The sequence below is a fragment of the Brassica rapa genome, chromosome A10, assembly GCF_000309985.2.
Source record: "Brassica rapa cultivar Chiifu-401-42 chromosome A10, CAAS_Brap_v3.01, whole genome shotgun sequence".
In the NCBI taxonomy this organism is placed as follows: domain Eukaryota; kingdom Viridiplantae; phylum Streptophyta; class Magnoliopsida; order Brassicales; family Brassicaceae; genus Brassica; species Brassica rapa.
In genome coordinates this window covers 7,655,377-7,766,915 of record NC_024804.2, presented here as the reverse complement: position 1 = coordinate 7,766,915, position 111,539 = coordinate 7,655,377, and the positions used below count along the sequence as shown (strand labels likewise).

The window sequence follows — 111,539 nt, the reverse complement described above, 5'->3', positions numbered from 1 at the left end:
CAAAAGTGATTCAGCCTGGTTTGATTGGAACGACGAAGAAGCTGTGCTATTCCCAAACTGGAAACTGGAATCACCTGATTTGAAGTGGGATAACTTCTTTTGCCAACATCCTATGAGATTTATTCAACTTCCTGGTGATTCTCCACACTTTATGTATCCAAATCAAGCTTCTCACAAAGTGATTCATCCTGGTTTGATTGGAACGACGATGAAGCTTGTGCTATTCCCAAACTGGGAAACTGGAATCACCTGATTTGAAAGTGGGATAACTTCTTCATCCCAACTCCTATGAGATTTATTCAACTTCCTGGTGATTCTCCACCACTTTATGTATCCAAATCAAGCTTCTCACAAAGTGATTCATCCTGGTTTGATTGGAACGACGAAGACTGTGCTATTCCCAAACTGGGAAACTGGAATCACTGATTTGAAAGTGGGATAACTTCTTCTTGCCAACTCCTATGAGATTTATTCAACTTCCTGGTGATTCTCCACCACTTTATGTATCCAAATCAAGCTTCTCACAAAGTGATTCATCCTGGTTTGATTGGAACGACGATGAAGCTGTGCTATTCCCAAACTGGAAACTGGAATCACCTGATTTGAAAGTGGGATACTTCTTCATCCAACTCCTATGAGATTTATTCAACTTCCTGGTGATTCTCCACCACTTTATGTATCCAAATCAAGCTTCTCACAAAGTGATTCATCCTGGTTTGATTGGAACGACGAAGAAGCTGTGCTATTCCCAAACTGGGAAAGGAATCACCTGATTTGAAAGTGGGATAACTTCTTCAGCTCCAAACTCCTATGAGTTTATATTCAACTTCCTGGTGATTCTCCACCACTTTATGTATCCAAATCAAGCTTCTCACAAAGTGATTCATCCTGGTTTGATTGGAACGACGATGAAGCTGTGCTATTCCCAAACTGGGAAACTGAATCACCTGATTTGAAAGTGGGATAAATTCTTTTCGCGAACCCCCTATGAGATTTATTCAACTTCCTGGTGATTCTCCACCACTTTATGTATCCAAATCAAGCTTCTCACAAAGTGATTCATCCTGGTTTGATTGAACGACGAGAAGCTGTGGCTATTCCCAAACTGGAAACTGGAATCACCTGATTTGAAAGTGGGATAACTTCTTTTCCCAACTCCTATGAGATTTTATTCAACTTCCTGGTGATTCTCCACCACTTATGTATCCAAATCAAGCTTCTCACAAAGTGATTCATCCTGGTTTGATTGGAACGACGAAGAAGCTGTGCTATTCCCAAACTGGGAAACTGGAATCACCTGATTTGAAAGTGGATAACTTCTTCATCCCAACTCCTATGAGATTTATTCAACTTCCTGGTGATTCTCCACCACTTTATGTACCCACATCAAGCTTCTCACCAAGTGATTCATCCTGGTTTGATTAGAACGACGAAGAAGCTGTGTTATTCCCAAACTTGGAAACTGGAATCACTTGATTTGAGAGTGGGATAACTTCTTCATGCCAATCCTATGAGATTTATTCAACTTCCTGGTGATTATCCACCACTTTATGTATCCTAATCAAGCTTTTCACAAAGTGATTCATCCTGTTTTGATTGGAACGACGATGAAGCTATCCTATTCCCAAACTGAGAAACTGGAATCACCTTATTTGAATGTGGGATAACTTCTTCATGCCAATCCTATGAGATTTATTCAACTTCCTGGTGATTATCCACCACTTTATGTATCCTAATCAAGCTTTTCACAAAGTGATTCATCCTGTTTTGATTGGAACGACGATGAAGCTGTCCTATTCCCAAACTGGGAAACTGGAATGACCTGATTTGAAAGTGGGATAAATTCTTCATCCAACTCCTATGAGATTTATTCAACTTCCTGGTGATTCTCCACCATTTATGTATCCAAATAAGCTTCTCACAAAGTGATTCATCCTGGTTTGATTGGAACGACGATGAAGCTGTGCTATTCCCAAACTGGGAAACTGGAATCACCTTTTTGAAAGTGGGATAACTCTTCATCCCAACTCCTATGAGATTTATTCAACTTCCTGGTGATTCTCCACCACTTATGTATCCAAATCAAGCTTCTCACAAAGTGATTCATCCTGGTTTGATTGGAACGACGAAGAAGCTGTGCTATTCCCAAACTGGGAAACTGGAATCACCTGATTTGAAAGTGGGATAACTTCTTCATCCCAACTCCTATGAGATTTATTCAACTTCCTGGTGATTCTCCCACCACTTTATGTATCCAAATCAAGCTTCTCACAAAGTGATTCATCCTGGTTTGATTGGAACGACGAAGAAGCTGTGCTATTCCCAAACTGGGAAACTGGAATCACCTGATTTGAAAGTGGGATAACTTCTTCATCCCCAACTCCTATGAGATTTATTCAACTTCCTGGTGATTCTCCACCACTTTATGTATCCAAATCAAGCTTCTCACAAAGTGATTCATCCTGGTTTGATTGGAACGACGAAAAAGCTGTGCTATTCCCCAACTGGGAAACTGGAATCACCTGATTTGAAAGTGGGATAAACTTCTTCTTCCCAACTCCTATGAGATTTATTCAACTTCCTGGTGATTCTCCACCACTTTATGTATCCAAATCAACTTCTCACAAAGTGATTCATCCTGGTTTGATTGGAACGACGAAGAAGCTGTCCTATTCCCAAATTGGGAAAACTGGAATCACCTGATTTGAAAGTGGGATAACTTCTTTTCGCCAACTCCTATGAGATTTATTCAACTTCCTGGTGTGATTCTCCACCACTTTATGTATCCAAATCAAGCTTCTCACAAAGTGATTCATCCTGGTTTGATTGGAACGACGAAGAAGCTGTGCTATTCCCAAACTGGGAAACTGGAATCACCTGATTTGAAAGTGGGATAACTTCTTCATCCCAACTCCTATGAGATTTATTCAACGTCCTGGTGATTCTCCACCACTTTATGTATCCAAATCAAGCTTCTCACAAAGTGATTCATCCTGGTTTGATTGGAACGACGAAGAAGCTGTGCTATTCCCAAACTGGGAAACTGGAATCACCTGATTTGAAAGTGGGATAACTTCTTCTTGCCAACTCCTATGAGATTTATTCAACTTCCTGGTGATTCTCCACCACTTTATGTATTCAAATCAAGCTTCTCACAAAGTGATTCATCCTGGTTTGATTGGAACGACGAAAAAGCTGTGCTATTCCCAAACTGGGAAACTGGAATCACCTGATTTGAAAGTGGGATAACTTCTTCATCCCAACTCCTATGAGATTTATTCAACTTCCTGGTGATTCTCCACCACTTTATGTATCCAAATCAAGCTTGTCACAAAGTGATTCATCCTGGTTTGATTGGAACGACGAAGAAGCTGTGCTATTCCCAAACTGGAAAACTGGAATCACTTGATTTGAGAGTGGGATAACTTCTTCTTGCCAACTCCTATGAGATTTATTCAACTTCCTGGTGATTCTCCACCACTTTATGTATCCAAAATAAATCTTCTCACAAAGTGATTCATCCTGGATTGAATTGAACGATGAAGAAGCTGTGCAATTCCCAAACTGGGAAACTGGAATCACGTTATTTGAAAGTGGGATAACTTCTTCATCCCAACTCCTATGAGATTGTTTCAACTTCCTGGTGATTCTCCACCACTTTATGTATCCAAATCAAGCTTCTCACCAAGTGATTCATCCTGGTTTGATTGGAACGACGAAGATCTTGTGCTATTCCCAAACTGGGAAACTGGAATCACCTGATTTGAAAGTGGGATAACTTCTTTTCGCCAACTCCTATGAGATTTATTCAACTTCCTGGTGATTCTCCACCACTTTATGTATCCAAATCAAGCTTCTTACAAAGTGATTCATCCTGGCTTGATTGGAACGACGATGAAGCTGTGCTATTCCCAAACTGGGAAACTGGAATCACCTGATTTGAAAGTGAGATAACTTTTTCATCTAAACTCCTATGAGATTTATTCAACTTCCTGGTGATTCTCCACCACTTTATGTATCCAAATCAAGCTTCTAACAAAGTGATTCATCCTGGTTTGATTGGAACGATGATGAAGCTGTGCTATTCCCAAACTGGGAAACTGGAATCACCTGATTTGAAAGTGGGATAACTTCTTCATCCCAACTCCTATGAGATTTATTCAACTTCCTGGTGATTCTCCACCACTTTATGTATCCAAATCAAGCTTCTCAAAAAGAGATTCATCCTGTGCTATTCCCAAACTGGGAAACTGGAATCACCTGATTTGAAAATTGGATAAATTCTTTTCGCCAACTCCTATGAGATTTATTCAACTTCCTGGTGATTCTCCACCACTTTATGTATCCAAATCAAGCTTCTCACAAAGTGATTCATCCTGGTTTGATTGGAACGACGATGAAGCTGTGCTATTCCCAAATTGGAAAACTGGAATCACCTGATTTGGAAGTGGGATAACTTCTTTTCGCCAACTCCTATGAGATTTATTCAACTTCCTGGTGATTCTCCAACACTTTGTGTATCCAAATCAAGCTTCTCACAAAGTGATTCATCCTGGTTTGATTGGAACGACGATGAAGCTGTGCTATTCCCAAACTGGGAAACTGGAATCACCTGATTTGAAAGTGGGATAACTTCTTCATCCCAACTCCTATGAGATTTATTCAACTTCCTGGTGATTCTCCACCACTTTATGTATCCAAATCAAGCTTCTCACAAAGTGATTCATCCTGGTTTGATTGGAACGACGAAGATCTTGTGCTATTCCCAAACTGGGAAACTGGAATCACCTGATTTGAAAGTGGGATAACTTCTTCTTGCCAACTCCTATGAGATTTATTCAACTTCCTGGTTATTCTCCACCACTTTATGTATCCAAATCAAGCTTCTTACAAAGTGATTCATCCTGGTTTGATTGGAACGACGATGAAGCTTTGCTATTCCCAAACTGGGAAACTGGAATCACCTGATTTGAAAGTGAGATAACTTCTTCATCCCAACTCCTATGAGATTTATTCAACTTCCTGGTGATTCTCCACCACTTTATGTATCCAAATCAAGCTTCTTACAAAGTGATTCATCCTGGTTTGATTAGAACGACGATGAAGCTGTGCTATTCCCAAACTGGGAAACTGGAATCACCTGATTTGAAAGTGGGATAACTTCTTCATCCCAACTCCTATGAGATTTATTCAACTTCCTGGTGATTCTCCACCACTTTATGTATCCAAATCAAGCTTCTCAAAAAGAGATTCATCCTGGTTTGACTGGAACGACGATGAAACTGTGCTATTCCCAAACTGGGAAACTGGAATCACCTGATTTGAAAATTGGATAAATTCTTTTCGCCAACTCCTATGAGATTTATTCAACTTCCTGGTGATTCTCCACCACTTTATGTATCCAAATCAAGCTTCTCACAAAGTGATTCATCCTGGTTTGATTGGAACGACGATGAAGCTGTGTTATTCCCAAACTGGGAAACTGGAATCACGTGATTTGAAAGTGGGATAACTTCTTCATCCCAACTCCTATGAGATTTATTGAACTTCCTGGTGATTCTCCACCACTTTATGTATCCAAATCAAGCTTCTCACAAAGTGATTCATCCTGGTTTGACTGGAACGACGATGAAACTGTGCTATTCCCAAACTGGGAAACTGGAATCACCTGATTGGAAAGTGGGATAACTTCTTCATCCCAACTCCTATGAGATTTATTCAACTTCCTGGTGATTCTCCACTACTTTATTTATTCAAATCAAGCTTCTCACAAAGTGATTCATCCTGGTTTGATTGGAACGACGAAAAAGCTGTGCTATTCCCAAACTGGGAAACTGGAATCACCTGATTTGAAAGTGGGATAACTTCTTCTTCCCAACTCTTATGAGATTTATTCAACTTCCTGGTGATTCTCCACCACTTTATGTATCCAAATCAACCTTCTCACAAAGTGATTCATCCTGGTTTGATTGGAACGACAAAGAAGCTGTCCTATTCCCAAATTGGAAAACTGGAATCACCTGATTTGAAAGTGGGATAACTTCTTTTCGCCAACTCCTATGAGATTTATTCAACTTCCTGGTGATTCTCCAACACTTTATGTATCCAAATCAAGCTTCTCACAAAGTGATTCATCCTGGTTTGATTGGAACGACGATGAAGCTGTGCTATTCCCAAACTGGGAAACTGGAATCACCTGATTTGAAAGTGGGATAACTTCTTCATCCCAACTCCTATGAGATTTATTCAACTTCCTGGTGATTCTCACACACTTTATGTATCCAAATCAAGCTTCTCACAAAGTGATTCATCCTGGTTTGATTGGAACGACGAAGATCTTGTGCTATTCCCAAACTGGGAAACTGGAATCACCTGATTTGAAAGTGGGATAACTTCTTCTTGCCAACTCCTATGAGATTTATTCAACTTCCTGGTGATTCTCCACCACTTTATGTATCCAAATCAAGCTTCTTACAAAGTGATTCATCCTGGTTTGATTGGAACGACGATGAAGCTTTGCTATTCCCAAACTGGGAAACTGGAATCACCTGATTTGAAAGTGAGATAACTTCTTCATCCCAACTCCTATGAGATTTATTCAACTTCCTGGTGATTCTCCACCACTTTATGTATCCAAATCAAGCTTCTTACAAAGTGATTCATCCTGGTTTGATTGGAACGACGATGAAGCTGTGCTATTCCCAAACTGGGAAACTGGAATCACCTGATTTGAAAGTGGGATAAATTCTTTTCGCCAACTCCTATGAGATTTATTCAACTTCCTGGTGATTCTCCACCACTTTATGTATCCAAATCAAGCTTCTCACAAAGTGATTCATCCTGGTTTGATTGGAACGACGATGAAGCTGTGTTATTCCCAAACTGGGAAACTGGAATGACGTGATTTGAAAGTGGGATAACTTCTTCATCCCAACTCCTATGAGAATTATTTAACTTCCTGGTGATTCTCCACCACTTTATGTATCCAAATCAAGCTTCTCACAAAGTGATTCATCCTGGTTTGACTGGAACGACGATGAAACTGTGCTATTCCCAAACTGGGAAACTGGAATCACCTGATTGGAAAGTGGGATAACTTCGTCATCCCAACTCCTATGAGATTTATTCAACTTCCTGGTGATTCTCCACTACTTTATTTATTCAAATCAAGCTTCTCACAAAGTGATTCATCCTAGTTTGATTGGAACGACGAAAAAGCTATGCTATTCCCAAACTGGGAAACTGGAATCACCTGATTTGAAAGTGGGATAACTTCTTCTTCCCAACTCTTATAAGATTTATTCAACTTCCTGGTGATTATCGACCACTTTATGTATCCAAATCAACCTTCTCACAAAGTCGACTTTTTTTGTGACAACCCGCCCCGTGGGACTACCCGCCCATGGGCCCCAGGCTCACAGCGCTGCAGCGCACCGACCCCAACCCCTCCATTATAAGTTCTCACTAACTCCATAATTAGGTTGTTGGTGAGCCTCGAACCCAGGACCTCACCCTTTAACAGTATTCCCACAGGACAAGCTGTCACCAATTGACGCCACAAAGGATCACTTTTAATGGATTTTATGAATTGGTGTAATATTTTCTTGCTCATGATATGGGGCAGGAGTTTTATAATTTAATTAAATTATAATTTTAGACAGATATTTTTGTTACGTATGAAAGGCTTTACGGAGGACGCTCGAGGTGTTTCAATGGGATCTTATATGGTATTTGGAAGAATAATGAATCACAACAGACGGTGGGAGATTAGGAACTTGTTGTTGGCTAGAGACCATTCTAATTTTTAATTTCATCACGGGACACACAAGTGTTTTCTTTGGAGGTTTCAAGGAAAATTATTATGGGATGGGGAGATAGTAAAGTTAATAAGCTTGAAGGCATTAACGTGGCGGAGAGCCTATTTACTATGGGGGTTGGAGAATTCAGGGTATCATTACACCCAATTTAGTCAGCTCAAAGGAGCCTTTTTATATATTTTTTAGAGAGCACTAAGTTGGAATTGCCGAGGAATGGGAAGTAAGTGGACTATAAGTTATTTAACGGAGATATGGCATAAACGTAAGCCGGATTTTTTTATTTTTATCGGAGACAAAGCAAGAGTTTGAGTTTGTTCAGAAATTTCAATCTCATTTCGGATTTGATAATCTGGTCACAGTGGATTCAGTGGGACGAAGTGGTGGACTAGTGCTTTATTACAATATGAGTATCATGTTAATGTTTTATATTCAAGTAATCGAATGATAGATGTGGAAGCAGTGGCCTTGGGAAAACGGTATATATGACTTTTGTGTATGGAGATCCAGTTCAAGACCTACGAGAACAAGTGTGGGAACGTTTAACTAGATATGGAATTTCGCGATCCGAACCTTGGTTTATTATTGGTGATTTAAATGAAATCACAGGAAATCATGAAAAAGAAGGTGGAGCTTTGAGAAGTGCGAACTCATTTGTTCCTTTTAACAATATGATAAGGAATTGTGGTTTACTGGAGTTTCCTGCCAAAGGAAATAAGTTGTCATGGCAAGGAAGAAGAGGCAAAGGCAAAGGGGCAGTAATGGTTAGATGTCGTTTAGATCGTGCATTAGCGAATGAGCAGTGGCACACGCTATTCCCCTGTTCGTATACAGAATATTTAGGGTTGGTGGCATCGGATCACCGCCCAGTGGTAGCTTACTTAGAAGATAAAGTTCTCAGGAGAAAAGGGCAGTTTAGATTTGATAAGAGATGAGTTGGACAAGAAGGCCTTCTGGAATCAATTACAATGGGATGGTCCGATAATAGTGAAGGAACATGAACTGGTATAGTGGCAAAAATTAGTAATTGCCGCCATGAAATAGCCAAATAGAGGAAAAATAATCCACCTTATGGGAAGGAAAAAATATCAGACTTACAGAAAGCTCTTGAAGAGGTACAAACAGATGATACTAGATCTCAGGAGGATATTATGGAGGTGTCTAGGAAGTTGCAAGAGGCATACAAGGACGAAGAGGAGTACTGGCATCAGAAAAGTAGAAATATGTGGTATTCATCTGGAGACATCAATACAAAATTCTATCACGCTTTAACTAAGCAACGAAGGGTCCGTAATAGGATCGTAGGGCTATATGATGTTGAGGGAAATTGGATTACAGAGAATAATGGAGTAGAGAAAGTTGCGGTTGATTATTTTGAAGAATTATTTACTACAACTTCTCCATTGGAGTTTGATGATTTTCTCTCAGAGGTAACACCGGGCATAACTCTACAGATGAATCAACGATTATTGAGGATAGCGACAGAGGATGAGGTCAGAGAGGCTCTGTTTATGATGCATCCAGAGAAGGCACCAGGGCCGGATGGCATGACAGCTCTCTTTTTTCAACACTCATGGCATATTATTAAGAGAGATTTGGTGGAGATGGTGAATGATTTTTTGGTTTCTGGAGAAATGGATTCAAGGTTAAATATTACTAATATATGAATGATTCCAAAGACAGAGAGACCTACAAGGATGACGGAGTTGCGACCTATCAGTTTATGTAATGTAGGGTATAAAATTATTTCGAAGGTTTTGTGTCAACGTTTGAAGTTATTGCTACCCTTTCTTGTATCAGAAACGCAATCGGCATTTGTGGCAGAACGGCTGATTTCTGATAATATTCTTATTGCACAGGAAATGTTTCATGGATTACGGACAAATGAGGCGTGTAAAGGAAAGTATATGGCAGTCAAAACGGATATGAGTAAGGCCTACGATAGGGTAGAATGGGAGTTTATTAAGGCATTACTACAGAAAATGGGGTTTCATGATCATTGGATTAAACTAATGGTAGAGTGTATATCATCGGTTCAATATCGGGTCCTTTTAAATGGCCAACCTCGGGGCCTCATTGTGCCACAAAGGAGTTTACGTCAAGGAGATCTTTTATCTCCCTATTTATTTATTATGTGCACCGAGGCTTTGATAGCAAATATTAAGAAGGCGGAGAGGGAGAAACAATTAACAGGAATAAAGGTGGCCAGAGCATGCCCTTCAATATCACATTTGCTTTTTGCGGACGATAGTCTCTTTTTTTGTAAAGCTCAAAAAGAAGAGTGTCACACCATTCTCAGGATTTTAAAGGAATATGAGATAGCTTCAGGTCAACTAATAAACTTTGATAAGTCTTCAATTCAATTTGGGCACAAGATCGAAGAATCTGTCAGACAAGAGCTAAGAGATATTTTGGGCATACATAATTTGGGAGGGATGGGAACTTATCTAGGACTGCCGGAAAGTCTTGGGGGTTCTAAGATACAAGTTTTTGTCTTCGTACAGGATCAACTAAATAATAGGGTTAATGGTTGGACTTTTAAGTTTTTTACGAAAGGAGGAAAGGAAGTGATCATCAAATCAGTGATTACGGCTTTGCCAAATCATGTGATGTCTTGCTATCGTTTACCCAAGGCTACTGCAAAAAAACTGACGAGTGCGGTAGCACAATTTTGGTGGAGTCATGGCGGTAATACAAGATGTTGAGTACGAGTTTGGTAGGTCGAATGATAGTAAAATGAACTTGGTTTCTGTGGGTCTTACAAAGACGTTCTATTCACAATATGAGGTAAACAGTCGAGGTTACAAAGAGATTAGGGAAAGAAGGAAAAGGTCGGAGCTTTGTTGAAAGACTCCGACAGAAACACTAAGCAAGGCGATTGATCGTAAACCCTAGATCTTGCCGTCAATCTCTTAGTGTCTATTTGCGGATCCCCTTCTTCTTCCCATTCGTTCTCCTTTTATAGGCTCTACATGTCTCTCACTCATTCGCCCTGGCAGTTTGGGCTTAATTTGATGTTTAATGGGCTTTCCAGCCGAGCGATGGCTTGATGGGCCGATACTGATCCAGTCGGTCATTTGATCGTGAGGTTGAGTCGACCGAGCGATGGCCTGATGGGCCAAGACTGATCCACTCGATCGCGAGGCCCAATTAATTAGCTTGGATTCTAACACTGATCGTCATGTTAGATCCCGGTTAGTCTCCTGATAAAGTTGGTCCGAATCTCATTAACCAATCGGCCTTGTGTGAGAATGTTAAATTCCTCTCCAACAGTAAGCCCCCCCCCCCAGTCCACTTGCGAAGAAACATTGATCTTCGTAGTGGAATGTCATGAATTGGTTTTGAGGGTAATGGATTCGGTCTTGTCTCTTGTTGGGGTTTATTGATCGGTTTAGACGACCGCCGCCCTGGGTGGTCCAACAATCAACGAACAACCGTGATTTTTCCACGATTCTTTTTAGCGATCAATTGACCGTCTGGACGTTGCCTATCGATTGGTCGCCTCTTATGCTGCATGTCGCGCGGAAATCTGGAGCGTCGCCTCCGTTGGCGCGGGATTTTGAGTGTGATAATCTTGGCCCAAAAAGGCCTAATAACAGTATTATCTCCAAAGCCCGTTATTTTAGCTATAAATAAGGTCTTAATCTCTTATTTCTTCACTTCTCTTCAAATCCAAAGGTACTTTCTCTCTTCCTCTCTCCCTTGCGATTTCCATTATTTCTTTCGCCCCCCCTTTTTTTTTATCTTCGGGATCAATTGGTCGATCGTTCTTTGAGGAGGAAGGTTCGTTGTTTGAGATCGGGTTAGGCTTTCCTCACGATCGATAGACAGTCGATCGATCGGTCTTGGGTCCTCCACGCGCGCCGTCGATCGCTCCTCAACGGATGGATCCATCGATTAGGGTTAATCGCGACGACACGGCTGCTCGATTCGTCGATTCGGGGGCTGGAACTGAAGAGCAGCTTGGTGGAAGCAAAGGTAGGCGACGTCTTAGGGTCGATTGCGAGCACTCCGCGGCGAGCGGCGAGCGATGGTGATGGAGGCGTTGAGTGCCTTGCGCGCGACTCTCGTCCGGCTAAGGTTGGGTCCGCCGGGAAGCACTCGAGCAACTCCGAGGCTGCGGGGCAATCATCGCGGAGGTCTGTTCCTTCGCCGACCGAACGACTGACTCCGTTCCGTTTCAACTGTGATGGAACGATTGAAGAACTTCCAGATCTGGCTCCGTCATTCGATCGGTCGCGGGGAATAGAGGGGCAGGATTGGGACGACGTTGCCCCTACTCATTCTACTCTGGAAGGGGTTTCCTTGTTGATGGAAGCGAGCCGAGCGTCTGGCGTCACTTTCATGATCCCGAGATCAGACCAGCGTCCATGGAGTCCGCCGGTCGGATACTGCTGCGTTTACGAGTCATTTTTCGGGGAGGATTCGAGGTTGTGGTTTCCAATTCCTCGATTGATCACTTCTTTTTGCTTTCGGCGAGGGATCGCCATCAGTCAGCTCATGAACGGGGCGGTCAGGATCGCTGTTGCGCTAATGGTGATGGCGGCAGAGATTGACGTGTCGTTGACCGTTCGCATCTTCGAGGAACTAACACAAGTTCAGCCAAAGCCAAACGGGCTTTACTCAGTGCAGATGAGGTCGGGTTTGAACGTCTTTACCAGTCCCCTTATCAAGATTAAGAGATGGCAACGTTCTTACTTTTATGTCAAAGCGGACGACGCTAGATTCGTTGATCCGCTAGATGTCGATCGCCGGGTTTTATGGAGTACCAGCATTGGTAGATCGTTTTGTGTTGACCTGTTCCTCGTGTGGTGTTGATTCTAACTTTTTCTTCAAATTATTTTTTTTGCAGTGGGTAATCCAAACACCTTTGGTCCTTGGGACGCTTTTCGGAGGGATTTACCGAAGATCGTCGTGCTCCGATCCCAAGAGTGGAAGGACTTTGACCGCAAAAGAATTCGTCGTCAACGAAGGCGCGTTGCTAATGGTTCGTCTCCTTTATATATATACATATTTCTTTTTTATTTTTCCTCCCTTCTCGATCGATCGATTGACTGTCGTTATCTTTTCATGTTTTATATCTCTTCTCCTCTCCTTTTTGTTTTGGCAGTCGATTGGGCGGCAAACGTTCCTTGCGAGGAACCGAAGGGAAAGAAAAGACTAAAACTTCCGATCATGGGGACGCCTTCTAGAGTGTATCCAGACTACAGTGAAATCTTGGCTGCTGATATTACGTGTATACGCACACCAAATAACCTAATGTGCACACTACCACAATCGAATGGTATGTCGATGTAGCACTTTAGGATCGAATCCACAGAGACCAACTATTACACTTTATCTTTATGGGGTCAATATCAAGCTAAAACAATATGGGGGTTTTAAAGTTGATTTCGTAACAAGCAAGTAAAAAGATTAATTAAAGATTTCAGATGATTAAAATGCTAGCCTAGGGTGGTTTGGTCGGGTGTTAAGCAAGTGTGAGCCAAACAATTATTCAAGTTTAATTAAGAGCAAGTCTAGAACTCGGATCACTCAAGTAGAACAGCCCACTGTCGTGGAACTGCCCCCTATGCTAATCGATCTTGATACCTAAACTCTCGTTTGGATCAAGATGCGACAGCAAGCAATAGAGATCAAGTCCGATAGGTTCACCAAACACCCTAATATCTACTTTCGCTGATTAGGGATGCTAGGCTCATTCATAACAGATCTAGCAACCTATTACACGGTTAATGAACAGGTTAAACCTAGGATCTAACATTAAGCGGCCAGATTAATGCAAGCATTAAGAACAGTTATGAATGAAGACAATCAATGGTTTCACTTATCTATGTTTAACTCACGGATCTAACACCCGAACACCCTAGACTAAGCAAGTTGACTACTCAGCCATGAACAGAGAAAACACAGAGATCAATTCTGAATAAGACTTCATGTAAATAAAAGAGATAGAAAGAGGGTTCAGGATAATCTTCTCTATGGTGAGAGAGATGGAGCCTTCTCCCTTTACAATCCAAAAGCACAAAAGTCTCCAATGGTTTTCTTCTGTCTAGAATAGCGTAGAATGTAAAAAGAAAAGAAAAATATGATATATCAAAGCCACAGGCGGCTGGGAGAAAAAGATGGGATAATTAGGGCAAATCCCGTAATGACTTGTAGTTTCCTTAAAAATCTCTGCCGCTGGAACACTCACTCGGAACAGTCACTCGGGTTGCTCCGCTATCCGGAACAGTCATCAAGACTGTTCTGCGTGAAAACCACCAAATTGCATTGTTTTCTGCCTCTTTTGTTCCAGCTGATCCATCTCCCATCCAATGCAACTCCAGACCTGTAATAACTCGAAAAGGACTAGAAAGACTCGATAAAGACTTGAAAACCAATTGAAAAGCATATATACAAGATGTATAAAACACCATATATCAATTCCCCCAGACTTAGATCCTTGTTTGTCCTCAAACAATGTCAAGTATCAAGAACAGGGAGAAAGGTTTGAAAGTGTGGGAACTCTCCTATTCTCATCAACCATACTTTAACCACGAATCTCTGAACCATACAAGCAGTAAAACTAGGACAACACACCCTTACCAGAACCCCACTGACTGCTGTTCAAAAATCGGCTCCATACTCTTCATCTAAAACCTGAAAAAGCAACACTATCGAGACAGAACTCCCTACATTCATTTAAGAGTAGCGTGAGCTTCTCATCACAGGCATCATTCAGGGTAGAAGGTCTAAGTGTGGAACAGGCTATTTAATGGTGGAGTTAAGAGTGTTTAGGGGCTACCATTTCATTGAAGAGGATGCAGGATATCACACAAAATGACAAGAGAGGATAGATCCATTGATGTCCACAGCCTCTACTCGTTTTTGCTCTATCTGGTGCGACTGTTCTGATGACGGAACAGGCAACTGATTGTTCTGCTTTCCACTTTCCTCTACACACTCTTCAATACTTGGTACCAACTTCTTGCTCGACCTTTCCAGTGGCTCCATGTTTCTTTTCTTTCTTCCCCTTCTCCATCACATTAATCTCGTTTTTTTTTTTTTTTTTTTTTTGAGACTGATATGGTGATGTGACGAAGAAGGAGGTAATACATGATCGTTCTGAGTGCCACTGGTGGTTCTGATTTCGCGACCATTCTGGTTCTCCACCCCTGCTCTTGCGCAGTTCATTGGTTATGGAGCGGTTGCTCCCTTAATCTGCTTGTTCTCCTTTCTGATGAATTTCTGCAGCAGTAACGAGTAGCAGGCTACGTTGATCCTTTCCTCTCCGACCTTTTTGCACATATCTGCACATATGACACTGAAAAACAAATGCATGAAGGTGGAATAAAGGCTAAGGTGCAGGGTGGGAACTAGCTAAAGATGAGCTAGCCACTCAGGATCAGCAAGATGGATAAAAAGGATAAGAAGTCATGAGTGTGTTCTCGTTTCCCTGATCTAATGCCCATAACAAGAAGAATTTCAGTTAAGATTAGGTTCAAGTAAGGTGGAGTTAAGTCTACCCAGTGTAACCTGATCGGCTGAGAACTTCTGGAGAATCAAGTGAGATATGTCAGGGTGTTCCAGGTCCACATGTGTGTCTTTCGCCACTGCTAAGGTCACTGAATAAGATAACTAAAGCACGAGGTGGTCAGTGATCAACACAGAATAAGGTCCTAATTCCCACAAAATTTTGACTGACTCAATAAAAACTTACTCAAATTGACCCAAAAGAAAAACAAAAGAAAGAAACGAGTTAGTAAACGACGAAAACCCTCCCCCAGACTTACTTCACAACGTCCCTGGTGTGAAAATAAATCATAGAGAAGGTGAAATCAAGAATAAACATTTTTTTTGTTCGAGATACTTACCTGGCGCGGAGCAGCCTGACAGAGCAAGACGCGGTTGCTCCGGTAAAGGATGCTCTGGAATGAGAGCAGCCAGCTGCTTGCTCCAGTCAAGGGTCTCGGATTTTCTGATTTGTGACCTGAGACTCAACAAACTAAAAACAAAAATAAGTAAAAAGAAATTCCTAATGTTAATGACACTTACCAGTGGGTTGCCTCCCACCAAGCGCTTGGTTTAAGTCTCTAGCTTGACTTGGTGACTGGGATCAGTCGGGTTGAGCAGGAGGGCTTGTTCCAAAACAAGCTCCACAATCAGACATGTTCAGCTCCAGAACTCTGCTCAACAACCCTTTCACAGCAGCTTTTCCTTTCTCCTTCAGCTCATGTGTGAGAATAGCTCTGACTTTAGAGAAAGGTTTAGAGGTACCCTTGCACTTTACCTCATACTCAATGGAGTTCTCATCACACTTGAGAGGTATCAAAGTCATTGTAGGATCTCCCTTGATCCTTTTCTTCTGGACTTTCTGTTTCACCCTTGAACTCCCTCTGAATTTAGTAGGATCAGTGCATGGATCTTCATCAGATAACAGCCTGTTCTCACCCTTATCACCATGCTCCTTCTCTGGAACAACCTTCAGCTTTTCTACATCAAATACTGAGATGCGAGAGGCGTGTGATGAGGAAGATCTGGTGGGTACAGCCTTGTAGAAAACTTTCTTGTTAATGTTGGAGAAGCAGACTCTCTTGTTGGACATATCGATGGTTGCTCCAACAGTAGCCATGAATGTCCTTCCAAATATCAAAGGCATCTCATGATCCTTGTTCATCTCAACAACTTGAAACTCAGCAGGAATAATGCATTCTCCTACTTGAACATGAAGGCTGCGGATGGTTCCATATGGGACTGCTCTGGAAGAGTTTGCAAAGGTCAGGGTCAGCTGAGAACGCTCAACATCAGCAATACCCAAATCGTCTACAATAGCCTTTGAGACGAGATTCACACAAGAACCAGAGTCACAAAGAGCATCCTTGAAGGTTGTTCCTGCGATGGAACATGGGAAAACAAACTTTCCAGGATCATCAACCTTAGGCAATACCTTCAGTGCTGGTGTAGACAGTGCTTTGGTATAGAGGACCTTGATCTCCTCTTGAGTCTCTCTACAGTATTTAAAGAACTGGAGCAATGGACGAATCTGCAGAGCATCTTCGAATGCAAGTTCTTTAGGAAGCCTTCTCACCATCTTGTTAAAACCTATCAGCTGCTCTTCACTAATGGGATCCATCAGATGTCTAGGTGGAATTGGATAGGGAACCTTAGGAACATAGACTCGCATGGTGGAGTTTCAGCAGATTTGTCGGGAGCAGTCACTGCAGAGCTAGACTGCTCTGCTCTCTCTTCTGCGCCTGGAACAGTCTCAGCAAACGGCTGCTCTATTGCATTACAGTTCAGTCCTAGGATTTTTATCAGTTCTTCCAGGGAGCGTCTCTTGTTGCCTCTTGACACTCTCAACTGTTTGAGCAAGCTGAACATCGATCTTTCTCATATGGATCGCAAGATTGTCATACTTGTTATTCAGCTCAGTGAACATGTTGCCCATCCTGGTATCCATTTCTGTGGTTACCTGATTCAACGCCTTGGCCTGAACCTGCTGACCCTGCAACAGCTGTTGCATCATCATACCCAGACCCTTCAGCTCATCTGGTTGACTGTTCCCGGTAGCTGGAACAGCATGCGGATTGCTCTGCGGTTGTCGCTGGTTCTGGTTCTGAATATGCCCGGCCGTAGGTTGTTCCATGCTGAAAATGTGCCCTTGGTTGTTTTTCAGTAGCTGATCAACCTTGGCAGTCAGCTCATCTATTTTCTGGGTGTCAGAACTGTTCCCTTTCTTGGAGCAATCACTCTCCTCTTTCTTATTAGCTGAGCTAGCAGCCATGTTCTCAATCAGCTTAAACGCTCCATCAGTGGTTTGAGTCATGAAGTCTCCATTGCTCGCAGAGTTTAGAGCACCTTGATATTTCCAGTCCACTCCATCATAGAAAATGTACAGGAGGTAATCATCATCAAATCCATGGTGAGGACATTCTCTGCGATAGTCATTGAAGCGCTCCCATGTGTCGCAGAAAGGCTCATCAGTGAGCTGTCTGAAGGAGGTGATCTTGTTCCTCAATGCAGATGTTCTCGCCTTAGAGTAGAAATGGCTGAGGAACGCTGATCGGACCTGTTCCCATGAAGTAAGAGAGCCGGTAGGGAGAGAGTTCAACCACCGTGCAGCTTTTCCATCAAGAGAGAATGGGAATAACATGCACGTGATGTAGTCTGGTGGAACACCATTCACGCGAGTGAAACTGCAGACTTTTTCGAAGCTCTCAATATGCTCCATTGGAATTTCTGTAGAGAGACCAGAGAACACCTTTCTCTGTACTAGACCAATCAAAGCAGGCTTGATCTCGAAGTCCTGCCTGGTGCAGAGTGGAGGAACAATGGCAGAGCGCGTAGTAGGGATGTTACGCGGAAGGTTTCTCTGCCCGATTGGAACAGTCTGCGCCTGTTGTTCCTGCTGCGCGAGAGCAGCCTGTTCAGCAGCATCCTGCTGAGCTTGGATGGTCTGCTGCATTTGTTGCATCTGCTGCTGCATGAGTGCCATAGCCGCAGCGAGATCATCCTGATTGGCGTGATCACCCATAGTGGTGTCGGTTTGCCTTGGCTGTTGACGATTTGTTCTTTCTAACCTTGCTAGCTCCTGGTTGGTAAATGTAACTAACTCTCCTTGTGCGTTTCTCCGAGTATGTCTACTGGTCATGCACCTGGAACATTAGCTGCAACAAAAAGGATAAGGCAAGTTAGAGGTCTTAGACTAAATAAATAACCGAAAAATAAAGGTAAAAAGATGGTCCCCGGCAACGGCGCCAATTTGATATTACGTGTATACGCACACCAAATAACCTAATGTGCACACTACCACAATCGAATGGTATGTCGATGTAGCACTTTAGGATCGAATCCACAGAGACCAACTATTACACTTTATCTTTATGGGATCAATATCAAGCTAAAACAATATGGGGGTTTTAAAGTTGATTTCGTAACAAGCAAGTAAAAAGATTAATTAAAGATTTCAGATGATTAAAATGCTAGCCTAGGGTGGTTTGGTCGGGTGTTAAGCAAGTGTGAGCCAAACAATTATTCAAGTTTAATTAAGAGCAAGTCTAGAACTCGGATCACTCAAGTAGAACAGCCCACTGTCGTGGAACTGCCCCCTATGCTGATCGATCTTGATACCTAAACTCTCGTTTGGATCAAGATGCGACAGCAAGCAATAGAGATCAAGTCCGATAGGTTCACCAAACACCCTAATATCTACTTTCGCTGATTAGGGATGCTAGGCTCATTCATAACAGATCTAGCAACCTATTACACGGTTAATGAACAGGTTAAACCTAGGATCTAACATTAAGCGGCCAGATTAATGCAAGCATTAAGAACAGTTATGAATGAAGACAATCAATGGTTTCACTTATCTATGTTTAACTCACGGATCTAACACCCGAACACCCTAGACTAAGCAAGTTGACTACTCATCCATGAACAGAGAAAACACAGAGATCAATTCTGAATAAGACTTCATGTAAATAAAAGAGATAGAAAGAGGGTTCAGGATAATCTTCTCTATGGTGAGAGAGATGGAGCCTTCTCCCTTTACAATCCAAAAGCACAAAAGTCTCCAATGGTTTTCTTCTGTCTAGAATAGCGTAGAATGTAAAAAGAAAGAGAAAAATATGATATATCAAAGCCACAGGCGGCTGGGAGAAAAAGATGGGATAATTAGGGCAAATCCCGTAATGACTTGTAGTTTCCTTAAAAATCACTGCCGCTGGAACACTCACTCGGAACAGTCACTCGGGTTGCTCCGCTATCCGGAACAGTCATCAAGACTATTCTGCGTGAAAACCACCAAATTGCATTGTTTTCTGCCTCTTTTGTTCCAGCTGATCCATCTCCCATCCAATGCAACTCCAGACCTGTAATAACTCGAAAAGGACTAGAAAGACTCAATAAAGACTTGAAAACCAATTGAAAAGCATATATACAAGATGTATAAAACACCATATATCAGCTGCTCAACTGAGGGACGCAAACTGTGGCCCTTCGGCGAACACGGACGGGACGGGTAGCGCAGTTGCGGACACATCGATCGATCAGGCGCCGGCGCCGGTGATCGCTACAGTTGATTCTGGCGTTGAAGGATCCGTTGACATTCGTCCGCCGAAGAAGAAGAGAAAGAGGACTAAGTCTTCCAAAGAGGTGACGGCCGATCCTCCCTTGGATGGAGATGAAAGGGAGGCTGCTCAAACGCAACTCGAACCAATGGGTGGTGACGAGGTGGAGGAAGGTGATGAAGTTGCTCCCATAGAGGATTCTACGGGTCCGCCCGGAGATGAGTCTTCGGGGGGGGGGGGGATACCCGGGAGCCTGGTGAGGTGACTCGTCCGATCGACGGTAGGACACAAACGACGCTATCTGTTTCTGAGTTTGCGTTTCCAGACAAATTTGCTGAATCACTTCGTGCGGATGCGGAGCTAGGCATTTGTCTGAGGGATTGTGTTTGATTGCTTACTTATTTTGTTCCCTTGGGTGGCGATTGATCCTTTTCTTTTTGTTGGCTTTCTCTTGGTCTAGGCTGCTGCCCGGAAGAATGCTCTCGTGATGGAGTACGAAAAAGCTTTGCAGAGGATGACGTTGGACCTTAAGGAAGCTGAAGAGACGATTAAGATAAAAGAGACTGGGCTTGAAGCGGCTAGAAAGGAGAAGCACGATAGGGGTAAGGAGTTGGCCGCTGAGCGAGGTCGCTATTCCCGCGAGCGTCGGCAAGCGATCCAGACGGCCGCGGATCTTGAGGAGGAGTTAGAGACCGCCCGGAGCACAATTTCTCGGATAGAGGCGGAGAAGGTCGAGGAGCTTGAGAGGACGAAGAGAGCGATGGATCGCATGAGACAATCTCGCAATCGCGAGCTTTTATCCGAGAGAAGTTGCGTTGTTGCTGCGGCTAATAGGCGTTTCGACAAATTTCGGAAGTATATTACCGATCGAGATGAAAAGGAGGAGAAGCGTCTACTCCACGGTACGGCTCTTGGAACCTTGGACGCGTTGAGTTTATTGGAGAAAAAGGGGCTGTCCGTCCCACAACAACTGAAGGATCTCTTGACTGCTAACGAGGCGAAGTTCAAGAAAGAGGTAGAAGACGTTAGTGTTGAAGTTATCACGGAGCACGATCTTGCTCTCTCACCTCCTCGTAGGGACTTGCTTCCTTGTGGGAACCAATTTGGATCAACCTTCGGCACCGTTGATTCTGGTTCTGCGACGGTCCTTCGATCTCCTGTCCTTTGTCGCGAGAGTTCGACCGCTGCTTTGGACCCGGCCGTTGCCTGTCGATCGGCGGCTGTCACGTCCGATGATCGTGCGGTTACTCAGGACAGTCTTGGGGTTCCTATACCTGCGGGGCTCGCAGAAGCAGGGAGTGTTGTTTCGTCGGAAGTAGCCATTGAAGAATAGTCTTCGAGGGTTGATCGTTCTTCCTTGTTGTTGTTTTACTACTTATGTTTTTTTTTTTATTTAGCACCTTTTGTTATGACCTCTGAGCTCTGTCTCTCGTTTGGTCGGCCGCTTGCTGTTGCATTTTGGTCTGAAACCGTTGTTGTATCTTTTGGATCTTTATTCTTCTAGTTTCAGACGTTCTCCCTTAAATTCTATGTAATGTGTGCATCATTTTGACAAAGAGAAGATTAGCCTTTGGGGTAAGGCTGCTAGAGAAGCGACAATGACTAGTTGCGAGCAATGCGCGAACTTGTCTTAGGATCGAAAAGAATTTTTGCGCGGTGAGCCTCTTGATCCTCAAACTTACGCTCGAGCTTCTTGGTGGCCGACATGTATATATGATCTCTGGCTTCTTTGACCGTCGAGCAAATGATGGGGCTTTAAACCCGCGAGAAGCTTCCGTTGATGGGGCTGCGAGAAGCTTTCGTTCGCGTCATGTCTTTGGTGAATACTCCAGTTAAGCGACTTTGGCTTCAACGATGGAGGGCCGAGAAGCTCCCATTGATGGGGCTTTGTCACGGGGTTGCCACTGATGCTGATGGCGAGTCCGGACCGTGCGATGTATAGTCATCCAGCCGATCGGAAATGACACACAAGCGTTCGCGCGGTGTCTTTGGTGAGGACTTCAACTTTAAAGATGGAGGACCGATAAGCTCCCGTCGATGGGACTTTAACAAGGAGTTGCCATTGATGCTGATGGCGAGTCCAGACCGTGCACTGTATAGTCATCCGAGTCGATCGGAAGTGACATACAAGCGTTCGCGCGGGGTCTTTGGTGAGGACTCCAACTTATGTGTATGTTTTTTTTTTTTTTTTTTTTTTTGGAGTATGGCTGGACCTGGTGGCAGGCTGCCTACGTACCCCGGTAAAGGGATCAAGCCAATCGTAGTTCGATTTGACCAAACGGCGGTTTGGTCATTTGCCATAGATTAAGGCAAAAGTGACGAAAACGTGCTCATTCGGTGTTTGGACAGAAGTGACGTATTGTCATCTGTCTGGAGCTGGACGAAAGTGACGTATTGTCATTCGTTCGGCCCTAAGCGAAAGTGACGGTAAGGTCATTCGCTTGCTTTTTATTTTTTATTTTTTCTGTGGTAGACAGTTAGGTAAGGTACTTCCGAAGGTTGGCAGCGTTCCACGCTCGTGGTACTGGTTCGCCAGCCTAGGTTTCCAATCGATAGACACCAGGCTTCACTATCTCGACTATCTTGTATGGTCCTTCCCAGTTTGTCCCCAACTTGCCGGCCTTCCATTCTTTCGTGTTTTCAAACACTTTACGGAGGACTTGGTCGTTGAGTTCTAACGGTCGAGCGCGAACCTTCTTGTTGTAATAAGATTCAGCCAGGTGTTGGTAGTTCTGGATTCGGAGCAGCGCCTGGTCTCTTCGTTCTTCGATTGCGTCCAAGGCATCAAATAGCATTTCTCTATTAAGTTCCTCGTTCCGCGGCATCTTTGCTCGGCCAAGACTTGTAACGTTGACTTTCGCCGGAGCCATTGCCTCGACTCCGTATGCCAGAGAAAATGGTGTTTGACCGGTCGCACTCCGTAGGGTTGTTCTGTGTGACCAAAGTACTCCATCCAATTCGTCGGCCCAATGACCCTTTTTGAGGTCCAAGCGTTTTTTGATGCCGTCCAGGATTGTCTTGTTGGTGGCTTCGGCTTGTCCGTTGCATTGTGGGTAGCGAGGCGTCGCCGTGTTCAAACGAATTCCCCATCGTTCTAAAATACCGCGGAAGTTGTTAGAAATGAACTGGGAGCCGTTGTCAGTGATGATTTCGTAGGGAAGGCCGTGCCTGCAAATGATGTTCTTCCAAACAAAGTTTTGGACTTCCTTGTCTGTGATGTGGACGAGTGCTTTCGCTTCGACCCATTTGGTGAAGTAGTCTGTCATGATCAGGGCGTATTTTTGTTGCCTGGAACTTTGCATTGGTCCGATGAGATCCATCCCCCAGCGCATGAATGGGTAAGGAGCTGTCATGGTTTGTAGAGCTTCGGTCGGACTGTGTATGTTTGGTGCGTGTCGTTGGCATTTGTCGCACTTGTGTGCGTACGTCTCGCAATCAGCAACCATGGTTGGCCAGTAAAAGCCGAGGCTTTTTACTTTAAGGGCCAGCGCTCGTCCGCCTGAATGGTTCCCCGCCGCTCCTTCGTGGGTTTCAGCCATGGCGAGAGATGCTTCTTCTACATCAAGGCATGTTAACAGAACTTTGGCGGAGGTCCAACGATGTAGTCTCCCATTTGTTTTGCGGAAGTGATCCGTTTGAAAGAAAACGAATAAATGGGGTTCGCCAGTCAAGCGGTGTATCACTCGGTCGATCGCTTGATTCGCTTGTATCCATCTCTTCTGATGCGTCGATTGCTACTACGTGATCGCTCTCATCGTGCGATAGAGTGATGCTTGGTTTGTCAATCTGCTGAATTGGAATGGTCCGCTTTACTTGATCTCTTGGATTGCTCCCAAGCGCCGCTAGAGCATCTGCGCAGACGTTTTCTCCGCGGGGGATCCTTATTAGTTGAAAAGACTCGAATTTTTTGGTTAGGTCTTGCACAACTTTAAGGTAAGCGTCCATTCGTTCGTTCCTAGCGTCATAGTCCCCGCTAAATTGATTAGCAACCAATTGAGAGTCGCAGTAGGTGTGGATGCGCTTTGCTTGGACTGCTTGCGCAAGATGTAATCCAGCAATAAGGGATTCGTACTCTGCTTCGTTGTTAGATGCTTTGAAACCAAGTCGAAATGATTGCTGGAGCAATTCGCCGGTGGGGGACTGGAGGTGGATACCGATTCCAGAGCCCTTAATGGAGGATGAGCCGTCGACGTGCAAGATCCAGGTGGCGTTGGGCAGTTGTAAATCTTGTTCGAGTTCCGGCGTTAGCTCGATGAGAAAATCAGCCAACACTTGGGACTTTGCAGCTGGTTTGCTCTGAAACGTGACGTCATATTCACCAAGCTCGATGGCCCACTTCGAGAGTCTACCCGAGTGATTGGAGTTTTGCATGACGGTTCGTAGTGGTAGGTTTGTCAGGACGACGATCGAATGAGATTGGAAATAAGGCCGAAGTTTCCTTGCTGAAGTCATAACTGCCAGCGCCATCTTTTGAGTGTTGAATAGCGTGTTTCTACGTCGGTCATGCGTTGGCTGGTATAGAATATTAGACGTTGCTCGCCTCGTTTATCTTTGACGAGCACGCTACTCACAGCCGCGTCAGAGACTGCAATGTAAAGGTATAACGTATCTCCTTTGTCTGGCTTGGCCAACACGGGCGGCGTTGTAAGATAGCGCTTGAGCTGTTCGAATGCTTCCTCGCAGCGTTCGTTCCAAATGAATTTCTTGTTGCCGCGCAGCAGGTCATAAAACGGGAGGCATTTATCAGTTGATCGTGATATAAATCGATTGAGGGCTGCAATTCGACCGGTCAACCGTTGCACCTCGCGACTGTTTTTGGGACTAGGAAGGTCAAGGATGGCAGTTATCTGCTTCGGGTTCGCCTCAATCCCCCTTTGAGTGACTATGTATCCAAGAAATTCGCCGGATGTTATGCCGAAGGTGCATTTTGTTGGATTGAGCTTCATGCCGTACTTGTTCAAGATGAAAAAACAGTCTTTCAGGTGGTCTATATGATCGGCTGACTTTTGGGATTTCACCAACATGTCGTCAATGTATACTTCCATTGTGGCTCCCAATCGCTCGGCGAACATATTGTTGACGAGTCGTTGGTATGTCGTGCCGGCGTTCTTAAGGCCGAAGGGCATTACTTTGTAACAGTATATCCCGCGGTCAGTGATGAAAGCTGTTTTCTCTCGATCGTCTGGATGCATCATTATTTGGTTGTAACCAGAGAAGGCATCCATAAATGTCAACAGCTCGTTGCCAGCTGTTGACTCGACTAGTCGATCGATGTGAGGAAGGGGGAAGCTGTCTTTAGGACATGAGGTATGTGAAGTCGACGCAGACCCTCCATTTGCCATTCTTCTTCTTTACAACGACTGGGTTTGCCAGCCATTCGGGATACTTCACTTCCGTGATTGAGCCTGCGTTAAGCAATCGATCAACCTCTTCATTGACGGCCTTCGATCGTTCGGGGCCGAGTTTGCGCCTTTTTTGACGAATTGGTTTGAACGTTGGGTCGACGTTGAGCTCGTGTGTAGTTACACCTGGGTCAATCCCTTTCATATCGGAGGTAGACCAAGCAAATGTGGAGGCGTTATCCTTAAGAAACGAAATGATCTTGTCTTTCGTGTCATTGGGAAGGTTGGCGCCGACTCGGACGGTTTTGGCTTGGTCACTGTCGTCTATGGCTACCTCGAGAATCTCTTCCTTGAAAGGATATATCTTCTGGATTGGTTCCACGATTGAGTTAACGTGGGAAGTCGCCTTGCGGTTTTTACCTCGGCGACGAGGAGATCTCGAGCGGCTGCTTGGTCTCCCCGAAGGGTAATGATCCGTCCTTTGTTACCAGGAAATTTGATACATTGGTGATAGGTCGAAGGGATAGCCTTCATCGCATGGATCCATGGTGTGCCTAGGATTGCGTTATATGGAGCGCGAACGTCGATGACGGAGAACTTGACGTTTTTGGCAACGCCTTCGGCGTACACTCGCAAGCGTATCGTTCCGAGCATGGTTTCGGTTGACCCGTTAAAACCTGTTAGCGATCGCGCGGAAGGTTTCATATCGTCAAGGCTTATCCCCATCTTGACGAGTGTTCTTTTAAAGATGAGATTGACCGAACTGCCAGTATCCACAAGGACTTTGGTTACTGTGCAGTCACTAATTCCGACGTCAACGAGGAGTGAATCGTTGTGCGGCATTTGGACGCCTGCTGCGTCTTCGGCAGAAAAGGTGATTGGAGGGCTAGCCTCTGGAGTGGTAGGCCAGCGCTTAGTTGTGATTGCCTTCCGTCGGAAAGCTTTCACAGATCTGACAGAATCGTTGCCAGGAGGGGATCATCCCATGATCACGTTCAAGTGCTGAAACTGCTCTTGATGCTCTTCCTCAGATTGTACCGTTCGTTCAGCCCTACGTGAATTGAGATGTGTACGCAGGTCTTGAGTCTTGCGTTGATATGGAACGATTGGCTCTGGCTCCACTTTGGGGCGGTCGATCTTGCATCGTTTCAGTTTTTCGCGGAGATCCGGGATCTTTGAGTTAAGCTTAACTCGAAGATCAGTCGTCTCGGTGCAATCGGATTGATTGTTTGACGACAGTTCCTGTTTAAGTTCGTCTTGCCGATGGAGTGGATCTTTTCTCTTTGCGTCTAGAATGTGTCGAGCGTCTGAAACATTGAGTTTTCTTATGGAACGACTGATCCTAGGTGGTGCGCCATCGACTTCCATAAGCGTGCTGCTACTTCCTTCCGTTCGCACCGAGGTATTGGTGAGAGTGAGGTTTTCGACCGTCTTTCCCGCTTTTCGGTTGAGTGAGTGACGTAGATCGTCCTCCGGCGTTGCCATGGTGGATGTCGTGGCTCGGATCGTAAATATCTTTCGCCGAGCTTTTGGTTTTTCTTCGTCGGAGGTCGACTCCTTGTCATGATGCGACTGGTCGCCATCATCTGTCGGAGGGGAATCCTCTTCTTTCTTTTCGTTGGATTTTTTCTTCTTGTCCTTCTTGCTCCAACTTTTACTGTTTTTGGTCGCTTTTGGTTTTGGTGGTTCGACCTCGGTGCGACCGTCGCTGGTGGAGGCGAGCCATGCCTCGTAGAGGTGTCTGCATTCTTTGGCTTCATGACCTCTCATATCATGGTACTTGCAGAACTTGTTTTGGTCGTATGAGCTCTTAGAGTTGGCGGGCGCAGGTTTCCGGGACTGCTGCGTTTTTACTTCAGTATCGCGTTCCCATACGTTCCACCCTGGTTCACGTACCGCGGCGACTATGCCAGATTGATCATCTTCGGAGATGGCATAGACAGGTCCTTTCTTTTGGTAAGGGACGTGCTGTCGTGGCTCTTGGGCGTTCGATGTCTTTGATGCCGTTGGCTTTAAAGCCTGCTGCTTGGCGTTGTAAGCTCTCCTGTCTTCGTCCATCTTGATAAAGTTCTTCGAATCATGCAGAGCGTCTTCGATGGTTATGGTTGGGTTAATCCCCAGGTAATCGCGAAACTTGGAGTTGATCCAAAGGGCATTGGTTAAAGCTTTGACGGTAGTGCGGTCAGGGGTAGGCACCGTTGATAGTACTTGCTTGAATTTTTCCATAAAATCCTTCAGACTCTCGTTTTGCGATTGTGACAACTTCCATAGGTCGGCCATGGAAGTTCCTTGACGGGACCACATGATGTAGTTTTTGAGGAACGAGGCGGACAGGTCGTCGAAGCTATCGATCGAACCTTCTCTCAAATGTGAAAACCAACTTAGGGCCGGTCCGGAGAGGCTCTCGACGAAAAGTTGGCAGAGGCCTGCGTCTCTTTCTTCGTCAGAAAAGTGATTCTGACCCATAGCGATATTGAAAGCGGTCATGTGATCGGTCGGATCCGAATCTCTCTTGTATGGAGGGATACGGAGTTTCTCCGTCTTCTTGATCTTGACTCTGGTTATCCGCTGGGTGAAAGGGTTTCGCCGGGTGGTGGCGAGAACGCGTTCGATCTCAGGTGTGGATGCCTTGACATGATGTATCTTGGAGTGGATGTCCCGCAGTGAGAGTTGCAGATTTGCGATCTGGCGGCTAGTTAGAGAATCCGAGCCGTCAGTCGTTTGTGCAACCTCACCGTTCGTAGGGTTTGCTTCGTATGTTGGTTGTTCGACTCCAAGGTTAGGGTTTGTGGTTGCGAATAACCTTCTTCTTGCCGTTTCCGCTCTGTCGTTTTCGCCATCTAGGGTTCCGAGAGCTGCGGCGAGTGCGGCCAGACGGTCGCTCGTAGCTTTGTTGGTTTCTTCTTGTTGGATGAAACGTGCCATGATGGCCTGCAGCATCTCTGGGATGGATTGGTTCAGTGCGAGAGGAGCGTCGGGAGCCGGCGTAACAGAGGCCGACGGTTGGCTACCGTCAGCGGGTGTGTCGTCGGGACTCATACTGAGTTTGTGAACGTTACTCTGTAAGGCCCCACGGTGGGCACCAAATGTTGAGTACGAGTTTGGTAGGTCGAATGATAGTAAAATGAACTCGGTTTCTGTGGGTCTTACAAAGACGTTCTATTCAAAATTTGAGGTAAACTGTCGAGGTTACAAAGAGATTAGGGAAAGAAGGAAAAGGTCGGAGCTTTGTTGAAAGACTCCGACAGAAACACTAAGCAAGGCGATTGATCGTAAACCCTAGATCTTGCCGTCAATCTCTTAGTGTCTATTTGCGGATCCCCTTCTTCTTCCCATTCGTTCTCCTTTTATAGGCTTTACATGTCTCTCACTCGTTCGCCCTGGCAGTTTGGGCTTAATTTGATGTTTAATGGGTTTTCCAGCCGAGCGATGGCTTGATGGGCCGATACTGATCCAGTCGGTCATTTGATCGTGAGGCTGAGTCGACCGAGCGATGGCCTGATGGGCCAAGACTGATCCACTCGATCGCGAGGCCCAATTAATTAGCTTGGATTCTAACACTGATCGTCATGTTAGATCCCGGTTAGTCTCCTGATAAAGTTGGTCTGAATCTCATTAACCGATGGGCCTTGTGTGAGAATGTTAAATTCCTCTCCAACACAAGAGGAATGCATTGGAAATCATGGGATCAAGTATATATTAGTAAGGACGATGGAGGTTTAGGGTTTAAAGATATCACTGATTTCAACACAGCGATGCTTGGTAAACAATTATGGCGGCTGATAGAGAAGCCAAATACTTTATTTTCTTGAGTTTTTAAAGGTTGGTATTACAGGAATGCATCACTCCTAGATCTGATTCGTTCATATTCTCCGTCATATGGCTGGCGGAGTATTGTATCTGCTAGATCTCTTGTAAGCAAAGGACTAATCAAAAGGGTGGGAACATGATCCTCTATATCCGTATGGAATGATCATTGGCTCTCAACCACTCGCCCGAGACCAGCTAATAAAAATCAACACAATCTTTACCCAGACCTTACAGTGGATTCTCTTATTGATCCTCATTTGCGAAGATGGAATTCGCCGGCGCTCCGGGCTTTGGTGGACCCACAAGATGTGAAATATTGATAGAAAGTATACCACTGAGTAGAACTCGGATAGCAGATCAAGAAGGATGGTATTTCACAAATAATGGAAAATATACGGTTAAATCTGGATATCAGGTTGAATGGATATACCCAGATAAGGAAAAACCACCATTGGTGTTTGGACCCACGGTGGATATTTTGAAGGCATATTGTTGGAAAATACGATGTCCACCGAAAATTAAGTATTTTCTATGGCAATTGGTGACATGGTGCATAGCAGTTAAGAAGAATTTGCATATGCGAGGGATACCCGGAGATATTTGTTGTGTAAGATGTGGAGTTGAGGAGGAATCGATCAACCATGTTTTTTTTTAATGTCCTCCTGCACTTCAGGTATGGGCTCTTTCAAAGATTCCAACAAATCCAGCTATGTTCCCAACAAGCTCTCTCTTTGTGAACATGGATCATCTCTTTTGGAGAGTTATTCCACAGATGGAGGATCATCAGTTTGCATGGATATTGTGGTACATCTGGAAAGGAAGAAATAATAAAGTCTTTAGTAATCTGGATGTGGATCCTCTGGATACCCTTAAACTGGCATAAACGAAATCAAAACTCTCGGCTGAAGCACAAATATTGAATGACAAAAAGAGGACTCCACAGGTAGAGGCTACGACTCTTCCGTCAATTCCAGGAAGATGGTGTTTTACGGATGGTTCCTGGAAAGAGAATGATATTTTTTTCAGGTCAAGGATGGTACAATACCTTAGAAGAATGTCCGAGCTTCCCTCTCTCCTCTTCATGCAGAGATGGAAGCGTTACTATGGGCAATGGAATGCATGAAAAATATACGACAATTTCAGGTTACTTTTGCAACGGATTGTTCTCAATTGGTGAAGATGGTTTCAGAACCAGAAGAATGGCCAGCGTTTGCAAGTTATTTGGAAAATATAAACAGCCTGAAAGAGAGTTTTTTCCGAGCAGAGATTATCTATGTATCAAGAACGCATAACAAGAAGGCGGATAGCTTAGCCCGCAATGTTAGGAAGGAAACGTCTTTTGTAGTTTACATGGATCAAGATCTCCCAGGGTGGTTCACAGAGTCAATATGAGTCTGTAAAGTTGATGACAAAATAAAAAGATTTAATATAGCATTTTTATTTGTTTTGGGTAACGGTGAGGAAATGTTATTTCATTTCTATCCAAAATCAAGTCAGAAATTTTCCGTTTTCAGAATTTTGTAATTGTTTTTTTCTATAAATTTTTTTTTATTTTATAATTTGTAAAAAAATTTGAAATTTGGAATTATTTTGTAATTATTGACAAATTTTTTATAAAATTCATAATTCCATATATTTTTTAAAAAAATTCCAAATATCTTTTAGTTGAATTGTGAAGAACAAATACAAATATACTGAAAATTGAAGTAGTTAATTTAATTTTGGATTGAATAAAATATTGCAAATTCATCGTGGTATACATTGATACATGATAATTTGGCGGAGTAAACAACAAATACAAGTTCTTGAAGATCCATTAAAACGGAGAATCTATATATATGAGCAGGTTCTTCAAGGTCTTTAACATAATCTGTAAGGAGACAACAACAATAAAATCAAAAAAAACAGAACTCGTAAAAAATGAAAGAGAAAGAAATGAAATTATAACAAATAACTTTTGAGACAACATTATTCGTCTGAACGTACCTCGAGATCTGAATCTTTGGAGTTGAGTTCACAGGTTACCGGCGGAGAGGCAAGATTGAAAGTTACTTTACATTTTATAATCTGAGAGAGAATTTTAAAAATGATGACGAATCTAATTTTTGCGGATTGATAAAGAAAATAACATAAGAGTTAACGGATGGGATTTGTTGTTCTACTGATTGTAGATGGTGTGATTCACGCCACATCATCAATCCTCAAGGTAATCGCACAAGCGAGAGAAAAGTGAAGAATAATTAACGGTTTACATAGCTTTTTGAAGTTATTTGAGCGACGGCTAGATATTTGCCACATCAACGATCCGAGAAAACTCTTGTTATTGGATCTCATCGTTTGTGAGTTTAATTAATTTTTATTATATGTATAAAATTATGAAAATAATTATGAAAATAATTTAATAATACAAATTTTTTATACTTTTACAAATTATGATTTATAAATAATTTACAAAATTTATTTTCATGTATTATGAGTTTTGTAGAAAACTAACTTATAATGATAGATTACCGTGAATACCTAGAGAAGTAATTGTCCAATAAGTATGAACCCACAAATTCAAAAAATTATATATATGTATTAAATTTATTTATGGTTGCAAAAAACCATTCTATGGCTGTGTAATTAGTCAAAATTAAGTAAATTGGATTTTTAATCCTAAATAAACGTTAAATTAGCCTTAATCCCTAAATAAGCCCTAAACCCTAAATATTTCCTAAACCCCTATTCTGTTTTGTATAATTAGTAAAAACAATTAAGTAAAATTAAATTATACCCCCAAAAAAATATAAACTCTAAATATGCCCTAAGCCCTAAATAATCCTGAAACCCTAAACTATCCTTAAACTCTAAACCTTCAATTATTTTGGTTAATATTTTGTGGTTTTGTTAATTTTTATTATTAGGTTTTTTCGAATTAGATGTATTTATTTGAAATATTTTAATAATTTCTAAAACTTTAAATTAAAAGAACCTGCAACTAGTCATAGAGTATACACATACCCGTTGAAATATTACAGACCAACACAAAGTTAAAGAGCCGAGAAAATTCATTGAAAAATGATGAAAAATGTCTTAGATCAATAGACGAGAAAATAAAATTTCTTAGACAAGTTTGATTTTATCATTAGGAAAAGCGACTGTGGTGCAAACTGCATCCAAAATGAACTGAACATCTGAATTTGGTCTCCACACTCCTGCATCACTAATCTTCAAAACTTCAACCAGACCTTGCTACTGTTTGGACCTAGTGGGAAAAAAATGAACACGATCTTCTGGATCAGTTGAACATACACGGCCTTCAGCGACAATCCGTCCAGAGTTGTTACATTCGAACATGATGCACTTCTATTTTGCATTACCATTGGTATTAGTCGTCATGTTACTTGCAGTAGTCTTGTTACTTGCAGTAGTCTTGAAGTCAAAATCAAATTAAAAACAGATATTCATTAGAAAATATCTCATGCCAACATCAAAATATATTTTAAACATAACGTGTGATGCTTACCGCAGGTGGTTTTGTAACTGACTCAGCTTGTGTAGGTAGTTTCAGCAAACGAATCTTACGAACTGGCCACGCTGATTCTGTCACAAATTGTTTTGCTCCTTCCTGATACTCAAGGCTAGCTTTGAAGTACATAAAAATTATCAACATGAGATGTCAACATAAATCATCAACTTATTTCTATTACTTAATGAAATATGGAACATATTCATACCTCGGTAGCCAAACCAATACCTTTTCCATTTTCCAACAATAACACCACAGATCCACACCAATTTATACAAATACGACGATGAGAGTCAATTATATGTATATATATTATTATCGTTGTGTGAACACCAAATCTACTCATAGGTTGTTAAGATGAATTTGGTTGTAGGGTGATTGAGACTTGTACATCAGTATTTGTAGAATCATACCCCCAAATGTGAAACAACAATCTCTACATAACCTCATCTAAAATCAATTTCTTTCTGAATTATTTTAATGCAAAAATTAAGCTAATTACTGTAATACCCTTAACCTTAATATTTAGATATCAATTGATTCTATTTTTTATTCTTATTTCTTTTTTTCCCTTTTCTTTCTTTTTTCTTTGCGACAACCATTCCTTTTTCTCTTATCTTCTCGGCGACTCTTTCTCTTATCTTCTATTTTCTCCGCGATTTTCTTCTTTTTTCTCTGTAAACAGTGAAAGAGATCTGCGGTAGGTGATGAAAAAATAGTTGAAGGTGATGGAAACAAAATCAATGGCGATTCTTCTTCTTCTAATTTCATTCAAAACGACGAGGCTCAACGTATGAACTTCAGATCTCCTTCTTCCCGCACTTCAGATCTGTTCCTCTGATATAAGTTTTTATTGTTGAGTTTTTGATTTAGGATTGTAAAAGAAGATTCAGGGTTTTTTATGATTAGGATTCTTCATGTTCTCTATAGATCTGAGTTTTTAATAATTTATGGTTCTTATTGTTCTCATTCACGTGTTTTTATTCATTTTATCTTCAGATATGGATTCAGTATAAGTCGGTATTACGCAGTATAACTAGTAGAACTTAGTCGAACTCAGTATAACTAACTCATCAGTAATATTCAGTATTACTCCGTATTAGTAGTATAACGTATATAACTTAGTAGAACTTGGTATAACTGCACTCAGTAATACTCAGTAGTATTCAGTATAACTCAGTACAACTCAGTACAACTCAGTAGAACTTGGTATACTTGGCACTCAGTATAATTTAGTATAACCAGTACAACTCAATAGAACTTGGTATAACTGGCATTCAGTAATACTCAGTAACATTAAGTATAACTAAACATCAGTATTACCCAGCAAAACAAAGTATAACTCAGTATAACTAAGTAAAACTATATTGTATAATATAGTATCTGAAATATGAAAATTTTAAATTTTGAAAATTTGATTTTTTTTTAATTAAAAAAAAAAGAAATTCGAAAATAGAAAAGGGAAAAATCGGATTTCAATATTTCATTAAAGCAACAGGGATATAGGAGATTTCAGAGGCCGATAGGAGATTGACTCTAAACAATTGGGGGTATGGGAGGAGTTGGCTCGTATTTGTATTGCATGTGTAGGTAAAGGGTTAAGGTATATGTGTGGTTGTGCAACATAACAGATTGAAAACCTGTAAACCGCTGCATAGTTTCTTGGTTGATCATGGAGGGACCGCATGAAGTGACATGATTCATCGCCGCAGCGGGTATACGACATGTCTATGTGTAGAGTTGAGAATGTAGTGGAGCGGATCACGCGGGACCCCCCTCAGGTGGGATGAACAAGTAAAAAAGCTGAACTTACGGGACCGATTGAGATGGTTAGCTCTGACGGGGCAACATGAGCGGAGACGGGACTGCGTGAGGTGGCGTGATCTCATGTTGCCACTTTTGGGGCTTACCCTCGTTTCTTGTTCTTTTTCTCTTTTTTCACTGGATGTTCTACCTTAAGTATTTATTATGTTATGTGGTGATTGTTGGTAGATGAGTTTGGGGCTCCTAAAGATCCTCCTATACTTTTATTTTGTCGAAATGTTCATCCTTCCTTCCTTTTTTTTCTTTGAAAGTTTGGTTCATATTGGCGAGTTTTTTTCAAACACTTCATGAGTTTTTTTACTTTGTTGAAAGACAAGTTGTCTTGACACGTATGGCTGGAGATAAGAGTATTTCAGTATGTTGGGCCGATGTGTTACATATATACTATTCATATTTATATTAATTACATGTTCTTTCTGTATCGTTTTTTCTTAAATTTTAATTGTTGCCACCAAAAAAAAAATAAACAAAATGAAGTGATAAGTATTAATCCCTTCAGCTCCCGTGATGGTTGGTTGTAAATAATTTGAACCCACGAAGATTGCAGCTCCCACTAGTCTTTTAGATCTTTCTCAAAACGTCTTAATACAGCTCATTATCACGTACGTTATTCATATAAAATAACATTTTGGATGATTTGGACTTGAAATTCATTGATTATTGGAGAGTTGGAGACTTTTAGAATTAGTTACATATGTTCGGCCTTGCAATTTCAATCGACAGATTTTAAATGATGATATCACTGAAATTATCACAAGGAGTGAATTTTTTTCTTTCAAATAAGAGGTTCAGTCGTCGTGCCTAGGAATGAAACCATAAGGCACACAATAGATCCTAATCAGTTGTGATTAAACTAGGCAAATATGTTAAAATCAGTAAACACCAGAGGTGAACTTGGTAGTTGTTCAGTTGATTGATTGATTGAGGTTGTAAACAATTATAAGAAAGCGCTAAATCTAGGATTTCAGGTAATCAGGATTATACTGATATAGAATACTTAGTTTGTCAATCTTAGAATTCGAATTCTTATGAGAAAGTATTCTAACTTCCGCTGCGAATGAATCCTATTGACTAAGTCCAATATCTCAGCTTCTGCTTGTTGATAAGGATCGAACGTCGATCGATGTTGTTGAGTTAGCATCGATCGATGTTTTCTTAGGCAAGCGTTAGCGAGTTGATTGATAGGTTCACTAGTTTTATCTAAATCGGTTGTCACTTGTTTTTAGCAATCCTAACTCAAGGGAATTTATTCTAGTACAGAACCTACTGTCGTAGTTGTCCACAATCCTAAAATCAAGGTTCTAGTTAGCTACTCTTGATCACATCTATTACAAGCAATTCCATGAAGGATATTTATGAACTTAGCAATTCTATAGTTTGGGCTAATCCCTCAATACCATAATGATATCACTCAAATTACCCTAAGGAGTGATTTGTACTCTCTCAAACAAGAGGTCGAGTTGTAGCACTTAGGGATCAAATTCACAGGGAGCCAAGGCACACAATAGATCTATCTAGTTATGTAGTTAAGCTAGGCAAGTAGGTTTTAAAGCAGTAAATAGCAAAGGTGAACAAGTAATTGTTCCATTGATTGATTGGGGTTTGATGGAATGATGGTTTGCTAGACTAGGGTTTCTATTAATACAATTAGGATTATAATGATATAGGTGCTTAAGTATATATGGATATTCTAGAACTCAAACAATAAGAATAGTCGATCAACCTTCGTATATTTAGACTATCTATCGCCGGATCTAGGACCTCAGCTATCGCTTGTTGTTCTTGAGAAAGTGTCGATCGATACACTTTCAGCCCGTCGATCGATGAAACTAGCGATGAACCTTCTAGGGAGCGTTATCGCACGGGTTGACGTGTTACTAGGTTTAACTAAATCAACTTTCGCTTGTTTCTAGAAATCCTAGCACAATCTAAACTAATCAGACAGAGAACCAAACTTCCGCTTGCGCCCTACTATCTAAAGGCAAGGTCCTAGTTAGTGATAGACCATGGATTTGACCCATTTTTATCCATGGTTTATAAGTCTTGTAACTACTAATTATTATATTATAGAGTCTATTTAGAATATTTATAGGATGAGGAGTGATTTGGAGATAAGTGATGATTTTGGATAATTTTGGAGAATTTTGAAGCAAGCACCCGAGATGACCATCGAGGTCGACCATCGGTCGATAGTGATGAGGAATAATTGATCGATGTTCATGTCTTGAAATCGATTGACAGCAAAGCGCGCAGAAAGCCCATTTGGTCACAGCCGACTTGAAGCCCAAGTCTTCACCAATTTACAAGATTACCCTTGACGAGTTTTAACCTAATTATATAAGTTTTGCCACCATTTTAGAGGAAAAGTGTGCTTTCTTGTTTTATTATTTTTCACAGCAAGGTTTTCTAGGATTTTGATAGATTGGAGAGAAGATCCAAAGTTATAATTTGTGATTGGAACTCTACTAATATCTATTTACTATATTCTAATGAAGTTATCTTACCTAATTGTTGTTATGATTTCCTTAGCCATGTCTGAGTAGTTCCATTATTAGATATTAGGGTTTAAATAGGTTAGGAGGGATTAGCCTCAACTATAGATTGCTGACTTGTGGTAATTGTCATTAGGATTATTCATTAGTGTAAGTTTCTAGATTAGCTACCTAGAACTTGCCCTAGGATTGGTAGATAAAAGCGAGAGCATCATTCTCATCCTGAAAACATTCTAACTGAGCTAAGTTTCTTGCTATGAGTAAGGCGAGAGCTGATCTAGTGAGCTTAGTAAGCTATCATTCAACCGCGCATAAAGCTTAACTAGAAGCACATCGATCAATATCATTATTGAATAATCGATCGACGGAGCGAATGGTGAATCGATCGATATCCCTATAGGATCATCGATCGACACTTTCTAATTGATCGACATACGATAGTTGAGATCATTAGATCTTGTTAATAGACAAGTCCAAACATGCGAAAGATGATAGACTTGTTGACTAAGTAGTTGAGCTTTACATTATCATGCATGCAACTCATTAGGCATCTATAGGATTATAATCCCAAGTTTCTTGAATAAAAACCCTAAGTCTAGCTATTTCCTTTTAAGCACCAAAACCTCAACCAATCAATTGAGCAAACACTTGCTTGATAAAAACTGCAACTTACATTTAAAACCATTAAAACATCCTGCTTAACAAATTATATTTGATTTCTTAGGTTCCCTAGCTCCCTGTGAATTTGATCCCTAATTACTACAACTCGACCTCTTATTTGAGAGAGTACAAATCACTCCTTAGGGTAATTTGAGTGGTATCAATTAGCTATTTTAAAACACAGGCATTAAGAACCTTTTAGTTGTTTCATATTCCTGACACTTAGCAATTCTATATTTTGGGCTAATCCCTCATGACTATTATAACTCTAAACCTAACAGGTGGATCTATTCAAGCATGCAGTTTATCACAAAAATCATAGACTGAATAGATATAAAATAGAAAGCAATATGAAAGCCAAATGAGTTCTAGGAGGACTCTGAAGGATTTCCTCCCTTCTCTCCTAGCATAAACTAAGAACAAGTTGTAAAGAAAGCGTAGCCGTCAACAAAGGCTTAGAAAATACATAAATAGGGTTTTAGGTCGTCTATGGCTATTATGGTAATTTCTGGTTGCTTCTGGGCTTAAGTTAGTCTTGAAATATAATCGGCCCATGTTCTGGAATCACCGTTGATCGACACCAAGGGTGCACCGTCGATCAATGTTCCTTCATCTCCTCGACAGCTCTCTCTCATTAGACAGACTGAACACTCTTCAGTGAAACATGCATAACTTCTGATTTAACCGTTGGATTTACATCAAACTTGTGGCATTGGAAAGCTAACTGAAGTCTCTATCTTGTGGCAAATGATCAGCTCAATCGCACAATGCGAAGGTCTCCATTTATATCAAAACATCTAACATGTATGTGCAGTTGTGCACTCAAAAGCCTCCAAAAGACTCCAAAATCATTATTTTCCTCCAAAACGTACCTAAACCAGAAAACATACTAAAAAGTATCCAAAACAACTATAAAGTATCTAAAAACACCTATATACTAAGCTTAAAGTGGATAAAATCCATGGTATATCACATTATGAACCCCAAATCTAACAAGTGAATTACTCAGACATAATCAAGCAAGACATGATATAATCTGAATAAAAAGCATATAATAGAATAGAGTAGGAAAAATGGAGTTCCAATACAAAGCTCTGAAGGAGTCTTGGATCTTCTCTCAAAACTACTAAAAACCCTAAACTTTGATGGTATGAAAATAATAGAATATGAAGTGTGTATTGCACAAGACAATGGTAGAGTACATAAATAATAGATATAAGTCGGCGAGAGGTAGTTGTGTAATTGTTGTGTGTCTTGGGCTTTAAGTCGGTCAAGACATGTGGCTTCCTTCTCACGCCCCGATTTTCGTCGACCACAATGGATCTTTGTCGATTGACGTTTGACTCTAATGTCGACTCTCAGCTGACTCGATGGGCAGCTACGAGTTTCGTCTAAGTTTTTCTCCAAAATGCTCCAAAATCACCACATTGCTACAAAACATACCTAAACTTGTAAATACAGATATTCATTAAAAAATATCTCACTCCAACATCAAAAATATATTTTAAACATAACATGTGATGCTTACGGCAGGTGGTTTTCTAACTGACTCAACTTCTGTAGGTAGTTTCAGCTAACGAATCTTACGAACTGGCCACACTGATTATGTCACAAATTGTTTTGCTTCTTCCTCATAGTCAAGGCTAGCTTTGTAAGTACATATAAATCTTATTATATAAAGTTTGGTTCTTCAAAGTTGCTAATTAACATGATCACGACATGTGTCAACAAATTTTCTAAGATTTTGACATGTGTCAAAAATATGATATTTTTTTTTTAGGATTTAAAAGAGATTTAGAAAATAAAAGTTATTATTACAAAAATATTATTTTAAGATTCTTTTAAGATTTTAGAAAAAGACAATCAATACAATACTAAAAGGAAGATATAATCCACTGGGAGAGTGTCCACACAGGATTGAAAAATCAACCAATCATGATATAAGGTTTTGACACGTCAGCGGTTCCCTCAATGTCTCTTTCTTCCGTAAATCATTAAACATCTTGGGCTTGAAAATTTCTTGGGCTTATTGATTTTTTTGTAGGGTTTCTTAGTTGTCGTCACAAGCAGTAACTCCCGTCATATTGTCTTCTACCAGTTCCTTTGACGGAGAAACTAAGTGTTGATGGCATTCAATCAATTCACCCACTTTCTCCTCATCAATACAGGTTTTTCTCCTCCCCCATCAATCGAATTGGATACATATATATAGTCTCTAGGATCTCAAGAGGAATCTCAAACGTCTTACGAATCATCTACCTGCGACAACCCTACAAGTAGAAGTTCTTAGAATGGCGATTACTCAGCTCCACTTCTCCGATTTGAAAGCTGGTCGTTTGGATGACAGAGTTGTCACAAGTCTTCTTTGTTTTGGGAGGCTAGGAACGCTAAGAAATCTGGGGAGCTTATGAGTGTGGATTTCATGCTCCTCAATGAGAAGGTAGCGAATCTTGAAAAGCTTTCTTTTAATTACTTTAATATTTCCGCAAGAGTATGTACCATTTAAAATCAACATTCGCTGGGTGTGCAGTGCCCTCGACATTCCAAGATTACGGGGAAGAAAGTCACAGTTGGTCTTATCTCTGCAACCCCCTCTGAACGCATCACTACTCTTTCCAACGGCGGCGTTAAAACCTAGGTTAGATCTTGAACTTGAAGAGATTCATTTTTTGATGCAATTCCTATAGTTTTGAATTTGGTGATTGTAATTTTAAACAGCTCCAGTATGGGGGGGGGGGGAATTGTGAAGTGCATTGATTTAGTAATGTTTCGTGCTGTTTATATGCCTTACCTACACGGACAGTAAAGCACGTGATTAATACACACCTGCTGGTGGCAATCTCTATCTTTTAGATTGCTCTTTTCTATGCTGCAACCTCATACCTGGTGTGAGGCGGGAAGCTCGCAAGGTGTGAAGCGTGAAAGTGAGACTGAAACTGAAACTGATGCCTGACTCAGAGAACCGGCTAGCTTCTCTTTGATTTTTTTTTTCTATCATATATATGGCTTAACAATCTTATGCTTTTCGAAAAGGTTTGGAGAAAATCCATGGTTACAGGAGAAATATAGAGCCACCACTGTGACACATTTAAAACAATTGGAGGCAATGCATGTTAATAAAACAAGTTTCGGTTTTGATTTGTCTCTCCACATTAATTTTTGATAGCTACCCTATTTATACTTTGTCCCAGAGAAGATTGCTGGTTAGTAGTTCCGGTCACCGGTGAGGTAACAATGGTGTAGAAACTCTCGAGAGTTCTTTTGTGGGTTCAAAAAGAAAACATGGCAATGGTGGTGAAACACATTTCAATGAGCTTAGCAATGGAGACACTGGGGTATCATCATCCGTAACTTTAAACCATTGATTTTCCTCTGTACGTTTAACTTTATGCCACAAATATTTTGGGTTCATATATCTGTTAATGTCTTTTGCAGAAAACAGCTATGGTTTCAAGAGGAGAGTTGACGTTTCAAGATATTTACGGTGCACAGGCATTGCTGAATGAAGACGATGAGGAAGGCTATAGTGATTGGGAACCTCAGAAGATGCCAGCTGAGTTTGTGAAATGGTGTTGCTTCAATTGCACTATGGCAAATCCTGGTGATATGGTTCATTGTTATGTATATTTTGCTTACTTTTTCATGTTTGAATAATTTTGTTTCTGATCTTATCATTACCAGCGTCTGCAATTACTTGTCTGAGGCATGGATCTTTTGCATCTCTGTTATTTAAAAGACACTGGTCTCTCACCGAAGTCGAAGAGAAATGTGGAGGTAAGATTTTGCTTCTTTTTGAACATGTCGTTAAGATATATTGCTATTTCGGTACCACATTACCTAACTTCAAGTAACACTAAGCAAGCTCACGTCTCTTTTATCTTGATCTTAGGAAATTAATCTGCAGCTAGCTCAACAGCTGTTGGTTTTGAGGACATAATGTTGCTGCACTCAGAAGTATGATTTTGTACCTGTTATAGTTTCCTGAGATATCTGTTGACGTCAATACAATTTATTTACCTCCAAAGCTTTTCTTCGTGCAATTATTTCGCAAGAGCTCCAGATGGTGAGCTGCTACTTAATTGTCTTAGAGACATATCTAACTGCGAGTAGTTTGTTTATTTCCTTACTTTTGCAAACAAGTCACTAACTGATTTTTTTCTTTCAATTTTAAGGTCTACACTTTAGAGCATGTTAATTTCACAAGCCAGCTTCTCTATAGGTTTGAATTTACCTGCAACGTTTCAGGGTTCATCATGCAAAACATGATTTGCTTGTGTTATTTTGTCTTTCACTGCTCATAATTTCCTATTGTTTGCCAGCTACTTCACCGCCGACACATACTAATAAGTATTGAGCACCTGCTGCTAATCTAGCAGCAGGTTTGTGTGCTGATCTAGCTAAAGAAATTTCCTCATGATAAAATGTTAATCAGCCGGGAACTTAGAAGCTCATTATGTTTAAGCTCAGGTCAGATTGGTAAGTTGCTCAAATGTGTGTCCCGAGGTTAGATGTCTTTAAACTTGCAACTAAAGGTATATTCACACAGCAGTTTTGGTGAGCCTGACATGAACTGCTCGACAAGTTCGAAAAAGTATGGGGGTGTTCAGAAAATTTAAACTATGACGGTCTCTGAGCTAAATGCTTATGTTCTCCATTGTCAACCGCATGTGCATTCCGTTCCTGGTCCATTCTGCTAAATGTTATCACAACAATATACATATTACACACATGTAATATTACGTCTACATCTTCAGTTGATTATTTTGTTCTGGTACTTATCTTTTACCAGCTTAAACTTTAACGGTTTCGATAGATAAATGTTTGGTTTATCTCACTTGATCAACTCCTCCGAAACTAAGTCATTGCCTTCCAAAAAAAATATCAAAGTACTTTGATGGAATGAATTAGCTACGCTGTTACATACCATATTTACTTTACAAATCCCAAGCTTTTTCATAAGTCCATAGTCATCACCTCCATCCATTTCACACTTCCAACCACGTCATTATTTCGAATCAAGAGTTTGACTATAATATGATGAGAATAAATATACTCGAAGATAAAAAAAAATCTCGCTGAGTTCTACAAGTAATAAACCTGTTTCTAATATTAGATAAAAGTCACCGGATTTGAATATTACTTGATAAATTACAGAGGTATAAGAGAAACTATTACATGTTACCGCTACAATATAGTTGACCGGTTCGGCACATGTTACTATTACAAGCTAATTACCAAAATTATTTTCATCATTTGACGAATATTTGTCCACCATATCTATTACCATATTAAATAAAACAAAACCACCTTCTATGCTTTAACATTTAGAACCAGATTCAACCAAAACAAACCCAAAAAAAGTTATGTATCTTTAGACGATGGAAAAATATGTGAAACCCCATAAATGACATCAAAAAGTACATAGACTAACATTCTTGACACAATGTTAAAAAAAGAACACAACTGCAACTCACAGATACGGAGTAAATGTCCAAAACAAACATCAATGCTACACTAACAAATATTAAGTTCGTCTATTTCATTCGATACACACACGGTCAATCAGTTTTATATCTTAAGATAATACTTCAAAAAGCAAGCTAGTGGAGTTTATTAGAAGTTATATATATAATTTAAGGATTAAATTTTGAAATACACTTTTAAAAATAAAAATAAAAATTATATTTTCAAATAAATTATTATTCTTTTACTGAAAATTAAAAATTGAAACATCATACATTAATTTTCAGTATCTGTTAAATTATTGTTTTATCTTCGTAACAAAATAATGATGAGAAGTAAAAATACAATCTATATATTTACATCTTATTTCATTTGGGTGAGAGGTCTGTATTCATACAGAAGAATACCGTAAAAAAAAAAGAAATACCGTAAATTAACAAAGCCCGAATTTTACTTGATTTTAACCCCAACTTGATTTAGTTTTTTATTTTTATATCAATAATTATAACCCCTTCTCGAATCAATAAAATATTTAATTTTATTGAAACAAGTAGTTCTAAAAAATAAAAATATCGCAATAAGGAAATAAAATTAATTGAAAAATACGTCTAAAACATTAATAAAACTTATAAGAAAAGTAAATCAACAACATATAGTTATGAAATCATATAATATCTATTTTCAATATTATTAGCGTTTGCACTCAGATAATTTTAAATTCATTTTATAATTTATGTTTTGTGAAAATTGATAGATATGCATTATATATATAATCAAATAGTAATATAATATATTAAACTAAACTAAAATTTATATAAGTAACCCGGGCGTAGTCCGGGAAAACCACTAGTTATCAACATAAATCATCAACTTATTTCTATTACTTAACGAAATATGGAACATATTCATACCTCGGTAGCCAAACCAATGTCTTTTCCATTTTCCAACAATAACACCACAGCTCCACACCAATTTATACAAATTTTGAAGACAAATACAACGATGAGACTCAAATATATCAAACCAGAACGAAGAAAAACTAAAAACCAGACAAAAAGAACAGCGCTAATATAATCTACAGCAACAAGAAGCTTCAATATGCAAGAAGAATCTGCAGAAATAAAATGGGAAACATTTAGTCTTAGTTTAGATCATTTGCGAACATCCTCATACCACTCAAATTACCCTAAGGAGTGAGTTATACTCTGTCAAATACGAGGTTGAGTTGCAGTACTTAGGGATCGAATTCACAGGGAGATAGGGAATTTAAGAAATCTAATATGATTTGTTAAGCAGGGTGTTTTAATGGTTTTAAATGTAAATTGCAGTTTTTATGAAGCAAGTGTTTGCTCAATTGATTGGTTGAGGTTTAGGTGCTTAAAAGGAAATAGCTAGACTTAGGGTTTTTATTCAGGAAACTTGGGATTATAATCCTACAGATGCCTAATGAGTTGCATGCATGATAATGTAAAGGTCAACTACTTAGTCAACGAGTCTATCAGCTTGTGCATGTTTGGACTTGTCTATTAACTAGATCTAATGATCTCAACTATCGTATGTCGATCAATTAGAAATTGTTGATCGATGATCCTATAGGGATATCGATCGATTCACCTTTCGCTCCGTCGATCGATTATTAAATAATGATATCGATCGACGCGCTTCTAGTTAAGCTTTATGCGCGGGTTGAATGATAGCTTACTAAGCTAACTAGATCAGCTCTCGCCTTACTCATACCACGAAACTTAGCTTAATTAGAATGTTTTTAGGATGAGAATGAAGCTCTCGCATTTATCTATCAATCCTAGGACAAGTTCTAGGTAGCTAATCTAGAAACAAACATTAATGAACAAGCCTAATTACAATCACCACAACTCAGCAATCTATAGTTGGGGCTAATCCCTCCTAACATATTTAAACCCTAAAATCTAACAGTGAAACTACTAAGACATGGCTAAGCAGTTCATAACATCAATTAGGTAAGAAAACTTCACTAGAATAGTAAATAGATATAAATGGAGTTCCAATCACAAATTATAACTTTGGATCTTCTCTTCAACCTATCAAAATCCTAGAAAACCTTGCTGTGAAAAATAATAAAACAAGAAAGCACACCTTGCCTCTAACATGGTGGCAAAGCTTATATAATTAGGTAAAAACTTGTCAGGGGTAACCAAACGGGCTTTCTGCGTGCTTCGCTGTCGATCGATGTTAAGACATGAACATCGATCGATTATTCCTCTTCATTATCGACCGATGGTCAAGCTCGATGGTCATCTCCAAAATGCTCCAAAATCATCACTTATCTCCAAATCACTCCTGATCCTATAAATATTCTAAATAGACTCTATAATATAATAATTAGTATTTAAAACACTTATAAACCATGGATAAAAGTGGGTCAAATTCATAGTCTATCAACTCCCCCAGACTTACCCTTTTGCTTGTCCTCAAGCAAAATAAATATGCAGTCTCTCTGAAAGAGATTTAAAAACAACATGGACTCACATGATTTAAAATTTATAATCATCACCTCTACAATATTGCAATCCACATCTAAAAAGTCCTAATCGCAAAAGCACATTATATCATATCCTAGCTTAGCAACCAAATTCATCTAGCCAACAACTTAGCAAATCGTGTCTGACATTCCCCTCTACCAACCTCATTTCTTAGCATATATAAAAGTGTAGGCTTTACCTTGGGGATATCGATCACAGAATGCAAAGAATTTCAAACAAGTATCTGGACCTGCGGGTAAACATTAGTTCATATTCTCTCTCTACTAATTTTCTCTCCTAATCAAAGTATGCTTATATTTGCAAAATCATTGACCAAGATCGGACAGGCTTCCATGAATCAAACCTTAATGGTTGTTGCCACCAAGTCATGTTCACTTATTTTTGACCTATATCCTTGTGAAGCAAGCTTTAATGGCTGTAGCCACCAAGTCCCGTTTAATCTTTTACCTATAGAATTCTTATGAAGCAAGCCTTAATGGTTGTAGCCACCAAGTCATGTTCGAATTCCTTTCTAATAAATCTCTAATAGATATATATATAATAATTAATTTTTTTTATCTATCTATCTACAATTCGAAAATAGAGAGAGAAAGGGTGATTAATCTATCTACACAATGCTTTACCTTCCAGACTTGTTTGAAGAATCAGATCCCATGTATACCAATTTCCAAGACAAGCAGTTGTGTCAAGTTTAGTGTTGGAGGTCAGCTTTGATTCCTTCAAACAATCTCAGCAAGTGTGAATAGTTGACAAGTTTATCCACTTTAGTATCTTTAGTACTATCTACAATCAGTAAGTCTAGAATGGTGCTAAAGAGTGGTTAGATAACAAGCAAAAATCTATAAGTTCATTATCCCGTTCTTGACTCAATAAAACTTTTTGAAAAACGTTTTAATAAGACTAGTAAATAATAAACTATCACTAAATCTCCCCCCCAGACATAAACTACACTGTCCCCAATGTAAATTGATATACCTTGGATTTGACCCGTTTTTATCCATGGTATATAAGTATTTTATTATATATATATATCTATGTTTTCTACTCTTCTAGGTATGTTTTCAGGTTTATGTGCATTTCAGAGTAAAGCTATGACTTTGGAGCATTTTGGAGCTTAAAGGACATTTCACCCGAGCTGACCACGTAGAGATCGACGAGAGGAAGAACAATCGATCGATGCGCATCAGTGCTGACGATCAATACCAGGAGATTCCTCGACAGATGAAGATTAATATCGATCGATATACACAAGTACCATCGATCGATGTCGAGACACCAGACACGCGACATTTGGATTCAGCAGACTTAAAAACCAAGGCCAAGCCAAATTACCAAAATACCCTGACGAGTTTTTAACCTAGTAGATTATATACTGCCTAAGTGTTTTGACGGCATGAGAGCTTTTATAGACCTAGTTTTGTTACAAGTTTCATTTGGGAGAGAATATCACTTATGATTGGAACTCCTTGTTTTCATTTCTTTTCATCTATACTATGAGTTTCCATTCCTTATTGTTATGAATTGCTTTGCTATGTCTGAGTAGTTCAATTATTAGATCCAGGGTTCAGATAGGTTTGTGGGATTAGCCCCAAACTATAGATCTGCCTTGTTGTGATATTCATGATAGATTTATATTCATTGCTTGTTTTAGCCTTGCTAACTAGAACTTGATCATAGGATTGCATACTCAAGCACCCTTGTTATCCCATCCTGACATCTATCTATCATATTAGGATTTCTAGAGAGGGCTAACCGCCAATTTAGTATCTTAATAGGGCATATCATACTCGCGCATAGGCCTGGCTAGAATCCGTCGATCGATGTCCTCAACTGACTATCGATCGACGTTGGCAAAGGTGTATCGGTCGACGTCTTAATAGACCATCGATCGACACTCTCTCGTCGTCGACATACTAACCGTTGAGACACGAGATGTAGTCTGTTGACCAGTGAAACATGCGACAGCTGATCACTGAGTTAAGCGATTGAGCTCTAATATATCATGCATGCAACAGTTAGGCATCTATAGGTATTATAATCTCCAACACCTGAATAGTGGCCATGCATCTAATATCATTTCCAACCAAGTTACATTTATTATTTACTCGCTTGTTACTATTGCTATTTCATTTAAACATTTACAACCTTTAGAATTAAGAAACACTAGATTTAATTGTTCCCTAGCTTCTTGTGGATTCGATCCCTAAGTACTACATCTGAACCTCTTTTGATGAGAGTAACACTCCTTAGGGTAATTTGAGTGGTATCAAATTTGGCGCCGTTGCCGGGGAGCTTTGATCGCCATTAGATTTAGTTTTATTGATTCTTATTCTTTTCTCTACCCCCTTTCTAATAATCTTTTTCTTGTCTTTTCAGGTGCATACCCAGCGGTACCAGAAGCAACAAGGAGAAAGACTTGCTGTTCTCAGACGATCCTGCTCATTTGGAACGCACCATCCGTAGAGGTCAACGTTCCACATCGCTTGACGCAACAACTTCGTCGTCGATCGATACGCACAACCAACCGTCGACCGACACCAGACCATCATCGTCGATCGATCCCGATCGTTCGACAATGATCGATACTACGCCACGTACGTCGATCGATACCGTGTCGTCAAAAATGGTAAACATTATTATTCTAACACAGGACGAGAACGGAAACCTGTATGACCAGGCCGGTCATCTGCCTAATGAAACAGGTCAGAAAATAGATGCTCAGGGGACTGTAATCCCTGATGCTGATGCTACAGGAGCTGCTCAACCTGTAGATGAGGACGCTCGATCGAAACCACTGGCCAACTACAATCGCCCAGATGAGTACTATTCCAACAGATCAGCCATTCGACTTCCAGAGATCCAGAAGCAGAATTTCGAGCTGAAGCCTCGATACTACACTCTCGTGTCGCAGATACCCTACTCTGGGTTACTGCACGAGCATCCTATGGACCATCTGGAACGGTTCGAGGATCTAATCGCTGCTATTCGGATGGAAGGAGTCCCCGAAGATTACCTGCTGTGCAAGCTCTTCAGATACACGCTGAATGGAGAAGCGATGCACTGGCTTAGGCAGAAACCCATAGGATCTTTAACATCCTGGACCGACATCAAGAATGCTTTCTTACGAAACTTCTTCGATGAGGCGCGCGCTGAAGAACTTCGGAACAAAATTTCCGCATTCTCGCAGAAGGCTGGAGAGTCCTTCAAAGATGCGTGGATTAGATTTAGGTTCTTCCAGCGAGACTGTCCACACCACGGATTTAACGAAGTGCAGCTGCTAAGCACTTTCTTCCGAGGTCTCGCCCTACAGTATCAAATGGCTCTTGATACGGCGAGTGAAGGAAACTTCACTACTCGGAATCCGTTGGAAGCTGTGAGACTTATCGAAAACCTTGCTAACACCAGCAGCACCAAAACCACTGACTCTGAACGGAAGAAGTCTGCAGCCTCTATCGGGAAGGAACAGATGGACGAAGTAAGAGCTAAGTTAGATGTGGTGCACGAGCTTCTTAGGAAGCAAGTCTTTTCAGTTGAAGGAGAAGTAGCAGATACGGAAGGAGAAGAAGATGTGAACTACATCGGAGGTACAGGATTCCAGAAATTTGGAAACCAGGGCGGAAACAGAAACTTCTTTGGAAATGGTCAAAGAAGTAACCAAAGTTCACAATTTCAAAAACCCTTCAACAACAGCAAAAGCTACTCGAACTCTTACTACCAAAATCCACCACCCCAGACTCAGGAAAGCAAGATCGTAGAAATGCTTGATCGAGCACTGTTGGGACAACAACAAATCACCGTGGATTTCAACGGTAAAATAGACTCCGCCTACAACAATCTGAACACCAAAATCGAGACCTTAGGGACTCAGGTGAGAAAACTTGAAACCCAAGTAATTCAGACGGGCGAGACTATAAAGTGGCAAGAAGCTTTCGCTAGAGAGGCAGGAGCCGACAAAGGGAAACACCACGTAAATGCCATCATAGATGATGATTTCTGGCAAGTGGTGAGAAATGAAAAGCTTGAGGAAGGAGACTTCGAAATCGAAAGCTCCATGAGTCTCGGCGGTTCTCAATGGTGTCGACCGATGTCGATGAACTCGCATCGATCGACAGACCATGATGAAGATCGATGGACGGATTACTCCAGTCATCGATCGATGTCGTCCGCTAAATCGACTGATTGCAATGCAGTTCGAATTCCAACTCATGAAGAATTTGCAGCTAAGCATCCTCACCCATCCTCCCCTTTCTATGATAAAATCGATCGATCGGTTGAGCCAACCATCGATCGACAGAGTGAGTCCGACGTCGATCGTCACAACACACCTCCCATCGATCGACAGGCACCTCTGACATACCGAGTGCGGTTACCCTCAATCGATAATGATTACATCAACGCACTCAGACCACCACCTAAACCATTAGCTAACCCACCCGAACCAAAACCCAACCCTTTAAATAGTTCACCAGAATCCGTTCAAGAAGAACAAGAAGCTGAAGGGAGAAGGTTAAGGAAAAGAAAGGAGAAGATTCCTAAAAACCTTAAGAGGGAAGCTAACGATAAGGAGATGGATGGTTTCACTACATCGATCGATCTTAAGATGGAAGAGTATCTACATCGATCGATACTACTCTAAACCACAAGGTCTACATCGATCGATGCAACTGTACCTACATCGATCGATACTACTCTAAACCCTAATCTTTCTATTTCTAAATTGAATGATTATGCAAACATTGATTACGGTTTTCTAACACCTGATGAATTTGGTATTTTCAGGGACCCAGATGGCAACGCACGTGCAATAGATGGAAGGATTTTACAAGTGTCCAGAGAGGACATAGCAGACATCCTTCAAGTAGCCAATGGACCTGACAACCTATTCTCACAGCAACGTGGCACTCCAGACGTCATTCAAGCAGATCCTAACAACCACGTAGGAGTCGCCACAACAGAAATCAATCCAGATCTATCACGCTAACCAAAAGGCAAGCATCGATCGACGGAACAACGGAGACATCGATCGACAGGGTAACACCAACATCGATCGATAGAGATGACCCAACGTCGATCGACAGACGGTATGAATTTGGGAACCGCGCTTTTGACATGTACGGAGCCAGAAAGTTCACTTGGGAACAAAGGGACGAGTATGGAGTCTACAGAGATGAGTGTGGACACGCACGAGGCGTAGCTGGTAAGATGATACCTGTCACAAAGGACGACATCAGGAAATTACTGGAAAGAGCATCTCTTTTTGAAGAGAGCCACATCTGTCTTCCAGAACATGCCACTTCCTTCACACTCACAAGACTGGCACCAGAACTCTACACCAAATATGAAATCGATTAGATGGTGTTTGGTATTTGTGGAGCTCAGGAGAAACTTGGAGAGGAGCTCAAAACATTGGTAGAAGATACACATCAGCCTTTGGATAGAGGCTACAATGAGCTTTTCAGAAGTATGGCAGAAATGAGAACAGAAATTGAGAGTTTACGTCAGCAACTTGAGAAGGAAGCTACGACCTCCGCATCGATCAACGCAACATAGGAAACATCGATCGACGTCAGTCTTCCTACAGCCCAGATCTCTGCAGAACCGCAATGCTCAACACAACACAGGGATGAATGGGAAGTCTCATACATCGACACGAGGATAAATGACGTTTACTGCCCTCTCAACAACAACGTGGACTGGCTAAGCACTAAAATCGAGCTACTACAGCACAATCTGGACACCATTCGCAAGAAGGACCAACAACCAGCCACATCGTTCGACATGTGTACCTTCACATCGCTCGACGCTAAAGTCACAGCCATGAATGAGAGGCTGAGGACTTACGAGGACATGCATGACCGCTTTATATCACCAGTCATGACATATTTAAACAAATTGTCTAGTCAATTGCTTCATGCCCAAAAGGATATTGAGAACATTACTAATCAAAGTTTTTTGCAGGCAAAATCAGCATCAATCGACAGACTACGAGGGCCTTGGATTGATGGCAAGAAACATGTGGAGTTACTTCCTTACACAGCAGGAGAGGTTGACAAGATCACATCCAAGATCTACACTGCTCTAGACACCATGGAGGAACGACTTGACAAACGTTGCGATGACATCTACTTTCCATTCGACAACAAAATCAGTGGACTAGACAGCCACGCAGAATGGCTACAGAAAGAAGTCAAAGCCATTCAAAGGCAACTCGCAGCCCAACACCAGATATCATCATCGATCGACAGGAATCGAGCGAAATCGATCGATGGCAACTCGCCGAGATCGACCAACGAACACCTAATCGCATCGATCGACGCCGAGTCTACACCAACAGCGAGCAACTGATACACAAGACGATAGAGTCAATGCAAAAGGAACTGACAGATCTTTCAGCATACGCCTATGACAACATAGGCTGGCACCAGGTCAGCATTGACAACGTTCAAGAAAGGCTACAGAACATCTCCAATGTACTTGAAAAGATGGATGACAGATGGACAAGAAATGATGAGGCCACAAGAAGTTTCATTGCATCTTGGTCCAGAATGTGCAGAGATGACGTGGATGCTTGCTTTCCAACAAGCAGCTGTTTCTCCACCCAATAGCCAATCACTACCACAGTCAAGCTAAATGACTATAACCAAGCGCTGAGTGGGAGGCAACCCACTATTAGGTATTTTATTTTGGTTTTATTAGCTAGCAATTATTTACTTTCGTTTTATTTCTTTCAGATTTAGGAGACCCAAGTAGGAGGACTTGAATATCGACCGACGACGAAATGTCGAAATCGCTCGACATAGACAACCACACGACGATCGATGTACCACTTACACATCGATCGATATCTAATCGGGTCAGATGTATCTTCCTTACTTGTTTCATTTCGTACATCATAAACTATTCATCATAACTCCGGCTGAGTTACACTGGGACAGTGTAATTTAAGTCTGGGGGGAGATCTACTGATATAATCTATTTTATTCTCATATAAAAAGGAATTTTAATAAATTATGCTTAGCTATTGAAAATAAGGACTATAATCTTATATTGATTCAAACTTGAATATCTAACCAATCTTTAGCACTATTTTAGATTTACTGATTGCAGATAGCACTAAAGATGTTAAAGCAGATCAACCTATCAACTACACACTTGCCTTGAACCGTATGAATTAACCAAAGCTGATTTCCAACACTAAACCTGACATAACCGCTTGTCTTGGGGCTTGGTATACATGGGATCGGATTCTTCAGACAGGTCTGGAAGGTAACGCCTAGTGTAGATTATTTATCACTTTTTCTCTCTCTAAATTTCGACCCTAGATTAGTTAGTGAGTTTCATAAAAAAAAAAACAAAAAAAACAAAAAAAAAAATATATATATATACCCTAAACCTAACTCTTGCCTTAAAAAAAAACACATTCAGAACATCAAGAACACAGATCTGAGATTAGAGAGAGAGGCAAGAAGCAAGAGCTAAGAAGAGATTGAAGGAGCATCTACAAAAGATAGTGGAGAAGCAAAGGGGGATCCGGTCAAGAGTCTCAGACTACTTCTTTCCCTTTAGAGTGTAGATTTCATCTCCATACACACAGGTTCAGTAAGCTTAAGCCCTCAGCTTATTGTCGTGTTGTCTCTATGTAGATAGAGAAACTCAGAGGTGGTTGTGTAAGAAAGCTCTTGTATACACTTGATACTAGGGAATCGTTGAGAATACCGTCTTCTCCTCAGATGTACCGACAGGGAACTGGGTCACCAAAGCTTGTGTGTCTTTAACAAACTCAAACAAGAACAAGAAGTGTGCTAATGTTAATTAGTCAAGTTAGAATAAACCGGTTAAGGATCTACTTATTCTCAACAATTAGTATCAGAGCATCAGCTTTGGCAGAGAAAGGTTACAGTTTCAGTTTCTAATCTGCTATTGGTGTTTGGCTACACAGGTTCAGGGGTTTCTGGTTCTGTTCAGCATTTGGAGTTGTTTGAAGAAATTAAAGCTTGTTGGTCTGGGTGTTCAGCTTTAGCAGAGAATAAAGTCTTGTCTTGGAACCACCTCAAGGTAAATTTGAGGTGAAGAAGTTTGACGGTCAATGAGACTATGGTTTATGGAAGTTTAAAATGATTATGCAGCTTGAGCTTCAGGGCTTGGATTTTGTTCTTGAAGAAGAATAATCCAGCAGTTCTGTTAAAGGAAAAGAAAAGGATGGTGAGGTCACAGAAGCTAGGAGTTCTCCGGTTGATCCGCTAAAAAAGGAGAAGGATAAGAGAGCAAAGAATCTGATATGCTCTTCTCTTAGCAACATGATCCTGCGAAAGGTTATGAAGGAGACAACAGCTCTAGGAGTAAGGAAGGCTCTGGAAAGGGATTATCAGACAAAGTCCTTACCTAACCGAATTTATTTGAAGCAGACGTTTGCCACCTTTAAGATGGAAGAGCACAAAAGCATAGAGGAGAATCTTGATGTGTTTCTGAAACTGGTAGACAATTTGGCAAGTTTGAACATTAATGTGAGCGATGAGGACCAAGCAATCCAGGTCATGTCTAGTCTCCCAAGGCAGTTTGACTCACTGGTTCATACACTTAAATACGGTAATGGGAAGGAAACACTGACTCTGAATGAAGTAACCAGTTCTGCTTATGCCAAGGAAGTTGAGATAAAGGAAAATGGGCTCATTGGAAAGGCTAAGTCAAATGCAGAAGGTTTGGTTGTGGCCAGGGGTAGACCTGAGAGGGAGGGTTCTGGCCAGTCATGTGGAAGATCCAAGAGCAGGGATTCAAGGTCTAAATCTAGACCAAAGAATCAACATAAAGCTAGAGAGTGTTGGATATGTGGGAAGGAAGGACACTTCAAGAAAGATTGTCCTGAAAAGAAGAATGGGAAAGCAGCTGATTCTGCAAATGTCGCTCAAGAAAAGGAGTTTCCTATGATCTTGACAGCAAGTGAAAAAGACCCCAAGAGTGAGTTGGTCATGGATTCTGGATGTACATTCCACATTACACCAGATAGAGATGTTTTATTTGACTTCAAAGAGATTGATGGTGGAAAGGTATTAATGGGAAATAATACTTTCAGTGAAGTCAAAGGTATAGGAAAGCTGAAGATCATAAACTCAGAAGGAGCTACGGTTATCTTGACTGAGGTGAGATACATGCCAACCATGAGCAGGAACCTCATCTCTTATGGCCAGTTAGAAAAGAGCGGTTGCAAGTATGAAGGAGAAGACTTCACAGTTACTTTCTACAAGAATGACAAGAAAGTGATATCTGGAAAATATCAAGATTGGCTGTATTATTTGCAAGGATCGGTGGTGAAGGGAGAAGCATCTGTTGTCAGAGCTGATGTGAACTTGACAAACAAATGGTACTCAAGGTTAGGACACATGAGTCTTAAGAACATGAATCTTCTGGTCAAAGGAGGTTATTCAGACTCAAAGGAGGTTATCTAGACTCAAAGGAGGTCCACACTTTAGATTTTTGTGAGGAGTGTGTATTTGGAAAGTCCCACAAGCAAAGCTTTCCAGAGGGCAAACACACTACAAAAGGTATTCTTGAATACATTCACAGTGATCTATGGGACTCGGTTTCGAATGAGCCAACTCTGTCAGGATGTAGATAGTTTCTTACATTCATCGATGATCACTCAAAAAAGGTCTGGATCAGGTTCTTAAGGAGTAAAGATGAGGTGTTTGAGAAATTTTCAGAGTGGAAGGTACTTGTGAGAATTTTTCAGAGTGGAAGGTACTTGCGTTTATACTCCGCAGCAGTATGGAGTGTCTGAGAGGATGAACAGGACAATAGCAGATAAGATCAGGTGTATGTTGGCAGAAACAGGAATGGAGAAGAAGTTCTGGGCTGAGGCAGCATCGACTGCGGTTTATCTGATAAACAGGTCTCCTAATGCATCTTTGCGGTTTCACATTCCAGAGGACGTGTGGTCAGGGTCAAAGGTTTATTACAGTCACCTTAGGCGGTTTGGTTGTGTTGCTTATGTACACAGAACAAAGGACAAGTTAGGTCCAAGAGCTGTTAAGGTATTCTTCGTAGGTTATCCACAGTGTACTAAAGGTTACAAGGTGTGGTTACCGGAAGAGGAAATATGTACTATCGGCACGAATGAAATCTTTGATGAAGAGAAGCTGTATAAAGATCCAGGTCAGATGGAAGCGGCTAATTCTATGAAAAAGAAGAAACTCACTTTTAGCACTGATCTTATTTAAGGGCCGACTAAAAGTGGTCAGTTCATAAGTCTACTGGTCAAGGTGGAGAAGCTTCAGGAAGTGGGGAATCTACTGGTGAAGGTGGAGATACTTCGGAAAATTCACAATCAGAAACTCAATCAGAAGAGGAAGAGGAATCTGAGGAAGAAGAGGAGGAAAATCAAAACCAAGATGAGTTTTTTTATGATTATTTGTTGGCAAGAGACAGGGAAAGGAGAGTCATCAGACCACAATCGAGGTTTGAAGGATCTGATTTTGTAGCTTATGCTTTGGCTGCAGCAGAACGCTTGGAGATGGATGAACCAAAGTCGCTAGCAGAAGCTAGAAGAAGTAGAGACTGGGATAAGTCGAACAAAGCTATGGGAGAGGAGAAGCAATCTCTTGATAAGAATGATACTTATGAGCTTGTTCCAAAGCCGGAAAAGCAGAGGATAATCGGGTGTAAATAGATCTACAAGATTAAGGAAGGTATTCCAAGAGTGGAAGATCGCATGCATAAGGCGAGACTTGTACCTAAAGGGTTTACACAGGTTGAAGGAGTAGATTACAATGAGATATTTGCTCTGGTGGTTAAGCATGCTTCTATTCGAATCATGCTATCAGTTGTGGTGAATTTTGATCTGGAGTTGGAGCAACTGGACGTCAAGACTGCTTTCTTACACGGTACACTCGATGAAGTCATCTACATGAGTCAGCCAGAAGGTTTCATAGAGAAAGGAAACGAAGACAAGGTTTGTCCACTGAAGAAGTCTCTCTATGGGTTAAAGCAGTCGCCTAGGAAGTGGAAACAGAAGTTTGATGATTTTATGAAGTCTCAAAAGTTCCGGAGGTGCAGGGAAGATCCATGTGTTTACACTAAGGGATCAAGTATTGATGATAGAGTATATCTCTTAATGTATGTTGATGACATGCTTATAGCAGCAAATGATATGGAGAAGATCAAAGCGCTGAAAGCAAGTTTGAAGGAAAATTTTGAGATGATGGATCTAGGGCCAGCAACTAGGATCCTCGGTATCGATATCATCAAGGATAGGAATAAGGGTATTCTGAAGCTATCACATGAAATGTATCTTAAGCAGGTTTTGAGAACTTTTAACATAGAGGATTGCAGGGCTTTTGTAACTCCATCTAATTCTCAGTTCAAGCTTAAGAGTCTAACTCCAGAGGAGTTGGTTGTGGAGACACGGTTGATGAGCTCGTTTTTTTTTATGCAAGTGCAGTGGGAAGTATGATGTATGGCATGATTGGTACTCGTCCAGATTTAGTGTATGCGGTCGGTTTGGTTAGTAGGTTCATGGCAAATCCAGGAAGATGTCACTGGTCTGCGGTTAAGTGGATCTTGAGATATCTAAAAGGAGCATCAGATGTGTGTCTAAATTTCAAGAAGTCAGACAAGTTTGAGATTGAAGAATTCTGTGATTCAGATTATTCTGCAGATCTTGACAGGAGAAGGTCAATATATGGGCATGTCTTCAAGGTTGGTGGTAATACTGTGAGTTGGAGGTCTACTCTTCAGCATGTTGTGGCTCTTTCAACTACTGAGGCTGAGTACATGGCACTCACAGAGCCAGCTAAAGAGGGGATTTGGTTGAAGATTTTCTGCAGTGAATTGGGGTTTAAGTCAGAAAGTTTCAAGTTGAATTGTGACTCACAGAGTGTGATACACTAAAAATGAATCCCTGCTACTGTCAAGTTAACAGTGGTAATTGTAATATTTAAGATTCAATCCACAGGACCGGTTTATTCTTTACTCTTATGAGTTCAATATTAAGCTGAGAAACAAGTGGGGTTTTGAGAATTAATTGTGACACGAGTAACTAGAATGCCTAGATGATTCAAATTCGATTTAAATGAAGCTGGCTTAGGGTTATAATCGGATGTCAATTGCAGAACTGAACAACTATTCAAGTGCGATGAAATGCAGTCTAGAACTCAGATCACTCGGCTAGAACAATCCACTATCATGGTCTTGTTCCCTTTGCATATCGGCCTTGAATCCTAAGCTCTCGCTTGGAACAAGACGCAATAACAAGCCTTTGAAACAAGATCTGATTAGTTCACTTAATACCCTAATATCTACTCTCGCTAATTAGGGATACAAAGCTCATTCAATATATGTCAATTTATCTCCTAAGCGGTTAGCTAGGGGATTAAAACAGAGATCAAACATTAAGTGATCAGTTCAATGTAAGCAGTAAGAACAATATGAATGAAGAACAGTTAAGATCACTTATTTGTGTTCAGTTCATGCGGCTAACACCCTACAACCCTAAGCAAGCTTAGCCTACTACTCAATCATAATACAGGATGACACAGACATGATTTCTGAATAATACTGCATATAAAATAAAGTAGAAAGACAAGGGTTCAGGATGATCTTCTCGTGAGAATGAGAGATGAAGCCTCTCCCTTACAAGTTGCTTTAATCCAAAGAGAATAGTTCTAGCTCTCTTGCAAAACTAGCGTCAGAAAAAGAAATGATAGCATAGGCTTTTTATATGGAGGCGCTGGTGGTAAAAAGATAGGAGAGAGTGAAATCTAGGGCAAACTTCCGGAATAGGAAGTTTCCTTAATGATCGGGAGCAGTCAAACGCTTGTTCTCTTCGGGAACAACCTTCGGGTTGTTCTAGATGACTGTTCCGCATCGAATCCTTCAAAACGGCATCTGACTTCCTGAATCTCTCTTCTTTACTCTTTCACCTGCTCCAAACCTGGAATGATATCAATTAAACCCGAATTAGGACTGAGAATTAGCTCAAAGCACACATATATTTGTATTAAAAACACCATATATGAATTCCCCCAGACTTAGATCCTTGTTTGTTCTCGAACAAGACCAAGCCTCAAGAACATGGAGAAAGGTTTGAAGGAGTGGGGACTCGCTTTCTCTGAATAACCATGCTCTTACCACACATCTCTGAACCATACAAGCTGTAGACTTAGATCGCACACCCTTACCAGAACACCCACGATCGCTGTTCGAAAATCAGCTCCGTACTCTCTATCTCATACCTGAAAAGGTCGCACTATCGAGACAAAACTTCTTAAACATTATTTAGGAACAGCTTCTCATTACAGGCACTATTCAGGTTAGACGGGTTGAGAAGAAACATGCTGTTTTATGGTGGAGCTGAGAGTGTTTAGGGGTTACCGTGTTTGAGTGTATGCAGGATATCGCGCAAAATAGCAATATAGGATGGATTTATTGAAGTCCACAACCCTTACTCATTTCTGCTTCACGGATGTGGTTGTTCTCCATTTCGGATCAATCATGCGACTGTTCTCCAGCTCTTGACTTCTTTCTTTTATTCCTCAAAAATCGGTACCAACTCTTTGTTCAACCTTTCCCAGTGGCGTGTATCTTCTGAAATTACCTTCCCCATCTCAAAGAATAAACAAAAGCAGTTTTTTTTTTTTACAAAAGTGATGGGGTTTCGAGGAAAGGTATCAGGTTGAATGTTTTGCAGCCACTGGGGGTTTATCCTTTTGTTTCCCACGGGTTGCCATTGTTCCCCTGGTTAGATCACGCACCCTTGACTGTTCCTTTCATTAGGGATTGATCTTGTCGACTGTTCTCATTATGCTCGCTCTCTCTCTTCTCTGAATGTAAGGCATCAACGAGTAAGGGGCTGTGTCAATCCTATCATCTCCGGCCTTTTTGCACATATCTGCACATATGACATTGAAAAACAGAGTGCATGAGGGTGAAAATAAAGGCTTAGGTACAAGGTTGGAACTAGCTAAAGATGAGCTAGCCGCTCAGGATCAGCAAGATTGGTAAAAAGAATAAGAAGCCCTGAGCGTGGGTCTCGTTTCCCTGATCTAGTGCCCATAACAAGAAGAATTTAAGTCAAGATTAAGTTCAAGTTGGGTGGAGTTGAGTCTATCCAGTGTAACCTGATCGGATGAGAGCTTCTCGAGAATCAAATGAGATAAGTCAGAGGGTGTTCCAGGTCCAAGTGTGGGTCTTTCATCACTGCTAAGGTCACTGGATAAGAGTGTGAGAGCATAAGGTGGTTAAAAGAATATATCACAAGGTCCTAATTTCCACAAGAGGTTTAACTGACTCGATCCTAAACTGACTCAATAAAACATCCAAATGACATAAGGACTGACTCAAAAGCAAAGAAATAGAGTTTAAGCACACAGTGCTTCCCCCAGACTTAATTTACACCATGCCTGGTGTGAAATGAAGCCGAGGTCAGCCAAAAAGCAACACAAAGCATAAAACATAAAAATAAAGAGTTCATATGGATGGAACAATAGATAGAGAATAGTCCTTGCGGACTCAGTCAGACTCGCCGCTCTCGGCTGGATCAAACGAATGTCTGTTGCGCGAGCGATGAACCTCCTCTGTTGAAGGGCCTGTTCCCATAGGCGCCTTTCCTGGACGGTGCAATCGTGGAGTCTGCTCCGCTGGGGGCTGTCGCTGGTTAATCCAGCCAATGCAGACGCCAGTGACGAGATGGAGAATCCTCCGCATGAGGCTGTTGGTCTTCCGCTGCGAGTCAACCATCCAGCGTCGGTAAGCCTGATCATCGGTCACATCAGCCAGCTCTCCGAGGTCGTAGGACGGTTCAGCTTCTGGGGTGATGTCCTCAACATCTTCCATGTCCGCGTCAGGTGCTGCAGCACGTGGATCAGTGCAAAGGAGCTCAGGTGGAGGGATGAAGCGTATGTTGTCAAACACGCTGAACCTGGTGATCTCGGGGTGAGGCAGTTTGGTGAACAGCTGGGTACCGGCCTTATCAAAGAAGCTGTAGGTCTCTTCATCACGCATGATGTGGCAAGCCATAAGGTACTTGATGTCAAGGTAATAAACCTCCTTGTTGACGCTGTACTTGCTGAGATCAATGCCGAAATGCTTGAAGCTACCTCTTCTGTCCTTCGAAGCATAAGGCACTGTCGCCTCTCGCAGATAATGGTCATGAAGTTGAAACCGGGGTTCGTCTTGACCTTTTGAATGGGAATGCCGGACCCAGAAGTGTTGAGATGAGTTGAGTATATGAGAAGAAGAGCTAAGGGAGTTAAGGCATTAGAGAAGAAGATGGAGAATGGAAGAATTGTTGAGTTTGGGATGAGTGAGCCGTACAGGCCGTACACATTGCATCAACCAAACTCACCCATGGTAAAGATTGTGGGAACCGAAATTCGCACTGTAGATTTCCGTTTAAATAAGGAAACTAGAAAAACCCTAATTTCCCAGAGGTCCCGGATATCTGCTAATACCACACGCCAAGCAATCAGAACACGAAATAAAGACGAGAAAAATAATAAATCGAAAAGAGAGCAAAGTAGATCTTATTCCGAATCTGTGTTTGAGCGTTACAACAAGGTATAAGCCTGGGCTCGAGAGCTGTCGGCGAGATTACTAGTTCTAAAACCCTAAGACGGCTAAAACCTAATTGAGTCGCAGCTCGAATAACAAAAACGGAAAATTGCCTAAACTGCTCTAAGTGCTAAGTTTGCTCTGAAAAAATTCTCCCCTCATGCCTCTCGCCTAGGACTCCTTATATACTCGCTCCTAGGTCGGTTTACGCTTTTACTCTTCTGCCCTTAAGCCGTCATAGCACATAAATGGAGATATTCCATTTTTCTCCGATCTTCGTAATTATCTTCCAATTTCCGTATTTATCCGCGGAAACTTGACATTTATCTTTCCTTGTAAACCAAGCGTAAACCGTCCTGCGGTTTACGGGCTTTTGGTTAAGAAATCGCAAGTTAGGCCTCGAGTCGTGTCTTAGGTCCCTATGGGCCGTCTTCCGACTCGACGCGTTTATTACGATTTCTTTCGATAAAGATTGACCTTTCTGCGGTTTTTACCGCAAAGTGTGATTGATGTCTTAGAATGGTCGGAAGGCATGAACTGAATTTGCTACGGTCTTCGGGAGATAGCATCGTAGGATAGGCGAGAAAGCATGGACTGGTGTCGTATCGATGTTTTGGAAGAGCTCGGTCGCTGCGTAGCGACTGAGAGGGATGAACGCTCGGTCGCTACGTAGCGACCGAACTTGGCTCGAGCTCGGTCGCTACGTAGCGACCGAGCTTGGCTCGAGCTTAGCGACCGAGCGGGACGGACGTTCGGTCGCTACGTAGCGACCATACAGCGTGCATGTGCGGAAGTTGCGCGATGACCGAGCTTGGTTTGTCCGTGTTCCGATTGTCATACTCGAACTTATCCGTAATTGGTTTGGGTATGTTTCCGATGGCTTATGTTTGATCTTTACTGAAGTTCGAGATGAAACTTTATCTCGAAAAGATATGTTGCGGAAAGTCATATTTATATATTGCGGAGATTTGGACGTTAACTTCGCCGTGACCGTTTTCGACCCCAACAGTTGCCCCCAGCCCGTTAGAATCGTGACCGTTTTCGACCCCAACAACAATTAATTCTGCCTAACTCACCTAACTTGCCTAACTTGCCAAGCCACTCGCTAGAACCTCACGCTAGAAGCTCATGGTTCTAACAAGCTGGGGGGCTAACTGTTGGGGTCAAAATCGGTAACAACGGAATCAATGTCTGAAAGTCCGTAAAAATCAGCATGAACGTTTTTACGAAGACTAATCTTTGTAAAGATATCTTTACGAAAATCCTTGCGGTAAAATCTTGTTCAAATCTCAATCGAACCACTAAATACCGATTTTCTAAAGGCAACGGACATGTGTCCAAATCAGCCGTGGGCAAGCTCGAGTATGAAAATCGGACCGCGGACAAGCCAAGCTCGATCGATACGCGGCGACCAAGCATGCATACAGCTCGGTCGCTACGTAGCGACCGAGCCCGGGCCTAGCTCGGTCGCTACGCAGCGACAGAGCTCGAGCCAAGCTCGGTCGCTACGTAGCGACCGAGCGTCCATCCCGCTCGGTCGCTACGTAGCGACCGAGCTCGAGCCAAGCTCGATCGCTACATAGCGACCGAGCTCGAGCCAAGCTCGGTCGCTACGTAGCAACCGAGCGTCCGTTCCGATCGATCGCTACGTAGCGACCGAGCTCTTCCGAAACGTCGATACGACACCAGTCCACGCATTCTCGTCTATCCTTCGATGCTCTCTCCCGAAGACCATAGCAAACTCAGTTCATGTTTTCCGCCATTCTAAATCATCGATCAAACTTTGCGGATAAAACCGCAGAAAGTTTGTTATTTATCGAAAGAAGTCGCAGTAAACGCTTCGAGTCGGAAGACGGCCCAAAGGGACCTAAAACACGATTCGAGGCCCATCCTACGACTCCTTAACCAAAAGCCCGTAAACCGTAGGACGGTTTACGCTTGGCGCGCAGGGAAGGATAAATGTCAAGTTTGCGCGGATAAATACGAAATTTTGAGGATAATTACAAAGATCGGAAAAAATGGAATATCTCCATTTTATGCTATGACGGCTTAAGGACAGAAGAGTAAAAGCGTAAATCGACCTAGGAGCGAGTATATAAGGAGTCCTAGGCGAGAGGCATGGAGGAGAATTTTTGAGAGCAAACTTAGCACTTAGAGCAATTTAGGCAACTTTTTGTTTTTGTTATTTCGAGCTGCGACTCAACTAGGTTTTGCAGTCTTAGGTTGTTAGAACTAGGGATCTCGCTGACAGCTCTCATAGCCGAGGCTTCTACCTTGTTGTAACGCTCATACGCGAATTCGGAATAAGGCACCTTTTGCTCTTTTTACGATTTCTTATATTTTATCGTTGTCATTCTCGTATTCTGATTGCTTGGCGTGTGGTATTAGCAGATATCCGGGACCTCTGGGAAATTAGAGTTTTCTTAGTTTCCTTATTTAAACGGAAATCGACAGTGCAAATTTTGGTTCCCACAGTTTGGCGCTAGAAGGATGGGGGGGGTACGGATCAATCTAACTCTCAACCACATCACGCTCAACCAGACATGTCAACTGACGACGCGGATAACGTGCAGACTCCTCTCAACGGAGGCAGTGGCACCGATCTCCATACTCCAGCAGCGGACGTATCCGCGGCCAACGTACCAGCCAACGCCGTGGCGCTCGAGGAGTTTAAAAAGATGTTCGCCACCTACGAAAAAAGTTCGGAAGAACATGACAGGCTCGTGAGCACCTTAACCAAACAGGTTGAAACCCTAACAGCAAGGACCAGAGCAATCCGTCCCCGCGGAACCACTAAAATCTGCGGGAAAAGACTTGACTTCGCCACCCCACTCGACAGGCCTGGAACCGCACGGGAAAGACCCTCAGGTCAAAATCCTAGCGAAAAATCTCCCGTTGAAAAAGGGAACCATGAGAGTCTTCCGCCTCCCGCGAAGGATTCGGAGGATAATGAAGTCGAGCACGTCGACCTGGATCCTAGTGATGTCTCTAACGATACCGACGAGGACTTTGACAGACATCCGAGAAGGACCAGAAGCCGATCTGCTTGGGAAAGCTCTCCGTTCGACAAACCAATGACAGAAGAAGAGGAAATCCTCTACTGGAATGAACAGGAAGAGCTAGCTGAAAAGCAAACCGAGCTCACTCGCAGCAAACGTCGACAAGCTCGGAAATCCGCTGGCGAGACATCGGATATCCGCGATCTTCGCGACTACATCACCAAAACTGCGGATGAAGTAAGGGCCGTGAAATCACAAATCCATCATGCTACTAGCGCTAGCCCCGAAATCGACAGACTGCTAGAAGGAGCTCGGAAGACCCCCTTTACTAGTCGCATTTCGGATATGAGGGTATCCGATCCGGGAAAAATCAAAATACCGAAGTATGATGGTACAACCGATTCGAAAGCGCACCTTCAGGCTTTCCACATCGCTATGGGAAGGGCGAGACTGAAGGACGGTGAAAAAGATGCCGGCTACTGCCGCCTGTTCGTCGAAAATCTGGAAGGAGCGGCGCTCGAATGGTTCGCACGCCTTCAACGCAACACTATCGGGAGTTTCCGACAGCTCGCGTCAGAATTTCTCAAACAATACTCTGTGTTCATAGATAGAGAAACTTCCGATGTCGATCTCTGGAGTCTGTCTCAGAGGGAAGACGAACCCCTCCACAAGTTCATCAGCCGGTTCAAGCTGATAATGTCCAGGGTCAGCGGGATAAGCGACAAAGTTGAAGGACCCTAAGATCGGATTGCCCTCGACTGGATTCGTTTGGATATGAACTCCGGAAAGGAGAACTGATGGAGTGAAGGGTCGCACAAGGGTTGCGGATGTTCCCTTGATATTCCTGGCTTCAATGGCGCTTGATATGACTCACAAGTCCGCCAAGGAAGATCTCGAACTGGTTGCTTGATATGACTCACAAGACCAACTAGTTGAGAAGTGAATTGCTCGGATATGACACACCAAGACAATCGAAAACAAGTTCTAAAGAGAACAGAGAGTTTAAACTCAGAAACTTAATCCAAAATGATCTGATTTTATTAATGAAATGAAACACTTATTTATAGTACAAGTAAGAGACAAAGGGGCTACTTGACTAGAAGTTTGAAAGACAAATAAAATTAAAGACATTTGACTAGAATTTTGAAAGACAAAGAAGAAAGACTCTTCAATTTGCGGACTGGTCAAAGTGACCATTCGGCTGGCTTGTGTTCGGCTGGTTGAACCGCGGCAAGGAGCAGGACGGTCGCGGGCCTGTCCGTCTGTTCCGACTTGTCCGTCTCCTGAACCATCTTCAACCATAACCATCCTAAGTCTTCTGAATGATGAAGAATCTGTGCCTTAGATAGATTTGGATGATCAGAGTGCATGAACTGATCAAATGGATCGATCAGTTCGTCAATACGGTCGGTACGTTCCAAACGGGCGAGAAGAGAGAAGTCGCGTCCAGTTCCTTGTTCGGCTCGGCCTGAGTTGCTTCTGGCTTGACCGTCCGTCTGCGATTGGCGAGTTGTCCGGGAGAGAGACGATCTGGTACGGTTTGTTTGGTCGAACGGTCGAGGATCCAGTCTAAGCTCCTTTCCGTCCATCCGTGGATCGATCTGGTACACAGCTCGGCCTTGCTGACTGGTTCGGCTGGGATGATGAACCTCGGTTGGAATGTCCTGATCTACCTGATGGTCGGGTTCCTCAGACTGAGGCACATCAAAAGTGGCTATTAACGCGCTCAAAAAGACGCTCTGGTACAAGTCAAAATTCAGAAAGTGGATAACCCTCGACAAACCGCGAACGATCCAAGACGCCCTTCACAAGGCAACAGACTACATCATAGTCGAGGAAGAAACGAAAATCTTGTCGCAAAAACATAAGTCGACAAAGCCATCCTCGAAAGACGTAGATCCGAAAGCAAAAAGGAAGAACTCTAGTAACGACAAGTATGTCCATCACGAGGGGAAGATCTCCAAGGAGCGCACAATTACGCGATTAATTCGGATCAGGGCCGAACCACGGGTAATACGTGGACCCGCAATCAAGGATACAACGAAAACACCTTCTGCGAGTTCTACCAGTCCCGAGGACATTCCACAAGTATTGGGAGCAAGGCTGGCTGCGAAGCTACTCGCTGGAGAGCTCTCGGAAGTAACCAGCGTCAAAGATCTCATCCTCGACTCCGATCGCCCTCCAAAGACGGACAGAAATCCACCCGCTGAAAAATCCCCTCAACAAAACAAACCCGGGGATAAACGCGGCAGGAGGCCAGACGACAATTGAAATGATAACAATCGTCGCAGAGTCAACATGATCATCAGAGGTTTGCAATACTGCGGTTATACTGTTTCGGCCATCAAGGCTTACCAGCGCAAGGCAGAGTCGAGTGCAAACTGGCCTACATGGTTTCCTCCTCGAGATGGCCAAGATTGCCCGATAACCTTCACAAAGGAGGAGGCTTGCGGCATAGATCAACCTCACTGCGATCCGCTCGTCACAGACCTTGTCATTCGAGACCTGGAAGTCGGAAGGATACTCATCGACACGGGAAGCACGGTGATGTGCCCTTAATCAGCAGCATAACCAAATCAAGAAAGTTTAGCTTTTGGGCTTGAGTTTTAAACGAGATGGGCTTGACGATTTATGAAAATATGTTTATGAACATGCTTCAGCCCAAAGAAAGAAAGGCCCAACAAGAAACGAGAAGGTATGGCCAAATAATATATCAATCTGACGGTAATTCAGAGCCCGTCGACCATACAAAAGGACGAGATCAGCCGAAGAGTTTTACGACCACAATCTTTCAATTTCGGTCAAGTCAAGACATTTATGATTTTTGGTCAATTCAAGGTCTTTGGTCAAGTCTTACTTGTTTTTATAAGTTGTTATTTTTTATGTTTGACTAGTCTTTTGAATTCCAACCTTTTGTATGCTGTGCCTATTATATAAAGGCCATTTGATCAATGAAATAAAATAAGTTGTGAGTGATTATTTTTGGAACCTTGAGAGTAATTCTCATTTCTTTTCAATGGTGTGTAATATCCATTGATCTTATCGATTCGTCCTGGTGCGTCATATCCAGGGAATCATCCTCTTTCTCGTTGGACCGGTGCGTCACATCCGGCAACAGATCGAGCCGCTTCCTTGTCGGACCTGTGAGTCATATCAGGCGACATTCAAGCACCCTTGGCAGTATCATTGGGCCTTCCGCAACCCTTTGTGTCGTCGTTCATCCCACCAGTTCTCAATCCTACCGGATCTGAGTCCATATCCCCCTTACCGGTCGAGTAGCATTTTCCTAGGGTTTTTCAGTTGGTATCAGAGCCACTCAACCGGTACTTGTCTGTTCATTTTTCTCATCTTTCCATCTTCTTCATCCATCTTCTACTTTTCATCTTCTTTTCTTTATAAAAAAAAAAGGGCTCTACGATAAGCCAGAGATCATTCCATCAAAAGCTAAAGAAAGACAGATTTGTGGACAAATCATTTTAAAGGAGGAGGGAATGATGCGCCCTGAATCAGCAGCATAAACAAATCAAGAAAGTTTGGCTTTTGGGCTTGAGTTTTAAACAAGATGGGCTTGACGATTTATGAAAATATGTTTATGAACATGCTTCAGTCCAAAGAAAGAAAGGCCCAACAAGAAACGAGAAGGTATGGCCAAATAATATATCAATCTGACGGCAATTCAGAGCCCATCGACCATGCAAAAGGACGAGATCAGCCGAAGATTTATATGACCACAATCTTTCAATTTTGGTCAAGTCAAGACATTTATGATTTTTGGTCAATCAAGGTCTTTGGTCAAGTCTTACTTGTTTTTATAAGTTTTTAATTTCTATGTTTGACTAGGCTTTTGAATTCCAACCTTTTGTATGCTTTGTCTATTATATAAAGGCCATTTGATCAATGAAATAAAATAAGTTGTGAGTGATTATTTTTGGAACCTTGAGAGTAATTCTCATTTCTTTTCAATGGTGCGTAATATCCATTGATCCTATCGATTCGTCCTGGTGCATCATATCCAGGGAATCATCCTCTTTCTCGTTGGACCGGTGCGTCACATCCGGCAACAGATCGAGCCGCTTCCTTGTCGGACCTGTGAGTCATATCAGGCGACATTCAAGCAACCTTGGCAGTATCGTTGGGCCTTCCGCAACCCTTTGTGTCGTCGTTCATCCCACTAGTTCTCAATCCTACCGGATCTGAGTCCATATCCCCTTACCGGTCGAGTAGCGTTTTCCTAGGGTTTTTCACACCGTCAACGTAATCTTCCCTGATACTCTCAATCGAATGAGCATCGAACTTGGGGAAGTAATTCTTACGCCGAAACCACTCACGGGTTTTTTGGGCGAAGTATCGATGACCCTCGGATCAATCCAGTTGCCAGTCATGGCCAAGGAGACATGAAAATCAGCGAATTCGCGGTAGTCGATCATTCCGCTATCTACAACGTGATCATGGGAACCCCATGGCTCAACGCCATGCAAGCGTCCCATCGACATATCACATGGGCATCAAATTCCCAACCCCAAGCGGAGTCGCAGCTATATGGGGATGTCAGAAACAGTCACGGCTGTGCTTTCTCGTGGAGCACAAGTTAAGACAAATCGCGACCTCTACAGCGACAAACCGCAAGCGCACGAAGATAGACCAATCTTCGGCCAAAAACACGTCAAAGAATGACGATTTAACATCATCTGTCGATGCAAACGCCTCGGACGTCGAAACTCAACACGAGTCCGAAGCCGACGCTACAACTCAACCGCAACATCCGGAAAAGAGCATTGACCCGGCCACGATCGTCACGATCAAGGCGGTCAGCACGGCGACAACCACCGAGTGAAAAACGCTCGTGGTATGAAACAAAACTACGAGATGCCTTGATCCTCGAAAGAGGTACGTAGGCAGCTCGTCGAAAGACGAGTTCAGCTATCCCCCTCTCTAAAAGGGGGGGGGGAGTGGGTGCGTATACTTGTATACTCGCACATGGAAAAAGATGCATTATTGTAACCGAGTTTTTAGAAATTTCAAAAACTTATACCACAATTTACATCGCTCCTTTTTATCGAAAACGTTTACGCTTCAGTCAACGCAAAAAACAAACTTCAGAACACGTCTAGAAACGCTAAGACTCTTATCTGCGGCCTCATCCGGCCCAAAATCGCAAAACGATCATCCTTCAACACTTAAGATACGCGTATAATCTTCGAAACAACTGCGATACGTCGCAAAGTTAAAATTCGAGATGATACGAACAAAATCGTACAAACACGACCACCAAAATCTTACACCACGTTCGTCGATTGGCCCCGACGAACACGCCAGGCGTCTTAAACAAACGCAACTCGATCACTCTTTTGATCTTTAAACGTCCATCACAAGGACGAAAGCGCGCTACAACAAAAATCCGAAATTTTGGTCTAGCACTTCCAGTTGGCTTAAAAATTGCCTCTGAAAAGATGCTCGATTCATACCATACAAGTCGTATAAGCCGAGAACCTATCGCGGACTTTAAATCGGTACGAATCAGGAAGAAATCGCAACAGGAAAAACGATAGACGGCTAGTCACCGCACAAACCTTAAACCGAAAGTAAGCCTAGGTCTTGCCTTAAACCCATCGCATTGGTCTCAGACATCTCAAGACATGATATCTAAATGATACGAGATCCTAAATCATGTCTGTCCGTTTACATCTCAACGTTCCCAAAAATCGTAAGAATAAGTAATTCTTACGAAAAACCCAACGAACGAACCAACAGATTAAACGTCTCAACGGAATTAAATATGAGACGACAACTTATATTTAATCCGAACTTACTCAAAACAATTCAAAATAAAATATCCATCATATATATAAAAAACCGCGTAAAGCGGTAGAGATTCAAAGCCACCAACGGCCAGTCCCGATAAAATGATAAAACGGCCAAAACAGGCCCATACAATCTCTCGAAACAAAGGCCACATGCGGCAACAAACATAGAACAGATAAACAAGCACCTCCGTCTCAATAATCACTCCACCTCTCATGGTCCAAAATAAAAGTCCCCAGAAAACGAAGCGCCGAACGCATCCGCAGGACGATCTACTTCCTTGCCGCCATCGGGAAACCCGGTCGCAGCCTCCTCAGTATCAGGGGAAACCGGGATGTAATCCAAAAACCCTTGAATCCTCCCGTCAATCGAGGGAATGAGCATCTCAGCGTGAGCATGTTCGTTCATGCCGCTCTTCATCAAACTCATTTCCTCCTCGAAGACGTAGTCATCGGCTCGCGTCCTCAAAAGACTTCCGACTGAGCCACGACACTCACGGAAATCACCACCGAGGTAAAGGTGTCCTTGAGGTTCCCATACTCGACTTTGAACTGAGAGGCAAGAGTCTTCATCACCTCGACGATCTCCCTCTTGCCCTTCCTTTCCGCCTTACGGATAGCCCTCGCATGTTCACGAGCGAGTTGCGCGTCTCGTTCTAACATCTCGCCTTGCACGCGAGCGAGATCTCGTTCTGCTTTCTCCACCTTGAAACGATAGACCATGGCTTCCCTATGGCTCGCCTCAATGGTCGAGCCAAGCAAGTTAAGGCCCTGCGAAACCAGTTAACACGTTACAAGCGAAAAAAGAAAACGCAGAGACAATCACCAAAATTTTCGAAAAAATCTAACCCCGTTGATAATGCGAGACCCTTCCGCGACGACCTTCGGCCTCCCTGACTCATTCGTAGGTGGAGGAGCATCAAAGCCCGAGGGTAGACCAGCGAAGAAATCATCGAAGTCCCGAATAGGAACCTCGCTAGAACCGCTTCCGTCGCCATAAGCAAGGTCTGGATCCCATCCCGGAAGCATAGAATCATCCATTGAAAACTCTATGTCACCAAGATCGATATCCTTCCCCTTTGAAGAGTTCCACCCCAGCGCAGCAGTGGGAGCAGCGTCGGGACTCTGATCATCGGGCTCGGAGTGGTTCCCCGTTTCCGCAAGATCGGGACACACAAACCTTAGCGCCTTCCGAACTCGTTTCCGCAGGATCGGGACACACAAACCTCCAGAGCAGCGGGATACAACTCTCTTCGACAGACGCAGCGTCTATACGAACAAAGAAGAAAAATGTCTTCAACGAGTTGAAGTTGGAAATGAACCTCTTAACCACCGACATGAAACTCCGAGGGACCAGCCTATACTTGTCCTTATCCTTGACGAGTTGTAGCCTCAAAAGCGCTTCAAAATGATCAACAGAAAGGGAAAGACCATGCTCGTAGCTCAGGATCAGGATTCCAATGAGGTGCTGGATGGCAAGGGGATTCAGCTGGCTTATCGCTACCTCGAAACGGTCCAACACTCGGATGACGATTTCGGGAATCGGGAACGACAAGCGACAACGCACTACGAACGCTTCGTAGCAACTAAAATAACCCTCCGGGGGGTTATCAGCACGTTCCCCTCCACTACAAGAAAACATCGGGATACTGTGGGAAAAAATCGTCGGTATGTCGTCGGAATAACGCTATTCCGAGGACATACCGACGAAAAAAGTCCTCGGAAATAACTCCTCGGAAATTCATAATTCCTCGGAATTCCGTCGGAATTTTCCGACGGAATTCCGAGGAAACAAAATTCCGAGGATACTCCGAGGACACGAAGTTCGTCGGAAGATTCCTCGGAAAATACCGAGGGAATTCCGATGGTCCAATCCTCGGAAGTTTCGACGAAATATTCCTCGGAATGTTTATCGGAAAATACCGAGGAACAAATGTTCCTCGGACTTTTCCGAGGAACTTTCTTCCCTCGGAATTTTCCGAGGGAGTGGAGTTTCTCGGAAAATTCCGAGGAACTTTTTCCCTCAGAAAATTCCGAGGAACTTAAAGTTCGTCGGAATTTGCCGAGGGGAGAAAGTTCCTCGGAATTTTCCGAGGAACTCCATTCCCTCGGAATTTTGAAAAAATTTATTTTTTTAAAAAATTTATTTTTTTTTTAAATTAATTTTATTTTTAAAAATTAAAATTTTTAAAATTTAAAATTAAAATTGAATAAAACATAAAATAAAACATAGTAGATAATATTCAAATTTAAATAAAACATTCAGAGTTTTTGGAAAAAAAAAAAAACTACGGGTCTTGAATGTTCGGGAACGTCTCGTTCGGGTACATCCTCTTCATCATCTCCATCATCTGCTCGTTCAGCCTCTTCTGGGTCTCATAGCCCGCCTGTTGAGCTGCCATCTGAGTCTCCAACGCAGATATCCGATCATCCTTGTCCTTCAGCTGAGCCGTAAGAACTTCTGGATCAACATACGCATGTGGTGCAGAAGAAGGAGCAGCCGACCGGGAGCGACGACCCAAACCGACCAAACGTCCCTTTTTCTTTGGAACCGACTGAAATATAAATAACCAAGTTTAGATAATTTAAATTGATGATAAAATAAAAATCAAGAAATAATTAAATTGAACTTTTAAAAAAAAAAAACTTACCGATTCAACGATTTCGTTGATTCGAACCCGAGACAAGTTGGTCGAGGCCGTCGAATCGTCATCATCGGTTTGAAGCTGAGACACTTCGTCATACACCTGAGTTTGGACCAGGTCGACCACGTCCCTCACAAGACCATCATCAATCTGGCCGGTCTTCTTGTTGGTTTTTTCATAAGGGCGAGATCATCAACAGGGTGGCCTTCATTTTCTTCCGCCTTGAAAAAAAATAAATTAGACAAACATTAGAAATTTGAAAATGCAAAAAAATAAAATTCTGAAACTTAAATAATTGAAGAAAAAGCGGTTGAGCTTACCATGCGATCCGCCAGAGTGGCAATAGATTGAGCACCCAAGTTATGCTTGTAGATGCCCTTTCCTTTACGGTCGCTCCTGCGGTTGTTGGAGTTGGTGGAAGAAGTTTCTTTCGTCTCTTCTTTATCCCAATGCGCACACAACTCCTTCCAGACCGTGTCGTTCATCGACTTTGGGACCTTTTAATTTAAAAAAAAAGTTTAATAATTTTAAAAATAGTTTAATAAATTAAAAATTGTTAATAAATTAAAAACTACCTTGTTTACTTCCCACTTCTTCTTCCACTCGTACATCTGCTTCCCATAGTTGTCCATAACTTTATGGACAAAATGGTGATAGATAGAGAGCGTATCATCGGCATTCCAGTTGAATTCTTGCTGAAATAGTTTAAAAATAGTTTTTAAGCACAAAAATATAATAGTTTAATAATTACAAAAATCGTCGTTTTAATAAATAAAAAATAGTTTAATAATTAAAAAAATAATTTAATAATTACAAAAATAAGTTTTAATAATATTTAAAATGTCTAATAAATATAGAAATTAGTTTAATAATTAAAAAAATAAGTTTTAATAATATTTAAAATGTCTAATAAATATAGAAAATAGTTTAATAATTACAAAAAATAGTTTTAATAATATAAAAAATATAATTTAAAAATTAGAATACTTACCGCAAACTGCTGAAACCACAGATGCTGCTTCTCGACAGGGAAGTGAGTGAAAGTCGGATGTCCGCTGTCGAGGGCCGAGTACATCATACGGTTGATCCATGCGCTGATCCCATTCCCGGATCGGTTGAACCTAATAAAAAAAATAAATTTCATAATAAAAAAATAGTTTAAATAAAAAATAGTTTAAAAAATAAAAGTTTAAATTACCATGTTTGACCATGTCCATGTGGATACTCAGTGAGATAGGGAAGATGGTCACGACCGGGCTGTCGAACCAACTCCGCAACCCTCATCACTCCCAGAGGACCGGGTGCAGCAGCGGGACCAGGAGCGGGTGCAGCAGCGGGAGCGGGAGCAGCAGGAGCGAGTAATGGAGAGGGAGATGTATGGTATGAGCTGTGGGGCGAAACGGAATCCTGAACATGGCTGGAAGAACCCCGAGACTGGCTCCCCATACAACCCCGGCTACGACGCTGGCGAGGCCGGATCTGATCATCATTAGACCTGTAAATAAAAAAAAACATATTTAAAAATTAGTTCTAATAATTTTAATTAAAAAAAACAGTTTAAATAAAAAAAGTTTTAATAAATAAAAAATAGTTTAAAAATTTTAAAAATAGTTTAAATAAATCCCAAAAACATAATAATTACGAAAAATAGTTTTAAAAATGTTTAAAATGTTAAATAATTACAAAAATAGTTTTCATAATATTAAAAATGTTTAATAAATATAGAAATTTATATTTTACATATAAAATACAAAAAAATGTTTTTAAATATTATATAAATGATTTTCAATCTTAAAAAAGTTTTATAGATTTTAAAAATGTTTAATAAATATATAAATGAATTTAAAATGCAAAAAATAGATTTTATATACAAAAAACGTTTTCAATATATATATATAATTTCAAATTCGATTTTTATAACCACAAAATTAATAAAAACTAAAAAAAAAATTCAAATCAAGTGAAATACATAATCAAACTCGATTTTTCACAAATCTACCATTCACCCTAACAAAATCTATAAATCTCATTCCAAAATCATCAAATCTACTTAAAAACCATACAAATCTAACCTAAAAGAGTGGGATAGGGTTCTTACATGATTATGGGGGAGGATTAGGGGAGATTCGCCGGAAAAACGCGAGAGAGAACGGTGGAGTCGCCGGAAATCGCGAGAGGAGAGGCTCAGCGGCGCGGAGAGAAAGAGAGAAATGGGGAAGAAGATCGGGCTCGCCCTAATATTATGAGGCGTCCGACGGAAACTATCCGTCGGAATTTCCTCGGAAATATTTAATATTTCCGTCGGAATTTCCTCGGAATTCTTTGATTCAATTTTCCCGAAATATTTGGCGGCTTGGTTTACCCGGTTAAATGAAAATATTCCGACGAACAACGATTCCTCGGAATACCCTTGGTAATCTCCGAGGAATTTCTGAGGAACCAGGGTTTGGGGTTTTAAAACATCGATTATTTTCGCCGTATTTCATTTCTTATACAATTATAATGCATACCATTGAGGATTCTTTGTATAGATGATCATAAACCATGAAATAACACAATTTCAAAAATAATTGTAAGTATTCCCTTTACCATTTATTAAAGTGTATAAGTGTTTCTCTTATGTTGTGTGGTTTTCGTTCATGCAATCGTAAAAGTGTTTGTTATTGGATAAAACACCAAAGTTCATAGTTCCAAACATCATAATCTGGTTATGACACTTAATGAAGGTTATATACGTGTTATTCAATCCGTAAAACGTTGTTTTCGATTTAAAACCCCCAGTTCCTCGGAATTTCCTCGGAATATACCGAGGAGATTCCGAGGAAATCCTTATGTTCGTCAGCATTTCCTCGGAATATACCGAGGAGATTCCGAGGAAAAAGAATCTATAATCAAATCCCCATCTCCTCGGAATTTCCTCGGAATTTTCCGAGGAAATGCCGACGAACATAAAGAGTTCCTCGGAATTTCCTCGGAATTTTCCGAGGGAATTCCGAGGAACTTGGGGTTTTCAATCGAGAAGATCTATTCCGAGGAAATTCCGAGGAAAACCTATCTGTCCTCGGAATTTCCTCGGAATTTTCCTTTAAAAAAAAAAAAAAAAAAGGTCGACGCTAGTCTGTTTCCGAGTCGTCATCACCAGATGAATCTGAATCTGGATCTTGGTGAAACTCTCCAATCACTGGTTCATCCTCTACGTGAACGGCGGCTTCTTCTCCGAAGTCAGTTAAATCGACTACAAGGCCAACTCCACCTAAATCTTCTGCTGCACTTAAGTTGCCGGATGTGCTTGGTTGTAGTGGGTCTTCCAGCTCAGAACTTCCCTGAACTCGGCCTCTCGGGTTGAGTCTTGTAACAGTAACCCATGGATCATCTCTGTTCCTTACCCGGGGGTACTTGATATAACAAACCTGATCGGCCTGAGAAGCAAGAATGAAAGGATCATAATATTGCAGCTTCCGTCTTGAATTTACTGATGTAACACCAAATGCATCTGTTCTCACACCTCGATCTGGAGTGTTGTCGTGCCAGTCACAATAGAAAACAGTACAGCGCAATCCAACCATGCCCAAATACTTGATTTCCAAAATCTCATTTATGTGTCCGTAGTATACATCATCTCCTGATGCAGAACAAACACCAGCATCGTAAGTCGTACTCGAACGTCTCCTCTTCTGAGTTGTGAATGCATATCCTCGAGTACAAAATCTCGGATATGACTTCACAACAAAGTTTGGTCCAACGACCATCTCGCGTATCCAATCGTCAAATGTTTCACCTCTGGCCAAACCATCACTCACATAAGTAAACATCCATCCACCAAATTCTCTCTGCTTCATTTCTTCTAGTTCGTCCTCTGTGGCGTATCTATATTCTAACCGCTTTTCTGCCATGAAAATCCTTTCATATTGAAGAACATCTTCGCAGTTGGTGAGTAAATATGTTTGCAAATGACTGCGCTCCTGATCAGTAAGTCGACGGTCCTTTGGTTTTCCGCTAAGTCGTCCAACGTCTGTGAAAATGTCTGGAACCTTCCAATGATATGTTGCCCGTTCGCCTCTATCATCATGCCGAGCAGGTCTTCTGTTTTTGGTCTGAACTTCTGCTGGAAAGTAGTACTCGGCAAAGTTTGAAGTTTCTTCATTGATCATCTGTGCGACTATAGACCCTTCCACCCTACTTAAATTTTTCACCATCTTCTTCAAATGGAACATATACCGCTCATACAGATACATCCATCTATACTGCACAGGACCACCAAGTTCCAATTCTCTTACCAGGTGAATAACAAGATGCTCCATAACATCAAAAAATGAGGGAGGAAATATCTTCTCAAGGTTGCACTGAATCACAGCTATGTTAGTCTTCAAATTTTCAATACCTTCAAGAGTCACTGATCTTGTGCATAAATCGCGGAAGAAACCACTTATCCCTGCAATTGCTTCATGAACATTTCGTGGTAATAGTTCCTTGAAGGCAAACGGAAGGAGACGCTGCATCATTACATGGCAATCATGGCTTTTCAAGCCAGTAAACTTTCCTTCCTTTCTGTCGATACAGTTACGCAAATTAGATGCGTAACCGTCTGGAAATTCCACATCGTTTGAAATCCAATCAAAGAACGCATCCTTTCCCGCTGCATCAAGTCGGTATATGGGAAAAGGAGCCCTACCACTCTCATCAACATGAAGTTCTGAACGAGCACATATATCGACTAAATCCAGTCTTGACTTCAAATTATCCTTTGTTTTACCTTGAACATTAAGGATCGTGTTCATGAGATTGTCAAAAAAGTTCTTCTCGATATGCATGACATCTAAATTATGCCTTAGTAGATGATCCTCCCAGTATGGCAGATCCCAAAAAATACTTTTTTTGTGCCAGTTATGTAGGTTTCCAACACCATCTACCGGAAAATGCTCATGTCCACCGACGTCTGGCGTCCTTTCTGCACCAAAATCTCTAAGTTGTGTCTTCAAATCTTTCCCACGAATTTCCGGAGGTGGACTGTCAAACACCCTCTTGTTCTTCGTAAACAAATTCCTACTTCTACGATATGGATGATCTGGTGGTAGAAATCTCCTGTGACAGTCAAACCAACACGTTTTCCTTCCGTGTTTTAGTTGGAAAGCATCAGTGTTATCTTGACAATATGGACATGATAGCCTTCCATGCGTTGTCCATCCAGATAACATACCATATGCTGGAAAATCACTTATTGTCCACATTAGTACTGCCCGCATTTGAAAGTTTTCTTTATACGAAACATCGTATGTTTCAGCACCTTGAGTCCATAGTTGTTGCAACTCATATATTAGTGGCTGAAGAAACACATCAAGTGATCTCTTAGGATGCTCTGGTCCGGGAACGAGAATCGAGAGAAACAAAAACTCTCGTCGCAAGCACAAGTTTGGGGGTAGGTTGTATGGTGTAAGAATGACTGGCCATAGAGAATACTGTCTTCCACTCTTGCCAAACGGGCTGAAACCATCAGTACATAATCCAAGGTAGACATTTCTTCTCTCATACGCAAAGTCGGGATACTTTGATTGGAAATGCTTCCACGCTTTTGCATCTGAAGGATGTCTGATCTCACCATCTGTTGAGTGCTCCGCATGCCATCTCATTGGTTGCGCTGTGCGTTCAGACAGATACAGCCTCTGCAACCTTTCCGTCAAAGGCAAATACCACATCCTTTTATATGGTACTGGAACTCTTCCACTCGTATCTTTATAACGAGGCTTCCCACAAAATTTGCATGAAACCCGCTGTTCATCCGCCCTCCAATAAATCATGCAGTTGTCTCTGCATACATCTATTACCTGATACGATAAACCAAGACCAGCTACGAGTTTCTGAACCTCGTAGTATGAGCCAGGAGCTACATTATCTTCGGGTAGAATACCTTTTACATAATCAGCAATCGCATCCACACAGTCTTCAGCCAAATTATAATCCGTCTTAATGCCCATCAATCTTGTAGCAGATGATAAAGCTGAATGACCATCTCTGCAACCTTCGTACAATGGTTGCTTTCCAGCATCCAACATATCATAAAATCTCCTAGCTTCGGCATTGGGTAAATCTTCCCCTCTAAAATGATCATTTACCATCTGCTCAGTACCTACACCGTAATCTACATCCGTTCTAATTGGATCTTCTAATCTAACCGCTGGCTGAGGTTCGCTAGTACTACCAAGTTCATAATCAGTTTCTCCATGATGATACCAAATTTTGTAACTTCGTGTAAACCCACTCAAATATAATGAGTCCAAACATCCCATTCTTTAATAACTTTTTTATTTTTACAATTAGAGCAAGGACATCTTAACATACCTGTTTTTGCTTCCGGTTGTCGGTGAACTAACCCCATGAATTCGGTTATACCTTGTTGGTATTCTTCCGTAAGCAATCTCGTGTTCGGATCCAAATGAGGTCGATCGATCCAAGAACGAAAATAATTTGAAGAAGACATGTTTTTTATGAATCAAATTCGTGTGTAAAGAAAGTGAGAGGGAGGATGAAGATATGGTGTGAATGAAGAGGAAGAGGGGTGCTTGTATTTATAGTTGAAATCCTGCCGACGGTCCGAGGAAATTCCGACGGAATTCCGATGCAAACGGCTAGTTCGTCGGAATTTCCTCGGAATTTTTAAAATCCCCCAACGGCTCTCCAACGGCTCTCTAACGTCTATAATATTTCCTCGGAATTCATCGGTTTTTTCCGAGGAATACTAGTTTCCTCGGTATTCCGTCGGAATATTCCGACGAAATGAATTTTCCTCGGAATTCCGTCGGAATATTCCGACGGAATTCCGAGGAAGCAAAATTTTGTGTTTCCTCGGAATTGCCTCGGAAATGCCTCGGTATATTCCGAGGAATTCATTTTCCGTCGGAACGTCCGTCAGAATACCGCTGTTTTCTTGTAGTGCTCGACGAGGAACCCGAAACTCCACCGTGCTTGGAATACGGTAGAACGACCGCATGATCTCGAGGAACTCGTTGGTACTCCTGCTTGGTGCCCCTTCCTCGACTGCACGATGGGTCAGGACCGGGAACGACTTCTCTTTGGGAGGAGTCATCGAACCGTAATGCGAAACCCACCATGCCTCGTTCTCGGCGGGATCTATCGAGTGAGGCACGAACTCTATCTTTGGAACAAGGAGCTCTTCATGAGCACTTGCGGACGAAGACCCTTTCCTCGTAATCTTTTTCTTACTCGACATTTTATACTCCTCTTTTGGGAAAATAGAAGGAAAGGATAGAGAGAAAGAAAGAAAGTTTTCTTAAGGGAAATCTTTGAGAAAACAAGAAAGTGAAAAAATTGTGAAGAAGTTACCTCCCTTTTTATAGGCATGAGGAATTACTATTTACTTGCAGATTTTCGGACACAAACTTCGCCCAAATACACCAATCTCGTCCAAACTCGCCATACCGCGCGCAATAATCTTGCTGGAAATCCACGATTCTAACGGGCTGGGGGGCTAACTGTTGGGGTCAAAAATGGTCACGACGATGTTAACGTCCAAATCTCCGCAATATATAAGTACGACTCTCCGCAACATAGCTTTTCGAGATAAAGTTTCATCTCGAACTTCATTTAGATCAAACATAAGCCATAGGAAACGTACCCAACCTTGGGGTTGGGAATTTGATGCCCAGGTGATATGTCGATGGGACGGCTTGCATGGCGTTGAGCCATGGGGTTCCCATGATCACGTTGTAGATGGCGGGATGATCGACTACCGCGAACTCGACGATTTTCGTGATCTCCTTGGCCATGACTGGCAACTGGATTGATCCGAGGGTCATCGATACTTCGCCCGAAAAACCCGTGAGTGGTTTCGGCGTCGGAATTACTTCCCCAAGTTCGATGCTCATTCGATTGAGAGTATCACGGAAGATTACGTTGACCGTGCTTCCCGTGTCGATGAGTATCCTTCCGACTTCCAGGTCTCGAATGACAAGGTCTATGACGAGCGGATCGCAGTGAGGTTGATCTATGCCGCAAGCCTCCTCCTTTGTGAAGGTAAACGAGCAATCTTGGCCATCTCGAGGAGGAGACCATGTAGGCCAGTTTGCACTCGACTCTGCCTTGCGCTGGTAAGCCTTGATGGCCGAAACAGTATCACCGCAGTATTGCGATCCTCCGATGATCATGTTGATTCTGCGACGATTATTATCATTCCCCTTGTCGTCTGGCCTCCTGCCGCGTTTATCCCCGGGTTGGTTTTGTTGAGGGGATTTTTCAGCGGGCAGGTTTCTATCCGTCTTTGGAGGGCAATCGGAGTCGAGGATGAGATTTTTGACGCTGGTTACTTCCGAGAGCTCTCCAGCGAGTAGCTTTGCAGCCAGCCTTGCTCCCAAGACTTTGCAGTTAGTTGTGGAATGTCCTCGGGACTGGTGGAACTCACAGAAGGTGTTTTCGTCGTATCCTTGATTGCGGGTCCACGTATTACCCGTGGTTCGGCCCTGATCCGAATTAATCGCGTAATTGTGCGCTCCTTGGAGATCTTCCCCCTCGTGATGGACATACTTGTCGTTACGAGAGTTCTTCCTTTTTGCTTTCGGATCTACGTCTTTCGAGGATGGCTTTGTCGACTTATGTTTTTGCGACAAGATTTTCGTTTCTTCCTCGACTATGATGTAGTCCGTTGCCTTGTGAATGGCGTCTTGGATCGTTCGCAGTTTGTCGAGGGTAATCCACTTTCTGAATTTCGACTTGTACCAGAGCGTCTTTCTGAGCGCATCAATAGCCACTTTGTCGCTTATCCCGCTGAACCTGGACATTATCAGCTTGAACCGGCTGATGAACTCGTGGAGGGGTTCGTCTTCCCTCTGAGACAGACTCCAGAGATCGACATTGGAAGTTTCTCTATCTATGAACACAGAGTATTGTTTGAGAAATTCCGACGCGAGCTGTCGGAAACTCCCGGTAGTGTTGCGTTGAAGGCGTGCGAACCATTCGAGCGCCGCTCCTTCCAGATTTTCGACGAACAGGCAGCAGTAACCGATATCTTTTTCGCCGTCCTTCAGTCTCACCCTTCCCATAGCGATGTGGAAAGCCTGAAGGTGCGCTATCGGATCGGTTGTACCATCATACTTTGGTTTTTTGATTTTTCCCGGATCGGATACCCTCATATCCGTAATGCGTGGTAAAGGGGGTCTTCCGAGCTCCTTCCAGCAGTCTGTTGATTTCGGGGCTAGTGCTAGTAGCATGATGGATTTGTGATTTCACGCCTCTTACTTCAGCCGCAGTTTTGGTGATGTAGTCGCGAAGATCGCGGATATCCGATGTCTCGCCAGCGGATTTCCGAGCTTGTCGGCGTTTGCTGCGAGTGAGCTCGGTTTGCTTTTCAGCTAGCTCTTCCTGTTCGTTCCAGTAGAGGATTTCCTCCTCTTCTGTCATTGGTGTGTCGAACGGAGAGCTTTCTCGAGCAGATCGGCTTCTGGTCCTTCTCGGATGTCTGTCAACATCCTCATCGGTATCATTAGAGACATCACTAGGATCCAAGTCGACGCGCTCGACTTTGTTATCCTCTGAATCCTTCGCGGGAGGCGGAGGACTTTCAGGGTTCCCTTTTTCGACGTGAGATTTTTCGCTAGAGTTTTGACCCGAAGGTCATTCCCATTCGGCTCCAGGCCTGTCGAGTGGGGTGGCGAAGTCGAGTCTTTTCCCGCGGATTTTAGTGGTTCTGCGGGGACGGATTGCTCTGATCCTTGCCGTTAGGGTTTCAACCTGTTTGGTCAAGGTGCTCACGAGCCTGTCCTGTTCTTCCGACCTTTTTTCGTAGGTGGCGAACATCTTTTTAAACTCCTCGAGCGACGCGGCGTTGGCTGGTGCGTTGGCCGCGGATACGTCCGCTGCTAGAGTGTGGAGATCGGTGCCACTGCCTCCGTTGACAGGAGTCTGCACGTTATCCGCGTCGTCAGTTGACATGTATGGTTGGGCGTGATGTGGTTGAGAGTTAGATTGATCTGTACCCCCACCCCCCCCCCCTCCTTCTAGCGCCAAACTGTGGGAACCGAAATTCGCACTGTCGATTTCCGTTTAAATAAGGAAACTAGGAAAACCCTAATTTCTCAGAGGTCCCGGATATCTGTTAATACCACACGCCAAGCAATCAGAACACGAAATAAAGACGAGAAAAATAATAAATCGAAAAGAGAGCAAAGTAGATCTTATTCCGAATCTGCGTTTGAGCGTTACAACAAGGTATAAGCCTGGGCTCGAGATCTGTCGGCGAGATTCCTAGTTCTAAAACCGTAATACGGCTAAAGCCTAATTGAGTCGCAGCTCGAATAACAAAAACGGAAAATTGCCTAAACTGCTCTAAGTGCTAAGTTTGCTCTGAAAAAGTTCTCCCCTCATGCCTCTCACCTAGGACTCCTTATATACTCGCTCCTAGGTCGTTTACGCTTTTCCTCTTCTGCCCTTAAGCCGTCATAGCACAAATATGGAGATATTCCATTTTTCTCCGATCTTCGTAATTATCTTCCAATTTCCGTATTTATCCGCGGAAACTTGACATTTATCTTTCCTTGTGAACAGCCAGTAAACCGTCCTGCGGTTTACGGGCTTTTGGTTAAGAAATCGCAAGTTGGGCCTCGAGTCGTGTCTTAGGTCCCTATGGGCCGTCTTCCTACTCGACGCGTTTATTACGATTTCTTTCGATAAAAAATGAACTTTTCGCGGTTTTTACCGCAAAGTGTGATTGATTTCTTAGAATGGTTGGAAGGCATGAACTGAATTTGCTACGGTCTTCGGGAGATAGCATCGTAGGATAGGCGAGAATGCATGGAGTGGTGTCGTATCGATGTTTCGGAAGAGCTCGGTCGCTACGTAGCGACTGAGCGGGACGAACGCCCGGTCGCTACGTAGCGACCGAGCTTGGCCTAGCGACCAAGCGGGACGGACATTCGGTCGCTACGTAGCGACCAAACAGCGTGCATGTGCGGAAGTTGCGCGATGACCGAGCTTGGTTTGTCCGTGTTCCGATTGTCATACTCGAACTTATCCGTAATTGGTTTGGGTATGTTTCCGATGGCTTATGTTTGGTCTTTACTGAAGTTCGAGATGAAATTTTATCTCGAAAAGATATATTGCCGAAAGTCATATTTATATATTGCGGAGATTTGGACGTTAACTTCGTCGTGACCGTTTTCGACCCCAACAAAGATAAGTTACCCGAGTAACTTAGCTTAGAGGATGATAAGCTTTGGATTGGATCAGACCGTTGGAGAAGAGGGATGAGGCGCGGCTTTACAGCCTGGCACAGACTGGAAAGTAAGGAGCATCTTTGGGAAGATGCTAGATGCCGCACACATGTAAAGAAACTCATTGGCCGGATTCAAAAGAAGGCTCCTTCACCTTTTTGACTTCACATGCTTCTCCTCTCTTCTTGTAATCGAAACCCTAAGTTCTCCTTACTATATATTGTAACTCAAGGTCTAAACAATCTTTCTCTTTACTCATTTCACTATGATTCTCCATTAGTCTCTAATCAGTTTCTTAATCTCTTATTCTCTTCCTTAATCTTTTCTAAACTCAGATTATTCTTTACATTCCTAAAATTCATATGGTATCAGAGCCAGGTTGATTACAATCTGAGTTCGTTGGTGGTTCTCTTAAAGATTCAAGTTTGAAACTTTGAGAGATCAAGTGAGTGTGTTTGAAGGTTTCTTTGAAGTTCAAGGCTCAAGGTCTATTCCGTGTGTCTTTGTGATTCTTTGGAGGTTCCTTTGAAGACTCAAGAGTGAAGTTGTGTTCTTGAGAGCTGCGTGAGTTCTCAGTTCAAGATCTAGCCTTTGTTCAAGCTGTAGACGTCAAGCTGTTCAAGATGGAGAGTGGGATGAAGATGAAGGTCGCGGTGACATTCAAAGGGAGCAACTACCTAGTCTGGTCTAGAATGGTGAAGACTGCTGTGGAAAGCAAGGGTTTGTGGAAGCATATCACATCTGGGGAGGCTCCAATGGCTATTACTCAAGGAGGCGACAAGGAGAGCCCCACAGAGAGTGATGTAGAGAAATGGCAACAAGAAGACATGATAGTGATGTCAGTCCTTCATGCTTCATTGGAGCCAGCTATCTTAGATGCTTATAGCTACTGTGAGAGAGCCAAAGAGCTGTGGGATAGTCTGAAGAAAGTGTATGGAAACACTTCTAATCTGAGTAGAGTGTTTGAAGTCAAGAAGGCAATCAATGGGTTAGCTCAAGATGATTTGGAGTTTACTAAGCACTTGGGGAGGTTCCGGTCTCTTTGGTCTGAGTTAGTGATGTTGAGGCCAAGCACAGTTGATCCGGAGCTGCTAAATGAGAGCCGTGAGCAGGATGAGGTCCAAGCTACAATGACTTAATCAAGCACATGCTGAGGTCCGAGAGACAACCTGATCTTGAAGATGTGTGTGCTCAGCTACAAAAGGAGAAGGGCTCAATTGGCTTGTTTGGAAGCAAAGGAGACTTGTCTCTTGCAAATGCTGCGCACTCTGACCAAGAAGAGACTCCACAAGCCAACAAAGCTGCTCACAACAAGTATGAGGACAGAAAGTTCAATGGGAACTGTGATCATTGCAAGAAGCATGGACACAAGAAGAGTCAGTGTTGGCTACTCCATCCACACTTGAAGCCGGCTATGTTCATGAAGGAGAGAGAGGCAAGAGCTCACATGACTGACGGATCAAGTGGAGCCGGGACATCTAACCAAGGAGCTGAAGTGGAGAACCGTTAAGGTGATGGCAAGGCTTTGGTGACCTATACCGGAGCTCCCAACCCCGAGGCAACTGTAACTGTAGAGTCTTGAGCAGGCTTTGAAATCTTAGATTCCAGTTCCATCTCCTCATCCTTTAATATCCCTACTACCTCAGCAAACTTGAGTTCATCAGTGTTCATCGTCAAGTTTATTGCTGCTTTATGTGCTGCAAACTTAGTAGGCAAACATCACAAAAACTTCTTCACCAATTTTGCATCTTCGTATTTTTTACCTAAAACTTGTGATTCATTGGCTATGGAGCTAAGCTTTGCACTGAAATCTCTTATCTTCTCATCATCAGTCATCCTTATGTCTTCAAACTGTGATGCAAGCAAATCCAATCTTATCCTCCTAACTTTCGCAGTACCCTCAAAAGCATTTTGTAATATATCCCAAGCCTCCTTAGCTGATTCACATCCCTGTATAAGCTCAAATTGCTTTCCATCTACAGAATTGAAGATTGTATCCAGTGCTTTCGCATTAAACCTTGAAAGTTTTTTCTCTGTTGCAGTCCACTTTGTCTTCGGTTTAAGTGTCTTCAAGCCATCTTCTTGCATCACACACGGTTCTTCCCATCCAGATTGAACAACTGTCCAGATATCTTCATCAGCTCCACGTAAGTTTGCTCTCATTCTCACTTTCCAATACCCATAATTCACATCATTCAGCAACAACATATTATTTGCCAAAATCGCCATATTCTCTTCTCAGGATCTCACCTTAGTTCGAAGAACCCTCTTTCGTTTAGGTGTCCTGCTCTGATACCAATTGTGAAATCGAGATACAGCAAAAACACAAGGCACAAAGTAATTCCAAGAACTCGTATATCTTTTATTAGAAATCCTTTACACAATCTCTTACAGATTTGTTTGATCTGAATTACACAACTCGACACGGATCGATTTCTAACAAACCCAACTTGCTTGACTCAACACCTACTGATCAAGTCTACCAATTCACTCAGCTATGAAACCCCAAAATCCTTTGTGTTTCTCTTAGAGAATTACAACGTGAAAGCTCTAACCCTAATCTTAGGTAAAGTCATCATATATATTAAATAATATTTTTTCTGTTATCTAATATAATATTTCCTATATTTTAGCATCACCAAATATTCCAATTTGTGATCTAATAAAATTCTTTTATTCTTATTTCATCAACCAAGCATATAGAAATATCACACATCATCGCATCTTGACATTTTCTTTTTATTCTCCGAAGCGTGTGTCACATATTACTCTCCATGTATAACACATGTACACGAACTAAAACTCCACCACAGCAACAACCTATCAAGCTTCAAGTTCTTGAGCTTACAGCAACAACCAGTTAACAAAATGAAATTGACATTACTCTTATACGGGTATTACTTTCCTCACTTTCAAATGTTCAGTCTACTGTTCTTGATGTACATAACTTTCTTAAGTCATGTGATATACGTAACTTTCAGTTTGACATATAGCTTTCTTTTAATATAAACCACAACAATTTATCCTTTTTTTTTCCTTCACCTATAGCTGATGGAACTTGTATACAGAGCAGTTGAAGATTTAAGTTAGTTATTTTTGTATCCTTTCTAAACAAACAAAATCAATACACTCAAATCCAAAACAAACTAGACAAATCAATATATTCGTACGTATATATTAATTTTTATATTAGATATAAACCAGCATATTCATATGTATATTCTTCTTTTTGAATTAAATTCAAACCAACTATACAAATCAATATATTCATACGTATATATTAATTTAGTTATTTTTACCACAATTTTTCGTAGCCTTTCTATATAAAAAAATCAATATATGAAAAATCCAAACTATATATCTTTCTTAGTCCCTCCATACGTATATAATCATTAGGAATATTTATTATATATAACAATAAGATTGAGAAATTAAAACACACAAAAATAATTATAATGTCACCTATTACTAAATCAAATAATTTATTTCCAAACTCATTTTTTCCCTTGACATGCGGATCAATCTATTTTAACTACAAAAGTGTAGTTCTCAAAATAAATAAACAATGGTGTAGTTTTCAAATTAAAATCTCATATAAATGTATTTTGACTAAATTATCCAATCTGGATATTTAAAATTATTGTTATATAATTTTGTAATAAAAGTTATTTAAATATTTAAACTAAAAATTTCACAAGAATGATATTTTTATTTATTTTCTTTTCGAAAAAATACTATTAAATCTAAAGAATATCTTTTTAAGTATATCTTTATTTCTTTTGAAAAAATAATAATTAAGTGTCTTCTTCATCGTATAATCTTCCTATTTCTTTTAGTACTCCATTTTTGTGAAGCATATCTACTACTTTCTGTTCTTTCCTTAGTTTTGCATTTTTATGTTGTATATATTTTCTTCTTATAGATTTCTATTTTGTGTCGTTCACATATCTTTTATTCTGTTTTTCTACAAAAATTTAATTTTAAGAGTGATAAATTCTGAAGCAATCACATATGCAATTGTAGAAGACGAAATAGATCTAGAAAAATCTGAATTTAGAGAAGGGAAAAAATTTTGGATTTATGTTAAAAAAAAAAAACTTGTGGATAATCACCAAGAATTAGAAGCTGCCACTAAGAAAAGTATATATATAGTAATGATCTAAGAAATATATTGGAAAACATTCATTAAACTAACATCTGTAAAAACTAGCACTCACTAACGGTCGGTATCGTATTTCAGAGAAAAAAAACATAAACAGCCAATCTTCATGAACGCCACAAGAACATCGTGACAACATTCTATCTAGCTAGAGATGATTATATAAAAATACTATTAATTTTTTTGGAGTCTTGAGTATTTGTTTTATTAACTTTGTAGACATCATTTCTTAGTCGTGAGTTTTTTGCTTTACAAACTAGAGTTAGGTATGAAATTTTTTTTTATATAACTTATTGATCTAATATATAATTCTAGAAAGGTTATGATTATTTCAAAACATAAATAATTTTGATTTTTTTTTAGTTTTATATTGAATTAGGGTAAAACTGTCTTTTCACATATAACAAAGTGTAATTATCAAAAATAAAAAAAATAAGGTATATTTTTCAAATTTCAAATCACAAATAGGGTATTTTTCAAATTATCCCTAATATCTATCCAAAAAAATCTACACCTACTGTATATCGATAAATTAATTCCAAAAATATAAATATCAAATATTATGAATAATTAGCATCCAAACTATTGCCTAGATTTGTGCTAACCAATATATTTTATATTAAATTCGTGTGATTTTCCTTGCGAAGCGGTTGAGGTATATTCTCTATTCTACGGTTTCATATCCCTACTATATTTATAGTTTCACTTTATTTACACCGAAAAAGAAGATAGATAGAGAGAGTATTTCAGAAACATTTAACGACATACACATTAAAAAAGTATGTGGTTATCAACTTGACGCAAATACACGTTTTGTTATTAGGTTTTCCGGACAACAATCGGTTACATAAATAGGCTTTGAACTAATGGATCACTAACAATTTAATATTACCAAAATTATTAAATGAAATATACGCAAACATAAGCCCATTATTTAATTTCTTATCTGTTAAATTAAATTTTTATTTTTATTTTATGTTCTTACAAATAATTATAATCTTTATTTTTTTATGTTACAAATTTGATATAAGTTGAAAATCATTTTATTTTCCTACAAACGTTATAACTAATGTATCAGTTTAATAGCATACTAACTCATAGTTGTTTGTTGTTCGTACTTTTAATTCAGAAAAAATGATTTCTATATATCCTAGACAAAAGTGTAATTATAGAAATTTTAGATTTTTTATATGATACCAATATATGAGATATATTTTACTGTAAAACGTAAAAAAAATTACTCTATGTAGTTCAAAAAGTGTTATCTTTCAAATGTTATATTATAACAGTTATGTAATACGACTAAATTTTACAGCTACAATATTTTGTACAAATAAAAATTAAATATAAAAATAAATATCCGTGCGGTTGCGCGGATCAAAATCTAGTTTTTAGTTAGAATAAATATAAACATTTTTACAAAGTACGTAATGGGGTCAGCTGCTGAACCCCCCTACTCTTTAATTGCCTATGTATGCAACCTTTACAAATGATTTTATAACTTTTAATATTTAATATTTTATAAATTAGCTTATAAACTTTTATAAATGAATTACAACCTCTTATAATAATTTAAAATTTATGATAAGCCAACATAAATAATTTCGTATTTGTAAAATATAATTTTATATTTTATAAATTAGTTTATAAACTATTATAAATGACTTAACTCTTAGAAAAATTTAAAATTTATGAAAGTTAAAGATAAATATTTTTTTAAGAAAATTTAAACATTATACATGATTTATAAAGCATGTATGAACTTTATAAAACATCAATATTTATTATAAATTTTATTTACGAATATATTTATATTAATTTCTATAATTTATTTTTTCATTATTATGGTACGCAAAAAGATCATTTTGCATGTAGAAATAGTATGGTACACAAAAAGCACACGCTTTACAAGATATTAATAAACATGTATAAAACTAAATACAAACTATTTTTACCAAAAAGAAATACAAACTTTATTGATAATTTGGTGCATACCGAAAGTAGACATATTATTTTTTCCATTTCTTATTCTGCCCGTACATCACGTGTCGTTCGAAGAACGTTTTAGCAACTAAGGTGAGAACCAGGGTCCACACCAAGTTGTCGACAATAGTATCGATAGTACCTAATCCTTTCATTGACCGCATCTGAATTACCACCGTTACATTCGATTCCGTTGATGGCTCTTATTGTGGCTCCAAATCCTTGGTTAAGTACTGGCCTTACGCTATTCATCCAAAACCACAAACTCGTTTTGAAACTTACAGTTGGGGTACCCACAAGCTCAGATGGGCTTTGAAGATCTTTGCCCGGGGAACAATCATCTTGTATAGGGTTCTCGTCGCAGTCGTTACGTGACCTTCCATTTCTTTTTTTTTGAACTTTACGTGACCTTCCATTTATTACTTCAATGTTGCAAAAGTCTGTCGGACATGGAGATGCACATCAAACCGTTATAAGTTAGGTTTAACTTTTTTGTCGCACACCAATATTGTTTCAAATATATCACCTGTTAATTATATTATCCATTTCTAATATTCAATTAAGGCAAACGTTTACGAATAAGCAGTCCACATTTTATTTTTGTTTATAAAATTACTAGGTTAAGACCTGCGCAATTGCACGGGGTGAACTTTACATATAAAAATTATTTTTTATTTTTTTTATTTGTGTTCATTTACCTATTATGAATATTATTAAATTAGAGTAAGCACATAAATTAAAAAATTACCTCTTGTTTAGTTACAATAATGTTTTGGTAAATAATTCAAAACAATCATTTTAATTATTTTATATGGCATATAATAAATTTCATTGACATGGACATAGATATATAGTATATTTTAATATAAATATTTATTATTGAGAATTCATACACATATGATATACACAAAATTTCTAATGTGCAATTTATTTCTGTCAAAATTTCAAAATTAAAATATTAAGGTTTCAACACAAATTTAGAAATTAACATATTTATGTATTTTATATGTTATATAGTTTAATTTTAAACTATATTAATATATAATATGAATGTCTATTAACTGAGACTTCATATTCATACGATTTATGATCATTTGTGTATTGCTATTACAAAAAAATATTAAACCATTGATCATAAAATTTTAGTGTTAGACATTTAACATTTTTAGTAATTTATATTCATTTTAAAGATTCAAAATATAATATATAAAAAATTGTTATCAAATATTGCACAAAAAAGAGGGAAAATACAAAATTGTTATCAAATATTTATTATTCATAATTATTAATTGTCATATAACGTTAACCATATTAAGTAATTCCCTTGCTATTATTTAAATAAAATGCGAGAATATTCTTTTGTACACTTTTTTTATCAATTTGATAGTTAGTTTAATAAAAAAATATAATATATGTTAAGATGTACCAAATTATTTTTCTAAGAATTCTGAATTTCATTATCATTCTGACACGTGGCTACAGAAAAATATTGTATTGTTTCTCAATTAATATATAAGGGATTAACCCGCTTGTTAGTTAATAACAGAAATAAATAAATCTATTTGTTCAATCCGTCGTCACTTGATAAATATTTTTTATATTCAAAAAAATAACCTGGAATAATGGTAATGTAAACATTTCTAACCACAAATCGTAGGTTGATTTTTTTAAAAGAATAAACATTATTTTAAGTTTTTAAATATTAATTTATTAATTAGGATTTATTTAAAATTATAGTTTTGTACCCGCATATATTAAGAATATTTATGTTATGTCAATTTAGAAAGTATTATTTATTATTTTAAATTTCATATTATCACAATTATTGGAAATTTTTAACTGTATTAACTTATTTTTTATATATTAAAAATGAATTTTGACCTGTGTATATCGGAAATGAGCATGTATATAATGAAAAATCATATATTATTTGGTGACATATATTTCGTTAATTTTTGTTAGAATTTCATTATATAGATAATATTCGTATGCACTTATCAATAACGGAAAAAAAGAATCAGAAAACGTAACATCTACGTTATATAACATAAATGGTCAGAATAAGTTTGATAACATTTTGGAATATTCCTTAAATAGATTTATTTGCTGGGTGATTTTAATTAATAATAATTTCCTAAAATTAAGGAGTGGCAAGGCTTTGTAAAAAAATAAAAAAATAAGGGCAGAATCTTATGAGACATTTTGCTTTAATAATATAGATTTGGCATGTACATATCAAAAATGGACATGTAAATAAAGAAAAATCATATATTATTTGGTGATATATATTTCGTAAATTTTTGTTAGAATTTAATTATATATATAATATTCGTAATGCACGTATCATTAACGGAAAAAGAATCAGTATCATCTTCGTTAGTCGTTACGTAACATAAATGGTTAGAATAAATTTGATAACGTTTTGGAATATTCATTAAACACATTTATTTGCTTGCTGGTTTTAATTAATAATAATTTCTTAAAGTTAATGAGCTTGTAAATAAATGAAAAAGTAAAACAGAATTCTATTGATAGATTCTGATTTAATAATATATAGATTAGTAATGACCATATGTATACACATATATTAATGTCTTTTATATTATATTAAAACTGTATAGAAAAAAAATAGCGAAATCTTACGTCCAGTAGCGTGAGTGAAATGAGCAAACATGGTAGCAATTTCACGCCTAGTAACGGAAGTAGCAAACTTGGAAAAAGTATTAGCGGCGTTGATAAAAGAATCACGAGTGTAAAATCTTTTTCCGGCACATCCACTACCAACGTTTTTGATAATGTCGTTAAAGAATTGTTCCGTCACAATGCTACTGACCGCTGTACCACCACCGATTGGTGTTTCAGTGACTTTGCAGGGACCTGATTTGCATCCAGCACCGCAATGAGCATCGTTGGTACCACAATAACCAAACTGACTGCAACAATGGTTGGGAGCGCAACCGCAGTTTTGAGACTTGACTGTTACAGAGTATAAACTTAAGAAGCAAAGGAAAAGGATTAAGGAATTTTTTGTTAAAGTCATGTTTAGCTTCATTTTTACGGTTGAGAAGGAAGAAGTTGTGGGGGTATTTATAGGTATATATGCTTTGGATAGTTTGGTGATTTGCTATTTTGGATGAGTGGAAGTAAATATTTGTCGTTCTTTCTTTTTAATTTAAGAAAAATGAGAAAGAGTGAGGGATTAGATAGCGATATATAGTTGTTTTTATTTTTTTTATTTAAGAAGAATGAGGAACAGCGAGAAAGATTAGCAATGTTTTGAAAACCAGACCAGACATTGACTAAGTACTGTAAATGGGTCAATGGTCCAACCGAGTTTTAAATTTTAATTTGATTTTAAATTAATTAAATATATATATATAATAATAAAATTATTTTAATAAAAAATTATATCATTACTAAAATCTAACTAAATTTGATACATAAATAAAATGAAAACGTAAAATAGTATAAAATATCATGAAAAAAAATTATTTAAAAATATATTTTAAAAATATGATTTTTAATGAAATATTCTTAAATTTGAAATTTTTTATTTTCTTTAACTTGAATTTGAGAAAACCTAATTTTAATATAGAACCAGGTCACCGTTTTTACGAGTTTGATCACTTTTTACCGGATTTGTCAGTTTAAATCAAATCAGGTTTTTAGTACAACCCGAAACGGGTTAGAAGAACGAGTCACGGTCCGGCAGGTCCGGTCCGGTTTTAAAAAAACTGGAGATGAGATTGCACGGAAACATCATGGATGCCGGTCCTTTATTTTGGAATCAGATTCAAAAGTTCATATGTGTAATTTGAAATTAGTAATTATATTATTTTTTCTGGAAAATAGTTTTTCTTTTTGCTATTTAATTTTTAATCATAAATATACAAATATTGTTAAATCATTTTTAAAATTTAGATATGTTTATTATCTTTGAGAACTTATTATATCTTAGTCATCTCACAATATAAATTAGAATAATTTTTATTTAATTTAGTAAATTAATTTAGAAAGCAATGAGGATTCGAATTTCTCATATAATGGAGGCAGTTCGAGGTGTTTAGTTAACCATTACCGTTTTATACGATCAATTCAAACTTCATACGAGAAAACGAGTTCTTGCGGGTTTTAAATCGTAAAGTTCCAATGGTGACTCCGATCGAGATGAAACAAGAGCAGGTTGGATCCGATCTAGAAGGAGGGAGCTACGAGGACGGGATGAAGGCAGACTAGTTGATCCAACTCACCGAAAGGGCGAGTCAGACTGCTTGTTTGGTCCAACTCTCCGAACGGGTGTGTTGGACGGTGCATTCGGTCCAATTTGCCCGTTCGTCGAGTTGGACGATGCATTCGGTTCAACTCGCATGTTCAGTGAGTTGGACGGTGTGTTCGGTCCAACTTGCCCCTTCGGTGAGTTGGACGATAGAGCTTTATGGTTGTTTCATTGTATGGGATCCGTTTGTACGAGGCTTGAAGTAACCTTTCTCGAAGACATATCGTGTGAATCCTTTTCGGAGTTGATACGAACTCGATTTAGGTTTTCCCGCTTTTATCTTCTTTTGAATTTTATCTTATCTTTTTCAAAGAGGACATTTCCTGGGAAGTTTCTGGCGTTGATTCTGTTGTAACCATTTTTGACTCCAACAATCTTGGAGGAATAAATAAGGGACGCAAAGCCAAGAGGCGCAAGAGAGAACCTTACACACAACAAAATTTAGCATTTAGAGAAATTTAGGCAATTTTCATTTTTGTTATCGAGCTACGACTCAACTAGGTTACGTAGTCTTACATCGTTAGAACTAGGGCACTCGCTGACCGCACTTCTGGCCAAGGATCTTACCTGTTGTAAAACGCTCATACGTAAATTCAGAATATGATCTTCTTTGCTCTTTTTTTTTTATCAATTTTATACTTAGTCTGTTTTGTGTGTTCTGATTTCTTGGTGTGTGGTTTAGCAGATAACCGGGACCTCTGAGAAATTTATGGTTTTCTATCTTTCCTTATTTTGTGGAAATCAACGGTGTGAAGTTCGGTTCTCACAGTTAGACGCTAGAAGGATGGGGTACAGATGCAAGGACACTCGACCGTGAACTACAAAGTACTCGGCGCGAGGTTAGCCGCGAAACTACTCGCATGAGAAATATTCGAAGTCACCAGTATCAAGGATCTTATCCGCGATTCTGATCGCCCACCAAAGACTGATAAAGCCCCAAAGAATCCTCCTTAAGGGAATCAGTCTGGCGAAAAGTGCGGGAAAAGGTAGGATGACAAAGGAAATGACAATAATTGTAGCAGACTGAACATGATCATCGGCGGATCGCAGTACTTCCATGACACGGTGTCGTCCATCAAGGCTTACCAGCAGAAATCTCCACCCCGCGGCGTCCCTAGTTACGTCATTACCTTTGAGGAGGAAGAAACCGACGGAAAACAAGAAAATTCCCGAGCCCATAGCTCTATACAACCCAAAAAAATCAGAGCCGAAAGAAGTTGTCAATCAAGTAAAGGCACCGCGACTAAGACATCCGACGCAACCCCACCAAAAGAGTTAAAAATTCTCGCGGCACAAACTGAGATACTTCCAAAACAAAAAAACTAAGATACTTCCAAAACCCGCAACGTTTCGTCTAGAAAAGTGATACATTAGGAGAAACGATTCCTAACAAACTATTTTTCCCGGAAGGCCAAAATTGTCATCCAGACCTTGTCCCCAAAAATAGTAATGATCAATTTACACAAAGGAAAAAAATATTTTCCGAAAAGCAAGACGTCGCAAAAACTTCCAAAGGTATATTTCGCAGACATCAAACGAATCACTAAAACAGTCCGTTCGCTACTATAAACTAACAAATACTTTAGCCGTCTTAAACAAACACAAACCGACCTTCCTTTTCACATGATCACTCGTACATCCCACAATGATAAATAGAACGATGTAAAAGAAATCCAGAATTTGTAGTCAGCACTTCCGAGACTTAGAAATTGTCTTCGAAGAGATGCTTGATTCTTACCAAACAAGTCGAATACGCCGAGAACCTATCGCGGACTTTAAATCGGTATGAATCACATTGAGATCTCATACGGGATACGTAAGCCGAAGTAGACATCGTACACCCTAAAAACCAACGGTTACCCTAGGTCTTACCCTAAACCCAGCACACAAGTCTTTAACATCTCAAGGCAGAGTATTTGACGATACAAGATCCCAAAAGATGTCTCTTTGTATATTCCACGTTCACGAATATTCACAATATAAAAAAAATTAATTTCTTTGCCTAAAACGAAGAAACGAATACCAAGATCTATCAAATAGTTAGATATGAGATGACAACTCATTTTCCACCATCTACATCTACGAAAACGCTCTAACTCCTTAAACATAAATATCATAGTTCATTAATCAAAAAAACCGCCCAGCGGCAGGGATTCAAATCCACAAATGGCCAGTCCCGATAACATAAAAAGACGGCCACATTCGGCCAAGGATAAACACAAATGGCCATACATGGCCTAAGTAAACGAGGTCGATAATATAACATAGGCAGGGAACACATCCCCTTCGGATACCAACTCCATCCACCAACACTCTTCACGGATCAAACTCATAATCTCTGGACATCGACTGTCGGAACGAGCAATTGTTAACAAGGGAGGCTGACTGGTTCACCTCACCAGATTCGACAAGTATTTCTGACCCAACCTCTTTCGAATCAGGAGACAAGGGGATCGAAGCCCACTGATCCCAAATCCTTCCTTCGATCAGAGGGATCATGGAAGCCATGTTCGCATTCCTATTCATGCGACGGGTCTTCTTTGCCAACTATTTTTCGTAAATATACTCAGGGACTTTAGTAAGGTACAATCCGCCAATGGCACCACGACATTCAATCGCCAATGGATTTGTACATCTTGCTGAGCTCCCCGAACTCGTTCGAAAACTCGGTGTAGCGATTTTTCACGATATCAGAAACCTCTCTCTTCCCTTCCTATACGCTCTGCGTGCTTCTTTCGCAGCCAACTCCTTCTCACAAAGGAAGTTCGCTGCAGCCTCATCCTTCAAATGGGCGATCTCCTTCTCTGTCAGCTCAGCCTTAAACAAGGCCATGCACGCTTCCATGTGGCTCGCCTAAAGAGCTTTGGTAATGAGGTGGAGACGCATATGGTATTGCTGGGAATTACCCGGGTATGGATTATGGCTGGGCTGTGGAGCCATCGCAACAGCCACGTCAGGCATTGTGTAGTCTCTGCTTCTATCATTGTTCACCTGAAAAATGCAAAATAACCTAAAACATTCAGAGCTGAAACTTTATATAAAACGGAATATATATTTGCTAATTAAACTAAACTACTTACCTTTATGCTGAGGTCAGTGTGGCGCGAGTAGTCTCCTAAGAAAATTACTCGGAGTTAGTAAAGTCCTTTACGTTTAAAAGAGAAAAAAAAAATATATATATCCCCTATATATTAAAGGAGAAGCACTTAAAAAATTTTCCTTAAAAATCTAATCTGACGTGGCTTCATGAGAGGCCTCTATTTACAAAAATACATACGTGTCACTTGGAGAGCGTTTGTTAAAAAACGCAAGCTTTAAATGCAAACAAAACTTACCTTAATTATTCTTGTCTTTCTCAAAATTAACATTCACGTAACACACCAATTTTTCTTTTCCACTTTATGTTGGTTCTTTAATTTTACAAGCATACGTGATGTGTTGGTTTTGGAAGACTACATAAGAGGCATATCGAATTAGCTCTCTGCCAAAGCATGAAGAAGTTTGTCGTGGCAGCTTAGCCGTGGCGACACCTTCCTGAACCGCCGCGAAGAATATGGGTGCAACCATTCCTACCAGAGCCTCAAACCGGACCTCTTTGTAGCACCTGCAATAGCAGAACAAGAGCTCATCGACAGCTCATCGACGGCCACCGGGAAATACATCGTGGCTTCAACTTGCGTAACGTCCAAGACAACGACGAAAATAACAACTAAGATTATTAGGACCACTAATTATCTCCTTATCATAGTAAGATATTTTCTTCTCTTTGAATGAAAGATAAAAAAAAACAAGATAAACAAGAAATAGCTTTTGATATTGGTTAGGCTCTTTTCTTGGTTTGTATGTGTTAAAAATGCGATAATGACTCTTATATATAGGGTTCTTGAGACGTCTTTGTTTGACTTCTGCAAGTTTCGAACTATGCTTAGGTTTATAACACATAGACAGACCACGCAAATATGAACTTTTGAAACAAACGTTTTCGTTACCACGCAAATATCACCAGTGCATACTAACTCTTGTGGGGGTCACGCAACATGCGGAGTGGCTCCGCAGCAAAATAGCTTTCGCTGAGGTTTCTGAAATAGGAATTTGGATCTGCGCCTTGGTCGTCGTCATAGGAATTTGGATCAACGTTGTGTGGCGCGGTTTTGTAGTTGTTGACCGATTTTTCTGAGACCATCGTAAATGGGATCTCTTTGTTAACCGCGAATTTATTTGTATGTCTCTTACTTTAGTATCTCACTCGGTGGGCATATGGTCTTTGTGAGAGTGCAAGCAGTTCTAGGAGGAATGCTTAAATAGATCATCAAAAGGAATAAGAGGTGAAAAAAGCGGTCAAAAAAGGAGCCTCATGCAAACAAGTTTTGTTTTCTTTCTGTTGGGGAAGTGTCGCTTTTAGCATGCTTACAACATTACCAAGGGAATATCTCTGTATGATATTGGATAGTGGTGAAAGTTACTTTGTGGCAGTGACATGCAATGGAGTTCTTTTTAAATGTGTCATACACAAACTTGGTAAACGAACATGTGAAGTCTATGGCGTATGAGTATATAGCTTATTTTCGTTTTTTTCAAAATATAAATAAACTAAGGAATATTTGTTTGAAATTGATTTATGTAACATGTCTATTTTGATTATTAGTTAAATCTAACATACATAAATTTTATAGAAAGTTGGTTATTATGCTTGGTCCACAAGTATATTTTGAGTCGTATTATATTAAGGAGATTTTGGTTTGCCATAACTAGGTTATTTTCTTAGTTACAGAGGTGAAATATTCTAACCTAATGTTAATACGATTGTAAATATATATTAAGCCTCGCCTCTATTACTCTCCATCCCAATAAAATAACCTAAAGTACGTTCGAGTTCAAGATGGTTGACAATTTTGACAAGGTTATGGACTTGAATCCTTCTTTATACCGTTTGCATATTAAAACTTATGGCTTCTTTCAGCAGTGTGACTGACCTCAAACCTTTCAAAACAATGTGGAAGATCAGGGTCAGGATCATTCGACTTTGGAAGCAGTACTCCGCTGCAGGAGGCTTGAAAATTGAGATGGTTGTGGTCGACTGTAACGTTAGTTTCTTAATGTTTTTTCTCTTATCATATAAACCTATGTTTTTCTATCAAACGAAATTGAAAGAAGCATTTTACTGCCAATGTTTTTTTCAGGGCGTGAAGATTCATGCGTCTGTGAAGAAAGATTTGGTTAATCAATTTGATCCGCAGCTGTCCGAAGGTAGTTCAAAGATATTCATCAACTTCTCAGTGGGACAGTCATGTGGTTCATACCGAACTACTAACCATCAATACAAGATCTCTTTCCTTGAAACCACACGTGTAAGAGATTGCGATTTTCCTGCTGGGGTTTCCGGGTTTAATCCTGCAAACTACCGTGATATTCTTGATGGGCGTGAATGACTAAATATCTATATTCTTGATGGGCGTGAATGCACCTTGATGGGCGGGCACTGGTCGGAGCTCCCAATAATATCAATTATAATAATATATAATATCTATATTATTTTCTATGGTTATATAGTTCTTAAGCTTATAATAGGTGCAATTTATAGTATAATTCGTTGTGTAGCTTGAGGAACCGGCTGCTGTAACCCTTGCTCTTAAGAATTTGGTTGGAAAGACTTATTTGTTCAAGGTTGGTATTGAAAGAGAAAACTTTCTCTATAACCATGACACTTACAAGGTCACTAAGATTATCACCAATGATGAGATAATTAGTGAGTTCGATACAAAGGTCTACCCAAAGGTATCCATTTGAGTTTTGCGTTTAATTATACTTATACCGTTTCGCAGTATTTTGCTTAATGTGTGTCCTTATAAAATTGCCAGCTACCAAATCTAACCTATACAGGCGACAATACCGTACTCTCCGATGCACCAGAGGTTTTTGTTTTTTAGTTTTAATTACTCCATACTCCATGTCTAGAATGATTTTATCTATTAGTTATATAACTTATTTGGTTTTCCTTACAGGGTTCCCTCATCCTATCTGCTGAGTCTTCTGAAGAAGTTGAACGAACTGATCTTACTCCAGCAAACGCAGAGGGACGACTATTGTTAACTTGGAAGAAGCAGTCGATCAGAATTCGGTTACAAGGACTCCATGTACTACTCGAATCAAGAAGGAAAAGACTGAAAAAAGTGGCTACACCAGTTTTTTAGAGGCTTTTTCCCCGTTGTTTTACTCTTATGTTTGAGTTTTCATTTTTGGTTTTTTGACATTTTAATTATCGGTTTTGGTTTTTCTATTGTGTTTTGGAATATTTTATTTAATACAAAGCCTCTATTTTGATTATGTTTACATTTACCTATTCCATGCCATCTTTAATATATAGGGGATAATCTAAATTAAGTTATAAGTCGCTGTTGACCTCTCTATTCTCTGTCGTTTCCTATTAACATATATCTTTCTATTATTCATATTCGATTTAAATTTCAATACTATTTTCTTCAATGATGCTACACATTGTCATTCGGGGTGTGATCTTGCATCTCGGTTTACAAACAATATAACAGTAATATGGCGGTATATAAAGGTATGCACGGTCTTACAAGATGTTTTTCATAAATGTATGTCGTCTGAACATCATGTTAGAGGCCTTTCATAATGGTAGGGATAAGTTGTATAAAATAATCAGAAATAATTCAGTATATACATACTTGAAATAAATTACAAATGTGTTACTTGCAAACTATGTCAATAAAGCGCGAAGGTTAAAAATCTTTTTAAAATAATTCAGTATGCTTTTTTGTAAATAGAGGCTTCTCATGAAGCCACGTCAGATTAGACTTTTAAAGAAAAAAAATTAAGTGCTTCCCCTTTAATATATAGGAGATTATGTTTTTTGAAGGTCGAATAACCTTCAATTGCTTTTATGATTTTTTATTGTTTTTTTATAAATCAGGAACACTATTATTTATTTATTCCATATTGTTATGGTTTCGTTTTGCATTTAGATTAATCTACGAAAATAAACAAATTTCGATGTTTTGACGTAACGTTTCATAGTTTATTAACATAAAGACGAGTTCTAGACTTCAGTTTATAAAAAAAAAACATGTATATTCACAATGGTTGCCAAGTAGTTAACATCTATATCAACATCAAGTCAGACTATACCCGACTCATAAACTTCGGGTTAATAATATTACTCACGTATACTCACATAGTCGTAACATCATATTTAACTGAATCATACCTTTATATTTTTTGCACCGTTTACTAAAGCTACACCTTATATATACATAATCATAATATAGACAATCAACATAGTTTTAGATATCTAATCCCGCGCAAAGCGCGGGTTACTACCTAGTGTATATATATATATAAACGTCCAAAGACGAGAACTAACCCCGTTGCACATCCTTGAAACCTTCAACTCAACAAAATCCCCTACAGTCGAGGGCACCCCAAAATCGGAAAAGTTGTTGAAATCAGGGGCAGAGTTGTTGAAACCCGGCATGTAAGACTGATCAGTGCTGCTTCCGCTAGCCTGGCTTTAAGGTACTTACGGAACAGCTCGTCCGCCGGATTGACATCCCATCGACAGCATTATTGTCGTAGTCATCCACGGCAACCTGCTTGCTCTTAGGAGATCTTGACCTCTCCCTCTCACCTGAATGTCATAGGGGATAAACTCCTCCATATCCATTTCAGATTCCTCTTTGGCCCAAAAAGTACGGTATACCGCGGAAAATGTCTCTAACGGTGCGTATATCCTCGAGAAACGGAGGAATGATGTTGGTCTCTGCAAAAAATAATAATAATAATAAGAGAAGAGAATGGATACGAAATTAGATATTGATAGACCATATATTTTACCCATTTTTAATCATGGTCTATAAGTGTTTAAAGTGTTTTAAGATATAATTATTATGTTTTGGAGTCTATTTAGAGTATTTACAGGTTCAGGGACGTTTAGGAGAAATATGGTGATTTTGGAGTCTTTTGGAGCCTTTGAAGGTGCAGAGTTGCACAGACGCGTCAGATGTTTAGCTATGGATGGAGACCTTTCGACCGTTAGATTGAGCCCATATTTTGACACAAGATAGAGCTTTGAGTTAGCTTTCCAATGCCACCGGCTCCGGTAAATCAGCATTCTGTAGCAGAGGTTATGCCCGTTTTACTGAGGAGTGGTCAGTCTGCCTCGCGAGAGGAAGCTGCCGAGAAGAGGAAGCCACGTCGATCGATGTAGCACTCTGCACGTCGATCGATGGAGATCCCAGATCGTGGGCCTTGTTATTTCTAAGCCATTGTTGATGGCTACGCTTTCTACACGCTTTCATTTTCCATTGTTTCTCTGAGAGGAGAGAAGGGAGGAACTCCTATCAGAGTCCTCCTGGAACTCCATTGGTTTTCTTAATCATTTCTATTTCAGTTTTATTCATCTATTTCATTTCTGTTTTCATGTCTTAATAGATCCACCTGTTAGGTTTAGGGTTCAGATAGGTTTGTGGGATTAGCCCCAAACTATAGATCTGCCTTGTTGTGATATTCATGATAGATTTGTATTCATTGCTTGTTTTAGAGTAATTAACTAGAACTTGATCATAGGATTGCATACTCAAGCACCCTTGTTATCCCATCTTGACATCTATCTATCATATTAGGATTGTTAGAGAGGGCTAACCGCCAATTTAGCATTCTAATAGGGCAAATCATCTCGCGCATAGGCCTGGCTAGAACCCGTCGATCGATGTCCTCAACTGACTATCGGTCGACATAGGCAAAGGTGTATCGGTCGATGTCCCTATAAGACCATCGATCGACACTCTTTCGTTGTCAACATACTAACTGTTGAGACACGAGATCTAGCTTGTTAACCAGTGAAACATGCAACAGCTGATCACTGAGTTAAGCGGTTGAGCTCTAACATATCATGCATGCAACAAATAGGTACCTATAGGAATTATAATCTCCAACACCTGAATAGAAACCCTAGATCTAGCAACCATCCTTCCATTAAACTACTCCTTGCCAAGCTGAACAATTACCTTGTTCATCTTGTTTATTGCTTTATTTATTACTTGCTTTATTTACTGCTTTAAAACCTATTAGCCTAGATTAATCATATAACTGTTTAGATCTAATCGGTTCCCTAGCTCCTTGTGGATTCGATCCCTAAGTACTATAACTCGACCTCTTTTGATGAGAGTAACACTTTTTAGGGTAATTTGAGTGATATCAAATTTGGCGCTGTTGCCGGGGAGTTTTGATCGCCATTAGATCTTGTTTAAGTTAGATTTAGTCTAGGTTTTGTTATTGTTCGAAAAACTCATAAAATTTTTTCTTCTATTTCAGGTACATAACTCTTTCCAGAAAACAATGAAGAGAGGATTTCTAGGTCCTTCAAGGAATGAGCCTGCTGGTTTATGCACGATCCGTAAGTCTACGAGGGATGTATCAATTGACACCCTCCAAGCAGCAACGATCGATAGCGTGAGCCAAGCATCGAACGACACTATTCATCATGTGTCGGAAAATACTATTCATCGCAGTACTATTCATCCGGGTATTGTTCATCATGTTACTGTTCATCCGGGTACTGTTCACCACAATACTATTCATCCAGGTACTGTTCATCCTGACACTATTCATCACAATACTATTCATTCTGTATCAGAAAATACTGTTCATCCCGAATTGATCGACACTATTCACCCGACGTCGATCGACACTGTTCATCGCGGTATTGTTCACCGAGGTACTGTTCACCTCGGCACTGTTCATCCCGTGTCGATCGACACTATTCATGTCCCGTCGATCGACACTGTTCATCCCGCGTCGGTCGACACTATTCATCTTCCATCGATCGACACTGTTCATCCGAACACTGTTCATCGAAACACTATTCATCGCGGCACTGTTCCTCCAATGACGAACACCACTTACGGAGAGACAGAAAAGGTCGAAGCGCTTATACTTAAGATCGACAAGAAAGGTATTTGGCGGGACGAAGAAGGTCGCCTTTGCAGTCTCACGGGACAATTGATTAATGCAGAAGGTAGTGTAATCCCTGATGTAATTGTTGTGGCTGAGACGAATACCTTTAATCTAACAAGTCTATGGTATGATTGGGGAAGTGAGGATCCATTTTGTGGTCTTCCTCATGAGGATCCCAACGATCTTATCAAGAGACTTGAGAAGTTAGCCTCAGCAAACAAGCACGATGAAATATCTGCAGACCACATTATCTGCAAGATCTCCCCTATTGTTTATCTAGAGATGCTTTTAGCTGGTTCAGCGAGGCTGTAGCAACTCGAAGTAAAAGGCTTGACAAGATGATTAAAGATCGGGAGAAAGGAATAATGATTAGTATGAGTCAGATTCTTGACTTCATCTACAGCGAGGAGAATGGAGATATTGGAACACCGACAACTCATGTCAAGCAGCCATACATTCAGGTTCACCATGCAGATGAGAGTAAGCAGAAGGACGAACTGAACAGAGAAAAGCTGGTCAACCATGATATAGTTAAGGATGATGAATATCATGTATCAGGAGAGCAGAGCAAAGTAGAAGCTGATACAAAAGATCCGACTTCAGCATCGATCGACAGTAGTAACTCAGAATCGATCGATATCCGCACTTCAGAAACGATCGATACAAATATTTGTCATCGATCGATACCTTCTACAAGGACTGGACGACCGAAGGCAATTAGAGACTATAACAGTCCTGAGGATGCCTATGCTAAAAGGTCTGCATTGCGTCGTTCGACACTGCAGAATACTGTCCTGGAGCAAAACCCTGCATATATCTCTCTTGTGGGTAAGCATCCCTTTCATGGTCTTCCTCATGAAGATCCCATTAACCACCTCGAATTATTCAAAGATCTAGCATCAACTATTAAATGCAATGGAGTCTCTGAAGACTACTACTTCTGCAAACTATTTTCATACTCTCTTGCAGAAGATGCAGCTCATTGGTTGAAGAAGCTACCACCAGGATCTCTCACTACTTGGAATGACATTGCAAACGCTTTCGTCAACAAGTTTCTCTATGATGCTTCGGCGAGTGTAGAGATTGAGATGAGATCTATGATGGAATATATGGTGGAGGATGATGAGCAACATGAGTCTGGAATGATGAGCACAATAGAAGTAGCTGATATTAGTGACACGAGCTCATCATCGATCGACACCCTTACCATAACATCGATCGTCACCCCCACCTCATCGTCGATCGACCCCAGTACCTCAGAAATGATCGACACAGACTTTTGTCATCGATCGATTCCACTTGAAATCCCTGAAAGATCGAGTTGTCCTCAGGACATTGCAAACTCGACACAGGAAAGCATCGATGAATCAAGCTGTGATCTTACCTCAGATGTCGACAAAGTCACTCTGAAAGACTTTCTGGAGTTGGAAGAATGGCTTCGGCAGAAGCTTGATGATCAGCCCGCTTCAGGAAAAGGTCTGGAAAATTCCTTAAAGGCTGATGACATCGACCGACATAAACCTGATGAGATCGATCGACACCCACCCAACATCATGGATGTACACCCACCCTACATCATCGATCGACATGCATCAGATACCATCGATCTACACCTACCCGATTTCATCGATCGACAACCCCATGATAATATCGATCGACACCCACCAGATAAGATCGATCGATACCCACCCGACTGCAAGTATCGACACCCATGTTTGGATGAACTATCACGATACATGATTGAACCAGAACTGGTTGGAAGAAAAGAACACACGTCTGGAGCATCACACATTCATGTCCCCGAACATCTAAGACCACCTATATGTGCAGAAGAAGCTGTTGGGATTTGCAAAAGAGTGAAGAGGATACATGATCCTGTGAAGATTATGGTTCCATCTGCAGTGTTTAAAGCTGCATCTCCTATCCCACCGGATAAAAGTATGGAGTTAAGTTCTTATGATGAAGTATTTGATGATAATAAGTACGTAGAAACTTCTCAAAGAGGGCTGCGATTTAGAGATGAAGTAGATGAAGGCCCAGCGGAAGCACCATCGATCGACATCAGCAAATTGGAATTGATCGACACTAACACTTCATCATCGATCGATACCGATCAGATACCATCGATCGACACCAGACGCGAATCAGAGCAGAATGAGTATGAATTGTGTGGAAATATTTTTTATGGAGATACCACCACGCATTCAGACAAGTCTGGGGGAAAGAAGTGGAAGAACTGGAAGAAGAAAAAAAGAATCAATGAAGGTTCTCAGTTACCAATTATTCCTCACTTCTCAGATGATGCCAGGAAGTCCAGAGTGAGATTACACAAGTCTGTAGGAAAGAAGGGGAGAAATTGGAAGAAGCGGAAACGAACCAAAGGAGGTTCTCAATTACCATTGACTCCTTACTTCTCAGATAATGTCAGAAAATCCAGAGTGAGCAGCAGATGCTTCTCACAGCCTTTTGCAAAGCTCAAAGCACTCCTTATTACTGAAATGATAGACAAAGGAGAAGGGACTATGGAGGAGGCTTTCACACAAGAATGATAAAGTTTCAAAGAGTAGACATTGAGACTTGATTTGAAGCAAGTTCTCATTCTCATCCGGACTAAATCAGATCTCCAGAAATCAAGCTAATGACTAAAAATAAGCGCTGAGTGGGAGGCAACCCACTGTTAGGTAATTTTAAATATTGTTTATCTTTCATTTATTACTGATTCTTTGTTTTTTAATGATTTCAAAAAAAAAAAAAAAAAGAAGTGTGAACAGTAACGACGATACTGTAGCAAACGCACTGTAGCAAGATATCGAGCGACACTGTAGCAGAAAATCGAGAGCTACTGTTCATCGAAAAAAAAATTTATTAATTATTAGTTAATTAGTTTTATTAGTTATATATTACTAACTTTTAGACTTTTAGTATTTTATTTATGTTAGGTACAAGGAAAAGATCCGAGGAAGACGAGTTTCCATAGAAGTCGACGATGGCTAGCTAACATCGATCGACAGAGTATCAAGGGTATCGATCGCCACTTAACTGTGTTGGTCAATATTCACATCAAAGTTAGGTATATTGTTCTTCCTTGTTAAATATTGTTCTTATGATTTATTCTCCCACCGATCTTAGGCTGAATAACATTGGTCACAATGTTATTTAAGCCTGGGCGAGGTTACATTATTATTAGGTTTTAGTTAGATGTTTAGAATATGGATCCAAGTAAACGATTGCCATGATATCGACCGGCGAGAACAAGTCGATATCGATCGACATTGCTACATCTGCCACGACCGATGACATATCGTTCTAACTTTTTAAATTGAGTACTTATGATTTATTTACACCAATCTCCGACTGGATAACACCACTATAGTGTTATTTAAGTCTGGGGGAGGTTCTACTGATATTGTGTTTTAGTTATGAAAAAAAAAAAAAAAAAAGAACAGATCCGAGTAGACGATTGCTCAGCACATCGACCGATGACACCAGCTCGATATCGATCGACAGCACTCCATATCCAATAATCGATTGTCTCTTCATTGTGTCGAATGATTGCTCTAGCCATCGACCGATGAGACCATGTCACTATCAATCGACAGCACTTCATCAACATCGGTCGATTGTCTATTCATTATGTCGATCGACACTGATGTCGAGCAGGTTATCGTTCTTACTTGTTAAATTGTCTACTTATTATTTATTTTCTAACCATAACTCTGACTAAATATACACTGGGGACAGTGTAATTTAAGTCTGGGGGGATGTTTACTGATGTTTGCTTATCTATTGAGTTTTATAAAATGTTTTCAAAACTGTTTTTATTGAGTCAAGAAAGGGATAATGAACTTATTAGATTCATGCTTGTTATCTAACCACTCTTTAGCACCATTCTAGACTTACTGATTGCATATAGTACTAAAGATACTAAAGTGGATCAACCTGTCAACTATGTTTGCAATTGCTGAGAATGTTTGAAGGAACCAAAGCTGACCTCCAACCTAATTTGACTTGATTTGCTTGTCTTGGGGCTTGGTATACAAGGGATCGGAATCCTCCTGCAAGTCTGAAAGGTAAACGCTCATATGTGTTGCTGGTTCCCTTCCTTCTCTCTCTTCGGCATCTCAAGATATAAAGAAAAGATTGAAATGATTTCCTGGAAGAGGCAGAGGTGGTAGGAGTGTCTCATGTGACTCCATTATTCTAAGTCTGAAGGGAATGATCACACATTGTGGAAACGAGGGGTAGGAGTGTCTCCTATGACCCCATTATTCGCTACACTTTGTCAAAAGAAAAGAAAAAAAGAAAAAAAAAGAAGAAGAAAAGAGCATGATGTCAATAAGATGAACTAGATGTCTAATCAACATCGAAATTCATTGGGATTGAAACTAATAAAGAGATTCAGAGAAGAGAGTAGAGAGAAGAAAGGAATCAGATGAAACTACCTACTTGCTTGAGTTGAGTCCATGTGTTCCTTGATCGATACTCCCAAGGTAAGGCCTGCACTTTTATTTTATGCAAGACATGAGGTTAGTAGAGGGGATTGTCAGACAGGATCTGTTGAGTTGTTGACTAGGTGAATTTGGTTGCTAAGCTAGGATATTGTATAATGTGCTTCTGTGATTAGGACTTCTTAGATGTGGATTGTAATATTGTAGAGGTGATGATTCTAAGTTTTAAATCATGTGAGTCCCAGCTGTTTTCAAACCTCTTTCATAGAGACTGCCTGTTGGTTTTGCTTGAGGACAAGCAAAAGGGTAAGTCTGGGGGAGTTGATAGACCATATATTTTACCCATTTTTAATCATGGTCTATAAGTGTTTTAAAGTGTTTAAAGATATAATTATTATGTTTTGGAGTCTATTTAGAGTATTTACAGGTTCAGGGACGTTTAGGAGAAATATGGTGATTTTGGAGTCTTTTGGAGCCTTTGGAGGTGCAGAGTTGCACAGACGCGTCAGATGTTTAGCTATGGATGGAGACCTTCCGACCGTTAGATTGAGCCCATATTTTGACACAAGATAGAGCTTTGAGTTAGCTTTCCAATTCCACCGGTCTCCAGTCAATCAGCATTCTGTAGCAGAGGTTATGCCCATTTTACTGAGGAGTGGTCAGTCTGCCTCGCAAGAGGAAGCTGCCGAGAAGAGAAAGCCACGTCGATCGATGTAGCACTCTGCACATCGATCGATGGACATCCCAGATCATGGGCCTTGTATATTTTATGACTGCAAGAAGCCCAGAAGCCACAAATTACCAGAATGCCCTTGGACGACCAGAAACCCTATTTATGTTATTTCTAAGCCATTGTTGACGGCTACGCTTTCTACATGCTTTCATTTTCCATTGTTTCTCTGAGAGGAGAGAAAGGAGGAACTCATATCAGAGTCCTCCTGGAACTCCATTGGTTTTCTTAATCATTTCTATTTCAGTTTTATTAATCTATTTCATTTCTGTTTTCATGTCTGAATAGATCCACCTGTTAGGTTTAGGGTTCAGATAGGTTTGTGGGATTAGCCCCAAACTATAGATCTACCTTGTTGTGATATTCATGATAGAATTGTATTCATTGCTTGTTTTAGAGTAATTAACTAGAACTTGATCATAGGATTGCATACTCAAGCACTCTTGTTATCCCATCCTGACATCTATCTATCATATTAGGATTGTTAGAGAGGGCTAACCGCCAATTTAGCATTCTAATAGGGCAAATCATCTCGCGCATAGGCCTTGCTAGAACCCGTAGATCGATGTCCTCAACTGACTATCGGTCGACGTAGGCAAAGGTGTATCGGTCGATGTCCCTATAGGACCATCGATCGACACTCTTTCGTTGTCAACATACTAACCGTTGAGACACGAGATCTAGCTTGTTAACCAGTGAAACATGCGACAGCTGATCACTGAGTTAAGCGGTTGAGCTCTAACATATCATGCATGCAACAAATAGGTACCTATAGGAATTATAATCTCCAACACCTGAATAGAAACCCTAGATCTAGCAACCATCCTTCCATCAAACTACTCCTTGCCAAGCTGAACTAGGGCTGGGCAAATAAACCGAATCCGATCCGAAAAAAATGACTATCGGTCGACGTAGGCAAAGGTGTATCGGTCGATGTCCCTATAGGACCATCGATCGACACTCTTTCGTTGTCAACATACTAACCGTTGAGACACGAGATCTAGCTTGTTAACCAGTGAAACATGCGACAGCTGATCACTGAGTTAAGCGGTTGAGCTCTAACATATCATGCATGCAACAAATAGGTACCTATAGGAATTATAATCTCCAACACCTGAATAGAAACCCTAGATCTAGCAACCATCCTTCCATCAAACTACTCCTTGCCAAGCTGAACTAGGGCTGGGCAAATAAACCGAATCCGATCCGAAAAAAATGAATCCGAACCGATCCGAACCCGACGTAAATATCGAATGGATCTTGTTTTGTGGTATTTCGGGTTATGGGTATTATCCGAACCGAACCCGAATCTAAATGGATATCCGATAGAACCCGAAACATTCAAAACCTCGAAAAGATCTTGTACCAAACATGATCTCAATTCCTAATATTTATCCAAAATACTCTAAGAAATATTGAACATCTAAAATACTTATCTATTACATGATGGTTGTTGGTTCTATTACATGAAGGTTGATGGTTGAAGATGGCCGTTAAATCTTGAAGTATTTAGATTTAGATTTTGTTTTCGTTAAACAATGTTTCTCATTTCATGAGAAATTGATTTTCGTTTTATGCTTTTATTTATTTTGTTTTCTTTTTATCAGTAAATATGTTTATTTTTCGTTTGATTTTGAATGATCACGGTGGATGTTCCTTATTTTTGAATCAATTTTACTTAAGTTTTGGTTACAAAATAGGTAAAAATCAGGTATTTTAAAACTGAAGAACCGATTTTACGCATGTTTTGGTTATAAAATAGGTAAAAATCAGGTACTTTTAAACCGAAAAACCGATTGGGACTCGAACCCAAAAATATATTGGGTTGTACCGGTTCTTTGAAGATTTACTAACCCCGACCCGAACCCGATAGAACCCGAACCGGTCCCGAACCAAAATTTCATATAATCCGAATAGGGCTGATTTTGATAAACCCGAAAAACCGAAACCCGATTGGATAAAACCGAAACCCGATTGGGACCCCGAATGCCCATGCCTAAGCTGAACAATTACCTTGTTCATCTTGTTTATTGCTTTATTTATTACTTGCTTTATTTACTACTTTAAAACCTATTAGCCTAGATTAATCATATAACTGTTTAGATCTAATCGGTTCCCTAGCTCCTTGTGGATTCGATCTCTAAGTACTATAACTCGACTTCTTTTGATGAGAGTAACACTCTTTAGGGTAATTTGAGTGATATCAGATATCTTGGAAACAAAAATTAACAAGTATCCGGTCAAGATACCCCTTTGACCACATTGACTCTGATAGA

At 40.5% G+C, this 111,539-nt stretch overlaps 3 protein-coding genes, 1 long non-coding RNA gene, 2 other non-coding genes and 1 pseudogene across 13 annotated transcripts; 3 read left to right on the top strand and 4 right to left on the bottom strand.

Moving 5' to 3' along the window:
- Positions 1 to 10,496: 10,496 nt before the first annotated feature.
- Positions 10,497 to 21,197, top strand: LOC117129309 (meiosis-specific protein ASY2). The gene is made up of 7 exons (XM_033282877.1): positions 10,497 to 10,601; positions 11,622 to 12,569; positions 12,667 to 12,805; positions 12,925 to 13,050; positions 19,762 to 20,070; positions 20,190 to 20,248; positions 20,325 to 21,197. The coding sequence occupies exons 1-7, from the start codon at positions 10,497 to 10,499 to the stop codon at positions 21,195 to 21,197; spliced, it is 2,559 nt and encodes an 852-aa protein (XP_033138768.1).
- LOC117129399 lies at positions 17,711 to 17,817 on the top strand. The gene has a single exon (XR_004453048.1). It is a non-coding gene; the product is annotated as a small nucleolar RNA R71 (small nucleolar RNA).
- A 4,930-nt stretch (positions 21,198 to 26,127) lies between the features above and the next one.
- On the bottom strand, positions 26,128 to 32,596 carry LOC108870330. The gene is made up of 3 exons (XM_033282371.1): positions 32,525 to 32,596; positions 31,003 to 32,430; positions 26,128 to 30,886 (listed from the first exon to the last, which is right to left on the bottom strand). Exon 3 carries the CDS (start codon positions 28,243 to 28,245, stop codon positions 26,185 to 26,187), a length of 2,061 nt encoding a protein of 686 aa, XP_033138262.1. The 5' UTR covers positions 28,246 to 30,886; positions 31,003 to 32,430; positions 32,525 to 32,596; the 3' UTR covers positions 26,128 to 26,184.
- A 6,346-nt stretch (positions 32,597 to 38,942) lies between these two features.
- Positions 38,943 to 45,538, top strand: LOC103847767. Of its 8 annotated transcripts, none has more exons than XR_004452595.1 (8): positions 38,943 to 39,943; positions 40,034 to 40,141; positions 40,222 to 40,838; positions 40,939 to 41,277; positions 41,393 to 41,457; positions 41,676 to 41,722; positions 41,823 to 41,970; positions 42,053 to 45,538. It is a non-coding gene; the product is annotated as an uncharacterized LOC103847767 (long non-coding RNA). The 8 variants fall into 8 exon arrangements; XR_004452590.1 differs by having other exon boundaries at positions 38,946 to 39,943; positions 41,393 to 41,566; XR_628844.3 differs by having other exon boundaries at positions 38,948 to 39,943; positions 41,393 to 41,566; positions 41,823 to 41,979.
- A 3,105-nt stretch (positions 45,539 to 48,643) lies between these two features.
- LOC117129420 lies at positions 48,644 to 48,749 on the bottom strand. Its single transcript, XR_004453069.1, has one exon. It is a non-coding gene; the product is annotated as a small nucleolar RNA R71 (small nucleolar RNA).
- Positions 48,750 to 89,696: 40,947 nt separating this feature from the next.
- LOC103847766 (basic endochitinase CHB4) lies at positions 89,697 to 92,911 on the bottom strand. Its single transcript, XM_009124843.3, has 2 exons — positions 92,478 to 92,911; positions 89,697 to 90,274 (listed from the first exon to the last, which is right to left on the bottom strand). The coding sequence occupies exons 1-2, from the start codon at positions 92,884 to 92,886 to the stop codon at positions 89,916 to 89,918; spliced, it is 768 nt and encodes a 255-aa protein (XP_009123091.1). The 5' UTR covers positions 92,887 to 92,911; the 3' UTR covers positions 89,697 to 89,915.
- Positions 92,912 to 96,210: 3,299 nt separating this feature from the next.
- On the bottom strand, positions 96,211 to 102,586 carry LOC117128989 (annotated as a pseudogene).
- Positions 102,587 to 111,539: the final 8,953 nt, after the last annotated feature.

What these genes read in the sequence shown, in the direction of transcription:
- LOC117129309 (XM_033282877.1), top strand. Translation starts at nt 10,497, where the DNA reads ATGGCGGTAATACAAGATGTTGAGTACGAGTTTGGTAGGTCGAATGAT. An exon ending in CGTTCTATTCACAATATGAG is followed by an intron (nt 10,602 to 11,621) that starts GTAAACAGTCGA and finishes AGATCGGGTTAG; the next exon opens with GCTTTCCTCACGATCGATAG. An exon ending in AGGCGCGTTGCTAATGGTTC is followed by an intron (nt 12,806 to 12,924) that starts GTCTCCTTTATA and finishes TTGTTTTGGCAG; the next exon opens with TCGATTGGGCGGCAAACGTT.
- LOC108870330 (XM_033282371.1), bottom strand. Translation starts at nt 28,245, where the DNA reads ATGAGTCCCGACGACACACCCGCTGACGGTAGCCAACCGTCGGCCTCT.
- LOC103847766 (XM_009124843.3), bottom strand. Translation starts at nt 92,886, where the DNA reads ATGAAGCTAAACATGACTTTAACAAAAAATTCCTTAATCCTTTTCCTT. An exon ending in TTTCACTCACGCTACTGGAC is followed by an intron (nt 90,275 to 92,477) that starts GTAAGATTTCGC and finishes CATGTCCGACAG; the next exon opens with ACTTTTGCAACATTGAAGTA.